This window comes from Hemitrygon akajei, chromosome 15 (assembly GCF_048418815.1).
Source record: "Hemitrygon akajei chromosome 15, sHemAka1.3, whole genome shotgun sequence".
Classification (NCBI taxonomy): Eukaryota; Metazoa; Chordata; class Chondrichthyes; order Myliobatiformes; family Dasyatidae; genus Hemitrygon; species Hemitrygon akajei.
Window position 1 is genome coordinate 40,649,453 of NC_133138.1, and position 144,179 is coordinate 40,793,631.

At 45.0% G+C, this 144,179-nt stretch overlaps 1 protein-coding gene across 2 annotated transcripts; it reads right to left on the minus strand.

Annotated features, from left to right (window-relative positions):
- Positions 1-53,635: 53,635 nt before the first annotated feature.
- LOC140739265 (protocadherin-10-like) lies at positions 53,636-98,178 on the minus strand. 2 transcript variants are annotated; one of them, XM_073067409.1, is made up of 4 exons: positions 95,395-98,178; positions 89,137-89,195; positions 88,896-88,981; positions 53,636-55,777 (listed from the first exon to the last, which is right to left on the minus strand). In XM_073067409.1, exons 1-4 carry the CDS (start codon positions 97,960-97,962, stop codon positions 55,530-55,532), a joined length of 2,961 nt encoding a protein of 986 aa, XP_072923510.1. In that variant the 5' UTR covers positions 97,963-98,178; the 3' UTR covers positions 53,636-55,529. The 2 variants fall into 2 exon arrangements, with proteins under 2 accessions (XP_072923510.1, XP_072923511.1); XM_073067410.1 differs by lacking the exon at positions 89,137-89,195 and having other exon boundaries at positions 55,599-55,777.
- Between the last annotated feature and the right edge of the window lie 46,001 nt (positions 98,179-144,179).

Below are 144,179 nucleotides of genomic sequence, written 5' to 3' on the forward strand. Positions count from 1 at the left end.
ATCCTGTTGGAGATGGTGGAAGTTACGGATAATTATGTGCTGGGTGCGGAGAACGGAGGGGTGGTAAGTGAGGACAAGAGGAACTCTATCCCTCTTGGTTAGGTGGGGTGATGGAAGGATGGGGTGTGCAAAATGGAAGCGATACAGTTAGAGGGCAGTGTTGATGGGGGAGGGAAGAAGAAGACACCTCCTTTGTTCTGGAATAAAAAAACTCATCCTGAGAGCAGATATGGCAGAGATGGAGGAATTGAGAGAAGGGGATGGCATTTTTACAAGTAACACAGTGGAAAGAGGTATAGTCCAGGTATATGTGAGAGTCCGTGGGTTTATAATAGCCGTCAGTAAATAAGCTGTCTCCAGAAATAGAGGCAGAGAGATCAAGAAAGGGGAAGGAGGTGTCAGAAATGGACCGGGTAAATTTGAAGACAGGGTGGAAGTTGAAGGCAATCACTCTCAATCACGTGCACACAACACACTCACTAACACACACACACACACACACACACACACACACACACACACACACACACACACACACACACACACACACACACACACACACACACACACACACACACACACACACACACACACACACACCATAAGACAGAGGAGCAGAATTAGGCCGTCACCCCCTTGTGTTGGTCATGACTGAACCATTTCCCTCTCAATCCTACTATTCTGCATTCTCCCCATAGCATGTGATGCCTTAACTAATCAAGAATTTATCATACTCCACCTTAAATACACTGAACGACTTGGCCTCCTCAGCCACCTGCAGCAATGATACCCACAGGTTCACCACCCTCATGCTAAAGAAATTCCTCTTCATCCCCATTCTAAATATCGATTCCGTTCTGTGCCCCATTGTCCTAGACTCCCGCGCTATAGGAAAAATCCTCTCAAATCCACTCTCTCAAGGATTTTCAGCATTCAATAAGTTTCAATGAGATCTCCCCTCATTCTTCTGAACTCCAGAGTGTACAGGCCCAGAGCCATTAAACACTCCTCATATGATAAACTTTTTGATCCAGGAACCATTTTCGTGAAGCTACTTTGAACCCTCTCCAATGTCAGCATATCCTTTCTCAGATACGCGACCCAAAAGTGCTCGCAATACTCCAAGTCAGGCCTCACCAGTGCATTATAAATTCTACTTCTCACAAAATGAATGCTAAAATTGCATTTACCTTCCTCACCACCAATTTATCTGCAGGTTAACCTTTAGGCAATCCTGCATTAGGACTCCCAAGTCCCTTTCCACCTCAGATTTTTGAATTTTCTCCATTTAGAAAATAGTCCACACTTTTATTCCTTCTACCATACACTTCCTGACACTGTTTTCCATCTGTCACATCTTTGCCCATTCTCCTAATCTAGGCCTCATATGGAGCCAGTGATCATTAATGGAGAATGTGTGGAGCAGGTTAAGATCTACAAGTATCTGGGAGTACAGTTAGACGAGAAGCTAGACTGGACTGCCAACACAGATGCCTTGTGCAGGAAGGCACAGAATCGACTGTACTTCCTTAGAAGGTTGGCGTCATTCAATGTCTGTAGTGAGATGCTGAAGATGTTCTATAGGTCAGTTGTGGAGAGCGCCCTCTTCTTTGTGGTGGCGTGTTGGGGAGGAAGCATTAAGAAGAGGGACGCCTCACGTCTTAATAAGCTGGTAAGGAAGGCGGGCTCTGTCGTGGGCAAAGTACTGGAGAGTATAACATCGGTAGCAGAGCGAAGGGCGCTGAGTAGGCTACGGTCAATTATGGAAAACCCTGAACATCCTCTACATAGCACCATCCAGAGACAGAGAAGCAGTTTCAGCGACAGGTTGCTATCGATGCAATGCTCCTCAGACAGGATGAAGAGATCAATACTCCCCAATGCCATTCGGCTTTACAATTCAACTGCCAGGAGTAAGATATGTTAAAGTGCCGGGGTTAGGACTCAATGTATTTAAGTAAACTACTTAAGAACTTTTTAAAAGCTATTATTAATGCTTTTTGAGAGGGTGATTTTAGATGCATATCATATTTTTACTGAGTTAAGTATTGTATGTAATTAGTTTTGCTACAATAAGTGTATGGGACATTGGAAAAAATGTTGAATTTCCCCATGGGGATGAATAAAGTATCTATCTATCTATCTATCTATCTAATCAGTCCTGCAGACTCCCTGCTTCCTCAGTACTACTTACCCCTCCACCTATCTTCGTATCGCCTGCAAACTTGGCCACAAAGGAATCAATTCTGTCGTCCAAATCACTGATATACAATGTAAAAAGAAGCGTTCTCAACACTGACCCCTATGGAAAATCACTAGTCACCAGCAGCCAATCAGAAAAGGCTCCTTTTATTGCCATTCTTTTCTTTCTGCCAATCAGACAGTGCTCTATGCATGCTAGCATATTTCCTGCTTACCTTGCTAAGCAGCCTCATGTCAAAGACTTCTGAAAATCCAAGTACACAAAATCCACTGACTCTCCTTTGTCTATCCTGCTTCTTGTTTCTTCGAAGAATTCCAACAGATTTGTCAGGCAAGATTTTCCCTTAAGGAAACTATGCTGACTTTGGCATATTTTATCATGTGCCTCCATTACCTCAAAATCTCAACATTGACAATTGATTCCAACATCTTCTCGGGGTCAGGCTAACTGGCCTATAACTTCCTTTCTTCTGTCTCCCTCCAGGCTTGAAGAGTGGAGTGACATTTGCAACTTGGAGTGAAGCATCCCAGAATCTAGTGATGATTGAAAGACCATTACTAGTGCCTCCACAATCTCTTCAGCTACTGCTTTTAGAAGCCTGCAGTGTAGTCCTTCTGACCCAGTGACTTATCATAGACTCAGGAAAGTCTGCAGATTCTGGAAATCCAAAGCAACATGCTGAAGGAGCTCAGCAGGTCAGGCAGCATCTGTGGAAATGAACAGTCGATGTTCCGGGGCGAGACCTTTCATTAGGATCTGAAGTAGGGTCTCGGCCCAAAATGTCAACTGTTCATTCATTTCCATAGATGCTGCCTGATCTGCTGAGTTCCTCTACATTTTGTGTGTGTTGCTTCAAGTGACTTATCTATCTTCAAACTTTTCAACTTCCCAAGCACCTTCTCCATAATAATAGCAACTGCACTCACGTCTGCCCCTGGCACTCTTGAACTTCCAACATACTGCAAGTGTCTTCCACAGTGAAGACTGATGCTAAATACTTATTCAATTCATCTGCCATTTCCTTGACACCATTACTAGCTCTCCAGCATCATTTTCCAGTCGTCCAATATCTACTCTCGCATCTTTTTTACTCTTTTTATGTCTGAAAAAGCATTTGGTATCCTCCTTGACATTATTGGCCAGCTTACCTACAAATTTCATCTTTTCCCTCCTTATGGCTTTTTAGTTGCCTTCTGCTACTTTTTAAAAGCTTCCTAATCTTCTAACTTCCCACTAATTTTTGCTTTAATATATGCCTTCTCTTTGACTTCTATGTTGGCTTTGACTTCCTTTGTCAGCCGTGTCATCAACCTGCCTTTAGAATACTTCTTCTATCTTGTATCTATCCTGTGCCTTGTGAACTGCTGCCAGAAATGGCAGTCATTACTGCTAGTATCCACTTCCAACCAACTCTGGCCAGCTTCCTCTCTCATACCTCTGCAGTTCCCTCAACTCCACTGTAATACTGATACATTTGACTTTAGCACCTCCGTCTCTAATTGGAGCATAAATTCTCATTGTCTCCTAAGGGTTTCATTATCTTAAAGTCCCTAATGAAATCTGGTTCATTGCACAACACCCAATCCAGAATTAAATTGCCCCAAATAGACTTAGAGCAAGCTGCTCTAAAAAGCCACCTCAAAGGCATTCTACAAATTTCCCCTAATCTACCTGTTTATTGAAATCCCCTATAACTATTGTAACATTGCCCTTTTGACATGAATTTTCTATTACTCATTGTAATGTGCAGCTCAGATCATGGCTACTGTTTTGACGGCTGTAATAATACCCATTGGGGCCTTCTTACCCTTGCAGTTCCTTAATTCTACCCACAACAATTCTACATCTTCCGATCTTACGTCACCTCTTTCTAAGTATTTGATTTCGTTTTTTACCAACAGAGCCACGCCACGCTCTCTGGCCACCTGCCTGTCCTTTTGATATGATGAACCTTTGGATGTTAAGATCCTGACTATAATCTTCTTTCAGCCACGACTCAGGGATGCCAACAACCTGCCAATCTCTAAATGCACGACAAGTTCTTCTATCGTATTCCATATACTGCGTGCATTCAAATATTACACCTTCAATCCTGCATTCATCACCCTTTTTGATTTTGTCTCCTTGTTACACTGCAACTCATTCCACTGATTGCAATTTTGTCCAATCATCTGCATGCCCTTCCTGACAGTCTCACTACACACTGCATGTATACCAACTGCCCCTTCCTCAGCCTTATCACTGTTTCCAAACCCGCTACCAAATTAGTTTAAACCCTCGCCAACCCTGCCTGCCAGGACATTGGTCCCCCTTGGGTTTAGGCGTAAGCCATCCGTTTTGTGCAGGTCAAACCTTCCCCAGAAGAGATCCCAATGATCCCAAAATCAACATCCTGCCCCCTGCACCAATTCCTCAGTCACACATTCATCTGCCAAATCGTCCTATTCCTACCCTCGCTGGCATGTTGGACAGGCAGCAATCCAGAGATTACTACCCTGGAGGTCCTACTTTTCAGGTTTCTACCTAGCACCCTAAATTGTCTCTTCAGGACCTATTTGTTTTTCCTACATATATCATTGGTGCCAATATGCACCAAAACTTCTGTATGTTCACCCTTCCTGTTTAAAATGTCGTAGACCGATCCAAGATATCTCTGACCCTACACCTGGGAGACAACATATCATCCAGGTGTCTGTATTGCATCCACAGAATCGCATGCCTACTCTAACTATCGAATCCTCTGTCACTACTGCGGTCCTCTTCTCCCCTCTTCCTTTCTGAGCCACAGCATTAGACTCAGTGCCAGAGAGCCGATCGCTGAGGCATCCCTGGTAGGTCGTTCACACCCAACATGATCCAAAGTGGCATACCTATTAGTGAGGGGAACAGCCACAAAGGTACTCTAAATTGGCTGCCTATATCCTTTCCCTCTCTTGATAGTCACCCAGATACCTGCCTCCTGCAATTTAGGGGTGACTAGCTCCCTGTAGCTCCGATCTATCACCTCTTTAGTTTCCCGTATGAGCCGAAGGTCATCGAGCTGCATCTCCAATTTCCTAACACATTCTCTGAGGAGCTGCAGCCGGGTGCAACTGGTGCAGGGTTAGTTATCCAGGAGGCCGGGGGCTGCCCAGGATTCCTACACCTCACACAAAGAACACAGCACAGTCCCGGAGCCATTTAAACTGCTCTACCCTATGTACTAACTGAAGAATGAAGAAGCAGGAACCTACCAGATATTTGCCTCACCCAAGCCTACAGCACCGAAACAGGCCCTTCGGCCTTTCTAGTCCATGCAAAACCCAATTAAACTGTCTACTCCCATCAACCTGTACCAGGACATAGTCATCCATATCCCTATTACTCATGTACTGTCCCTAACCAAACTTCTCTAAAACTCTCACCCCTAAGTGTGGAACTCGCATGCACCACTTGTGCTGGCAGCTCATTCCACACACCCACAACCATCTGAGTGAAGAAGTTGCCCTTAAACTTCTCACCTTCCACCCTTAACCTATGTCCTCTGGTTGTAGTCCCACCCAACCTCAGTGGAAAAAGCCTGCTTGCATTTACCCTATCTATAATTTCATAATTTTGTATACATCCATCAAATCTCTTTTCAAGCTTTTACGTTCTATAGAATATAGTCCTAACCAATTCAATCCTTCCTTATAACTCAGGTCCAGACCCAGCAACATCCTTGTAAATTTTATCTGAACTCTTTCAACCTTGTTTACATCTTTCCTGTAGGTAGGTGACCAAAACTGCACACTTTACTCCAAATTAGGCCTCACCAATGTCCTATAAAAATCCAACATAACATCCCATCTTCTGTACTCAATGCATTGATTTATGAAGGCCAACGTACCAAAAAATTCCGTCATGACCCTATCTACCTGTGATACCACTTTCAAAGAATAATGGTCCTGTATTCCCAGATTGCTTTGTATTACCATATTCCTCAGTGTCCTACCATTCACTGTGTAAGACCTGCCCTGGTTGGTCCTTCTGAGATGCAAAACCTCGCTCTTGTTTGCATTAAATTCCACCTGCCATTTATCAGCCCAATTTTTTCAGCTGATGCAGATCACTATGCAATCCATGATAGCCTTCCTCACTATCCACTACACCCCCAACCTTGGTGTCATCTACAGATTTGCTGATCCAGTTAACCACATTATCACCCAGGTCATTTTTATAGATGACAAACAACAAGGTGGATGAAGTGAGACACTGGGAGGTGATAGGTGAGACCAGGTGAGGGGGAAGGTGGGGGAGGGGATGAAGTGAGACACTGGGAGGTAATAGGTGAGACCAGGTGAGGGGGAAGGTGGGGGAGGGGATGAAGTGAGACACTGGGAGGTGATAGGTGAGACCAGGTGAGGGGGAAGGTGGGGGAGGGGATGAAGTGAGACACTGGGAGGTGATAGGTGAGACCAGGTAAGGGGGAAGGTGAGGGGGATGAAGTGAGACACTGGTAGGTGATAGGTGAGACCAGGTGAGGGGGAAGGGGATGAAGTGAGACACTGGGAGGTGATAGGTGCGACCAGGTGAGGGGGAAAGGTGGGTGGGTGGGGGAGGGGATGAAGTGAGACACTGGGAGGTGATAGGTGCGACCAGGTGAGGGGGAAGGTGAGGGGGATGAAATGAGACACTGGGAGGTGATAGGTGCGACCAGGTGAGGGGGAAAGGTGGGTGGGTGGGGGAGGGGATGAAGTGAGACACTGGGAGGTGATAGGTGCGACCAGGTGAGGGGGAAAGATGGGTGGGTGGGAGAGGGGATGAAGTGAGACACTGGGAGGTGATAGGTGAGACCAGGTGAGGGGGAAGGTGAGGGGGATGAAGTGAGACACTGGGAGATGATAGGTGAGACCAAGTGAGGGGGAAGGGGATGAAGTGAGACACTGGGAGGTGATAGGTGCGACCAGGTGAGGGGGAAGATGGGTGGGTGGGGGGGGATGAAGTGAGAAGCTGGAAGATGATAGATGGAAGAGATTGACAGCTGAAGAATCTGGCTGGAAAGTATCTGGTATGAACTGAGTGGGCCTGATGACCTATCTCGGTACAAGATAATGAAGGCCTTACAGCTTTATAGCTAAACATCAGTGAAGTCCCGCTGGCAAAAGAATTCTCCAAGCAGCAATTGTAAAGCGAGAAAGATTTGCAATTACACAGAGCTCTTTGCCACCTCAGGACATCCCACAGTGCTCTCAGATAATGAAAAGCAGAATCTGCTGTAATATGGAGAGTTTATCAACTGCCCTATTGCAATGGATTAATGACCAGATTAATCTGCTTTTTGTGCTGGTGCCTGAGGATAAAGATTGTGCCTCGGACACTGGGGAAAAGCCCTTTTCTCAACCTGAAAACAGTCATGTGGAATACTTCACTTCCACAAGTGCAAAAGTGAGGGTGGGGGAGGGCACCACAGTAGCACGGTGGTTTGCACTACACTATTGCAGCTTGCAGAGTCAAAGCTCGGCGTTCAATTCCGGCGTCCTCTGTGAGAAAGCTGGTGATTCCATTGTTCATTTGGTTGAAGAACAAGCTACACCAGGACAACTTACCATCAATCCTACAGTCATCTCGATCAAGCACTTGGGCTATATTATTTTTTTGTGACTCCATGTTTTTCTGAAAACATAACCATATGTGCATTCCTTGTACATTCCTACTTGTGGTCATGTGTTTCCTCCAGGTGCTCCAGTTTTCTCCCACAGTCCAGAGATGTACCGGTTAGTAGGTTCACTGGTGACTGTAAATTGTCCTGTGATTAGGCCAGGATTAAATAGGTGGATTGCTGGGCTGGAAGAGCCTGTTCTGTGCTGTATCTCAAAATAAATAAATACGCTGCAGAGGCTGAGAATCCACAATAAAAGGGGAATGTGGGAAATGATCACCAGGCCAGCCAGCATCTATGGAGAAGCAGATTAAAAGGTTTCAGCTCAATAATCCTTCATCAGAAGAAGGAAAATTAAGACAAGTAGATTTTAAAATGTAGACAGAAAGGAGGGGGCAGAAAAGAAAAAATGGGACGGTCTCAGATAGAGTCTTATGGTGTGGAAACAGGCCCTTTGGAGCACCTGGTCCATGCTAACCAAGATGCCCATCTAAGCTAGTCCCAATTACCTCTAAACCAGGGGTTGCCATGGAACCCTACCATTAACAAGGGGTCCATGAACCCCAGCTTGGGAAAACCTACTCTGAACCTTTTCTCGTCCATGTATCTATCCAATTATCTGAGTTATAGGGAAAAGTTAAATAGGTTAGGACTTTATTCCCCAGAGCATAGAAAATTGAGAGCAGATTTGATAGAGGTATACAAAATTATGGGGGGTATAGAGCTTTTTCCACTGATCTTGGATGAGACTACAACTAGAGGCCATGGGTTAAGGGTGAAAGGTGAAATACTGAAAGGGAATCTGAGGGGAACGTCTTCACTCAGAGGGTGGTGAGAGTGTGGAATGAGCTGCCAGCTCAGGTGGTGGATGCAGGGTCGATTTCAGCATTTAAGAGAAGTTTGGATAAGTACATGGATGGGAGGAGTACGGAGGATTATGGTCCAGGCGTAGGTCTATGGAATTAGGCAAATTATTGGCTCTGCACACGCTGGATGGGCTGAAGGGCCTGTTTCTGTACTGAGGTGTTCTATGACTCTGTCTTTTAAATTATCTCAATCTACCTGCCTCAGTCACTTCCTCTGGCAGCTCATTCCATATGTGTGCTACCCTCCAAGTGAAAATGTTGTCACTCAACTTCCTATAAACTCTCTCTTCTCTCACCTCAAACCTGTACCCTCTAGTTCAGGGATTCACAACCATTTTTCATGCCATGGACCCTTACCATTAACCAAGGGGTCCATGGTCCCCAGGCGGGAAACACCTGCTCAATTCTTGATTCCCCAAGCCTGGGAAAAGACTGAGTGAATCCAACTTATCTGTGCCCCGCGTGGTTTTACACAACTGTAAGGTCACACCACAGTCACGAACACTCCAATGCATAAAGTCATAACCTGCTCAACTTCTCTCTATAACTCAGGCCCTCATATCCTGAAGATGGATTGCTGGAGAGATTGGAGAATTAATCGGGAGAATAATACCTGGCAAAAGAGGACATTAAGACAAGACATAAGCAAATAAATTTTGGATCTGCAGGAAGTGTACAGGAAAAAGCTAAGCTAAAATTTTACCATAATTATTGAACTTAAAAATATATAACATGCAGATGGTGTAGAACATGTAACATTACAGCACAGTACAGGCCCTTCAGCCCACAATGTCGTGCTGACTTTTTAACCTACTCCAAGATCAATCTCACCCTTCCCTCCCACGTAGCCTCCATTTTTCTTTCATCCATGTCCCTATCTAAGAGTTTCTTAAATGTCCCCAATATACCCACCTCTACCACCACCCCTGGCAGTGCGTACCACACACCCATCACTCTCTGTGTAAAACATCTACAATTGACATTCCGTCCTATATTTCACTCCAATTATCTTAAAATTATGTCCCCTTGTATGAGCCATTTTCACCCTGGGTAAAAGTCTCTGGCTGTCCAATCAATCAATGCCTCTTATCATCTTGTACATCATCATCATTATCATTCTGTGCCACGTCATATGATATGGATGATCATGGTCTATCACCATGATAGTTCTTGGCAAATTTTTCTACAAAAGTGGTATGCCATTGCCTTCTTCCAGGGTCATCTTGTACACCTCTCTCAAATCACATCTCATCACCCTTCGGTCCAAAAATAAAAGCCCTGACCTGCTCAACCTATCCTCATTAGACATGCTCCCTAATTCAGGCAGCACCCTGGTAAATCTCCTCTGCACCCTCAGTAAGTCTTCCACTTCCTCCTATAATGAGGTAACCAGAACTGCAGATATGAAATAAAAACAAAAAATGCCAGGAACACTCTGCAGGTAAGACAGCATCTGTGGAAAGAGAAAGAGTTAATACTTCAGATTGACTGGTTTCTCTCTCCACAGCTACTGTCTGACCTGCTGAGTGCTTTTCTCATGCTCTGCATTTATTGAGTAACACACACAGAGCACAGGAGGAGCTCAGCAGATCAGGCAGCATCCATGGAGGGAAATAAACAGTCAAAGTTTTGAGACAAGGCTTGATGATCCTGATGAAAAGCCTTGGCCCGAAATGTCCACTAACATTTAAAAATACAGTGAAATGTGCTGTTTGTGTCAAATGAAATCAGCGAGGATTGTGTTGGGCAGCATGGAAGTGTTGCCATGCTTCCAGAACCAACATAGCATGCCCACAACAACCTGACTCTAACTCTAATTTACATCATTGGAATGCGGGAGGGAGCTGGAGCAGCTGAAGAAAACACACGCAGTCATGAGGAGAACTTATGAATATTCAGTGGGAACTGAACCCTGATCAGTGATCGCTAGCACTGGTTCCCTCTGGTTTCCCTCCTCCCTCCCTTCCTTTCATATTCCACTCTCCTCTCCTATCAGATTCCTTCTTCTTCAGCCCTTTACCTCTTTCACCTATCACCTCCCAGCTTCTTATTTCATCCCCCTTCCCATCTACCCACCTTCACTTTCACCTGGTCTCACCCATCACTTGTGTTCATCTGCTCACCCCTAATGTGCCAGTCAGCGCAAGCGATCACCGATCGGAGTTTGATTCCCGCCACAGTAAAGGTATTGTATGTTCTCCCCATGACCACATGGGATTCCTCTGGGTGCCCTGGTTTCTACTCACATTCCAAGGGCATACAGGTAAGGTTAGTGAGTTGAGGGCGTGCTATGTTGGTGTCGGAAATGTGGAGATACTTGAGGGCTGCCCCCAGCACAATCCTCTGACTGTGAAGATCATTGGTGCAAAATATAACCATATAGCAATTACAGCACGGAAACAGGCCATCTCGGCCCTTCTAGTCCGTGCCGAATGCTTACTCTCACCTAGTCCCACTGACCTTCACTCAGCCCTTAACCCTCCATTCCTTTCCTGTCCATATACCTATCCAATTTTACTTTAAATGACAATATCGAACCTGCCTCTACCACTTCTACTGGAAGCTCGTTCCACACAGTTACCACTCTCTGAATAAAAAAATTCCCCCTCATGTTACCCCAAAACATTTTCCCCCTAACTCTCAACTCATGTCTTCTTGTTTGAATCTCCCCTACTCTCAATGGAAAAAACCTATCCACGTCAACTCTATCTATCCCCCTCATAATTTTAAATACCTCTATCAAGTCCCCCCTCAACCTTCTATGCTCAAAAGAATAAAGACCTAACTTGTTCAACCTTTCTCTGTAACTTAGGTGCTGAAACCCAGGTAACATTCTAGTAAATCTTCTCTGTACTCTCTCTATTTTGTTGACATCCTTCCTGTAATTCGGTGACCAGAACTGGACACAATACTCCAAATTCGGCCTTACCAATGCCTTGTACAATTTTAACATTACATCTCAACTCCTATACTCAATGCTCTGATTTATAAAGGTCAGCATACCAAAAGCTTTCTTCACCACGTTATCCACATGAGATTCCGCCTTCAGGGAACTATGCACCATTATTCCAAGATCACTCTGTTCTACTGCGTTCTTCAATGCCCTACCAATGACTCCTTTCAATGTATGTTTCAATGTACATGTGACAAATAAAACTAATCTTTATATTAATCTTTCCCTTCTTATTCAGGGCTCTGTCCCAGAAGGGTCTCGACATAAAACATTAGCTGTTTATTTCCCTCCATAGATGCTGCCTGACCTGCTGAGATCCTCCAGCATTTTGTGTGTGTTGTTCGAGGTCTAACATCTAACATCTGCCGGATGATGCTGAGGATGTTCTACGAGTCTGTGGTGGCCAGTGCTATCATGTTTGCTGTTGTGTGCTGGGGCAGCAGGCTGAGGGTAGCAGACACCAACAGAATCAACAAACTCATTCGTAAGGCCAGTGATGTTGTGGGGCTGGAATTGGACTCTCTGACGGTGGTGTCTGAAAAGAGGATGCTATCCAAGTTGCATGCCATCTTGGACAATGTCTCCCATCCACTCCATAATGTACTGGTTAGGCACAGGAGTACATTCAGCCAGAGCCTCATTCCACCGAGATGTAACACTGAGCGTCATAGGAAGTCATTCCTACCGGTGGCCATCAAACTTTACAACTCCTCCCTCGGAGTGTCAGACACCCTGTGCCAATAGGCTTATCCTGGACTTAATTCCACTTGGCATGATTAACTTATTATTTAATTATTTATGGTTTTATATTGCTATATTTCTTCACCATTCTTGGTTGGTGCAGCTGTAACGAAACCCAATTTCCCTCGGGATCAATAAAGTATGTCTGTCTGTCTGTTTCTATCCCTATTGCAGGATATGGGGCCTACACAGGCAATAATGTAGACTTCCATCTTTAATATCCATTTAAACAAGTAGAAGAAGGCTTGGCTTAACATCCTGTTCAAATTACGATAACCACATAGGACATTGAATCTCTCCATGGTCGGGGTCAACCAGGGCAGACTGCTGGTCCCAGCTGTCTGCGTGATACGCAAGCCAGGGCAGTAATTTCTAGAGAATAAGCTGTTGCCCACGCAGCAGGCTCCCCCTTCCAAAGGAACGGCAGAGACCAATCCAGTTTGGCACCAATGGCCTCACAGGAGTTGTCAGCCAGTGTTGAAGGGACTCCAGCTCTGGGTTTTCCTCGGGGTTTACTCCAGATTCCTTCCCCATGAGTGGGTACAGCCGCAAGGCAGCGGAGCTTTGAGTCAGAGTCTCCCTTCCCCTAAGTGAGATGCCAACCATGTGATTGGTTTTAAGGCGCCAGTAACCTGCCTTTGCCCCTTCTCCTGTCAGTAGAAACAGCTCCACTGGGCTTAGTAGCTAAACCACTCGTGAAGGCCAGGAGCTGGATGTTTGTCAGGGTCTATTTAAGACGCACGCCATTGGAAGCATTTAATACACAGTGGGAGATTACCCAACCCCCCCCCCCACACCTGCTAGGACAACCCTAAGAAACCTTATAGAATGGAACAGTATGGAAATTTGCCCAAGAGCCTAAATGGCCCATACTGATCATCTAAGCTAGCTCCATTTGCTGGGGCTAGCTTAGAGGCCCATATCCCTCTAAACCAGGGGTTTCCAACCTTTTTTATGCCATGGACCAATATCAGTAAGCAAGAGGTCCATGGACTCCAGGTTGAGAACCCCTGCTCCAAACCTTAAACACAAGAGATTCTGCAGATGTTTAGAAATTCAGAACAACTCACACAAAATGCTGGAGGAACTCAGCCGGTCAGGTAGCATCTATGGAAATGAATAAACAGTCAATGTTTCAGACAAGACCCTCCATCAGGACTGGAAAGGAAGGGGGAAGGTGTCAGAATAAAAAGATAGGGGGAAGGGAAGGAGGACAAGCTAGAAGGTGGTAGGTGAAGTCAGGTGGGTCCCACTACCTACTTAGTGGCTTAGCTACTAAGTTTGGCAGAATCGTTTCTACTGACAGGAGAAGGGGCAAAGTAGGGTCACTGGCACCTCAGAACTAGTCACTTTGGGCAGATGGGGCTCGTCAGCCGTGGTTGGCAGCTCTGATCTCAAACCCCTGCTCACTTGTGGCTGTACCCACTCATGGGGAGGCTTTGGGAGTAAACCCCAAGGAAAACTCCGGAGCTGGAGTCCCTAAGGCAGTCCTACGTTGAGTTCAATGCTGACTGACAACTCCTGCGACACTGCCGGTACCAAACTGTATCGGTCTCTGCCGTACCTTTGGGATCATCAGATGCGTGGAGGGGGAGACTGCTACATGGGCAACAGCTTGCTCTCCATACCGTACTGCTCTGGCTCACAATAGCCATGGTCAACTCTGACTGATGGAGACTCTTACCACCTCACTCAAAATTAGGCCTCACCAACGTCTTATACAACTTCAGCATAACATTCAGCTCCAATAATCAGTACATTGATCTATGAAGGCCAATGCACCAAAAGCTTTCTTTACAACCCTATCTACCTGTGATGCCACTTTCAATGAATTATATACCTGTATTCCCAGGTCCCTTTGTTCTATCATGCTCCTCAGTGCCCTACCAACTCTGTGTAAGGCCTACCCTGGGCGGTCCTCCCAAAATGCAACACCTTGCCTGCATTAAATTCCATCTATTATTTTTCAGCCCATTTTTCCAGCTGGTCCAGATGTCACTGGAAGCTCTGATAGTCTTCCTCGCTGTCCACTTACACTCCCACTCTTGGTGTCATCTACAGATTTGCTGATCCAGTTACCCAGACTCAGGTTTATTCTCACTGGCTCATCTGATGTGAGGTCTGTAGTTTTGTGACAGCAATACAGTACAAAGACATAGAAACCGTTAACCTAGGAAAATAAGTAGTGCAGAAAGAAAGAAATAATGAGGTAGTGTTTATCTATATTTATGAAATAGTGAGGTAGCTGAGCGAAGGGCGCTGAGTAGGCTACGGTCAATTATGGAAAACTCTGAACATCCCCTACATAGCACCATCCAGAGACAGAGAAGCAGTTTCAGCGACAGGTTACTATCGATGCAATGCTCCTCAGACAGGATGAAGAGGTCAATACTCCCCAATGCCATTAGGCTTTACAATTCTACCGCCAGGACTTAAGAACTTTTTAAAAGCTATTATTAATGCTTTTTGAGATAGTGATTGAGTTAAGTATTGTATGTAATTAGTTTTGCTACAACAAGTGTATGGGACATTGGAAAAAAGTTGAATTTCCCCATGGGGATGAATAAAGTATCTATCTATCTATCTATCTATCTATCTATCTATCTGGTATCAGAGGCGAAGAAGCTGTTCCTGACTCACTGAGCGTGGTGCTTCAGGTTCCCAGACAGACTGTGGTGCAGTCAGTCGGACTGCTGCCCACCAAGGTGTGCTCACTAACTGCAATCTGTTACCATACCTGGGTTTCAGCCCAAACAAACGGCTGGAGTCACTGAGCACTTTCGTGCAAGGGTGCATCAAACAATCAAACCCGCAAAAATTGTGAAAAGAAAACTGCCAATATTTACCAAAAGGTATCTACCAGGAAACATAATAAGTAGCTCCATACTACGTCCAGTACAAATTCCTGGCAGCTTGATCTCTCTGTCTCCGCTCTAAGAGCAATCCAGCCTGTTTATCAGGCACCAGAACACACCGTCTTTATATACCCACAATGTTAACAAAAGACTACACACAAATCAACATATGATGTACCCTACAATGTAGCTACAATCATATCAAAATAACCATAAGTATCCACCTTAAATACAGAATACAAACATCCCCATCACTAAAGAAATGAAAAATTCTAAAGAGTATGGCAGAAAAGGCACCATAAAGCCAACCCATTAAAAGCATATACAAGGGGGGAGATATTGAAATCCACACACTCAGCACAACAACAAAAGACAAAAAGACAAAGGTGGTGTGTGTGTGTGTGTGTGTGTGTGTGTGTGTGTGTGTGTGTGTGTGTACAGAGTGTGTGTGTGTGTGTGTGTGTGTGTGTGTGTGTGTGTGTGTGTGTGTGTGTGTGTGTGTGTGTGTGTGTGTGTGTGTGTGTACAGAGTGTGTGTGTGTGTGTGTGTGTGTGTGTGTGTGTGTGTGTGTGTGTGTGTGTGTGTGTGTACAGAGTGTGTGTGTGTGTGTGTGTGTGTGTGTGTGTGTGTGTGTGTGTGTGTGTGTGTGTGTGTGTTATCACATGCTCACTAACACACAATCTCATTACACCATTTATTCTAACAAATGGTGTTAATGTGTATACTGGGTGATAATTCTGGAGCACCCATGAACCTCTTCCGGCCATTCTTTTGTTCATTATGTGCCATGTTGTGTGACATGGATGATCACAGTCTTCTCTTCACCATGACTGTTCTTGGCAGAGTTTTCTACGGAAATAGTTTGCTGTGGCTTTGTCTGGGCAAAGACGGGTGAGCCCAGCCATTATCAATACTCTTCGGAGATTGTCTGTCTGACATCAGTGGTCGCATAACCAGGACCTGTGATTTGCACCGGCTACTCCCGTGGCCTCACGTGACCCTGGTCGGGGGTGGGGGCTAAGCAGCTGCTGCACCTTGCCCAAGAGTGACATTAAACTAATTTAAAAGAAGACAAGGGAGTCCAAAATGCAGGTCTAACTTCGAGTTTACTGTAAACGAGGCCTCTACCTATCACGTGATGACATTTGCAATTCATGGATTTATGCATATAACCCATAATGAATTATTTAAATGAAATTATGTTTATATTGTATTTATTTTAAATATAAATTTAAAATTATAAAATTATAATAATATGAATTTAATTAATTAATTTAAATATATTTTAAATTGTTTTTAAATTATATTTAATTTATTTAAATTTAAAAGATTGCTTAATCAGCTAATATATACTAGATTACTCAAGTATTACTAAAATATTAAATAGACAACAGTGACCTGCAGGCTAGCGGAGGGATCAATTCCTTTGGTAGAGACATATCTCCACCCTGCCACCCACTTAGGCATTAAATACCGGTACTCTAATTACACTGAAGGACTGTTGTACAGTTTAAGTGTGGAAGAGAATTAAGCCTGGGACTTAAGGGTTAACAAAATCACGAGGATAGCAGAGTAAGAAGCAAATGGGGTCTGTCTGCCTGCTCATACTAATTAGCAATAAGTCCTGTTTGAAATGAAGAACTGATAACACACAGATGCAGTAAGTCCCATTAGTAATGAAGAACTGATAAGCACGGATTATGACTTTTTAAGGTGGAACCCTTAGCCCTCAAGACTACATGACTAATGGCTTGGTTTCTTATAATTAATGGGGAGGTTCCTTTGCCCTTCAAGGCTACAGGACTAATAGCTTGGCTTCTTCTAATTAATGGAGAACTGATTGTGTGTGTGGGGACCCTATGTCGAACTCTGCGTAAGGTATGGAAGCATCCTGAACCTCGTCGATAAGGTCTAAGCAGGAACTCTTGACCCCTGAAAACTGCTGAGCTTCATGTATTAAAGACCATTGCTTCAGGGCAGTCTCTTTGTGGGCTCTCTGTAGTCAGGTAATAAAGTAATTAAAGCAAATACCAGGGTCTGTGTCTTTGTTTAAATCCAATTGGCAATAATAAATTTCTCTGACAGTAAGGAAGCAGACGCTCATGCACTTTGGTGAAAGGAATAAAGATGTGGACTGATTTCTAAATGGGAAGCAAATTCAGAAAGCAGAGGTGCAATGGGACTTGGCAGTAGGGAGGCAAATGCAATGTTAGCATTTGTTTCAGAGGACTGGAATATAAAGACAAGGATGTGATGCTGACAAGACAGAATCTACTCCCTTGTCCATTTGTCCCTCCCCACTGATCTCCCTCCTGGCACTTATCCTTGCAAGCAGAACAAATACTACACCTGCCCCTGCACCTCCTCCTTCACCAGCATGCAGGGCCCCAAAACAGTCCTACCAGGTGAGGTGACACTTCACCTATGAGTCTGTTGGGGTTGTCCACTGTGTCCGGTGCTCCCAGTGTGGCCTCCTGTATATCGTTGAGGCCTGACGTAGATTGGGAGACTGTTTCGTCGAGCACTTATGCTCCATCCACCAGAAGAAGCAGGATCTCCCAGTGGCCACCCACTTTAATTCCACTTGCCATTCCCATTCCGATATGTCAATCCATGGTTTCCACCACTGTCGCAATGAGACCACACTCGGGTTGGAGGAACAACACCTTGTATTCCATCCGGGTAGTTTCTGACCTAATGACATGAGCATTGATTTCTCGAGCTTCTGATAATGACCCCGCCCTTTCCTTTGCCAGTCCCCATCCCCTTTTCCCTCTCTCACCTTGTCTGCTTACCTGCCCATCGCCTCCCTCTGGTGCCCTTCCCCCCCCCCCCATTTTCTTTCATTCATGACCTTCTATCCCCGCATATCAGACTCCCCCTTCTCCAGCCCTGTATTTCTTTCACCAATCAACTTCCCAGCTCTTTACTTCATCCCTCCCCCTCCCGGTATCACCCATCACCTTGTGTTTCCCTCTCCCCTCTGCCCCCCTCCCACCTTTTAAATCTACTCTTCATCTTTTTCTCTCCAATCCTGCAGAAGGGTCTCGGCCCAAAGCATCAACTTACTTTATTCCAGAGATGCTGCCTGGCCTGCTGAGTTCCTCCAGCACTTTGTGTGTGTTGATGTGATGCTGAGGCTTTACAAGGCATTGGTCAGACCACACTTGGACTATTGTGAGCAGTTTTGGACCCCTTATCTGAGGAAAGTGGTGGCTGATAGATTTTCAATAGTGAGGATATCAAAGGTTATGGGAAAAAGGCAGGAGAATGGGGATGAGAGGGATAATAAATCAGCCATGACGGAAAGGTGGAGAAGGCCTGATGGGCTGAATGGCCTAATTCTGCTCCTGTGTTTTATGGTCCAAACCATTGAGTGCTTGTCTGCAGGCTCCTGTACCTCCTCTCTGATGGCAGTAATAAGAAGAGGGTACGTCCTGGGTGGTGGGTCATGTCTTCTTCCCATATTGGGCAAACAAAATTATGCACGATATATCTACCCCAGCATTTGTCAGCCTTTGTGAATCAGGAGGGATGGAATTTGAGAAATAAATGTGCAGTTGCAGACTTAAGAAGCTGCTGTGAAATGAAATAAAGCCCCAAATATTTTTTGGTTAGGCACAGAAATGTGAGGAAATTCAAAGAATATGGACATCATGTAGTTAAAGATATTTCTTTAGTTGGCCGGGTGACTACTGATTTATTAGTTCAGCATAACACTGTGGGCCGAAGGGTCTGTTCCTGTGTGTACTGTTCTATGTTCTACAGTACAAGTCTTAGACACATCTTTTGAAATTCTGTAAAGTGAAAGTGCTTTCAAAAATAATGAAATGAAAAGTTTCTAAACTTCAAAAAGTTTACTATAGAGAGCAGTAATAATAAAAAAAACTAAATCAGATCAATACTTGTTATGCCTTTAAAACTTCATCAGTTCTTTTAGGTACACTGTTGTGTAGTTCTATAAGAGCTGCCCACAAGGAATTTGTACATTCTGCCCGTGACCACGTGGGTTTCCTCCAGGTGCTCCAGTTTCCTCCCACAGTCCAAAGACGTACTGGTTGCTAGGTTAATTGAGGTCATTGTAAATTGTCCTGTGACTAAATAGGAGGTTGCTGGTCATGTCTTGAAGGGCCAGAAAGGCCTATTTGGTGCTGTATTTCAATAAGTAAATCAGCTGGGAGGTGGTTCCAAGCATCTTGGAGAACTTGCCACAGCTTCTCGGCAGACTTAGGCTGTCTCGTTTGCTTGGCCCAGGTAATCCCGGACAGCCTCGATGATGTTGAGATCAGGGCCAGACCATCTGAAATCATATCAAACGTCTAGGGTGCCTAAGACATTTGCAGGGTGCTGTATGTTCTATTTCAGAAATGAGGACGATCTCCAGACAGGAGTAAAAGGACATCTGCTGGCCATGACCTTCAGAGCAGCCGCTTGCACTGCAGTTCCTCTGTAACTGTAACGTTTCGGTGCTCCTTTTGTCCCATTTGTACGACCATGCTGTTTAGGTGGCATGTTGACAAATGCATTTCATTGTATATTTTGATGCATGTGACAACAATAAATTAATTGCCAATTTATGACTAAATATGAGAGGGCGGGAATTTCAGGTGATCGGTGGAATTACAGAGTGGATGTCAGAATCAGAATCAGGTTTAACTTCACTGGCATATGAACTTCATTAAAATTTGGTCCTTTGTGGCAGCAGTACAGTTCAATATCTAATAAAATAATGATAATTTATAATAAGGAATATACAGTATTGAAAAAGAAATAAATTAAATAAGTAGTGCAAAAAAAGAGCAAAACAACTGAGAGAATATTTTGGATTCATTGTCCATTCGGAAGTGCATGGATCTAAACAGGGCGTACACTATTCCCATTGGGAGGTACATGCTCCACTGACTGCTAGGAAGTTAATAACTCATCTCCTTCCACCCTAGGCCACAAAACCAATCACCCCGATGAGTTATTAACTTCAAACTTTCTGGATAATCACTCAAAGAGTTGAACTGCATGTGCATGTAACGAGAGCTGTATAACTCATCTCCTTCTACCTTAGACCACAAACTTATCAATTACCCCTGCTGTGGACACTTTCTGGAGGTCCAAGATCCGTATGCTCCATGACCACTGGACTAAGTGTGTAAATGTAGGAGGGGACTATGTTGAAAAATAAATGTGCTAGGTTTTCTAAAATTGACTCCTTCTCCCTTAGGCCACGAACTTATCAATCACCCCTTGTATGTCTTGTGTGCTTTATATTCTGTGTCTAAAATTTTTTTTACTACCGTTTGCACAATTTATTTTTGCACATGTGAGGGAGGGGGGTTTGATGTTTTTCTTTAAATGGGTTTGTTCCATGGTTCTTCTTTGTTTCATGACTGTCTGTGGGAAAGACGAATTTCAGGGTTGTATACTTCGATAATAAATGTACTATGAACTTTGAACTTTGGCTTTATGAAGTGAAATATAGAGAACAGTTACCAAACAGCCCAGATGGGCTGAATGACCTGTCACAGAGCTTATAGACAATAGACAATAGGTGCAGAAGTAGACCATTTGGCCCTTCGAGCCTGCACCGCCATTTTGAGATCATGGCTGATCATCTACTATCAATACCCGGTTCCTGCCTTGTCCCCATATCCCTTGATTCCTTAGCTTCATAGATTTTGTTTACTTGCAATTAGAATCCAGTTAAAGCAACTCAATAAGTACAAGAGATCATATCTCAAAATTCCTATTTTATAAAATATCTCAGTTAAGCACAATTCCAAATGTCAGAACAATCAATAAAGTTAATGTTTTGCACCTGTCCATCCACGATCCAAGCACAACCATCTGCTATCATGAAGTTGGCATGGTAAATATGTAAACAGGAGACAATTATATTCTCTGCCGTCATTTGGGCTCCATGGGTGGTGGTAAATAATAATGTGGAAAGTAAAAACTTCAAAGTCAGCTCTTTATACCCAGTACAGTACTCCCGATTCAGAAACCACAGCCTGGAGATGTCCAGACTAGCAGTAGTCTTGGCAGAGTTTATAACATTACTACTTGCAGGTCTTAACACAGTGAAGCTCTTCAATCCTATCACCATCCCAACTGCTGATGGATGAACTTCTGGATTTTTTCTCCTTCTCTGTTCACCTGTTTCATTAATCCCTGAACAGTGACCATCATCCCAAACTTAACCAAGTTCAAGTTTACTGTCATTCAACCATACACATATATATCACCAAACAAAACAACATTCCTCCGGACCAAGGTGCACAACACTGTACATATAAGTCACACAGATATAACACATAAAGTAATATTACCACAAATAAACTAACATAATAAACTGCATTTGTGACACAACTCTAGAAGTATATAATATGATGCTACTGGTGCTTCATATGTGGTGAGACCTGGGTGGTGGCAGGAGTTCAGTAGTCTTATGGCCTGGGGGATAAAGCTGTTTCCCATCTTAACACTTGTTGTCCTACCTGATGGTGGGGAGGTGGTGTGGGATTAAAGAGATTGTTGGATGGATGGAAGGGATCATTGACAATGCCAAGGACTCTACTTACCCAATGCTCCTCGTAAATACAATGCTGCCCAAGGCCCAATTCATAGTTCAAAGTTCAAAGTTCAAAGTAAATACATTCAAAGTACGTATAGATCACCATATACTACCCTGAGATGCAGTTTCTTGCAAATATTCATAACTGGAGCAAAGAAGTGCAATAAAATGAATGAAAATCTACAGACGTGGAATGGTTCATCCGTCCTGGTTCAATCCAGCAAGTGCTTCCTCCCCTACTGCTACAAATACTTCCAGGTACCTCACCAACTCTGTTTGCAACACTGCATTTCCGGGATTACTTTGTTTATTTATTTCAAAGACAAACTGCAAATTAATAAATAAATAGAGTCTGTTCAGCAGAATACATGGAGAATTATTCATGTATGGAGAATACAGCCATGCATTCATGAACCCCTACCGCTTTGATCAAGAATTTGGTGACCTGCTAAATATATATGCTGAAGTGCCAATGACATTTTGTTATTGTTTGGTGTAGATGTGAAACATTCTGGAGCTGAGAAGATATTCATCTGTCCATCAGAGGAATCTACATGTTCCTGTACATTAATTAGAACATTCTCCAACAGGTAAGTCCCACAAGTACTTGAGAGTAATAATGTTCAAAGTAAAGAAAATTTATTACCAAAGTGCATGTATGTCACCATATGCTACCCAGAGATTTATTTTCTCGCAGGTCTTCACAGTAGAAAGAAAGCAATAAAATACAGTCATTGAAAAACTACACACAGAGAACCAATGTGCGAAAGAAACCATGCAAATAAAATAACAATAATAAAATTTAACAATTAGATATATAAATACATAGGCAGATAAGTAAATAAATAGATACATGCATATGTAATAAATAAATAGATAGATAGTGGTTCCTTAAGGATGGCAAAGCCAAGCGTGGTAGTGGGAATAAGCTCCTACTACCTATGAAATGCTCATATGGCGTATGTCTCAAATAGCCGCTGACAGCCCAGCAGAACCCTTTCTACTGACAGGAGAAGCAGCCAAGGTGAGTTACTGCCACCTGACGCTTGGGGAAGATGGGGCTCGTCAGCTGTGGTTGGCAGCTCACCTAGGAGAAGGAAAACTGATCTCAGACCTCCACTGCCTTGCAGCTATACCCACTCAAGGGGAAGGCTTTGGCAGTACTCCCAGAGGAAAAATCCAGAGCTGGAGTCTCCAAGGCAGTCCTACATTGAGTTCAACGCCGACTGGCAACTCCTGCGACAACACTGCTGCCAAACTGTATCAGATTCTGCCGTTCTTTTGGATTCATCAGCTGCATGGAGAGGTGGAGCCTGCTGTAAGAGCAACAGCTTGCTCTCCATATCGTACTGCTCTCCCTGCAGGTCACTGTGGCATGCCATAGAGCATCAGGCCTCCGGGTTTCTTGATCACTCGTATTTACGAATTGTTGTCTTAACAAGAGCCGTTAAGCCCTTCTGCTTTGTTTAATCTTGTCAAGTTAATTGTGACAGGCAAGGGTCTTCCACTTTCCATGATTATTTAATTTGGACTCTCGTTTAGCGCTGCTCGCAGGGTTCTGTGTTGAGAATGATTTGGCGCTCGGCTGTGCCCCCAGTGCTGTGTTGGAACTCCTGTGTTTAACCTTGTGTTTCCGTCTCTACACTGAGAGTTTGTCTTTCCTCCACACCTGGGTTCAGTCACTGCCAACGCTCACTGTCACAGAGTCTGCTGTTCCTCCACACCTGGGTTCAGTCACTGCCAACGCTCACTGTCACAGAGTCTGCTGTTCCTCCGCGCCTGGGTTCAGTCACTGCCAGCGCTCACCGTGACAGAGTCTGCTGTTCCTCCACACCTGGGTTCAGTCACTGCCAACGCTCACTGTCACAGAGTCTGCTGTTCCTCCACACCTGGGTTCAGTCACTGCCAACGCTCACTGTCACAGAGTCTGCAGTTCCTCCACACCTGGTTTCAGTCACTGCCAATGCTCACCGTGACAGAGTCTGCTGTTCCTCCAAACCTGGGTTCAGTCACTACCAACGCTCACTGTCACAGAGTCTGCTGTTCCTCCACACCTGGGTTCAGTCACTGCCAACGCTCACCGTCACAGAGTCTGCTGTTCCTCCACACCTGGGTTCAGTCACTGCCAACGCTCACCGTCACAGAGTCTGCTGTTCCTCCACACCTGGGTTCAGTCACTGTCAACGCTCACTGTCACAGAGTCTGCTGTTCCTCCGCGCCTGGGTTCAGTCACTGCCAGCGCTCACCGTGACAGAGTCTGCTGTTCCTCCACACCTGGGTTCAGTCACTGCCAACGCTCACTGTCACAGAGTCTGCTGTTCCTCCACACCTGGGTTCAGTCACTGCCAACGCTCACCGTCACAGAGTCTGCTGTTCCTCCACACCTGGGTTCAGTCACTGTCAACGCTCACTGTCACAGAGTCTGCTGTTCCTCCGCGCCTGGGTTCAGTCACTGCCAGCGCTCACCGTGACAGAGTCTGCTGTTCCTCCACACCTGGGTTCAGTCACTGCCAACGCTCACTGTCACAGAGTCTGCTGTTCCTCCACACCTGGGTTCAGTCACTGCCAACGCTCACTGTCACAGAGTCTGCAGTTCCTCCACACCTGGTTTCAGTCACTGCCAATGCTCACCGTGACAGAGTCTGCTGTTCCTCCAAACCTGGGTTCAGTCACTACCAACGCTCACTGTCACAGAGTCTGCTGTTCCTCCACACCTGGGTTCAGTCACTGCCAACGCTCACCGTGACAGAGTCTGCTGTTCCTCCACACCTGGGTTCAGTCACTGCCAACGCTCATCGTGACAGAGTCTGCTGTTCCTCCACACCTGGTTTCAGTCACTGCCAACGCTCACCATGACAGAGTCTGCTGTTCCTCCACACCTGGGTTCAGTCACTGCCAACGCTCATCGTGACAGAGTCTGCTGTTCCTCCACACCTGGGTTCAGTCATTGCCAATGCTCACTGTCACAGAGTCTGCTGTTCCTCCACACCTGGTTTCAGTCACTGCCAACGCTCACCTTGACAGAGTCTGCTGTTCCTCCACACCTGGTTTCAGTCACTGCCAACGCTCACCTTGACAGAGTCTGCTGTTCCTCCACACCTGGGTTCAGTCACTGCCAACGCTCACTGTGACAGAGTCTGCTGTTCCTCCACACCTGGGTTCAGTCACTGCCAACGCTCACCGTGACGGAGTCTGCTGTTCCTCCACACCTGGGTTCAGTCACTGCCAACGCTCACCGTGACAGAGTCTGCTGTTCCTCCACACCTGGGTTCAGTCACTGCCAACGCTCACTGTCACAGAGTCTACTGTTCCTCCACACCTGGGTTCAGTCACTGCCAACGCTCACTGTCACAGAGTCTGCTGTTCCTCCACACCTGGGTTCAGTCACTGCCAACGCTCACCGTGACAGAGTCTGCTGTTCCTCCACACCTGGGTTCAGTCTGTGGTGAACTAGATATACCTGTCTGACTGCTCCTGTGGCTCCTCCCACAGACCCCTGTATAAAGGCGACTGTGGTCTGCTGCTCTCCCTCATTTTCCCAGGATGTAGTGTTGTTCTTCAGTCAATAAAAGCCGATATCTCACCTCCTAAGTCTCAGCGTGAGTTATTGATGGTGCATCACAGTCACTGCCAACGCTCACTGTCACAGAGTCTGCTGTTCCTCCACACCTGGGTTCAGTCACTGCCAACGCTCACCGAGACAGAGTCTGCTGTTCCTCCACACCTGGGTTCAGTCACTGCCAACGCTCACCGTGACAGAGTCTGCCGTTCCTCCACACCTGGGTTCAGTCACTGCCAACGCTCACTGTCACAGAGTCTGCTGTTCCTCCACACCTGGGTTCAGTCACTGCCAACGCTCACTGTCACAGAGTCTGCTGTTCCTCCGCGCCTGGGTTCAGTCACTGCCAGCGCTCACCGTGACAGAGTCTGCTGTTCCTACACACCTGGGTTCAGTCACTGCCAACGCTCACCGTGACAGAGTCTGCTGTTCCTCCACACCTGGGTTCAGTCACTGCCAACGCTCACTGTCACAGAATCTGCTGTTCCTCCACACCTGGGTTCAGTCACTGCCAACGCTCACTGTCACAGAGTCTGCTGTTCCTCCACACCTGGGTTCAGTCACTGCCAAAGCTCACCGTGACAGAGTCTGCTGTTCCTCCACACCTGGGTTCAGTCACTGCTAACGCTCACCGTGACAGAGTCTGCTGTTCCTCCACACCTGGGTTCAGTCATTGCCAGCGCTCACTGTCACAGAGTCTGCTGTGCCTCCACACCTGGGTTCAGTCACTGCCAACGCTCACTGTCACAGAGTCTGCTGTTCCTCCACACCTGGATTCAGTTGTTGCCAGCGCTCACTGTGACACACTTAGACATCACATGGTCAACCCCGACCAATGGAGACCCTCGATAGATAGATAGATGATAGATAAATGAATAATAATGAGAACTTGAGTTGTAGAGACCTTTAAAATATGTCCATAGAACAAAGAACATACAACAGTACAGCATATGAACAGGCCCTTTGGCCCACACTGTTGCACCAAACCAGCCAAAAAGTAAATCAAAATACCCCAAACTCTAATCACTCCTACCCACACAAAGTCCACATCCCTCCATCTTCCTCATATTCATGTGCCTATCTAAACATCTCTTAAAAACCTCTAATGTATTTGCCTCTGACACCATACCAGGCAGGTCATTCCGGGCATCCACCACTCTGAGTACTTACTCCTCACATCCCCTTATTACCTTCAATTAATGTCCTCTGGCATTAGACATTTTCCCCTGTCTCCTCTATCTATGCCTCTCATAATCTTATAAACCTCTATCAGATCTCCTCTCAGACTCCCCTACTTTAGAGAAAACAACCCAAGTTTGTCCAGTCTCTCAGGATAGTGCACACCCTCTAAATCAGGCATCATCCTGATAAACCTCGTCTGCACCCTCTCCAAAACCTCAATATCCTTCCTATAATGGGGCAAATCAGTTTGGAGTTGAGGTAAAAGATTTAGTGTCATGTCCTTGAAACTGACTGCTGGTCAGTGACACAGAACCCGCTACAGATGTACTAGGTTGGCTGTATGCTGCTACAAGGTTCACTCTGTTGACCCTAGAGGAAATAAAATCCAAAGGCAAGGAAAACTATACTTAGAGGTGGGATTGCTCTCTGCATGCCTCCCATGTCCACTCATCCCTTCGCACTGATCTCCCCCCCCGGTACTAATCCCTGTGACCATGGCAAGTGCTGCACCTGCCCCTACACATCCATTCAGGGACCCAAACAGTCCCTCCAGGTGAGGCAACATTTGACCCGCAAGCCTGTTGGGGCCATCTACTGTATTCGGTTCTCCCGATGTGGCATCGGTGAGACTAGATGTAGGTTACGGGACTGCTGAGTTAAGCACATCGCTCCGTCCGCCACAAAAGGTGGGTTTTTACGGTGGACAACAATTTCAATTCTACTTCCTTTTCCATGGCCTCCTCTGCCACCACAATGAGGCCACATTCAAGATGGAGGAGCCACACCTCATATTCTGTTTGGGTAGTCTCCAACCTGATGGCATGAACATCAATTTCTCTGACTTCCACCCCACATCACATATAAATGAAATGCCATGGTTTCTTACTTAAAAATTTGCAACCTATCTTTATGCCAATCCCATGAGCTTGTCATCTCACTTGGCTTTGCACACTCAATGTTTCAGGAACAATTTCTTCCCCTCCACCTTCAAATTTCTGAACGGACAATGAACCCATGAATACTACCTCACTATCTTTCTTTACTCTAACTTTTGCACCTATTTATTTTTAAGTATACTTTTATTGTAATGTACAGAATATTTTATGTATTGCATTGTACTGCCAAACAACAAAGTTCACGACATATGACAGTGAGAATAAACCTGATTCTGGTCCATAGGCTACTGTATTCCACTTACACGTTATACTGTGCAGTACCTAAATGGGAAACATCAAAGTTCAAGGCAGCATTCAGAATCAGGTTTAATATCACTGGCACATGTCATGAAGTTTGTTGTAATGTGGCAGCAGTACATTGCAATAAAAACTATAGCTGTAGTGAAGTGGCGGAGCAGATTCAATGGGCCAAATGGCCTTATTCTGCTCCTATATTTCATATGGTCTTATGGTCTTAAATTACTATAAGAATATATTTCAAAAAAGAAAATAAATTAACTACGCAGAGAGAACAATAGTGAGGTTGTGCACATGGGTTCACTCTCCATTCAGAAATCTGATGGCAGAGGACGGGAAGAAATTGTTCCTGAGTAGTTGAGTGAGTGTCCTCAGGCTCCTGCACCCCACCTTGCTGGTAGCAATGAGAAGAGGGCATGTCCTGGGTGATGCAGTTCCTTTTTGAGCCTTTGCTTTTTGAAAGTGTCCTACATGCTGTGAAAGTTGGTGCCTGAGGTGGAGCTGGCCAAGTTTGCAGTTTTTTCTGATCCTGTGCAGTGGCCCCTCCATACCAGACCGTGATACAACCAGTTAGAACGCTCTCCACGGCACATCTGTCGAAATTTTTGAGTGTCTTTGGTGACATACCAATTCTCCTCAAACTCCGGTTAGAATGCTCTCCACAGTACATTCCAATAATCCAGCATTCAGGAATCTACTTTATTCCAACTGGCATTCCCAGCTTTATAAAAATGCAGAGACTTCAAAGGCTTTGTGGCCATTCTGAGAGGGATGCTAAGGCACCATTGTAAGATTCTTTTATGTCTCTGTTGGCAGGGAGAAAAAACTGCGGTGATGGGAGTAAAATAGGTTTCAGTCATTGACTGAAGGAGACAGAAAAATAAATCTGCCGGGACCCCTCATTACACTACGAAGTGACTGCAATCAGTTTGTTTCAGATACACTGCTCCTATTGCCATTAAATCTATGCATCCAGTGATCTATTCATCTGTTCTTCTCGATGATGCCTGCCAACAGCAAAGCTAAACAGACTACAGATATAAATCAGAAACTCTTCGATTGCCACATCTGCTTCACTGGAACAGGCAAAATTAAAATAATAGTACTGAACGTACAGAAGTGTGTTTCACTGCATGTCATTGTTAGTATTGCATTAGTTAGAAGCATGTCATCTTTCAGCAAGACCATTTAGCCCTTCTAGTCTGTGGTAGCTCTTAGGAAGGCACTTCAACAAATTTCACGACATATGCTGGTGATATTAAATCTAATTCTGATTCTGATTTTAATGGAGTCCCATACACCAATGTTTGTCCTGAAAAAAATCAACGGATGAACTCAACAGGTCAATGAATCAGAAAGCATTTGTGGAGAGAAATGGACAATCAAGACCCTTCATCTGGAATGGCAGAAAGCAAAAGAGGGTTTTTTCAGGGTAAGCATCAGTTCCAATAAGCAGAGGGTGCCATACACAGGCCATGCATAAATGAAATGCAATCCATGGAATGTCTGCTGCCGAGCTGAGGTTAGATGCAGAGTAGAGGAACAGCACCTCATTAGGTAGTCTCCAACCTAATGGCAGCAATATCAATTTCAAAATTCAAATCAAATTTATTATCAAAGTTCATATATGTCACCATATACAACCTGGAGAGTAATTTTCTTGTGGGCATATTCAATAAAATTATAGAATTAATGAAAGACCCCACTACCTTGGGCATTCAGCCAAGGGCAACAAACTGCAAATAAAAACAGAAAGAAAAATAATAAATAAATAAGTGTTACGAACCCCGTAACTGGGTCACTTACCAGCAAAGATAGAGAGGTCCGTTGAAGTCTGATGGTAATATTTTTAACAGTATTTATTAGTAAAAATACACAAAAATAATGTCAATGCAAACATACAGATAATATACGTCGTCAATACTAAATCTAAAAGTGCGGGTATAATAATAATCAATAAGAAATAGCTCTATCGTTGTCTAGGGGATAATGAATTGTCCGATGGAAATATACAGTTCACTGCAGTTCCACAAGCTGCCGTCTTTTGGTTGTCGCTGTGTTGCACTTTGTTGGAGAGAGAGAGAAATAGGAATAGAATGGGAACAGTTACCGCTGCGGGTTTTCCAACCTTTATGATTTCGATCCGTCAGAGTCTCGTTGGTGTAGCCGTTCACTTGTGGCCTCTCCTTTAGCTAAGCCGTTCTTCCGTGGCGAGCCCGCCAACCCAGGCAAGGGAAGGACGCACACGAGCCCCCACCGGCTGTCGCTATTAAACGCTGTCACGGGATTTCTAGCGTTTCTCCTGGTGCGTCTAAAGGGGTTGTTCCCCAGACCCTCTTTTATCCTTACTCACGGGGTCTCAGATGTCAATCAGATTGGGATGATGCAATCCCTCAACCAGCCCACTCTGGTCGTCCCCTGAGGGGCTTTAATGAATAGTACAGTACTCAATACACAATTCCGTCTCCAAGAGACAATAGCCGTTATCAGGGGTTTTTGTTTCGCTGAGGCCAGGACACATTCCAAACCTTGAGGATTCTGCATGTCTCTCTCTCATTTCCTGGGTCCCAGACCCGAATTAATAGTGATCTTGCGATTCTCAAAAAGGAGGGGGCAACTTTGTACCCTTCGGCCCCTCAGAGTTGTGGCACATTCGTAACATAAGCAATAAATACTGAGAGCATAAGATGAAGAGTCCTTGAAAGTGAGCCCATAGGTTGTGGGAACATTTCAATGATGGGGCAAGTGAAGTTGAGTAAAGTTAAGACCAAATGACCATAAGACATAGGAGCAGAATTAGGCCATTTGGCCTTTCGAGTCTGCTCTCCCATTTCATCATAGCTGATCTAATTTATCTCTTGGCCTCAATCTCCTGCTTTATCCCATGTCCTTTCATGCCCTGACCAATCAAGAATCTAACAACCTCTGCTTTAAATGTACATAAAGACTGGGCCTCCACAGCAGCCTGTGACAAAGAATTCCACAGATTCACCATCTTCTGGCTAAAGAGTTATCCCCTTTGGTTCAAGAGCCTGATGGTTGAAGGGTAATAACTGTTCCTGAACCAGATGGTGTGAGTACTGAAGCTCCTGTACCTTCTTGATGGCAGCAGCACGAAGAGAGCATGTTCTGGTAGTGGGGGTCCCTGATGTTGGGTGCTGCTTTCCTGTAACAACACTTTGTGTAGATGTGTTCAATGGTGGGGAGGGCTTTATCCACGAAGAACTGGGCCAAATCGACTACTTTTTGTTGGATTTTCCATTCAAGGACATTGGTGTTTCCATACCAGGCTGTGATGCAGCCAGTCAATACTCTCCACCACATATCTATAGAAGTTTATCAAAGTTTTAGATGTCATGCCAAAACTCCTAAGGAAAGAGAAGTGCTACTGTGCTTTCTTCATAATTGTACTTACATGCTGGACTCAGGACGGGTCCTCGGAAATGATAACTCCCAGGAATTTAAAGTTGCTGACCCTCTCCATCTCTGATAAAGACTGATTCATGGACCTTCACTTTTATCCTCCTGACGTCAATCATCAGTCCCTTGTTCTTGCTGACATTGAGTAAGAGATTGTTGCTGTGGCATCACTCGGGCAGATTTTCAACCTCCCTCCTATATGCCGATTCATCACCACCTCTGATTCGGCCCGTGGCAGTGGTGTTGTCCGCAAACTTGAATGTGGCATTGGAGCTGCACTTAGCCACGCAGTCACAAGTGTAAAGCAAGTAGAGCAAGGGGTTAGGCACACAGATTGTGTACCTGTGCTGATGGAGTCTGTGGAGGAGTTGGTATTGCCAATCTGAACTGACTGGGGTCTGCAAGTGAGGAAATTGAGGATCCAATGCACAAGAAAGTATTGAGGCCAGGGTTCTGAACCTTATTGATTAGTTTTGAGGGGATGATGGTATTGAATGCCGAGCTGTAATCGATAAAGAACATCCTGATGTATTGTATGCTTCTTTGCTGTCCAGATGTTCCAGGGTTGAGTGAAGAGCCAATGAGATGGTATCTGCTGTGAACCTGTTGCTCTGGTAGGCAGATGGAGCAGATCCAAATTACTTCTCAGGCAAGAGTTGATATGTTTCATCACCAATCTCTCACAACTTTTCATTGCTGTGGATATGCAAGTGCTGAGGCAGGTTACCACGTTCTTCGTAGGCACCGGTATAGTTGAAGCCTGCTTGAAGCAGTGGGTATCGCAGACTGCCAATGTGAGAGGTTAAAGATCTCAGCGAGCTCTCCAACTAGTTGATCAGCACAGGTCTTTAGTACTTGGCTAGGTACCCGGTATTGGCCGGATGCTTTTTGTGGGTTCTCCCTCCTGAAGGCTGCTTGCCCATCAGCCTCAGAGACTAAATTCACAAGATGTTCTGGGACCGTGGAAGTTTGTAGTGATTCTTCCATGCTTTGATGGTCAAAGCGAGCATTGAAGGCACTGAGCTCCTTTGGATGTGCAGCCCTATTGTTGCCTATGTTGATTTCTCTATCTTCCAGTAACCACACCTCTCTGTTCCCCATTTTCCCTTATTCCTCTGGTCCCTTCACTCCTCTTTTCCTCTTCTTCTTCCACCATGACTTACCCATCACCTGGCCAGCTGGTGGTGCAATGGCATCAGCGCCGGACTCCGGAGCAACGGCTCCTGAGTTCGAATCCAAGTCGGGCCACCCCCGAGCGCGCTTTCCATCCGTGCCGGGTCGAGTGTCGAGCTAGTCACTCGGCCTCGTAAAAAAACAAGGGTCGAGTCAGGAATGTTCATATCATGACCGTTTAATCCAAAAGGAGGCCAATCCTGACACCACAGCCAGACAAGAATGGCTGTCTGTCTGGTGCGACATACTAAAATAAAAATCACCTACAGCTTCTGTCCTTTGGTATTCCTTCCTATCAGATTCCAACTTGTTCAGCCCTTTACCTCGTCTGCCAATCAGCTGACATTGTCCCACTTCCCTTCCACATCCATCTACCTACAGTCCCCCTCACCTACTCTCATCTATCAAACTCCACCTTCTTCGATCCTTTTGCTCTTCCACCTATCCTCCCCCAGAGTCTGGGATCATTCCTTCTTCCCTCCTCCCCTCTATCTATCTATATTTCCCCTTTCACCTGGCCTCACCTATCACCTGCCAGTTCACGCTCATCATCCACTGGTTGACAGGTTAGGGTTAACCATAAGACCATAAGACATAGGAGCAGAATTAGGCCACTTGCCCATCAAGTCTGCACCATTATTCTGTTATGGCTGTTTTATTTTCCCTCTCAACCCCATAACCTTCAATGCCCTTAGTAATCAAGAACCTATCAAGTTCCACTTTAAATGCACCCAATGACTTAGTCTCACAGCCATCGGTGGAATTGAATTCCGTGGATTCACTACCCTCCGGCTAAAGCAATTCCACCTCATCTCTGTTCTAAATGGACCTCTCTGTATTCTAAGGCTGGGCCCTCGGGTCCTAGACTCTCCTGTTGTAGGAAATGTCCTTTCCATTTCCACTCTGTCTAGGCCTTCCAATATTTGATAGGTTTCAGTGAGGTTCCCACCTCGTTCTTCTAAACGCCAGTGAGTACAGGCTGAGAGCCATCAAATGTGCCTTGTACTTTAACCCTTTCATTCTGAGAATCATTCTTGTGAACCTCCTCTGGAACCTCTCCAATGCCAGCGCATCCTTTCATGTATAAGGATCCCAAAACTGCTCACAATACTCCACATGCAGTCTGTACCAATGCCTTGTAAAGCCTTGGCATTACATCCTTGCTTTTATCTTAAGTGAATCCTGCACGGGGCTCCTAAATCCCTTTGCACCTCAGATTTCTGAATTTGCACCCGGTTTATTCCTTCCACCAAAGTGCATGACCATACCCTTCCCTACCCTGTATTCCATCTGCCACTTCTTTGCAAAATTCTTCCTATTTGTCCAAGTCCTTTTGCAGGCTCCTTGCTTCCAAAACATTATCTGCCTCTCCATCTATCTTTGTATTATCCACAAACCTGGCCAAAAAGCCATCAATTTCATCATCCAAATGATGTGTCTGCAGTCACATTTAGGACAAACTAGGTCAGGATGTCAGATATTCTTCCCTAAAGAGTGTTAATGAATCAGATGTGTTCTGACAAGTGTCTCCATGGTTTCACTGCTGACCAATATACCTGTTTTAAAAATGTCAATCTTGCCTTCAAATCCACTGCTCTGTGATTCTGTAAGAGCAAATTCAAAACCCATTGGGATCTTTGCCCTCATTTGAGTCATACCTCATTCACAAACAGAAAGTCAGAATCTTTTCCTCGGGTAGAAATGTCAAATACAGGAGAACAAGCATTCAAAGTGAGAGGAGGGAAGTTTTAGAACATGGATCATACACTCAGTGGCCACTTTATTAGATATAGCTGTACACCTGCTCGTTAGTGCAAATGTCTAGTCAGCCAATCACATGACAACAGCTCAATGCATTAAAGCATGTTTACATGGTCAAGAGGTCCAGTTGTTGTTCAGACCAAACATTAGAATGGGGAAGAAATGTGATGTGAGTGACCTTGACTCAGAAACTGCTGATCTTCTGAGGTTTTCACACACAGCAGAGTCTCTAGAGTTTACAGAGAATGGTTCAAAAAACAAAAAACACCCAGTGAGTGGCAGTTTGCTGGATGAAAGTGCCTTGTTAATGAGAGAGGTCAGAAGAGAATGGCCAGACTGGTTCAAGCTGACAGGAAGGTGAGAGTAGCTCAAATAACCACGTGATATAACAGAGGTGTGTAGAAGAGCATCGAACCTTGAAGTGGATGGGCTACAGCAGCAGAAGACCACACCAGGTTCCACTCCTGTGGCCACTTTATTAGGTACACTCCTCTAACCCATGCTATTGTGCCGACCTTTTAATTAATCTAACCCCTCCATCGTATATACAGTAGCTCTCCATTTTTCTATCATCCATGTACCTATCTCAGAGTTTCCAATACACCTAACGTATCTGTCTCTACCACCACCCCAGCAGACTGTTCCATGCACCCCACACTCAATGTTCCCTCTAATTTGTAATGACCAGTGTGCGCAAAAATTTTGTGCTGTGCAATTTTTTGCCCAGTGACAACAATATGTGCACACTGAACTTTATATATAGAGGTATTCATTGTAACTGCTATCAAAATACTGTCAATAGGAACTTTGATGTCCTCTGGGTTTGATCGTTTCTACTGTTGTTCATCTGCACTCCCACAAAGAAGACGTAGCAGGCCTGTACCAGTAATGAAGGGTTTTCTCACTGGAGCTTTTGCATACCGTCCATAAATGATTTGCTTGCTAACTGATGCTTTATGTTCTTTTACATCGTAATAGTACACGCAGGTAACACCGGTTTCTGATTTGTACATAAATATTTCCTGAAGCTGCAGGTTCCTGACATTATGAGCTTTCGGTGTAGCAGTTTCTACTGTTTCATTAAGCCATTCCACTTTAAATTAACTAGCAATTCTTTTGTGCTTCACGCCCTTTGCTTCTTTGGAATTCAACAGAGTGAATCAATAATTTATACAATAAAAACTGTATAAATAAGCCAGTTCTAAAATCTGCAGACAAATCATTGCAAACTCCACGTTGTCAACAGCGCCTGCATCAGAAACCGGAAAAGAAAATGTAATTGTGTACAATCGTGAAATATACTTAACATGCCAATGAGGTAAAGAGTAACAACCTTTTGTGCGCAGTTTAAATCCCTTTGTGCGCCAGTAACAAAAGATGCACACACACTTTGCCACCAATCTGTAGAAATCTATCTCTGACATCTCCCCTAAACTTTCCTCCAATCACCTTAAAATTCTGCCCCCTGGTGGCCTACCCCTGCCCCTGTTTTCATGGGTTCTTATTAAAGATCCAGTTCTTTAGGCTCAACTTGTCAAAGCAATCTGAAACTTTAAAAACAGCATTTAAAAAAATAGGAGGAAGAGATTCCCAGACCATAAGTCAGTGACATAGCTCATCACTCTGTTTCAGAAGTTAACTTTTTGGTTGGATACCTTTGAGTTGAAGTCACAAAGAGTTGGTGCAGAAAAGCAAAACCACACCAAAAGCACAGTATTTTTCTTCTGCCATCCCTAAGGAATAATTTGCCTCTGTCTTAAATTGAGTGATAAGACTTATGCAAAATGAATATCATACCAACAGAGCCACAGATGACGAAGGTATCAGACTTCACACCCGAATTAACACAACTCAGACAAGACATTAATAACAAATTCAAATGGGTGAATCTGTGCTCATGGCTGCCCTCTAGTGACTTCTGAGCAATACACACACACAATTCTGGAGGAACACAACAGGCCCAGCAGTATCTCTGGAAATGATTAAACAGTCAATGTTTCGGGCTGAGACCCTTCATCAGGACTGAGAGGAAGGGGGAAGAAGCCAGAATAGGAAGGTGGGAGGAGGAGAAGGAGTACAAGCTGGCAGGTGATAGGTGAGACCAGGTGAAGTGAAAGGTGGGTTGTTGGGGAGTGGGGGGATGAAGTAAGAAACCGGGAGATGATAGGTGGAATAGGAGAAGGAGTGAAGCAGGAATCTGAGAGGAGAAGACAATGGGCCATAGGAGGAGGAGGAGGGGAACCAGAGGCAGGTGAGGACAGGTGAAGAGAAAGGGAGGTTACCTGGGGTGGCTGCTGTTGGGACCTCCCATCCACTGATGGACTAGTAGTGATTCAGTGGCCACCACTGACATTTCTGACTTCCCCATCCAGAGCTTGGGTGAAAAACTCCACGTCCGTCCTGGTGTGCTACTGAAAAATTACTGCAATTCTTTCAAATGGTCGATTCAACTCAGGCTCCCTTAGCTGGGAGCATGAAGCATCCAGGATTGATATCTATCACTTAACAGCCTCTTAAGGTATCATCTGCGCTTTTAACAAAATAATCGCTGTTAGCAAGAACTTACAAATTTTCACATTACAACTGTGAACAAACATGCAAAGTAATTCAGTAGTTGGGAAGCACTTTGGGACACCTAGAGATTGCTACAAGCACAATAGAAATTTCTGTTTACAGTGGCATGTAAAAGTTTGGGCACCCTGGTCAAAATTTCTGTTACTGTGAATAGTTAAGTGAGTAGAAGATGAACTGATCTCCAAAAGTCATAAAGTTACAGGTGAAACATTCTTTTCAACATCTTAAGCAAGATAAGTGTATTATTTCTGTTCTGTACAATTTTAGAGTGAAAAAAGGAAAGGAGCACCATGCAAAAGTTTGGGCACCCCAAGAGATTTGAGCTCTCAGATAACTTTTACCAAGGTCTCAGACCTTAATTAGCTTGTTAGGGCTATGGCTCGTTCACAGTCATTGTTAGGTAATGCCCAGTGATGCAAATTTCAAAGCTTTATAAATACCCTGACTCCTCAAACCTTGTCCCAACAATCAGCAGCCATGGGCTCCTCTAAGCAGCTGCCTAGCACTCTGAAAATTAAAATAATTGATGCCCACAAAGCAGGAGAAGGCTATAAGAAGATCGCAAAGCATTTTCAGGTAGCCATTTCCTCAGTTCAAAATATAATTAATAAATGGCAGTTAAGAGGAACAGTGGAGGTCAAGTTGAGGTCTGGAAGACCAAGGAACTTTCCAAGAGAACTACTCATAGGATTGCTAGAAAGGCAAATCAAAACGTCCATTTGACTGCAAAAGACCTTCAGGAAGATTTAGCAGACCCTGGAGTGGTGGTTCACTGTTCTACTGTGCAGCAACACCTGCACAAATATGACCTTCATGGAAGAGTCATCAGAAGAAAACCGTTACGGCATCCTCACCACAAAATTCAGCATCAGAAGTTTGCAAAGGAACATCTAAACAAGCCTGATGCATTTTGGAAACAAGTCCTGTAGACTGATGAAATTAAAATAGAAAATTTTGGCCACAATGAGCAAAAGTATGTTTGGAGAAAAAAGGGTGCAGAATTTCATGAAAAGAACATCTCTCCAACTGTTAAGCATGGGGGTGGATCGATCATGCTTTGGGCTTGTGTTGCGGCCAGTGGCACGGGGAACATTTCACTCGTAGAGGGAAGAATGAATTCAATTAAATACCAGCAAATTCTGGAAGCAAACATCACACCATCTGTAAAAATGCTGAAGATGAAATGAGGATGGCTTCAACAACAGGATGATGATCCTAAACACAGCTCAAAATCCACAATAGACTACCTCAAGAGGTGCAAGCTGAAGGTTTTGCCGTGGCCCTCACAGTCCCCCGACCTAAACATCATCGAAACTCTGTGGATAGACCTCAAAAGGGCAGTGCATGCAAGACAGCCCAAGAATCTCACAGAACTAGAAGCCTTTTGCAAGGAAGATTGGGCGAAAATCCCCCAAACAAGAACTGAAAGACTCTTAGCTGGCTACAGAAAGCATCTACAAGCTGTGATACTTGCCAAAGGGGGTGTTACTAAGTACTGACCATCCAGGGTGCCCAAACTTTTGCTTCAGGCACTTTTCCTTTTTTGTTATTTTGAAACTGTAAAAGATGGAAATAAAAAAGTAATCTTGCTTAAAATATTAAAGAAATGTGTCATCTTTAACTTTATGCCTTTTGGAAATCAGGTAATCTTTTACTCGCTTAGCTATTCACAGTAACAGAAATTTTGACCGGGGTGCCCAAACTTTTGCATGCCACTGTAAACTGAACAACAGACACAAAATGCTGGAGGAACTCTCAGGTCAGTCAACTTCTATAGAGAGGGATAAACAGTCAATGCTTTGGGCCAAGACTTCCTGTTACGTCATAATGAAGTGGCTTTACAACATGGTCAGGTCCTGAAGAAGGGTTTCAGCCCAAAATGTCGACTATTTATAGAGCGATAGAGTCATAGAACATTACAGCACAGAGACAGGCCTTTCAGCCCATCTAGTCCATGCTAAACCATTAATCTGCCTCAACCCATCAACCTAGACCATAGCCCTCCGTGCCCTTCTCATCCATGTACCTATCCAAATTTTTCGTAAATGTTGAAATCGAACACAGACCCACCATTCGCACTGGCAGCTCGTTCCACACTCCCAGCACCCTCTGAGTGAAGAAGTTTCTTCTCATGTTCTCCTTTCACCCTTACCCATGACCTCTAGTTCTAGTCACACCCAATCTCAGTGGAAAAAGTCTGCTTGTATTTTCCCTGTCTATATTCCACGTAATTTTATATACCTTTATCAAATCTCCCCTCAGCCTCCTACTCTCCAGGGAATAAAGTCCTAACCTATTCAGCCTATAATTTTTTGGATCATTGAGTTCTCTTCTGGGAAAGCTTGGACCTGTACAAAAGAGACATTTTGCACCTGAACTGGAGGAGGATTAATATTAATGACTGTCGCCCGGTAGCACTCACATCGACAGTGATGAATTGCTTTGAGAGGTTGGTCATGACTAGACTGCACTCCTGCTTCAGCAAGGACCTGGACCCATTGCAATTTGCCTATCGCCACAACAGATCAATGGCAGACGCAATCTCAATGGCTCGCCACACGGCTTTAGACCACCTGGACAACACAAACACCTATGTCAGGATGCTGTTTATCCACTATAGCTCAGCATTTAACTCCATCATTCCCACAATCCTAATTGAGAAGTTGCAGAACCTGGGCCTCTTTACCTCCCTCTGCAACTGGATCCTTGATTTCCTAACTGGAAGACCACAATCTGTGTGGATTGGTGATAACATATCCTCCTCGCTGATGATCAACACTGGTGCACCTCAGGGGTGTGTGCTTAGCCCACTGCTCTACTCTCTGTATACTCATGCCAGTGTGGCTAGGCATAGCTCAAATACCATCTATAAATCTGCTGACGATACAACCATTGTTGGTAGAATCTCAGGTGGTGACGAGAGGGTGTACAGGAGTGAGATATGCCAACTAGTGAAATGTTGCCAGAGCAACAACCTGGCACTCAATGTCAGTAAGACAAAAGAGCTGATTGTGGAATTCAGGAAGGTTAAGATGAAGGAACACATACCAATCCTCATAGAGGGATCAGAAGTGCAGAGAGTGAGCAGTTTCAAGTTCCTGGGTGTCAAGATCTCTGAGGATCTAACCTGGTCCTATTAAGAATAAGGGGTAGGCCATTTAGAACAGAGTTGAGAAAAAACTTTTCCACCCAGAGAGTTGTGGATCTATGAAATGCTCTGCCTCAGAAGGCAGTGGAGGTCAATTCTCTGGATGTTTTCAAGAAAGAGTTAGATAGAGCTCTTAAAGATAGAGGAGTCAAGGGATATGGAGAGAAGGCAGGAACGGGGTACTGATTGTGGATGATCAGCCATGATCATATTGAATGGCAATGCTGGCTCGAAGGGCCGAATGGCCTACTCCTGCACCTATTGTCTATTGTCTGTTGTCACAACATATCGATGCAGTTATAAAAAAGGCAAGACACTGTCTATACTTTATTAGGAGTTTGAAGTATTTGTCAACAAATACACTCAAAAGCTTCTATAGTTGTACCGTGGAGAGCATTCTGACAGGCTGCGTGACTGTCTGGTATGGAGGGGCTACTGCACAGGACCGAAAGAAGCTGCAGAAGGTTGTAAATCTAGTCAGCTCCATCTTGGGTCCTAGCCTACAAAGTACCCAGGCCATCTTCAGGGAGCATGTCTCAGAAAGGTAGCATCCATTATTAAGGACCCCCTCACCCAGGGCATGTGCTTTTCTCATTGTTACTATCAGCTAGGAGGCACAGAAGCTTGAAGACACACACTCAGCAATGCAGGAACAGCTTCTTCCCCTTTGCCATCTGATTCCTAAATGGACAGTGAATCCTTGGACACTACCTCGGTTTTTTTAATATATAGTATTTCTGAGTTTTTTGCATGATTTTTAATCTATTCAATATACGTATACTGTAATTGATTGATTGATTGATTTTTTTTCTTCTTCTATATTATGTATTGCATTGAACTGCTGCTACTAAATTAACAAATTTCACATCACATGCCGGTGATAATAAACCCGATTCTGATTCTGATTCTGATCCTAGCAGGAAGGTTTGCTAATGCTGCATGGTGGAGTTGAAACTAGAGTTGCAGGGCGATGGGAACTAAAATTGCAGAGCAGATAGTGGAGAGTTTGCGGAGACATATGCTGTTAAGACCTCGGACAAAGTCAGGAATCAAAAGGTTGAGCATGGTGCAACTAGGGTCCTGAGCTGCAAATATTTCAATGCAAGAATTATCGTAGGAAAGGCAGATGAGTTCAAGGCATGGATCAACACCTGGAATTCCGATTTTGTAGCCATTAGTGAGGCTTGGTTGCAGGAGGGGTAGGACTGGCAGCTCAGTATTCCGGGTTTCTGTTGTTTTAGACGTGACGAAGTGGGAGGGATTAAAGGAGAAATAAGAAATAGTGAGGCTCTACTACAGAACACCCAACAATCCAAGGAATTTAGAGAACAAATTTGTAGAAAGATTACAGACTGTTGCAAGCAACATAAGGTTGTGATTTTAACTTTCCGCATATTGACTGGGACTCCCATACTGTACAAGGACTAGATGGGATAGAGTTTGTCAAATGTATTCGGGGAAAATTCCTTCATCAGTATATAGTCCCAAAGAGAGAGTGTGCAATACTTGATCTGCTATTAGGGAACGAGACAGGGCAGTTGACCGAAGTTTGTGTAAGGGAACATTTTGCCATTTGCTCTCAATTTTATTTACCTCTTTTCTGTAGGAAGGTGACCAAAACTGGACACAATTCTCCAAATTAGACCTCAGCAATGTCTTATACAACTTCAACATAATATCACAACTAATGGGCCAAAAGCTCTCTTTGTGACCCTATCGACCTTTCAATGAATTGTGGACCTGTATTCCCAGATCCCTCTGTTCCACTACACTCCTGCTCATACTATCACTCCCTACTGCTCATCATGTAAATCCTACCATGGTTTGTCCTCTCAAAGTGCAACACCACACACTTATCTGCATTAAATTCCATCTACCACTTTTCAGCTTATTTTTCCAGTTCATCCAGATCTCACTGCAAGCTTTGATAGCCTTCCTCACTATCCACTACACCCCCAGTCTTGGTGTCATCCACAAATTTGCTGATCCAGTTTACTACATTATCACCCCTATCATTGATACAAACAACAACAGACTGAGTACTGATTCCTGTGGCACTCCACTAGTCACAAGCCTCCAGTTAGAGAGGCAACAATCTACAACCACTCCCTGGCTTCTTCAGCAAAGCCAGTGTCTAATCCCACTTGAATGCTGAGCGACTGAACCTTCTTGACCAACATTCCATGCGGGACCTCATCAAAGGCCTTGCTAAAGTCCATATTGACAACATCCACTGTCTTGTCTTCATCCACTTTCCTAGTAACTTCCTCGATAAACTCTATCAGATTTTTTTAGACACGACATACCCAGCACAAAGCCATGTTGACTATCCCTATGAGCCCCTGTCTATCCAAATACTTCTATACCCAGTCCCTTAAAGTACCTTCCAATAACTTTCCCACTACTGACGTCAGGCTCTCTGGCCTATAATTTCCTGGCTTATTCTCAGTGCCTTTCTTAAACAGTGGAAGAACATTAGCTATTGTTCAATTCTCCAGCACCTCACCTGTCACTAAGGATGACATAAATACCTCGGCTGAGACCTCGGCAATTTCTGCACTTGCCTCCCACAGAGTCCGAGGGAAGACCTTGTCAAACCCTGGGAACTGATCTGCCCAAACGTGCCTCCATACAGCAAGCACCTCCTTCCCAGGTATCTGTATAGGGTTTAAGATGGCGCTGGTGAACCTCAGCAACTCTTGGCCAGAGGCTAACGAAACAAGGAAAATACCTAAATAGTTTGTTAATCACACTTTTTCTGGCAAACGATTATCGCACATAATAGTCTGTGACTTCCCTTTGGACTTGAAAGCACTTCAATGTGGCAGAACCAAGATGAGGTGAGGTACCTAGAGTGAGGAAGACCCGAGATTCGATCGTTTTAAGCAGAGTTGAGGCAGCGAGCTCCAGGCACCAGAGCACACTGGATCAACTGAAATCAATGTTTGGATAGAGACTCGAGCACAGGGCCAAATCGAGACAGCAGTGCCCAAGCACCACAGAGAATTGGGGCGACTGAATTCGATGTTTGGATCAAGATTTAAGCGCTGTGCTGAATCAGAAAGGTCAGCTACAGGCCGAACTGAGGCAGAGGGCTACTGGCCCCAGAGTGTGTCGAAGCAATTGAACCCAGTGTTTGGACGTCGATTTAGGTGCCAGGCCAGATTGAAAAGGTCAGGGTGTTGGGGCCTGAGGCGAGTAATGGGCCAGTCCAGCTCACTACTCCATGACTCGTCTCTGCTCTGAATTATGGGGACTTCAGTTCTGAACGCTGTTTGCTTGTGGTTATTGTTTGCATGACGTTCTTCTCTGTACATTGCGTTTTTGACAGTCTTCTATTTACATGGGTTCTTTGGGGTTTCTTTGTTTAGTGGCGAATAAATCTCAAGGTTGTATAATGTATGCATTCTTTGATAATAAGAGTATTTTGATCTTTGAATTTTGACCATGCAGCTGCATTGCCTCACATTTATCGACTCTGTCTATCCTCCGAGTAAATGCTGATGCAAAAAATCCACTTACCATCTCCCCATCTCTTTTGGCTCCACGCAGAGATTACCACTCTGATCTTCCACAGGACCAGTTCTGACCCTTGCTATCCTCTTGCTCTTCATGTATCTGTAGCAGCCCTTAGGATTCTCCTTTCCCTTATTTGCTAAAGCAAACTCATGCTTCTTTTAGCCCTCCTGATTTCCTTCTTAAGTGTTCTCTTGTATTTCTTGTTAGCTCCTGCCGGTCTATACCTGCTTGCACCTCTTTTTCCTCAACATCTCTCGACTAAACTGGTTACCCTGGCCTTTTATTCTGACAGGTATATACAAATTCTGTACTGTCAAAATTTCATTTTTGAAGGCTTCCCACTTACCATGTACACCTTTGCCAGAAGACAACCTAACCCAATCCACACTTGCCAAATCCTTGCTGGCTTTTCCAGTATTGGTCAGAGTGGCGGGGTGGAGATACATCTCTACCAAGGGAGTGAATGGCACTCCTCCCTCTGCTGGCCAGCAGGTTCCTCTTCAGCAAAGTGTAGCACCTGCTTAGCCCCTGATCAGGGTGACATGAAGCCATGGGAGCTGGTGATGGATGGTCGTACGAGCAGCTGGTGCATACACAAGTCCTGGTTATGTGACCGCTGACGCCAGGCAGACAGTCGCTGAAGAGTATTGGTAATGGCTGGGGTCACCCAACTTATAAAGACACTGCCCAGAAGAAGGCAAATTTTTCTACAGAAAAGTTTGTCAAGAACAATCATAGTCATGGAAAGACCATGATCGCCCCCGTCATACGACATGGCACACAACAAATGAGCTAATGAACCTCATTTTTAATTCACATCAATTGCCTCCAGATTCCTCAAGTTCCTAGTAATGTGTTGCTGCCTCGTTGTTCATCTTTTGTCCTATTTAGTTACTATTTTTGCAACTAAATGTCATTTTTATTCTTGAACTGTACTGCTGTCACAAAACAACAAAAGTCTTGCTATATGTCAGTGATAATAAACCTGACTCTGATTCAAGACCGAATCCCGTGTGGATGTGTGACAGCAGCTGAACTGAATTCACTCCACCCGTCACGCCCGACCTCTCAACTCTCATCGGCCCCTACAAAGGGGCCTGTCACTCAGCATCCCCTTTCAGAGTGAAGCTGCTGCTGAGATGTTGGAAATGTAGCCAGCCATTTATGCACAGGAGGATCCCACAAACAGCAGCGGCAGGGGTGGGGGGGGAGATCCTGGAGCAAAAGAACTCAGCGGGTCAGGCAGCACCTGTAGAGGGAGAGAGGCAGTGGGGTCCAAGATGCTTTATCAGCTCCGGAAGAAAGAAGGGATAGAGCTGCTAAGGCAAGGTGGAGGGAAGGGCGGGGCATGAGGAGTCGAGGTGAGAGTGCAGTCAGAAAACGGGAGAGCAGCAACATGATGAGGCAGCTCACAGAAGTCTGGACCGCTAAAGGAGGAAAGCTTTGAAACCAGTGTCAATTTTGTGAGGCCAGCAGGCCTCTGCGGCATGATATAGAGCCTTGGGCTTCTGGGTTTCTCCAGAACCTGTGTTTGCTAATTGATGTCTTAACGAGAGTCGTTAAGTCCGTGTGCTTTCTGCTTAATCTTGACAAGTTCATTGTGACTGGCATGGGTTTTCCGCTTTCTGTGATTATTTAATTCATTCTCTCTATTTGTGCTGTTCACTGGGGCCTTGTGTTGAGAAAGCCACGTATCGCAGTGTCACTTGGCCGTGCCAACGACGCTCTGTTGGTATTCCTATATACAGCCTCTTGTTTCTGTCTCCACATGGGAGTCTGTCGTTCCTCCACACCTGGGTTCACTCATTGCCAACGCTCACTGTCACAGAGTCTGCCATTCCTCCACACCTGGGTTCAGTCATTGCCAACGCTCACTGTCACAAAGTCTGCTGTTCCTCTACACCTGGGTTCAGTCACTGCCAACTCTCATCGTGACAGAGTCTGCTGTTCCTCCACACCTAGGTTCAGTCACTACCAACGCTCACCGTGACAGAGTCTGCTGTTCCTCCACACCTGGGTTCACTCATTGCCAGTGCTCATCGTGACAGAGTCTGCTGATCCTCCACACCTGGGTTCAGTCACTGCCAACGCTCACCGTGACAGAGTCTGCCGTTCCTCCACACCTGGGTTCAGTCACTGCCAACGCTCACTGTCACAGAGTCTGCTGTTCCTCCGCGCCTGGGTTCAGTCACTGCCAACGCTCACTGTCACAGAGTCTGCTGTGCCTCCACACCTGGGTTCAGTCACTGCCAACGCTCACCGTGACAGAGTCTGCCGTTCCTCCGCGCCTGGGTTCACTCATTGCCAGTGCTCACCGTGACAGAGTCTGCTGTTCCTCCGCGCCTGGGTTCAGTCACTGCCAACGCTCACTGTCACAGAGTCTGCTGTTCCTCCACACCTGGGTTCAGTCACTGCCAACGCTCACCGTGACAGAGTCTGCTGTTCCTCCACACCTGGGTTCACTCATTGCCAGTGCTCACTGTGACATAATTTACTATCAAAGTATGTATGTGTCACCATATTCTACCCTGACATTCATTTCCTCAGCCAACATCTTTCAGATAACAAATCTCTCAATTATTTCACTTTTTTCTACATCTTCTGCTTGTTATTTTTGTCTTGTCTCGATCAAAGGATCCAGCCCTATGCTGTGTCCAGAGAGCTGCCTCATGGAGATTAGAGACGGAGGGGGGTAGAAGGACTGAGAAAAGACCAGAGCCAAGGGGCGGTATCGTGAACGACTCATCTCGAAGCAGCGAGGAAGGTTGAAACATGGAGGTGAATGCGGAAGGGATCGGCGATGGCTCCCAACGGAGACGGTCAGCAGCCGGATTGGCACGTTCCGCCACGGAGTTGCAACATTCAGACCCGGGTCGGCAGTCACTCTTTACGGAAGGACTGAGTTTGTGCGGCTGTCCTCCTCGTATGCAAGATGAATAGGTTTCCGATATTCTGAGATTTACATGATCATGTGATTTGTTGGCCAGTTGGTGGGTGGGTGATCTGTTAATTTTGTGTGTGTGTGGGGGGGTTGGGGGTTTGGTGCTACTGTGGCTGTTCTTTTCAGTGAATGAGGGTGTCAAGGACTGTTATTGTTGCTTTTTTTGCTGTGGGGGAGGGGGAAATTTTGGTGTCAACAAGTTATGTTTCCTTTCTTTCTCATAGTGGGGGGAGGAAGAAGTTGATGTCTTTCCTTTCATCAATACCTGTGGTCTTTCTGTATCTAATGGCAATCTGGAGAAGACAAATATCAGTATTGTATTGTACATGCATACAACAAAATGAACCTTTCAATCTTTAAACAAAGATTGACCAACGTCCAAAAGAAGACAAGTGGTGTGAATAAAAACTATACTGAGAACATGAGTTATAAAGTCTTTGCAAGTGAGTCAGTAAGACGCAGGCTCCTACACCTCCTGAGAGAAGCACCGTTCCCTCTAAATTGTGCAGGTGCCTGGTCGCGCAGTAACTGAAATGCCCCCATGCACATCGCCTTTGTGGCCACACAGCTGGAAACGGATGCAGCCTGAAAAAGTTTATGAAATGTGGAAGTTTTTTTTGTTGAGCTGTATTTCATTATACCTTTCAACTAATAAATAAAATCAAACAGCGATTTTTCAATTTTCGTTCTAACTATTCACTGTACACAAAAGAAAACATTTAAAGTGTGAGGCAGTTTTCAGCCCCATGGAAAAATTTCCTGCTCAGAGTGATGGTTGGTCCATGCAGATATTAAAAAAAACTTCGGAGGGAACATTGAAGAAATTATGTCCTGGATGGTGGGGGGTGGTTCTTGATAATGGATGCTGCTTTTTTGGGGCAGTGCTTGGTGGAAATGGGCTCAATGGTGGGGGGTGGGGGGGGCTTGCCTGTGATGGACTGGACTGTATCCATCTCTTTCTGTAGACTTTTCCTTTCCTGGGCATTGGTGTTCCACACCAGGTCATGATGCAATGAGTCAGGATCCTCACTACTGTGCATCTACAGTATATAAGTTTGTCAAAGTTTTAGATGACATGCTGAATCTATACAAACTCCTAAGAAAGTAGAGCTGCTGTCTTGCCTGCTTTGTGATGGCACTAATACCAGAGGGCATGCATTTAAGGTGAGAGGGGTAACTTACATGTTGGCCCAGGATAGAATCACTTATATGACAATGCCAAGGAATTTAAAGTTACTGATACTCTCCACCTCCGATCTCCTAATGAGAACTGGCTCATGGACCTCTGAGTTCTTTCTCCTGTAGTTGATAATCAGCTCTTTAATTGCAGGAAGAACCTGGTGTTGGTTCAAGGGCACCAAGGACTCTCCCCTTTTTCTCTACGAAACATCACGGTGAGATCGCTCATATCTACGGGAGACACTCATAGAACATAGAACACGAAACAGAATTGCATGGGAACATTCCCTTCAGCCTGGTGTCGGGCTGAACCAATCTCTTCAGCCTACACAATGTCCATATCCTTCCATTTTCCTCACATTCATGGGCCTAGCTAAATATCTCTTAAAATTCTCTAATGTATCTGCTCACCACCACCCAGACAGTGCATTCCAGGCACCCACAACGTGTAAAAAACTTGCCCCGCACAGCTCCTTTGAAATTACCCCCTCTCACCTTAAATACATGACCTCTGGTATGAGACATTTCAATCCTGGGAAACAGAGTTTCACTGTCTACCCTAACTATGCCTCTCATAATCTTAAAAACCTCCATCAGGTCTCCCCTCAGCCTCCACTGCACCAAAGAAAACAGCCCAAGTTTATCCAGCCTCTCCTTACAGCACGTGCCCTCTAACCCAGACAACTTCCCTGTAAACCTCTTCTACGCCCTCTCCAAAGCCTCCACATCCTCCCTATAATGGGGTGACCAGAACAGTGTGCAATACTCCAGCTGCAGCCTAACCAGAGTTTTATAAAGCTGCAACATTAATTTCCTGACTTTTGAACTCAGTGCCTCAACTAATAAAGGCGAGCACGCCATATGCCTTCTTAACCACCCTATCGACCTGCGTAGCCACTTTCTGGGAAGTATGAACTTGGACCCAAGATCCCTCTGCTCATTAACACTGTTAAGGGTCTGGCCCTTGGCAGTGTAGTGATCTTTACGTTTGACCTACCAAGGTGCAACACTTCACATTGACCAGGTTAAACTCCATCTGCCATTTCTCTGCCCATATCCATATCCTGTTGTATTCATTGCCGGTTTTCTACACTATCCACAATATCACCAATCCACGTGAAAAGACAGCACCCACAACGGCGTAGCACTGTCAAGACATTGGGTGAGAGCTCTGGTATATGGTTCACTAAAAGTGGAACCACTGGTAGACAGGGTGGTGACGAAGGCTCTTGGTATGCTGGCCTTCATCAGTACAGATGCTGGGAGAACATGGTGCAGTTGTACTGGCGAGACCACAGGTAGAGTATTGTGTTCAGTTTTGGTCATCCTGCTGCAGGAAAATCATTATTAAGCTGGAAAGAGTGCAGAAAGGATTTATCAAGATGTCCAAATCAGAATATGATCTATTTATATGAATTGAGGGACTGAGTACAAGGGAGAAATTAGACAGGTGAGAGAGATGATTTGATAGAGGTTTATAAGATGATAAGAGATATAGATTAAGTGGACAGCCAGAGACTTTTTCCCAGAGCAGGAATAACCAATACGACGAACTTAACTTTAAGGTGATTGGGGGAAAGTATAGAGGGGATGTCAGAGGTATGACGTTTACACAGAGAGTTGTGGGTCTGTGGAATGCCCTGCCCGGGGTGGTGGTAGAGGCAGATTTAAGAGACTCTTAGATAGGCACATGGATGATACAGAAATGGAGGGCTGTGGGGGAGGGAAGGGTTAGATTGATCTTAGTTAAGGGATCGACACGTTATTGTGGACCAAAGGGCCTGTAGTGTGCTGTACTTTCCCAGGTTCTGGGATAGGAGCCTTTTGTTTGGAGCACAGGGGAGTAGAGACTCAGACGTGAATTGAGGGCTGCAGACAGCCGCAAGGGCTATAGAGGCACATAGTCTTTTTCACAGCATTTGGGAAAATTAAGAACCAGAGGGCACATGCTTAAGATGAGAGGGTAAAGATCTGGTAGGAACTTGAGGGGCAACTTTCCACCTGGAGTGCACTGCTTACATGGAAAAAGCTGCCGGGGAACTGCTTGAGGCAAGCATAACAATTTTAAAGGGCAGTTGGATATGTACAGGGATAGGAAAGGTTGTGAAGGTAATGGAGAAAAGCAGGCAGATGAGTCTTGGTTTTATTTTATTTATTTAAAGATAGAGTGCAGAACAAGCCCTTCTGGCCCACCGAGACTTGCTGCCCAGCAACCCACCTATTTAACCCTTAGCCTAAATCACAGGACAATTTACAAAGATCAGTTAACCCACTTTCTTTGTATTTACTGTGAATGCCCACAAGTACCAGCGACCTGCGTTCAATTCCCTCTGCTGTCTGTAAGGAGTTTGTACATTCTCCCCCTGACCGCGTGGGTTTCCTCAGGGTGCTCTGGTTTCCTCCCGCAGTCCAAAGACGTACTGGTTAGTGGGTCAATTAGTCATTGTAAATTGTCCTGTCATTAGGCTAGGGTTAAATTGGTGGAAGGACCAGGAGGACCAGCTCAATTTTTTTTTAAATTTTAAGTAAATCTCAGGGTTGTATATGGTGAAATATGTGCACTTTGATAATAAATTTACTTTGAACTGTTGAATTTTGAATCCTAATGTCTTTGGACTGTGGAAGGAAACCAGAGTACCCAGAGGAAACCCACGCATACACTGAAAGAATATACAACCTTATTTGCAGAGGTTGTCAGAATTGAACTCTGAACTCTGATGCCCCAAGCTGTAATAGCATTACGCTAACCACTACGCTACTGTAGTTGGCGTGGACTGGTTCAGCTGAAGGGCCTGTTCTGTATTGTATGACTCCCTGACACGCTCATTTTGCACTTATTATTTAAATTTTATTATATATTTCTTATTGTAACTTATAGTCATTTTAAGTACTGCATTGTACTGTTCAGCAAAAGAACAAATTTGACGACATACGTCAGTGATAATAAATCTGACTCTGATTCTGTATTGTGGCAGCAGCACAGTGCAAGACATAAACGTTACTACAAGTTACAATCAATATATAAATGCTGAGATGAAAGATTAGCTTTATTTGTCACGTGTGCTAAGAAGCATTGAAACATACAGTGAAATGTGTTGTTTTGAGTCTACAACCAACACAAAGGATGTGTTAGAGCGATTTGTGGGTTTAGCACATGTGGCAAATAATTTTAACTGACTTCAGCCACTAGCCTTTAGATTTCAGTATAAATTGTGGATTAGATCTAAAAAAGCAGCTATGTACAATAGGTTCCTAAAACCGTGAACCAAGTTAATTGGAAGAACAGACATGCTGATTTAAATTCATTACTCTGTGTATTTGGGTGTCCAGGTTGATTCCAGGGATGAAGGGGTTAACCTATGAGGAGAGATTGAGTCACCTGGGTCTATACTCCCTGGAGTTCAGAAGAATGAGAGGGGATCTTATAGAAACATACAAATTTTTGAAAGGGATAGATAAGATAGAAGTAGGAAAGTTGTTTCCATTGGTAGGTGAGACTAGAACTAGGGGACATTGCCTCAAGATTCAGGGGAGGAGATTTAGGATGGAGATGAGGAGAAACTGTTTTTCCCAGAGAATGGTGAATCTGTGGAATTCTCTGCCCAGGGAAGCAGTTGAGGCTTCCTCACTAAATATATTTAAGAAACAGTTAGATAGGTTTTTACATAGTAAGGGAATTAAGGGTTATGGGGAAAAGGTAGGTAGATGGAGCTGAGTTTACGGACAGATCAGCCACGATCTTATTGAATGGCGGAGCAGGCTCGATGGGCTGGATGGCCGACTCCTGCTCCTATTTCTTATGTTCTTATGTCTGTAATGTAGGTGCAAACGGGGAGGGAATGTCCAGGCATTTGAAACTGTTACATGTAGTTCAAAGCAAGCATTGTAAATATGGATTTGTTGGAATTGTTCGGAATTTTTCTTTATCTTTAGCACATAAAATGTCGTGTAGTGTTGGGTCAAGCAGACCTCTTGCTCTGAAAGGGTCTCTCACTCTCTCTCTCCGGGGCAGAGCATTCCTCACAGTGTCACCGTGTTTCTAACGCCAACATAGCACGCCCACAACTAACTTACCAAAAGTGTATGCCTTTGGAACGAGGGAGGAATTTGGAGCATCGATGTTGTCATGGGGAGAACATAGAAACTCCATACAGACAGCAAAGGGAATTGACCCTTCATCAGGAAGTTTCAGCCCGAAACATCGACTCTATTCCTTCCCACAGATGTGCTGCCTGACCTGTGTGGCTAACACTGACTATAACACAATAGCATCGCAGGGTGCCACGGGCATTGGAGTTCAATTCCAGCACCACCCATAAGGAGTTTCTATGTTTTCCCAGTGAACTGCGTAGGATTTCTCTGGGTGCTCTGGTTTCCTCCGACAGTCCAAAAGCAAACCTGGTAGTAGGTGAATTGGTCGTTGTAAATTGTCCTGTGATTAAGCTAGTGTTAAGTAAGTGATTTTCTGGGTGGTGTGACTCGCTGGGCTGGGAGGGCCTGTTCCGCACAGCATCCCTAAATAAGCAGATAGATAGATAGATAGATAGCTATCTGCTAAGATAGATATCCCTCCCCCCTAGTTGTGACTTTTACTGGGAGCATTGTAGGCAAAGGACCCGACCACCCACCCACAATCGCTCTGACCCACTATCATCAGGGAGGAGGTACAGGAGAATCAGGACTAGGACTGCCAGGTTGGCTAACAGCTTCTTCTCTCAGGCCGTGAGACTAATGAATACCCTGACAGCACCAAGGTCTCGTCACTAGGACATTGAGCTGTTCACTGTTTACCTGGGCTGCACACTGCATGACTTTAAATTGTATTTTATCAACTAGTTTGTGGTAATATCTTGAGTAATGTGCTGTGTGTGATATATGTATTGTGGGTACACTGTGGTCCAGAGGAATGTTGTTTCATTTGGTTAATGTATATGTACAATCAGATGACAATAAACTTGAACCTTGTATTACAGAACTTGTTTTATGAGACTCATTGGGCCAGAAGGACCCGTTCCACATTCCACTTCTAAATAAAAATAAATTTAAAATAAAATATACGCAGCACCCAAAGTCGGGATTGAACCAGCATCTCGGGCACCACTGCACCACCGACACCCACAAAGGCTCCACAGATAATGACTCCAGTGCAATGCAGGTGGTGGACAGGCTGTATGCCAGTGAACAACTATTGCCTTCAGGAGAAGGCCTTCTGTATCCGGTGGTCCCAATGCGGCCTCCTCTACGTCAATGAGCCCCGACGTAGATTGGGAGACTGCTTTGTCAAGCACCTTCGCTCCATCTGCAAAAATTAGGATTTCCAGGTGGCCAACCATTTTAATTCCTGTCCCCACTCCCATTCCAACATGTTGGTCCATGGCCTCCTCTACTGCCATGATGAGGCAACTTTCAGCACCTCATATTCTGTCTGGGTCGCCTCTAACACTGATTCTCCAACTTCTGGTCATTTTCCCTGCCCCCTTCCCTCTTCTTCAATTCCCCACTCTAGCCTCTTACCTCTTCTCCTCACCTGCCTGGGTGACCCTCCTCCTCCCCTTTCTCCCAGGGTTCAATTTCCTCTCCTATCAGATTCCTTCTTTACCTCTTCCACCTATCACATCCCAGCTTCTCAGTTCATCCCGCCTCCCCAGCCACCTGGATTCTCCTATCACCTTCTAGCTTGTACACCTTCCCCTCCCCCTACCTTCTTACTATGGCTTCTTCTCCCTTCCATTCCTGTGCAGATGAAGGGCCTTAGCCATTTCCGTAGATGCGGCCTGACCTGCTGAGTCCCTCCAGCATCTTGCATGAGTCGGCATACAGGATAAGAGCAGTTTGGTAGGAAGTTTGTCAGTGTAACTAAGATAAGCAATGCAGCACATCGCCAATACGACACGCTAACACCTCCAACAGGGTCATCCAGCTGCCAATGCCTGGCTTTCGGCAAATCAACACATCAACGCAAATTTACTTTTAACAGCATCTCAACAGCATGGATCTGAGTGATTACTCATTCTCACATCGTCTAACACTTGACGGTGGGACAAACGAGAAAACTCAAACATCACAGCCTGATTTTAATCTGGGACATGCTGCAGACACGTTCATAGACACTGAAGCAAAGAGCACAATCAGGCAGACAGCCCCCCCCCCCCCACTCTCCAAAGGACCAAAATGTTTGTTCCAATCATACCCTTCCCACACCCCCGTAACCCTGTGAACATTCCATCTTGAAGAACAGATCCAAATCACATTTCTGGATCTATTCCACCAGAAGTGGATTCCAGAATGCAACAAATAAATTTTATCTCCCCTCCTCATTGTTTTTGCTTTACCAATTATTGGTAATCGTAACTCAAACAGGTTGCTGTTTCTGTGTGTAAATAAAATGGATTCTTCCTGATAACATTAACTCAAGAGCAACATACAATGCTGGAGGAACTCAGCAGGTCAGGCAGCATCTATGGAGGGGAATAAACAGTCAATAGTTCAGGTCGAGACCCTTTATTAACGATGATGAAACATCAGTATTGGTGACACTTCATCATTCTCTCTACTGATGAATTCAAAAATAAATGGGCTCACTAGGATTCTGAAGAATGAGGGGTGACCTCATTGAAACTTTGATGTTTCCTGTGGTGGGGGAGAGTGGAGGTGGAGAGGATGGTTCCTGTGGTGGGGGAGAGTGGACGTGGAGAGGATGTTTCCTGTGGTGGGGGAGAGTGGAGGTGGAGAGGATGGTTCCTGTGGTGGGGGAGAGTGGACGTGGAGAGGATGTTTCCTGTGGTGGGTGAGAGTGGACGTGGAGAGGATGTTTCCTGTGGTGGGGGAGACTAAGACCAGACAACAGAGCCTCAGAATAGAGGGGCATACTTTTAGAACGTAGATGAGGAGGAATTTCTTTGGCCAGAGTGTGGTGAATCTGTGGAATTGTTTGTAGAAGCCAAGTCATTGGGTATATTTAAGGCAGAGGTTGATAGATTAGTAAAAGCACAAAGGGTTATGAGGAGAAGGCAGGAGGTTGAAGATGCGACGGAAATGAATCAGCCATGATGAAATGGTGGGACAGACTCGATGGGCCAAATGGCCTAAGTCTGCTCCTATATCTTATGGTCTTAAAATAGCAGATGGAATTTAATGCAGACAAATTAGCTGAAGACACCAAGACGAGGTCAGATGTGAGGTGTTGTACTTCGGGAGGACAACCCAGGGTAGGACTTACGCAGTGAACTTTAGGCTACTGAGGAGTGCGGTAGAACAAAGGGATGTGGGAATACAGATTCCTTGAAAGTGACATCACAGGTACATAGGGTCATAGGAAAGCTTTAGGCACATTGGCCTTCACAAATCAAAGTACTGAGCACAGGAGTTGGGGTGTGATGTTGAAATCATTTAAGACGCTGCCAGGGTCTAATTTGGAGCACCATGTACAGTTCTGGTCCATTGACAGGAAAGATGTCATTAAAAATTGAAAGAGAAAATTTACAAGGATGTTGCCAGGACTTGAGGACCTGAGTAAAATGGAAAGGTTGAATTGTTTAGGATTTTATTCCCCAGAGCATAGAGAATGAGGGGAGATTTGATAGAGGTATACAAAATTGTGAGGGGTATAGACAGGGTAAATGCAAGCAGGCTTTTTCCACTAAGAATGGCTGAGACTAGAGGTCACAGGTTAAGGGTGAAAGGTTAAATGTTTATGGGGAACCTGAGAGTGAACTCCTTCACTCAGACGGTGGTGAGAGTGGAACGAGCTGCCAGCACAAGTGGTGGATGCAGTTTTGATTGCAGCATTAAGGAGAGGTTTGGATAAGTACATGGGATGGGAGGGGTATGGCGGGGTGTAGTCCAGGTGCAGGTCGATGGAACTAGGCAGAATAATGCTCTAGTGTGGACTAGATGGGCCGAAGGGCATGTTTCTGTGCTATAGTCCTCGATGACTCAATGACTATAAAGGGTTTCAGCCTAAAACGTTGACTCTTTATTCCCCTCCATAGACACTGCCTAGCCTGCTGAGTTCCTCCAGCATTTTGTGTGTGTTGCTCTGGACTTCCAGCATCTGCAGAACCTCTTGTGTTTAATGTTAACTCAATGTCCTGTCTGGTTCTGTGTCCTGTAATGAAGTGAATTTTGTCTTTTTCCCAAAGGTGGAGAAGGTTTTGTTCTGGTCCGTCTTGCCTTCCGGGTTCATTTTGCCCGACTTGAGCGGTGCGTTGCCGGGAATGTAGACGTTAAGCTTGTATCCGGTTGGCTGATCGCCGTAGGGGTACTGAGGCCCATACCTGGGCATCCATGCATCACCTCCTGACAATGAGGACATCTGCTTCTTTCCTGCATTTAGAACAAAGAGAAACAGGTAATTACTTTCCCCTCTCACCGTGCAGTCAGAAGCAGTCAGGGAGGCTGAGAGAAGAGATCTTGCCTGCCCTCTGCACACCTCAATGACACCCTTCTGAAGTGCCGTCACGGCTGGCTGAAAAACATATGGCAGTTTAATTACATAAATGCATCTCCCACAAATAGAAATGTGATAATGAGAACACAAGAGTGTGTTAACAAGTCCTCTTTAAATATCCTCGGGATGCTAAACTGTGTATTTTGTCTTTTCCTTCTTCTCAGACAGTCACTCGAGATCACAGATGATTTGTGCCAGCTCCTCCATCTTCTTAAGCCCTTCAGCCCTTCTGGGGCACGGGCCACCGAGAGCAGCTCTCCACAGTGCTCTGTCCTGACCTGAAAGCTGATGGGCCCTGTGCTTCTGCTTTCACTACGTGACTTCTAGGTGAAGATCCTTCCTCTCCCAGGGACGAGGTCTTTGCAGCTTCTGTTGGCAGTTCTGGGCTTTTAGGGGAAGGGGTTACTAGCCCCATGCCCAACTTTTTTCCTTTTGCAGCCGGGCTTGGCAGAGTTTTGTTCTCGCTCCAGTCTGGCTGAATAGACTGTCTGCATCTCGACCCGGCATGGAAACACCAGTGCCCAAGAACAGAAAAGCCTACAAGAAGTGGTAGATGCATCCCAGTCCTTCACAGGATAAGCCCTCCCCACCACTGAGCACATCCACAAGGAGCACGGCCATGAAAGTGGCAGCTGGCAACAAGGACCCCCGCTATCCAGGCCATGCTCTCTTCTCGCTGCTGCCATGGTGAAGGTGATACAGGAGCCTTAGGTCCTACACCACCGGGTTCAGGAACAGTTATTACCCCATCAGGCTCCTGAACTAGCACGGATAACTTCACCCACCTCAACACAGAACTGATTCCACAACCCACAGACTCACTTTCAAGGATTCTACAACTCGTTCTCAGTATCAACGTGTTTATTTGTTTGTCGATCTATCATTATCATCATTTCTTTTATTATCTGCAGTCTCCTTTTGCACATTGTGTGTAGTTTCTCATTGATTCTATTGCATTTCTTTATTTTACTGTGAATGCCTGCAAGAAAATTAATCTCAGAGAATTTTGAACTTTAAACTTGGAGGGAGTAGAGGTGCTCAAGAGGGCAGCTGGCTGCCTAGCCAATGAGGAGACATGTTCCCTCTGCCAGTTCAGTGTGCTGCTGGTGCACAGTGATGAGATTCTCGATGCCATGTCAGATGCTCCCTTTCCGTCAGTCACCAAAGACCCTGGCAAATTTCTGCGGATGTTCCCTGGAGTGCATTCCACCCGGCTGCATCACCATCTGGTACGGAGGGGCCACGGCACAGGATCAGAAGCAGCTGCAGAGGAGTGCAGACTCAGCCCGCTCCAGCATGGGCACTAGCCTCCCCTTCAAAATTCAGGCCATCAGCATCTCTGAAGACCTAACCATGGTCCACTAATGTGACATAATTATGAAGAAGGCATGACAATAGCTATTTAGCTATTACAATAGCCAATAGCTAGTTCCATTAGGAGTTTGAGAAGACTCGGTATGTTATCAAAGACCCTAGCAAATTTCTATGGTTGTACAGTGGCGAGCATTCTAACTGGTTGCATCACCTCCTGCTCGGTCAGATCCATCATGGACACTAGCCTCCCAACCATCGAGGACATCTTCAAAAGGCTATGCCTCAAAATGGTGGTATACGTCATTAAGGACCCTCACCACCCAGGACATGCCCTTTTCTCATTACTACCCTCAGGGAGGAGATACAGGAGCCTGAACCACACTTTCAATATTTCAGGAACAGCCTCTTCCCCTCTGCCATCAGATTTCTGAATAGTCCATAAACACTACCTCACTATTTTGCTCTCTTTTTCACAATTAATTTATATTTTTAAAATTTTCTTATCATAATGTATAGTTATTTTTATGGTTCCTTAAGCTCGTCATAACAGGGACATAAAGGGGGCAAGCTCCCTCATTACCTACTAAATGCTCTCAATCGTGTGCATCTCTAATAGCCTTTGACAACCAAGTCTAGCTCCTGGCCTTCAATTGTGGCTTAGCTACTAAGCACATCGGAACTGTTTCTACTGACTGGCGAAAGGGTTACTGGCACCTTAAAACCAGTCGCTTCGGGCAGATGGGCCTCATTGGCCATGGTTGGCAGCTGATCTAGGAGAAGGAAAACTCGGATCTCAAACCTCTGTTGTCTGGTGCCTAACCCACTCATGGGGAAGGCTTCAGGAGCCGAGGGAAAAATCCGGAGCTGGAGTCCTTAAAGCAGTCCTACGTTGAGTTCAACGCTGACTGGCAACCCCTGTGATGTCACTGGCTCAAACTGTATTGGTCTCTGCTGTTCCTTTGGATTTATCAGCTGCGTGGAAAGGGGCTTTCCATAGCATACTGCCCTGGCTTGCTGGGCAGGAAAGGTGAAGAAGGGTATAGGCCCAACACTGGTGAATGGGACTATCTTAGGTGGAGCATCTTGGTCGGTATAGACCAACTGGGCCGAAGGGCCTGGTTCCACTTTGTCTAACTCGGTTACTGGCAGAGCAAAATACAGTATTCTTGTTACGAATATTCTTTCACCATTTACTTCATAAGATGTAGTTACACATTATCGCCACTTGGTGTCAGTGTTGGCTGATTAAATCATTCCCAGGTTCCTGATGAAATTCCCGTTCTGCATGAATGCCAGGGAGTTCTCCTGCAAGATCTATTCACCTGTTAAGAGGAGAGCTTTGTTGTATTATATGTAAGTTTTGTGATATAACCATTCACCAGTAATAGTTTCCTAGTTTGAGGAGGTGGGTGGTGAACATGGTTTTAGGGAAGTTATTAAAGAAAAGGGAGGTAGAGGGGTAGTGTAGTGTACAGCTCGGGGAGTCGGAATTCGGAGTTCAACCCCAGCACTATCTGTAAGGGGTTTGTACGTCCTCCCTGTGAATGTGTGGGCTTCCTCCAGCTGCTCTGGTTTCCTCCCACAGTTCAAAGGCATGCCAGTTAGTAGGTTAAGACCATAAAACATGGGAGGAGAAATAGACTATTTGGCCCATCAAGTCTGCTCCGCCATGTAATCTTGCTGATCCTTTTTTCCCTTCCTCAGTTCCACTCCCCAGCCTTCTCCCCATAACCTTTGACGTGAGTTCCAGTCAAAAACCTATCAGTCTCTGCCTTAAATAGACCAAACGACCTGGCCTCCACAGCTGCATGAGGTAACAAATTCCACAAATTCACCACTCTCTGCTTAAGCAGATTTCTCCACATCTCTGTTTTAAATGGATGCCCCTTGATTCTGAAGCTGTGCGCTCTTGTCCTAGACTCCCCCACCATCGGAAACATCCTTTCCACATCTATCATGTCTAGGCTTTTCAACATTCGAAAGGTTTCAATGAGATCCCCCCTCATCCTTCTAAATTCCAGCAAGTACAGACCCAGAGCTATCAAACGTTCCTCATATGATAACCCTTTCATTCCTGGAATCATCTTTGTGAGCCTCCCCCGAAACCCTCTTCAATGCCAGCACTTAGATAAGGAACCCAAAACTGTTCACCACACACAAAGTGAGGCCTCACCAGTGCCTTATAAAGCCTCGGCATCACATCACTGCTCTTGTATTCTAGACCTCTTGAAATGAAGGCTAATACTGCATTTGCCCTCCTCACCACTGACCCTACCTGCAGGTTAACCTTCAGGGTGTTAGGGTGTTCTGCACAAGGTCTACCAAGTCCATTTGTATCTCAGATTATTGGATTTTCTCCCCATTTAGAAAATAATCTGCACTTTTACTTTTACTAAAGTGCATGACCATGCATTTTTCAACATTGTATTTTATTTGCCATTCCTTGCCCATTCCCCTAATCTGTCTAAGTCATTCTGCAGCCTACCTGTTCCTCAACACCACCTGCTCCTCCACCAATCTTTGTATCATCTGCAAACTTGGCAACAAAGCCATCTATTCCATCATCTAAATTATTGATGTACAGCATAAAAAGAAGTGGTCCCAACACCGACCCCTGTGGAACACCTCTAGTCACTGGAAGCCAACCAGGAAAGGATCCTTTTATTCCCACTCGCTGCCTCCTGCCAATCAGCCAATGCTCTAACCATGTTAGCAACTTTCCTGTAATACCATGGGCTCTTAACTTGGTAAGCAACCCCTTTATCTATACTACTTGTAATCTCCTCAAAGAATTCCAACAGGTTCATCAGGCAGGATTTTCCCTGAAGGAAACCATGCTGACTTTGTCCTATTTTGTCCTGTGTCACCAAGTACTCCATCACCTCAAACTTAACAACTGACTCCAACATCTTCCCAGCCACTGAGATCAGGCTAACTGGTCTATCATTACATTTCTGCTGCCTCCCTCCTTTCCTAAAGAAGGTTAAAAGGTCGTTGTAAATTGACCCGCGATTAGAGTGGGGTTTAAATCGTTGTTGTTGGCAGTGCGGCTCAAAGGGCCGGAAAGGCCAGTTCCGTATTTTATCTCAAAATAACATAAATATCAAGGTGGAAAACAAAATCAGTGTCTAGGCAGCAAATGTTATCATCGCTCCTTCCAGCCATCAGAATCAGGTTTATTGTAACTGACATATTGGTTGTTTTGCAGCAGCAGAGCAGAATACATTAAAAAACTATAAATTACTATTTACAGTAATACGCATTATATATATTACAATTAAATTAAATAATTAGTGCAAAAAGAGAGCAAAAACTGGTGAACTAGTGAAAATTAAGTAAAAAGAATCATCTTCAACCATCTTTGATAGAATTCATAGGGTGATTCTGAGAAACTCTGGTAAAATAATTCTCAGAAGTTCAATGTGGGCTCAACTTGCAGTTCATAGTTACAGTTTTTATTTATTTAGGTAACAAGCCCGCTCTGCCGAATTACACCCACGTGACCAATTAACCTACCAACCGGTACATCGTTGGACTGTGGGAGGAAACCAGAGCACCGGGAGGAAACACACACTGTCACAGGGAGAATGTACCTTCTCCTTACAGTCATAAGCAGGAATTGAACCCAGGTCGCTGGCATTGTAAAGTGTTGTACTAACTGTGACACTTATGTGCCTTGGCAGTAGTTCCAGGCCATTTGGCCCTTCACAAGCCTACCCTGTGATTGTGCGAGATCTGGTCCAGGCCTTTAAGTGACCCCAGGTAATTTGCCCCCAGCGGTCGATCTTTATTTCTGTGCTTGCTGGAGTTTAGAATAGTGACGGGGTATCTCATTGAAACCTATCAAACATTGAAAGGCATAGACAGAGTGGATATGGTGAGGACGTACCTTTAACAAGTAACGCTGATCTTTGGTGTCCTGTTCTGTGTCACGCGAGGGTTCAGGGCAGAGGAGCACCCCAACTTCTCGAGCTTCCCATCCATCCTGTCCTGTCAAACACCTGCTGGCCCACCCCCTCCATAAGTGGCCATGGGACCCCCAGTGGTCCCTTCAAACATTTCAGCACCCACATGGGGCACCACAGTGGCATACTGTTAGCGTGATGCTGTTACAGCTCGGGACATCAGACATCAGAATTCAGTTCAGAGTTCAGTCCCAGTGTCCCCTGTAAGAAAGTTTGCACATTCTTTCCCTGTGCGTGTGGGTTCCCTCCCACAGTCCAAAGTCACACCAGTAAATCAGTTAATTGGTCATTGTAAGTTGTCCTGTGATTAGGTGGGGTTAAATCGGTGGGTTTTTGGGCAGCTTGGCTTGTAGGACTAGAAGAGCCTGTTCCACACTGTATCTCTAAATAAATAAATGGGATAGATAAATAGATAGAGAGATAGATAGATATGGCTAGATAGATACAGAGATAGACAAAAAGAAAGAAAGATAGATAGATAGATAGATAGATAGATAGATAGATAGATAGATAGATAGATAGATAGATAGATAGATAGATAGATAGATGGATAGATAGATAGAATACATACATACATAAATAGACAGATAGAAAGATAAATAGATAGATGAATGGATAGATAGATGATAGATAGTACGTAAATAAATAAATAGATAGGTGGGTAAAAAACAAGAGAAAATCTGCAGATGCTTAAAACCCAAGCAACACACACAAAATGCTGGAGGAACTCAGCAGGCCAGGCAGCATCTGTAGAAAAGTAAACAGACAACATTTCAGACTGAGACCCTTCATCAGGACCCTTCTCCAGTATTTTGTGTGTATTAGATCGATAGGTAGACAGACAGATAGATAAATAAATAGATAGATAGAAAAATAGGTAGTTAAATAAATAAATAGATGAATGAATGTAGTGAAAAAAATAATTATTTAATATCCTTAAATCCTTTTTCTCTTGACCCAAACAAACAGGGGATGGGAAAATGGCTGAACAACAGACTATAGGTAAAATAGCTGATGACTCAGGACACTGGTTACACCTATTCATTAGTGGGAACACTGACTAAATGGCCCAAATTCACAGGGCACACCACACCAGACTAGATGGTACAATGCAGGCAAATAGATGGTACTGAACAAAATTCTTAAGTACATAAGTATTGCCAGGGTGCCCAAGACTTTTGCAGATTTTCTCTCGTTCTTATCTATCTCTTCACTTATTTATGTAGTAACTTTATGTAGATAGATAGATAGATACTTTATTCATCCCCATGGGGAAATTCAACTTTTTTTCCAATGTCCCATACACTTGTTGTAGCAAAACTAATTACATACAATACTTAACTCAGTAAAAAAATATGATATGCATCTAAATCACTATCTCAAAAAGCATTAATAATAGCTTTTAAAAAGTTCTTAAATCCTGGCGGTTGAATTGTAAAGCCTAATGGCATTGGGGAGTATTGACCTCTTCATCCTGTCTGAGGAGCATTGCATCGATAGTAACCTGTCGCTGAAACTGCTTCTCTGTCTCTGGATGGTGCTATGTAGAGGATGTTCAGAGTTTTCCATAATTGCCCGTAGCCTACTCAGCGCCCTTCGCTCAGCTACCGATGTTAAACTCTCCAGTACTTTGCCCACGACAGAGCCCGCCTTCCTTACCAGCTTATTAAGACATGAGGCATCCCTCTTCTTAATGCTTCCTCCCCAACACGCCACCTTTATGATTTGATACGGGTCTCGATTGTGGACTCAGAGTGGGAAGGGGTCGGGGAGAGGGGAATCATAGAAACATAGAAAATAGGTGCAGGAGTAGGCCATTAGGCCCTTCGAGCCTGCACCACCATTCAGTATGATCATGGCTGATCATCCAACTCAGAACTCTGTACCTGCTTTCTCTCCATACCCCCGATCCCTTTAGCCACAAGGGCCATATCTAACTTCCTCTTAAATATAGCCAATGAACTGGCCTCAACTGTTTCCTGTGGCAGAGAATTCCACAGATTCACCACTCTCTGTGTGAAGAAGTTTTTCCTCATCTCGGTCCTAAAAGGCTTCCCCTTTATTCTTAAACTGTGACCCCTCATTCTGGACTTCCCCAACATCGGAAACAATCTTCCTGCATCTAGCCTGTCCAATCCCTTTAGAATTTTATACGTTTCAATAAGATCCCCCCTCAATCTTCTAAATTCCAGCGAGTATAATCCTAGTCGATCCAGTCTTTCTTCATATGAAAGTCCTGCCATCCCAGGAATCAATCTGGTGAACCTTCTCTGTACTCCCTCTATGGCAAGAATGTCTTTCCTCAGATTAGGGGACCAAAACTGCACACAATATTCTAGGTGCGGTCTCACCAAGGCCTTGTACAACTGCAGTAGAACCTCCCTGCTCCTGTACTCAAATTTTTTTGCTATGAATGCCAACATACCATTTGCCTTTTTCACTGTGCTGTACCTGCATGCCCACCTTCAATGACTGGTGTACAATGACACCCAGGTCTCGTTGCACCTCCCCTTTTCCTAATCGACCACCGTTCAGATAATAATCTGTTTTCCTGTTCTTGCAACCAAAGTGGATATGCATGGTTGGGGAAAAGGGGAAGGATGAAGGGAGGGGGTGGGAAGCACCAGAGAGACATTATGTATTGGTCAATAAACCAACTTACCATTTGTTTGGAATCAAATGACCTTGCCTGGTGTCTCAGGGCTGGGTGTGTCTGCACCTGCACCACCCTCGGTCCCTGGCACTCCTCCTCTGCCACCTGTCCCACACCCCACCCACAGCGCTTCACCCTCCCTATTCCCAACGCCCTTTACTCACGCCAGATTTACAAACAGGCTCTCCACTCCACATTGAACAAATAACAGTACTATGCAAAAGTCTATGGCACCCTAGTTAAATGTATGTGCCTAAGACTTTCGTACAGTATTGTACATATGCAGAAATTATGAAAATGGACCGGATTTGGACATAAATAGACTGAGGTAGGTAAGTCTAAAATGCATGAGGTAATAGGAAGACTGTACGGGCCCTGAACCAGACCGGCCTGGAATAAGATGTTTAATTGTGGTTGCTGTACAGAGGGAGGGTTACTGTGGCTCTGGATGCAGGTAGAGCAAAGCAATATACACAGTTGAGTGGTCGAATAATTTATTCTTTCAGTTATTTGTTTGTGTGTTTATTATTTATTTAGCTACTTGTTTGTTTGTTTATTCATTCATTCCTGCATTCATTAATTTTCATTATTATTTATTTGTAATTTATTTACTTCTTTATTGATTTTATTACTTGTTGCTTTTTGTATTTGCACTCCTTATCAGTCTTTGTGTGTAGAATTTCATTGATTCTGTTCTACTTCATTGTTCTACTGTGAATGCCTGCAAGAAATTTAATCTCAGAGTAGTATTTGATATACAGTGCCTATAAAAGTATTTACCCCCCACCTCCGGTGGTATTCATGTTTTTTTGTTTTACAACATTGAATCACAGTGGATTTAATTTGGCTATTTGACACAGATCAACAGAAAAAGACTCTTCCAAGTCAAAGTGAAAACAGATCTCACAAAGTGATCTAGATTAATTACACATATAAAACACAAAATATTTGATAGCATAAGTACTCACCCCCTTTAATATGACACACCAAATCATCACTTCTGCACCCAATTGGTTTTAGAAGTCACATAATTAGTTAAATGGAGATCAGTTTTTGGAGACCTATATGCAGTCAAGGTGTTTTAATTTATTGTTGTAAAAATAGTTGGAAGGTCCAACTGCTGGTGAGTCAGTATCCTGGCAAAAACTACACCATGAAGACAAAAGAACACTCCAAGCAACTCCACGAAAAGCACAAGTCAGGAGACGGATACAAGATAATTTCCAGGTCACTGAATAGCCCTTGGAGTACAGTTAAGTCAATCATCAAGAAATGGAAAGAATATGGCACAGCTGTAAATCTGCCTAGAGCAGGCTGACCTCAAAACCTGAGTGACCGTGCAAGAAGGGGACTAGTGAGAGAGGCCACCAAGAGGCCTGTGACAACTCTGGAGGAGTTACAAGCTTCAGTGGCTGAGATGGGAGAGACTGTGTGTACAACAACTGTTGCCCGGGTGCTTCACCAGGTGCAGCTTTATGGGAGAGTGGCAAAGAGAAAGCCACTGTTGATAAAAACTTACATGAAATCTCAGCTAGAGTTTGCCAGAAGACGTGCAGGACACCCTGAAGTCAGCTGGAAGAAGGTTCTATGGTCTGATGAAACCAAAATTGAGTGTTTTGGCCATCAGTCTAAGCACTATATTTGGCCTAAGCCAAACACCGCACATCATCAAAAACACACCATTGTAGCAATGTGCTACACACAGCGCTGAAATAACGACACGCAGTCGGTAAGTCGTTTCGAGACTAGTTTATTCAAACTTCGCGGCGCTGGCATTTAATACCTAGCGCCCGCCCTCTCCGGGCGGAAATGACGTCAGAGGTGCATTACCAAAGTCTCCACCCGTGCGCTGGCTATTTGTGAGCCGGTTCGCCTGCGCAGAAAGTGGGTTGCCACATAACCTCCCCCCCCCCCAGAACCGGCGATACACCCCCCAATGTCCACAGTCTGGATCAGCCTCTGTTTGGGAGGTCTGCCTCTGCGCCACGGTGCCTGAACCTCAACCGGCTGTGCCAAGTCTACATGGGCTGGTTTGAGTCGGTCCACTGTGAAAACCTCCTCTCTCCCCCCAATGTCCAGAATGTACGTGGACCCGTTGTTGTTGATCACCTTGAACAGCCCCTCGTATGGCCACTGTAGTGGTGCCCAGTGTCCGCCCCTTCGTACAAACACAAACTTACGGTTCTGCAGGTCTTTGGGTACATGGGTCGGGGTCCGTCCGTGCTGTGAAGTTGGTACGGGGGCCAGGTTGCTGAGCCTTTCACGTAGCCTGTTCAGGACTGCTGCGGGTTCTTCCTGTTGCCCCCTTGGGGTTGGTATGAACTCTCCCGTGACGGCCAGGGGCGTGCAGTACACCAACTAGGCCGACGAGGCGTGCAGATCCTCTTTGGGCGCTGTACGAATTCCAAGCAGGACCCAGGGAAGCTCGTCCACCCAGTTAGGTCCTCTCAGGCGGGCCATGAGAGCCAACTTCAAGTGGCGATGGAAGCGTTCCACTAGTCCGTTCGACTGTGGGTGGTAGGCAGTTGTGTGGTGTAGCTGCGTTCCCAACAGGCTGGCCACAGCCGACCACAGGCTGGAGGTGAACTGGGTGCCTCTGTCGGAGGTAATGTGGGCCGGTACCCCCGAAATGTGCTACCCAGGTTGCGATCAGTGCTCGGGCGCAGGAATCGGCAGATGTGTTGGTGAGCGGGACCGCCTCTGGCCAACTCATGAACCGGTCTACCATAGTTAGGAGGTACCACGTTCCTCGGGACACTGGTAGGGGGCCCACGATATCCACATGAATGTGGTCGAACCTCCGGTGGGTGGGTTCGAACTGCTGTGACGGGGCTTTAGTGTGCCGCTGCACCTTGGCTGTTTGGCACTGCGCGCACGTTCTGGCCCATTCACTGACCTGCTTGCGAAGTCCGTGCCACGCGAACTTGCTGGAGACCAGCCGGACAGTTGTCCTGATAGATGGGTGTGCCAAACCGCGTATGGAGTCGAAAACTTGCCGCCTCCAGGCTGCAGGGATGATGGGGGCGAGGTTGGCCGGTAGCCACATCGCACAGGAGGGTCCTCTCACCTGGGCCTATGAGAAAGTCCTGCAGCTGCAAACCCGAGACTGCGGTCCTGTAGCTGGGCATCTCGTTGTCTGCCTGCTGCGCCTCCGCCAGTGCTGCATAGTCCACCCCCAGGGACAGGGCCTGGACAGCTGATCTGGAGAGTGCGCCCGCCATGATGTTGTCCTTCCCCGAGACATGCTGGATGTCCGTCGTGTACTCAGAGATGTAGGACAGATGTCGCTGCTGGTGAGCCGACCAGGGATCGGACACCTTCGTGAACGCAAAGGTCAACGGTTTGTGGTCCGTGAACGCGGTGAACGGCCTGCCTTCTAAGAAGTACCTGAAATGCCGGATTGCCAGATACAGTGCCAACAACTCCCGGTCGAAAGCACTGTATTTGAGTTCGGGTGGTCATAGGTGCTTGCTGAAGAACGCCAGGGGTTGCCAGCACCCCTCGATGAGCTGCTCCAGCACCCCATCGACTGCTGTGTCGGATGCGTCCACCGTGAGGGCGGTCAGAACGTCCGTTCTGGGGTGCACCAGCATCACGGCATCTGCCAAGGCTTCATTGGCTTTAAGGAAAGTGGCCGCAGCCTCCTTGTCCCAAGTAATATCCTTGCCTTTACCCGACATCAGGGTGTACAAAGGGTGCATGATACTGGCTGCTGAGGGAAGGAAACGGTGGTAGAAGTTCACCATACCAATGAACTCCTGCAGGCCTTTGACCGTGTTGGGCCGGGCAAAGTGGCGGATCGCGTCTACCTTGGCAGGCAGAGGTGTTGCCCCGTCTTTGGTAATCCTGTGGCCCAGGAAGTCGATGGTATCGAGACCGAACTGGCATTTGGCCGGGTTGATCGTGAGGCCAAAATCACTCAGGCGGGAGTAGAGCTGGTGGAGGTGGGACAAATGCTCCTGATGACAACTGCTGGCTATAAGGATGTCGTCCAAATAGATGAACGCAAAGTCCAGGTCGCGTCCCACCGCATCCGTTAGCCGCTGGAACGTCTGTGCGGCATTCTTCAGGCCGAACGGCATTCGGAGGAACTCGAACAGGCCGAACGGGGTGATGAGTGCTGTTTTGGGGATGTCTTCAGGGTGCACCGGAATTTGATGGTATCCCCGGATGAGGTCTACTTTGGAAAATATTCTTGCCCCGTGCAGGTTTGCTGCAAAGTCCTGTATGTGCGGCACGGGGTAGCAGTCTGGAGTTGTAGCCTCGTTCAGTCTGCGGTAGTCGCCGCATGGTCTCCAACCCCCGGCTGCTTTGGGCACCATGTGCAGGGGGGAGGCCCATGGGATGTCGGACCTCCGTACGATCTCCAATTCCTCCATCCTCTTGAACTCCTCCTTTGCCAGGCGGAGCTTTTCCGGGGGGAGCCTTCGTGCGTAGGCGTGGAGGGGTGGTCCCTGGGTCGGAATGTGGTGCTGTACCCCGTGTCTGGGCATGGCTGCCGTGAACTGCGGTGTCAGAATCGATCGAAAGTCCGCCAGGATTCTGGTGAATTCGTTGTCCGACAGCATGATGGAGTCCAGGTGTGGGGCCGGCAACTTGGCTTCACCCAGGGAGAACATCTGGAAAGTCTCGGCATGTACCAGTCTTTTCCCTTGCAAGTCGACCAGCAGGCTGTGAGCTCGCAAGAAGTCCACCCCCAGGAGTGGTTGGGCCACCGCGGCCAGTGTGAAGTCCCACGTGAACCGGCTGGCACTGAACTGCAGTTGCACTGTGCGGGTGCTGTAGATCCGTATCGTGCTGCCGTTTGCGGCCCTCAGAGTGGGTCCTGGCTTCCTGTTGCGGGTGTCGTACCCCGTCGGGGGCAGGACGCTGATTTTCACTCCGGTGTCGACCAAGAAGCGGCGTCCCGACTGTTTGTCCCAGACGTACAAGAGGCTGTCCTGGTGGCCAGCCGCCATAGTCATTAGCGGCAGCTGGCCCTGGCCCTGGCCCTTGCAGGGTGGGCGACAACGGCAGGCTTTTGTGCCCCACCGCTGGTGGTAGAAACACCACTGTTCACTGTCCTCCTCACTCCTGCCTCTGTGCTGTGTGCGTCCCCCTGCCGGGCCTGGTCTGGTCCGCTGTTGGGCGCGTGGCCTGGTAACCTGACCAACAGACGCCACGCTCTCCCTCTTGGCTTTCCACAGCACGTCTGCCCGGGCCGCCACCTTCCAGGGGTCGCTGAAATCTGCGTCGGCCAGCAGCAGATTTATGTCCTCGGGCAGTCGTTCTAGGAACGCTTGCTCGAACATGAGGCAGGGCTTGTGTCCGTCAGCCAGGGACAGCATCTTGTTCATCAATGCTGATGGTAGTCTGCCTCCCACGCTGTGAGAGGCCAAATGTCCCAATGAGCAGCGCTTTGAATGCTTCATATTTGCCTTCTTCCGGGGGCGACTGTATGAAATCCGCAACCTGGGCGGGCCGTCTCCTGGTCAAGGGCGCTCACCACGTGATAGTAATGTGTGGAATCAGAGGATATCTGCCAAATCTGGAACTGGGCTTCAGCTTGGCTAAACCACACGCGTCGTCGCAGCGTCCAGAAAGTCGGCAGTTTTAGCGAAACTGCGTGAACAGATGAAGAGTCGGTCATCTTTGGTCCAAATCCCATTTGGACCGCTGGGGTCACCAATGTAGCGATGTGCTACACACAGCGCTGAAATAACGACACGCAGTCGGTAAGTCGATTCGAGACCAGTTTATTCAAACTTCACGGCGCTGACATTTAATCCCTAGCAACCGCCCTCTCCGGGCGGAAATGACGTCAGAGGTGCATTACCAAAGTCTTCCCCCGCACGCTGGCTATTTGTGAGCCAGTTCGCCTGCGCAGAAAGTGGGTCGCCACACCATCAGTACTGTAAAGCATGGTGGTGGCTGCATCGTGCTGTGGGGATGCTTCACTGCAGCAGCCCTGGACGCTTGTGAAGGTCAAGGGTAAAATGAATGCAGCAAAATACAGGGACATCCTGATGCAGTCTGCAAGAGAACTGCAACTTGGGAGAAGATTTGTTTTCCATCAAGACAATGTCCCCAAGCATAAAGCCAAAGCTATACAGGAATGGCTTAAAAACAACAAAGTTAATGTCTGAAGCGGCCAAGTCAGAGTCCAGACCTCAATCCAATTGAGAATTTGTGGCTAGACTTGACAAGGGCTGTTCACTCACGATCCCCATACAGTCTGACAGAGCTTGAACAATTTTGTAAAGAAGAATGGGGAGAAATTGCAGTGTCCAGATGCTGATTGAGACCCATCCACACAGACTCAAGCTGTAATTGCTGCCAAAGGTGCATCTACTAAATATGAACTTGAAGAAGGACAATACTTATGCAATGGATTATTTTCTGTTTTATAGTTGTAATTCATTTAGATCACTTTGTAGAGATCTGTTTTCAGTATGGCAGGAAATAGTCTTTTTCTATTGATCAGTGTCAAAAAAGCCAAATTAAATCCATCATGATTCAATGTTGTAAAACAATAAACATGAAAACTTCCAAGGGGGGGTGAATACTTTTTATAATCAATTTTCTTTGATAATCAATTTACTTTGAACTTTAAACTTATTTCTTATTTGTTTATTAATCTAATACTTTTTATCTATTTATTTTTACATATTTTAGAGATACAGCGTGGAACAGTCCCTTTTGTCTACCAAACCATGCCACCCAGCAACCCCCTGATTTAACCCTTGCTGAACCATGGGACATTTTGCATTAACCAATTAACCTACCAACTGGTACGTCTTTGGAATGTGAGAAGAAACTGGAGCACCCAGGGGAAACCCATGCTTACAGAGGACACCAGAATTGAACTCCAACACCCCAAGCAGCAATAGCACCACACTAACCACTACACAACCTTGGCTATTTATTTATTTACTTACTTAATTAATTACAGATACAGCACAGTCACAGGCCCTTCGAGTCCAACGAGCCCGCACTGCCCAAGCACGTCCATGTGACCAATCAGCCTACTAACCCAAACGTCTTTCAACTGTGGGAGGAACCCCATGCAGTAAAGGGGGAGAACTTACAGGCTCCTTACAGACAGCTGTGGGAATTGAACCCAAGTCACTGGTGATATAATACCATTACACAAGCCATTACGCTATTGCGCTGTTCATTCTGCAGGGAGGATCAGAAGGACCACAACTCCTTAGCTTTCAGAATAACTAAAGTTAAGAATAGGTGTGGTCCTTGCGGGAGTAGGGAAAATTAAGAAGGCATTAGGCAGGGAGTAAGAAGAGTTAATAGGGAATAACCTTTTTCTGGCAAGTCCACATCAGATTCGTGGAGGGTGTTTAACGATCAATTTCAGAGTACAGGAAAGGAATGTTCCTGTTAGAAGGAAGGATGGGGATGGAAAGATAAGAGAACCTTGGATGTCCAGAGAGCTGATGAGTTTAGTCAAGAAGAAAACAGGAAAGTATGTAAAGCTTTGGAAGTCAGGATCAAATGAAGCACAGGAGGATTATAAAGAAACCAGAAAAGAACAAAAGAAGAAATTTTGAAAACCAGGAGGGGCCTTGAAAAGTCCTTGACAAGTAGGATTAAGGTGAATCCCAAGGCATTATATACCTACATCAGGAGTCAAAGGATAACTAGGGAGAGGGTGGGACCACTGAGGATAAAGGGGGAAGCATTTGCTTGGATGTGGAGAATGTGACTGAGGTACTTAATGAGTATTTTGCTTCAGTATTTACTAAGGAAAAGGATATGGAGGACCAGGAGATCAGTGCTGAGTGTATGAATACATTAGGACATTCAGAGCTCAGGAGGAGTAAGTGTTGGGCCTCCTAATGAGTATTAAAACCCTAAGACCATAAGACATAGGAGCAGAAATAGGCTATTTGATCCACTATTCAATTATGGCTGATACTCTTTTCCCTTCCTCAGCCCCACTCCCCGGCCTTCTCCCCGTAACCTTTGATGCCGTGTCCAATCAAGAACCTATCAATCTCTGCCTTAAATACACCCAATGACCTGGCCTCCACAGCTGGAATAAATGGTCTATAATTTCCTTTTTGGAGTCTTCCATCTTTCCTAAAGAGTGGAGTGACATTGGTAGTTTTCCAGTCCTCTGGCACCTTGTCAGAGTCCAGAGATTTTTGAAAGATAATTACTAATGCCTCCACAATCTCTGCAGCTGCCTCTTTCAGAATCCTGGGGTTTATCTGGTCCGGGTGACTTACTTACCCTTGGGTCTTTCAGCTTTTTCAGCACCTTCCTCCCTTGTAATAGTAACTGCACTCGCTTCTCCTTTATCACACCATTCAACATCTGGCACACTGCTAGTGAAGACTGGTGCAAAATACTCATTTACTTCATCTGCCATCTCCTTGTCCCCGTTTATTTTTTTCTCCGGCCTCATTTTCTAGATGTCCTATATCCACTCTCATTTCTCTTATTTTTAATGTACTTGAAAAAGCTTTTACTATCCACTTTGATATTGTTTGCTAGCTTGCTTTCATATTTCATCTTCTCCCTCCTAATGATTCTTAGTTGCTCTCTGTAGGGTTTTAAAACCTTCCCAATTCTCTATCTTCCTGCTAATTTTTGCTTTGTTGTATGCCCACTCTTTTGCTTTTACAATAGCTTTAACTTCCCTTGTCAGCCACATATGTACTATTTTGCCATTTGAGTATTTCTTCATTTTTGGAATACACATATCCTGCACCTTCCTCATTTCTTCCCAGAAATGCACATCATTGCTGCTCTGCTGACATCCCTGCCAGCAGCTCCTTCCAATTTACTTTGGCCATCTCCTCTCTCGTACCACTGTAATTTCCCTTACTCCACTGAAATATTGCTACATCAGACTTTACTTCCTCTCTATCAGATTTCAAGTTGAACTCAATCATATTGTGATCACTGCCTCCTAAGTGTCCTTTTACCTTAAGCTCCCTAATCACCTCCAGTTCATTACATAACACCCAATCCAGTATAACTGATCCCCTAGCAGGCTCAATGACAAACTGCTCCAAAAAGCAGGCACAAAATTGAATCGTAGGCATTCAATAACTTCACTCTCTTGAGATCCATTACCAACCTGGTATATTAATAGACATTAGGTGCAGAAGTAGACCATTCGGCCCTTTGAGCCTGCACCGCCATTTTGAGATCATGGCTGATCAACTACTATCAATACCCGGTTCCTGCCTTGTCCCCATATCCCTTGATTCCCCTATCCATAAGATACCTATCTAGCTCCTTCTTGATAAGGCGGATAAGTCCCCAGGGCCTGATGGGATGTACACCAGGTTATTGAGAAAGGCACGAGACAAGGTTGCTGGAGACTTGACCAGTGTCTTTGTGTCCTATCTAGGCACACGCAAGGTCCTGAAGGACTGGCCAGTGGCTCTATTTAAGAAAGGAACAAGGGAAAATCCTGGAGACTATAGACTGGTGAGTCTCACGTCAGGTGTAGGGAAATTGCTGGAAAAAAATTCTGAGGGATAGGATAGGTGAGCATTTTGAAACCCGTGGCCTATGAGGGGCAAGTTGTGTCTTCCCAAACTGATTGAGTTGACAATATGTTGAGGGGTTGGAGAGGGAGCAGAAGAGGTTTAGCAGGACGCTGCCTGGATTAGAGGGCACGTGCTGTAAGGAGAGATAGGACAAACTTGGGTTGTTTTCTCTGGAGCGACGGAGGCTGAGGGGAGATCTGATAGAGGTTTATAAGATTATGAGAGGCATAGGTAGAGTAGACCGGGTAGAAATGTCTAATAGCAGAGGGCAGGCATTGAAGGTGAGAGGGGTCGGTTCAAAGGGAATGTGAGGGGTAAGTTTTTTACAGAGAGTAGTGGATGACTGGAATGCGCCACCTGATATGGTGGCTGAGGCAAATACATTAGAGATTTTTGAGAGACCTTTAGATAGGCACATGAATATGAGGAAGATAGGGATATGGACATTGTGTAGGTAGGAGGGATTAGTTTGGGGGGGGTTTATGATTTACTATTTAGCTGGTTCAGCACAATACTGTGGGGTGAAGGGCCTGTTCCTGTACTGTATATGTTCCATATCAGTTCTATGAATATCAATCAGATATTCAAGACTATTATAGAAAAACTAATCTGCAAATATTTGCTCCACAGTGCTTTGTATTTACACGGCATTTCTAGGTTTAATGGGAGAGTTAGCAAGTCTTGGCTCCAAGCCAAGAGAGCTGATATTGAGACGAAAGAGTTTGCAGATGTTTGAAAATGCAACAACAATGAACTTGGAGCAATTCCGTGGGTCGAGCAGAATCTGTGTGTGGGGGGGGGGGTGCGGGTGGGGTAAGAAATGGTCTACATTTCAGAAGTAACTTGGAGAAATTCAGCGAGTCAAGCAGTATCTGTGGGTAAACATGCAGGGGGGGAGGTAAGGATCGGCCTACATTTCAGAACAGCTTCAAAAGAAGTATTGCATGGTCAGAGAGACAAGCTTTGGAAGGGCCGGGAGATCGGCGAATGCATTCAGGCAGGGAGTTCAGAACTTCAGGGCCAAATGGCTGCCAACAGTGAGGGTGAGAGAATGAATGGGAGGAATGTTGAATTAACAGCTGCAGCAAGTTACAGGGAGGAGGGATTTACTGAAAAGATTAAAATTTAGCTTTACTTGTCACATCTACATTGAGACATACAGTGAAATGCTTCTCTGCGCAACAAACAGCCTTCACCAAAGTGTCGCCACACTTGCCAACATGGCGTGCCCACAATTTACTAACCCTAACCTGTATCTTTCTGGAATGTGGGAGGATACCAGAGCACCTAGAGGAAACCCACGTGAAGAACACAAAACCTCCTTACAGACAACAGCATGAATTGAACCCTGATTGCCGGTGTTGTAAAGCATTATGCTAACCACTCCACTAACGTGCTGCCCTACTGGCTACACAAGTTGCCCCTAGTGGACGAATTTCAAGGAGATGATAGGACTGCACTGAGAATAGGTTACAGGCAAAAAAACCATGGCAAAGTGATTGCTCTGTGAGCAAGTATGGATCTGGTTTGTTGAAATGGTCTTTATTTAATGTTACATTAGAAAGCTGCAGAAAGTTTTTAACTCAGCCCACTCTATCGTGGGCACTGGCCTCCCCAGCATCCAGATCACCTTCAAAGATTGATGCCTTAAAAAAGGCAGCATCCATCATTAAGGACCCTCATCACCCAGGACATGCCCTCTTCTCATTGGACCATAAGACAGAAGAGCAGAATTAGGCCATTGAGCCCATCGAGTCTACTCCACCGTTCCATCATGGCTGATCCCGGATCCCACTCAACCCCATATATCTGTCTTCTCGCAATATCCTTTGATCCCCTGACTGATCAGGAAACAATCAACTTCTGCCTTAAATATATCCACAGACTTGGCTTCCATTGCAGTCTGTGGTAGAGCATTCCACAGATTCACTACTCTCTGGATAAAAAAAATTCCTTCTTATCTCCATTCTAAAAGGTTGCCCTTCAATTATGAAGCTGTGCCTTCTTGTTCTACAAACGTTTGTAGATACCCCTGCCTTAGGAACCATCCTCTCCACATCTGCCTTATCTAGTCCTTTCAACATTCAGCAGGTTTCAATGAGATTCCCTCCCCACAACCCGAATTCTTCTAAATTCCAGTGAGCACAGGCTCAAAGCTGCCAAATGCTCCTCACATGTTAACCCCTTCATTCCTGGAATCATCCTTGTGAACCTCCTCTGAACTTTCACCAATGACAACACATCCTTTCTGAGATTTTGGGCCCAAACCTGTGTGCCCTGACTAGAGTCTTATGAAGGCTCAGCATTATCTCCTTGTTTTGATATTCTATTTCCCTTGAAATAAATATGCCAACATTGCATTTGCCTTCTTTACCACAGACTCAACCTGTATGTTACCCTTCTGTGAGTATTCCATGAGGTTTCCTAAGTCCCTCTGCACCTCTGATGTTTGAACCTTCTCCCCATTTAGATAATAGTCTGCACTATTGTTCTTTTACCAAAATGCGTTATCATACATTTCCCTACACTATATTCCACTTGCCACTTTTTTTGCCCATTCTTCCCATTTGTCTAAGTCCCACTGCAATCGCATTGTTTCCTCAGCAGTACCTACCCTCCACCTATCTTTGTATAATCCACAAACTTTGCCATGAAGCCATCAATTCCATTATCTAAATAATTGACAAACAATGTGAAAAGTAGTGATCCCAATACTGACCCCTGAGGGATACCACTAGACATTGGCAACCAACCAGAAAAGGCCCCTTTCATTCCCACTCGCTGCCTTCTGCCTGTCAGCCATTCCTCTATCCATGCCAGTATCTTTCCTGTAACACCTAGGATTTTACCTTGTTAAGCAGCCTCCTGCATAGCTCCTTATCAAAAGCCTTCTGAAAACCCAAGTAAATGACATTCACTGCCTCTCCTTTGTCTGCCCTGCTTGTTACTTCCTCAAAGAACTGTAACAGATTTGGCAGGCAAGGTTTTCCTTTACAGAAAGCATGTTGGCTTTGACATTTTACTATTAATCTCCAAGTACCCCGAAACCTCATCCTTAGTAATAAACTGCAACACTTTCCCAACCACTGAGGTTAGGCTAACTGGCCTAAAATTTCCTTTCTTTTGCCTTCCTCCCTTCTTAGAGAGTGGAGTGACATTTCCAGTCCTCCGGGACCATGCCAAAAATCAAGTGATTCTTGAAAGATCATGACCAATGCATCCGTTATCTCTTCAGCAACCTCTCTCAGGACTCTGGGATGTAGTCCATCTGGTCCAGGTGATTTATCCAGTTTAAGACCTTTCAGCTTGCCTAGGACTTTTTCCTTTGTAATAGCAATAGCACTCACTCCAGCTCCCTGACACTCACAGACCTTTGGCACACTTCTCACGTCTTCCACAGTGAAGACAGATGCAAAAATTAAGTTCATCTGCCATTTCTTTGTCTCCCCTTACTACCTCACCAGCGTCATTTTCCAGTGGTCCAATATCAACTCTCACCCCCCCCCCCCCTTTTAGTCTTTATATAACTGAAAAAACTTTTTGTATCCTGCTTTATATTATTGGCTAGTTTGCCCTCATATTTAATCTTTTCCCTTCTTATAGCTTTTTAGTTGCATTTTGTTGGATTTTAAAAGCTTCCCAATCATCCAACGTCCCACTCACTTTTGCTACATGATATGCCCTTTCCTTGGCTTTTATGCAGTCCTTAACTTCCCTTGTCAGCCATGGTTACCTACCTCTGTCATTTGAGAACAACTTCTTTTGTGGGACTTCTCTATCCTACACCTTGTGAACTATTCCCATAAACTTCAGCCATCTCTTCTTTGATGTCATCCCCACCAGTATCCTCATCCAATCCACCTGGGCAAGCTCCTCTCTCATGCTTCTGTAATTCTCTTTATTCCATTGTGCTACTGATACATGACTTATGCTTCTCCCTCTCAAATTGCAGTATGAATTCAAACATATTATGGTCAAGGTCTCCTAAGAGTTCCTTTTCCTTAAGCCCCCTAATAAAATCTGGGTTATTACACAACATCCAATCTAAACTATTCTTTCCCCTAGTAGGCTGAAGCAGAAGCTGCTCTAAAAAGCCATCGTGTAGGCATTCAATGAATTCCCTCTCTTGTGATCCAGCACCAACCTGATTTTCCTATTCTCCTTCCATTATAATTGAAGTCCCCCATTACAATTGTGCCTTTTCCAGCTACCTTTGCAATCTCAACCCAACATCTTGGCTATATTTGGTGGCCTATATATGATACCCAAAATGTTTTATTTTACTTGCAGTTTCTTAACTCCACCCAGAAATATTCAACGTTCTCTTTTAAAGATGTAATTCCATCTCTTACCAACAGAGCCACACTACTGCCCATGCCTTCCTGCCTGTACTTTCGATACCCAGTATATCCATTGATATTAAGCTCCCACTATGGCCTTCTTTCAGCCACAACTCAGTGATGCCCACAATGTCATAGCCACCAATTTTGAATTGCACATGAGTTCGTCCACCTTATTCCAAAGTTACACAAATTTAAATGCAACACCTTCAGTACCGCATCCTTCACCTTTTTGAAATTTGCCTCTGTGGTACAATTTAACTCTTTGCTCTGTCTGCATTTGTACCCAATCACTGGCTTGTCCTTCCTTACATTCATATTACACCATTATCTACTTGTAACCCTGCTGGCTCATCCTCAGCTCTATCAGACTGGTTCCCATCCCCCTGCCATATTAGTTTAAACCACTCCCAACAGCTGTAGTAAACCTGTCCACAAGAATATTGGTTCCCCCTCGGATTCAAGTGCCATCTGTCCCCTTTGTACGGGTCTGACCTGCCCCAGAAGAGGTCCCAATTATCTGAATCCCTAGCCCCTTTTCCAATTCTTCAGCCATGCATTTACCTACCACCTCATTCCCTTCTTATCCTCACTGTCGCGTGGCACAGGCAGCAACCCTGAGATTACTACCCTTGAGGCCTGCTTCTCAGCTTCCTTCCTAACTCCCTGTATTCCTTTTTTCAGTACTTCCCTTTTTCTACCTATGCCATTGGTACCAATATGTACCACAACTTCTGGCTGCTCACCCTCCCTTTTCAGGATATTGTGGACGTGTCCAGAAACATCACAGACCCTGACACGTGGGAGGCCAACTACCATCCACGTTTCTTTTTCACGTCCACAGAATCACCTGTCTTTCACCCTAACTATAGAGTCCCTATCACTGCTGCCACCCTCTTCCTTTCCCTACCCTTCTAAGCCACAGGGCCAGACTCAGTGCTCGAGGCGCGGCCACTTTTGCTTCCCCCAGCTACCATCAGGGAGGAGGTACAGGAGCTTGAAGACACACATTCAGCATTTCAGGAACAGCTTCTTCCCCTCCGCCATCAGCTTGCTGAATGGACATTAAATGCATGAACACTACCTCACTATTTTATTTCCCTTTTTTTGCTCAGTTTTTGCACTACTTACTTAATTTATTTTTAAAATATATTTCTTATTGTAATTGACAATTTTTTATATTATTATGTATTGCTGCTGCATAACATCAAATTTCACAACATTTGCGGGATGAGGTTGCTAGCCCCATGTCCAACCCTCCTCCTTTCGCAGCCAGGCTTGGGATTGTCCGTGGAGGAGTTTTATTCTCCATAGAAAAAAAGTGCTGAACCTGTCTCCATAATTCAGTCCTTTTAGTCCCCGCAATATCCTTGTACATCTCCACTGAACTCTTTAGAGCTTAGTGGCATCTTTCCTTTCGCAGGGAGACCAGAACTGAACATAGTGATCCAAACATCTGAATCATTTATTTAGAGATGCAGTATGGAACTGGCCCTTCCAGCCCAATGAGCTGCAACCCACCGATTTATCACCAGCCTAATCACAGGACAGTTTACAATCACTAATTAATCTACTAACCAGTATATCCTTGGACTGTGAGAGGAAACCAGGGCAGCCATAGGAAACATACGTGCTCAGGGGAAGGGTACAAACTTCTTACAGACAGTGTCGGAATGAACTCCGAACTCTGCTGACCCAAACTGTGAAAGTGCCGTGCTAACATTACATTCCATCTTCTATAGTCAATGCCTGGCTGATGAAATGTGATGAATCCCATGAGTTTTCATATTTTGTAAGTTTCAATGAGATCTCATCTTATTTGTGATACAGCCCTACCTACACTACTCAATCCCTCTGTAAGTGACAGGCCCAGCTTCCCAGAAGCCAGCCTGATGACTCCTTCATGGCAGGTGTATTTTAGAAATGGACTGATGAAGGCCCTGAATCCTCCTCCTCGCTGACAATCAGCACCGGTACACCTCAAGGATGTGTGCTTGGCCCACTGCTCTACTCTCTCTACACCCACGTCTGTGTGACTAGGCACAGCTCAAATGACATCTATAAATTTGCCGATGACACAACTATTGTTGGCAGAGTTTCAGATGGTGACAAGGAGGCGTATAGGAGCGAGACAAATCAGCTGGTTGAGTGCCATCAAACAACAATCTTGCATTCAACGTCAGTAAGACTGAGGAATTAATTGTGGAATCCTGGAAGTGAAAATTGAGGAGACACAAACCAGTTCTCATTGAGATATCAGTAGTGGAAAGGGTGAGCAGCATCAAGTGTTCCTGGGTGTCAGCACCTTTGAAGATCTATCCTGGCTCCAACATATTGATGCAATTACAAAGAAGCTATATTTCATTAGGAATTTGAGGAGAATTGGTATGTCATCAAAGACACTCACAAATTTCTACAGATGTACCGTGGAGAGCGTTCTAACTGGTTGCATCACTGTCTAGTATGGAGGGGCCACTGCACAGGATCAGAAACAGCTGCAGAAAGTTGTAAACTCAGCCAGCTCCATCATGGGCACTAGCCTCCCCAGTATCGAGGACACCTTCAAATGGTGATGCCTCAAAAGGCGGCATCCATCATTAAGGACCCCCATCACCCAGGTCATGACCTCTTCTCATTGCTACCATCAAGGAGGAGTTACAGGAACCTGAAGACACACACAGGAACAACTTCTTCCCCTCCACCATCAGATCTCAGGGTGGACAATGAACCATGTATACTACCTCACTACTTTTTTCTATATTTGCTCTCTTTTTGTACTACTTAGTTAATTAAATTATATAAACAGGTATATATTTTTAATATTTATTTTATATATATATAATTGTAATTAACAGTTTTTTGATATTATTGCATTTTGCAATGTACTGCTGCCACTAAAAACAAACTTCATGACATGTGCCAGTGATATTAAACCAGAGACTGCCTCTGATTCTGATTCTGACAACAGCACCAAGACTTCTTTCCTCCTCCTCTCAGATCTTCCACAAAAAGGTTCCGGAACATGGGGAGATAAGTAGATAGGGAGGTGAAGATGAGCTTGGCATGGATGTCTTCATCACTTTTGGCAATGAATACAGGAGTGGCACAGTCTGAGCACAGCCATGCCAATCTTTAGGTGTCCACACACTCTACTCCCATGTAGTTACATAAGAGACCCAGTGTAGATTGGACAACTGCTTTGTCAAGCACCTCCACTCCATTCCCAAAAAGTGGAATTTTCTCGTGGCTAACCACTTTAATTCCTATCCCCATTCCCAATCTGTCATGTCAGTCCATGTCCTCCTCTTCTGCCACAATGAGACCACTCTCAGGTTGGAGAAGCAATTCCTTGTACTCCCTCTGGGTAGCCTCCAACCGGATGGCATGAGCATCAATTTCTACAACATCTGCTCACTTTCCTCCTCCCCCTTCCCTCTACTTAAGTTCCCCACTCTGGCCCTCTTATCTCCTCTCCTCACCTGCCACTGGTGCCCTTACTCCTTCCCTTTTTCCCCATGGTCCACTTTCCTCTCCTATTAGAATCCTTCTTCTCCAGCCCTTTACCTTTTCCACCTATCATCTCCCAGCTTCATATTTCAACCCTCCTCCCCCACCCACCTGTCTTCAACTATCACTTTCTAGATTGTCCTCCTTCAAAAGATAGGGTCTTTTAAGAGAATTGTGGATAGGTACATGAAGCTTCGAAAAATAGGCTATGGGTAACCCTAGTCATTTCTAAGGTAGGGACATGTTCGACACAACTTTGTGGGCCGAAGGGTCTGTATTGTGCTTTAGGTTTTCTATGTTTCTATCTCCTTCCACCTTCTTATTCTGGTATCTGCCCCTTTTCTTTCAGATCCTGAAGAAGGGTCCTGGCCTGAAACATCGACTGTTTATTCCTCTCCATAGATGGCATCTGACCTGCTGAGTTCCTCCAGCATTTTGTGTGTTGCTCCCATTTAATTACTCTTGGTCCAGGACCTTCTCTGTCTTGATAAGTATACTAACTTAGGTACTTGCTAAGTGCTGTGTGAGGTTCTATCTCCACCATCCCCTCAGGTAGTACACTCCAGATTCCAACCACACTTTGGATGAAAACAACATCTTCCTTAGATCCCTTCTAAGCCTCCAGCCCCTTACTCAGAATTTACATGCTCTAGTTTTAGGTATCTCAATATCTTTTCCATAGCTTCTGTACAGGCATAGATTAATTCAGTATGGCAGCAGGCCCAAATGGTCCAAGCCAATCATTATCAAAGTATGTGTATGTCACCATATACAACCCTGAGATTCATTTTCTTGCAGGCATTCACAGTCGATACAACAGAATCAATGAAGATCTGCATGCAACGTTGAACTGTCTTGTTGCAAAATAAGACAAACTGTGCAAATGCAAAAGAATCAAATAATAACAAAAATGAATAAATAAGTAATAAATTATAACGAGAATATGAGTTGTAGAGTCCGTGAAAGTGAGGCTATAGGTTATGGAATCAGTGTTGAGGTGACACCTGATGTTTGAAGGGTAATAACCGTTCCTCCACGTGGTGCTGTGGAACCTAAGGCTCCTGTACCTCCTTCCCAATGGCAGTAGTGAGAAGAGAACATGGCTTGGATGGCGGGGGTACTTGATGCTAATTTCTCACGGCAGTGCTCCTTATAGATGTGCTCAGTGGTGGGGAGGGTTTTTCCTACCAACCTAGTCCCATTTCTGCACACGGCCCATATCCCTCTAAATCTCTCCTATCTGTGTACTAGGTCCTACTCAATTCACTTCTATGTTGAGGAAGAGGGTGGACACAATAGTTTAATAGTGGTTGAGTCAATCTTCTATAAAGATTCATCATTAATCCCCTGCTCTTAGTATGCTACCAATCTATTCAAGTTTTAGGAGTCAATATATTACGTAGAACAGTAGAGTCACATCCCAGTCCATCACATGTAAAGCCCTCCCCACCGCTGAGCACATCTATACGGGGTAATATCATGGGGAGGGTAGCATCCATCATCAGGGATGCTCCACCACCCGGGACATGCTCTCTTCTTGCTGATGCCATTGTGTGGGGAGGGTGCAGGGTCCTTAGAGCTCACACTGGCAAGTTCAAGAGCAGTTGTTACCCCTTGACCATCAGGCTGTTGAATCAAAGCAGATAACATAAGTCAACTTTGCTTGCCCCATCACTGGAGTGTCCCACGGCCTATGGATTCACTTCAGGGACTCTTCATCTCATGTTCTTGATATCTATTGTTTTTTTTTATTATTTATTTATTTTTGTATTTGAACGCACTAGTTGTCCACCAATGTTCCCTCCAAAGTGTGCATGCGCGTGCACACATCTTTTGCTACTAGTGCACAAAGGAATTTAAACTGCACACAAAACGTTGTCGTTTCTATCTTGTTGGTATGTTAAGTATATTTCATGATCATACACAATCACGTTTCCTTTCCCGGTTTCTGATGGGACGGTGTTGACAACTGCTAATTTATTTAAAGTGGAATGGCTTAATGAAGCAGTAGAAACTGCTACTCCAAAAGCTCATGAGGTCAGGAATGTGCGGCTACGAGAAATATTTATGTACAATACAGAAACTGTTAACGGCGTGTATTAGCGTGATGCAAAAGCTGCTGGAGAATTTGCAGGCCGAGTGATATTTGGAAACTTTATTCCAAATGGATTACTAGCTTTTCTGAAATGGTGACATTTGCACTTCAAAATGAAGAACTTGTGACCTTGCAAAGCTGATGGACATTTGCAGATCCTTTCTTGCATCTAGCACTGCCTGTGAAAGAGGTTTTAGCCTAATGAATCAAATCAAAAAGAAACTGAGAAACCATTTAAGTGAGTGTCATTTGGATATGCCGATGAGAATTCAAAGCTCCCTGTTGGAAGGAGGATTTATTAGCCTTGACAGAGTTTACAAAGAGTGGGTAAATGCCAAAGACAGGAGGGAGAAAAATGACTAAGCAACTTAAATATGTTCATTATCTTCTTCAACTTTATGTCTCTTATGTAACTAAGCTACAATACTTGTGCTGTATGCAGTGATTTCCAAATAAAGTACCTGTCTGGATATTTCATCAACTGGCTTTGTAATTTTATAAGTTTTGTTTGATCATTTCAAACAACCTTAATAACATGGGAAAAGATTGATGTTATTACATGCTGTCATATTCTAGCTGGGAAATAAGACTCATTGATGTATATTATTTTATTTATTTTAATCAATGAACAACAAACTGGACTTGGCAGTTTATTATCCTTAAAATAGCTTCAGGTTTGCTTTGGCTTAAAAATTCAGTGCGCACATGTTGTGGTCACTGAGTAAAAAAATTGTACAGCACAAGATTTTTGTGAACGTTGGTCATTACAAATCACAGGGAACATTGCCACCCTGTTAGATGCAGTTTCTCATTGATTCTATAATGGTTAGTGGACTTATTGGGCATGCCAGCAAGAAAATCAGTCTCAGGGCTGTATATGGCGATATATGTACATTGATATTAAATTTAATTTGAACTTTGAACTCAACATGCTAAACTCCATTGAGATCAAAACCACCCCGTCCAATCCATCCTTATGACTAACGCCCTCCATTCCAGGCACCATCCCGGTGAAACTCCTCTGCACTCTTTCTAAATTTACTACATCCTTCCTGTAGTGTGGTGACCATAAACGTACACAAGAATTATTCTGAGAATGAAAGGGTTAACGTATGAAGAGCATTTGATGGCTCTGGGCCTGTACTAGCTGGAGTTTAGAAGAATGAGGGGAGATCTCATTGAAACATACTGAATTCTGAAAGGCTTGGATGGAGTGGATATGGAGAGGATGTTTTGTACAGTGGGGGAACTCAGGACTAGAGGACACTGCCTCAGAGTAGAGGGGCGTCCCTTTAGAACATAGATGATAAGGAATTTCTTTAGCCAGAGGGTGGTGAATCTGTGGAATTCATTGCCACAGACAGCTGTGGAGGCCAATTCATTGGGTATATTTAAACTGGAGCTTGATAGGCTTTTGATTAGTCAGGGTGTCAAAGGTTATGGGGAGAAGGCAGGAGAATGGGAGGGATAATAAATCAGCCGTATGGAATGGCAGAGCAGACTCAATGGGCCAAATGGTGTGATTCTGCTCCTATGTCTAATGGTCTCAATACACCTAGTACAGCACACCTCAGGCCTTTCAGCCCATGATATTGTGCCAACCCATTAACCTAGCCCTTCCCTCCTACATAACATTACATTTTTCTATCCTCTATGTGCCTATCTAAGAATATCTTAAATGCCCTTAATGTATCTACCCCTATCACCACCATGGCAGTGTGTTCCACACACCCACCACTCTGTGTAAAGAATCTACCTCAACATTCTCCCTAAACTTTCCTCCAATCACCTTAAGATTATGCCCCCGCATATTAGCCATTTCCACCCTGGTAAAAGGTCTCTGGATGTCCTCTTGATCAATGTCTGTTATCATCTTGTCCACCCCTATCAAATCACTTCTCATCCTCCTTCTTTCCAAAGAGAAAAGCATTAGCTCACTCAGCCTATCCTCATAAAACACACTCTCTAATCCAGGCATCATCCAGGTATATCTCCACTGTACCCTCTCGAAAGTTTCCACATCCTTCCTATAGTGAAGTGACCAGAACTGAAGGCAATATTCAGTCACCTTCTGACCAGGCCCTCTAGGCCAGGGATCCCCAATCTGGGGTTCACAGACTCCTTGGCCTGCGGCATAAAAAAGTTAGGAACCCCTGCTCCTGGGCACACACTCACTGTACATTCATGATCCTCTGCTTCAAGGATCAACATGTGTGTTCAGAGATGCTCTTCTGCACACCACTGTTGCAATGTGTGGTTATGGGAGTTACTGTCACCTTCCTGTCAGCCTGAACCAGTCTGGCCATTCTCCTCTGACCTCTCTCATGAAAAGACTCTTCACTCACAGAACTGCCACTTACTGGATGTTTATCAGATTTTCACACCATTTCTTGTAAACTCTGGATCAGAGATTGCCAACCTGGGGTGTACAGATCCCTCGGTCAATGATAGAGGTCATGGCATATAATAAAAGGTTTGAACTCCTTGCTCTAGAAACTGCTGTGCCTAAAAATCCCAGGAGAACAGCGGTTTCTGAAATACTCAAACCCCACCCCAAATGGCACTAGCAAACATTCCACGGTCAAAGTCACTTTTCTTCCCCATTCGGGTGTTTGGTCTGAACAACAACCGAACCTCTTGACAACGCCTGCTTGCTTTTATGCACCGAGTTGCGGCCACAAGATTGGCTGGTTAGATATTCGCATTAATGAGCAGGTGTACAGCTGTACCTAATAAAGTGGCCAGTGAGTGCAGTTAAAGATCACTCGTCCATTCATCACCTTCCTTCAACCTCCCTCGACTTATATCCTTCAGAGACCACCATAAATACTCCTTCTCGATAATTAACGTCATGCTCTCCCTCAATAAGATGCCCTTCTGGGACTTTTCCAGAGAAATAAAGATACATTCCTATGATGTATTTCCAAATCTCATCACATTAATTTCATTTCACTGTTTATAATTTGGTTAGTTTAATGAAGAGTGCTGGCATTAACATAATCAGAGCGCTCATGCAGATTTAACTGGTTTAGATGTGGCAAACACTTTAACCGCTAAACCCTGTTGAATCGAATTACCAGCGCGAGAATGACAGGCAGAAATGAGAGGAGGAGACAGTAGCAGCACAAAGAGAATCAGGCAGAGAGGTATACATACAGGTACACACACACACAGCACAGACACGTACACATAGCACACACAAATATACTAACACACAACACATACACTCACACACACACATGCACAGATACACACACATACACACACACTGCACAGATACATACACATAACACATACAAATATACTAACACACAACACATACACTCACACACACACATGCACAGATACACACACATACACACACACTGCACAGATACATACACATAACACATACAAATATACTAACACACAACACATACACACACACATGCACAGATACACACACATACACACACACTGCACAGATACATACACATAACACACACAAATACACTAACACACAACACATACACATACAAATTTACACACACACACACAAAGAAGACAAAAGAAAAGAGAGAATTTAGAGAGAAAGCAATAGAGAAACAAGAGCAAGAGAGCCGGGTAAAGCGAGCGAGAGAGATAGAGCGAGGCTGGGAGATAAGAGAAAGAGAGAGAGAGTGAGAGAGTGAGAGTGAGAGTGAGAGTGAGAGTGAGAGTGAGAGTGAGAGAGAGAGAGAGAGAGAGAGAGAGAGAGAGAGAGAGAGAGAGAGAGAGAGAGAGACGGAGACAAAGAGAGAAGGGGTCAGACTGGAGAATAACGATATACACGAGACGAAAGCTCCTGGTGAGAGAGAAAGAGAGGAGAGGGAGAGACAAACATAGCGAGAAAGAGGGAAAGAGGGAGAGAGAGAGAGAGAGAGAGGGGGGGGGGGAGAGAGAGAGAGAGAGAGAGGGAGGGAGAGAGAAGTGGAAGACGGGCATCCTTTGGTGCCGTGAGTGAAATCGGTAGACTCCCTATATTTCTGCATGCGAGAGACGGAGACACCCGCCGGCCCCGGGCAGATCACACGGCCCAGAGGCAGTAGTACAGCAGCCTACACCACTGGGCAGAACAGTGCTGCCTGGTTACTATGCTGCCATCTTCCATCGAGCGGGCACCCAAGGACTGGAATATCTGTTCAAGTAACTAGTAAACGGATAGTAAATATTTTACTTTAACACAGATTACGGGCCTCAGGGTCCGATGTAGCGACCGAAGTATCTGATTAGACCCTCGGAGCCGCCGGCAGTGAGCCCGGAGTCAGTTTACAAACCACAGAATAAATCTTTCATCTTTATCTCGTCTAAAAGCAATAAATTGTCCCTGTCCTCCTCCGTCGGAAACAAAGGACCCTTTGGAAATATCGGGGGAGAGAGTTCTACCTTCCGGAGTCGAAAATAACGTGGCGGTGACAGAAAAGACAAAATTGCATAAATATTTAAATTACCAATAATGAAACTAACTCGCCTTTCCCAAACCCGTCCATCACAGCCACGCTAAAATAAAATTAAAATCTTGGTCTCTGCAACAGTAAAAGATCCTCCTTTCGCTGGGGAAGCTTGTTATATTTCTCCCATCGCTAAAATAATTAGAACTGTTTTGACACGATACGTGTACAAAATGATGTTTATGTTGTGTATATGTTTTACAGAGACGCTGTTTGGTACAGAGATGGGGTGTTTTATCGCTACCCCGCTTCCTTTCAGTATTTTTTCCTATCTCTCTCTCTCTCTCTCTCTCCCTCTCTTTCGCTCTCTCCCTCTCTCTCCCCCCTCTCTCTCTCCCTTTCCCCCTCTCACTCTCCCTCTCTCTCTCCCTTTCCCCCTCTCACTCTCCCTCTCCCTTTCCCCCTTTCTCTCTTTCCCCCTTTCTCTCTCTCCCCCCTCCCTTACGCTCCCTCTCTCTCCCCCTCTGTCCCTCTCACTCTCTCTCTCTCCCTCTCCCCTCTCTCTCTCTCCCTCCTTCTCTCTCACTCACTCTCTCTCTCACCCCCGCTCTCTTTATCTGTTTCTAGATGCTTGCCTCTGTGTGCTTGTCTTTCCTGTCGTAAAATTCTCTCTCTAATTCCCTCTTCCCGGCCTCCTCTCCCTCGCTCTTCCTGTATGCTTGCCTCTCTCTCAGTTTGCTTCTCTCTCTCTCTCTCTGCTGCCTTTCTAGCTGCCTGTCCAGCTATGCTGTCCCCCTCTCTGCCTCTCCTTCTCTCAGCCTGCCACGCTGTATGCATGCCTCACTCTTTCTCTGCTTATCTCTCTTTTTTCTCTGATTGCATTTCTGCCTGCCTCAACCTCAGCCTGCCCTTCTCTCTCTCGCTCTCTCACTGTCTCCCTCCCTTTGTCGCTCTGTTTCGGTCTGTCGGTCTCTCTCTAATTGCCTTTCTGCTCTCCTCTCTATCTATGCCTGCCCCTGTCTCCATCTCAGTCTGTATTTCTTCTCTCGGTCTGTTTCTCTTTCTCTCGCCCTCTCTCAATTTGTCTCTTTCTCTCCCTTTCCCTCCCTTCCTCTCTCTCTCTCCCCCTCCCTCCCCCTTTCTCCCCACCCCTCTCTCTCTCTGCCAGGCCCTCTCCCCACACCCCGCCCCCACATGCCCTCGATATTCACCGCTTGAAGTGGGGACGGCCGCTTGCCGTTTGTCTGCCTGCGTCTGCCCATCCGCTTGGACTCGGTTCTCCTCGGGGTCCCAAGAGCTGTGGATGGACACAAGTAAACACAGTGTGAGGGGAAGTGGGTAAATAAACAACACCTTGCAGAATTAATAAACAACCAACTGACACAACACTAAACCAAAGACAAAGGCATGAGCTGGATGCATGAACATGTCATTGAAGGAAGGGTTTAGTACCTGCTCTCTGTATGTCTCTGGCAGGGCGGACAATGGTAGTCAGTGTTTTGTTGTTTAACCTGAAAAACATAACAAGGGGCTGTTTTTTGTGTCTTCAGTCATCGAGTTAGACAACGCATGAAGATTTTGGGGTGGAGGAGAGGTTCACTATCACCCTTTCTGTCTTCCCTCCCGTGTGAAGATTACCAACACAAACTTGAATCGGACGGAATGCAGAGGAGTGCGGGGTAAAAGTATAAGACACGGGAGGAAATTAGACCATTTGGCCCATCGAGTCTACCCCATCCATCATAGCTCATTAATTCTCCCTCTCAACCCCATTCTCCTGCTTTCTCCCATTTTCTCACATTTCACTCAAAAACTCGATCAACCTCTGTTTTAAATAGACTTAGCCTCCGCTGCCATCTGTGACCATGAATTCTTTAAAAAAAATTCCTCTACATCTCTGTTCTCAATGGATGTCCTTATTCTGAGGTTGTGCCCTCTGGTCCTAGTCTCCCCCATCCTTTCCACGTCCACTTTATCTAGGCTTTAAAAAATTCGATAGGTTTCAATGAGATCTCCCCTCCCCACCCCAGTCTTCTAAACTCCAGCAAATAAGGCTTCATACTAATCTATGTGAGAGCCGTTTTTTAAACAGGATGGCCCAGTTTCACACCCAGATTCACATTCACATGGAATCATTTAAAGGGTTAAACGCCAAGGAAGCGGTGCCAAATGCATGGATTAACCGTAATACTAATGTTTCAAAGCGCTCATGGTAAAAGCGTTTCAAGGTCACAGTACAAAGTACGTCTATAAAGTGGACAATTTTGGTCTTCATGGTCCTCTCTGAAGCTAATGATATTGATTGGATTAAGTTTGACGTTAATTAAATGTGCGTTTTATTAAACCATCGCCGGCGCCGCGTCAGCTGTCCGAAATCTTTCTTTTCAAAAATCCTCTCTGCGCAAAGATCTAGTTAATTTCCACATTCGCATTTCAGTAATACGCTTCGTTTATGCAGCTGACGCGAAGAATAACCTAGGGCAGTCAATTGGGATATTTTCCTCTCGCGTACAATATCTTCTCTCTCTCCCCCCTCCCTCCGGTCTCTCATTCCCTCTCCCTCTCTCTGTCTCTCTTGCTCTCTCGCCCTATCTCCCTTCTCTCTCTGTCGGTCTCTCTCTTCCTCTCTCCCTCTCTCTGTTTCTCTCTCTTGCTCTCTGTCTCTCTCCCTAACCCCTTCTCTCTCTCTCTCTGCACATCAGAATTAATTGATGTTATCGGCCTGACGGTACAGCCAAACAAACGTTGAAGACAGAGAAGAATAAACGTTTGCATCAAAGGTTCTGAGCGCTCTTCGTCGCGCTGAATATTAATTCTGTTTGCTGTGAAACACGCTGGTAGAAAACCACAGCTGCATCGATTTGTAGATGTTGGTGAAAGGGACAGCGCGATCCAGATCGATTTGTTCAATAAAGACGATGTCACTAGCAATGGCCTGTTCAACTCCATAACCCAACATACACAATCTAATAACGTTCCGATCGCAAGCTGGAGTGAACTAATTGGAAATTAAGCAAAGCATTCTGCGATGCGAGAGTCGGTGAGAGCAGAATTACACCATTCAGCCCATCGAGTCTGTCCGCCATTCATCGTAGCCGATTTATTATCCCTCTCTTAATGGAATCCATCAGTAAAATACAACGCTTAAGACATAGGAGCAGAATTAGGCCATTCAGCCCATCGAATAGAGGGTGGGGTGAAAGGATTCAATTGTAATCGCATTTCAAGTTGAAGTTCAATGGTCATTTAACCATACAAACGTATACAGCTAAACGAAACATCATTCCTCTGGGGACAAGGTGCAAAAACACAGTGCCAACAGAATAGTCACATTTAAAGTTCCGATAGCACGTAGGATTCGCCATATAGAACACCAGAAGCAAAATTCAGATGGGGGGGGTCCCCCTCTCCAATTTAATTGTCCTCCCAATACTTGTTCGGGCGAAAACGCAGGGCTATGATGGGATAGGAGAGGGCTAAGAAATGAGCGCTCTTCGGGCATGATGGGCCGACTGGCCTTTTTTACATGTGCCTGTGTGATATTATGATGTGGATAATTTATCTTCAAAAGAACTCGGACCAGTCTGGTGAAATTAAAAAGGCATAACGTTTGCCACTCTTCATACCTCGACTCCCCGCCCTAGCACCCCGCTGTGTCTCAGCGATAACGAGCACAGCTTGAAGGAAAGGATGATTACCCGCCGCGAATAGTTCGCGTCGCTCTAATACAAGGACACCCAATACAAATCCCTCTACTCAAGAATACAATAAAAGATTGTAACAAAAAAACGTAGCGGGCAGTGTTAATGTGTAAGCTTTCCTCTCCAAAGGCGCCTCGAAATCCATGGGTGTCAATGGACAGTCAACGCCCACACGGCCCCAACTCTGCGTTCGGAGTCGGATAACTTCAGATGAGCTGGGGGAAGCGTGGCTGCTGTTTAGGCTCAGACCGCCGGATCGTTCACCCAGAGGTCGCGGGTTCAAGTCCCTGATCAGCAGGCAGGAAATGTAAATCCGGTTGATCAGAACTCGCGGCATCTTTTTTTTTGCTAACCTGTCTAGGTCCTAAAGGGCGAGGGCTCTTAACACCAAAAGGTAAGGGAGCAGAATTACACCATTCAGCCCATCCAGTCTGCCCCGCCATTCATCGTAGCTGATTTATTATCCCTCTCAACCACACTATCGTAGCTTCTCCCCGTAAGTGTTGACACCCTTACTAAACAAAACCTATCAACCTCTGCTTTAAATATACCTTGTGACTTGGGCCTCCAGAGCCTTCGGTGGCAATGAATTCCACCACCCTCTGGCTAAATAAATTCCTCCTTGTCTCTGTTCTAAATGGACGTCTTTCTATTCTGAGGTTGTGCCCTCTGATCCTACACACTGTCACTAAAGGAAATATCCTCTCCGCGTCCATTCTATCTCGGCCTTTGAATATTCGAGAGGTTTCAGTTAGATCCCTCCTCATTCTACTGAACCAGCCAGTATAGGCCCAGAGCGCCCCATGTGTTAACCCTTTCATTCCCGGTATCATTCTCATGAACCTCCTTTGGAATCTAACCAATGCCAACACATCTTTTCTTAGATAACGGGCCCAAAACTGCTCACAATATTCCTGGTGTAGCCTGATTTATAAAGGCTTTCAGCATCACATCCTTGCTGTTAGGTTCTAGTCCTCTCGAAATGAATGCTAATATTGCTTTTGACTTCTTCCCTCCCCTCTACCTCGATGTGACTCCGGTTGACTCTGAAGGAAACCCTGAAGTGATCCACTAAGCCATTCTGTTGACGGGCAGTCCAGGAGAACCCCGCCACTATCCGGCGAAGGCTGTTCTCTATAGTAGTGGCTGCAGTATATGAACACTCACGGCCTCCCAGCGCTCTGTATGAACATGTATTTCGGGCGTGTTTGGAATCCTAATCATGATCTTGTGAATTAATTTACCGAAACAAAAAAATGTATAAGCTGGGGGCAATGAAATGATTAAAAGTGACTACTATTTACTTAGAGATACAGCGCAGGAATGGCCTTTCCGACCATTCTAAACTAGTCACAGGACAATTAATAATGACCAGTTAACCTGCTAACCGGTAGGTCTTTGCACTGTGGGAGGACACCACCGAGAACGTAGAATTTCATCAGAGAGAGCTGCGGGAACTGGACCCGGGCCGCTGGCGCTGCGAAGCGTTACGTTCTTCATGTTACCGCTTGGGTTTCCTCCCACATTCCAAAGGTCAGTAGGTTAGTTGGTCACATGGGTGTAACTGAGCGGCGTGGGCTCTGGGCCAGGAAGGATCTGTTACCATGCTATCTCTAACCAAAATACAATTACACACGTCATATAGAGTCATACAGTGTGAACCTTCGGCCCACTATATCTCAACATTCGGACTTTTATACCATAGCTTTTAATGTTATTTCTTGTCATTGTCAGAAAATACACAAAGGACTGTGTAGGTCAGAACGCTAAGGTCCTGGGTTAATAATCAGGCTGGAGGGAGAGCGATCTGATCTGCATGGGCGGCTCATGAGCAGGTGAAAAGAAACCTGTCCCGCACCTCCCTTTCCTGGCCAATAAAACGCCAGCGTGACTCGTCCCTTATATTTGGGAGGCACGGGAGAGCGGGGTGAGCGTAACGCTTTACAGTGCCAATCACATGTTTCAATCCCGCTGCTGACTCTAAGGAGTCTGTACAAGCAGGTTTCCCCCGGGTGCCTTGGTTTCCGCCCACACTCCATATACGTACGGGTTAGTAGCTTATTTGTCGCATGGGTGTATGGACCTATCTCTAAATAAAAATATATCTGTGTGAGATGTAGGTTCAAACAGTAGGTTTTAATACGAAACTGTCAATTTTCAGGAATTAAAGAGTTGGTCATTTTATACTTTATGGGTACCATTTAGCTGTTTCGCCACTTAATAGACCTTAGGATCGTCTTTTACACCAGCGAGCTTTCCTCCGCTAACCTCACGTACTATCCTACAAGACTACAATAGCCACGATATTCCTTTAATATCAAGAAAGGTCTGCAAATCTCTGACATTATGGGAAATATTATAGCGGGCATGGGGGCACTTGGGAGACAGTAGGGAAGAACGGAGTGGAGCCTAGCCCTGACAGGTCACCAGAAACTGATACTGCGAGTTCCGATTGACCGAGTGTATTTTACATTTCATACAGTTCACTGGCAAAACATTTTGCTACAGTGTGAGTGTAACTGGGTGGGGAAGATGCTGGGGTGTGTTTAGGAGGTGTTTTAGATGGTAAGCTATGATCTTGAGGACGGTGAACTTTAATACGGTAAGGTCATTCAAAGGGGAGACACGAGATATAGCAGGCGCTGGAATCTGGAGCAACGCGTAAGATGCTGGAGGAACTCTGCCCTGTGGAAGTCGACTTTGCGGGCCGGGACCATTCACCAGCTGCTGTAGGAACTCAGGGGGGCAGAAGTCACCCGTGGAAGGAAATGGACAGCCAACCCGAAACATCCTCAGCCCACTTCCCTCTACAGATGCTGCCCAGCCTGCTGTGTGTTCCTCAAGCGTGCGTTACGTTGTTCATTCTAAGAGGAACTAGGTGAAGAAAGCTAATGGCATGCTGGCCTTTATAACAAGAGGAATTGAGTATTAGTAAAGAGGTCCTTCTGCAGCTGTACAGGGCCCTGGTGAGACCCCACCTGGAGTATTGTGTGCAGTTTTGGTCTCCAAATTTGAGGAAGGACATTCTTGCTATTGAGGGAGTGCAGCGTAGGTTCACAAGGTTAATTCCCAGAATGGCGGGACTGTCATATGTTGAAAGATTGAAGCGACTGGTCTTGTATACACTGGAATTTAGAAGGATGAGAGGGGATCTGATTGAAACATATAAGATTATTAAGGGATTGGACACACTGGAGGCAGGAAGCATGCTCCCGCTGATGGGTGAGTCCAGAACTAGAGGCCACAGTTTAAGAATAAGGGGTAGGCCATTTAGAACAGAGATGCGGAAAAACTTTTTCACCCAGAGGGTGGTGGATATGTGGAATGCTCTGCCCCAGAAGGCAGTGGAGGCCAAGTCTCTGGATGCTTTCAAGAGAGAGTTAGATAGAGCTCATAGATAGTGGGGTCAAGGGATATGGGGAGAGGGCAGGAACGGGGTACTGATTGTGTATGATCAGCCATGATCACAGTGAATGGCGGTGCTGGCTAGCAGGGCCGAATGGCCTACTCCTGCACCTACTGTCTATTGTCTATTGTATATACTTGCCGTAGAGGTGTGGAGGAACATCGAAAGGTGAGGGGCTAGACAGTTCCTTCAAAAGGTTATCTTTGGCAGTGTTTAGCACAACGATGACGCCAGGACAGCGAGTTCCTTATTGTTTACTGTGTAATGTTTACCTGTGCTGCGCACTACATAAATTTTGAATTATATTTTCAAAATAATTTGTAATAATACTTTGTTTTATGTGTTGTGTATAGTATATGTTTTTGGATGCGCTGTGGTCCAGGGGGAAGAACGTTGTTTCGTTTGGTTGTATATATGTGTACAGTCAGATGTCAATAAACTTGAAGTTAATCTCTCTGTTCGCCTGAGGCCCGTTGACAGTGCCCTCCTCATTTGGGGTTTTAATGTATGTGAGGATGGAATAGAATGACGGTTGTTAAAGAAAAACAAAATCTTATCAGGCTTCTGACTTCCAACCCTGAGCATAAGGGTCGGCAGGCTCACCTCCCCCGATGCTTTGGAAGCGGCTCCGGCCATCGGACCTTGACGCCCCGTCACTCGGGCGTCGCGACCCTCAATCTGGTTGTTCTGCGGAGTGTAAGGCTTGAGGAACATAAAGTCGCTTTTAGCCGACTCGGGGGTCAGGCACACCTTGTAACAGTAAGCCTGGGAAGGGAGTCGGCAGCCGCCGGCTTCCGAGCCGCTCGGGGTTCCCTTTGTACCTGCGGCCAGCTGGACATTGACATTGGATTTCTGATAGACCTCGCCGGAGTCCCTCCTTCGACCCGGACAAGGTTTGGAGCAGCAGGTGATCACTGGGCTGGCGTGCCCGCGGGTTCGATTCCTCTGACACCTGATGAGAGCCAAGACCACGATAGCGACCAGGAACAAGCACGAAACTGAGCCTAGGGAGATGATCAGGTAGAGGGTTAAATCCGAGTGAGGCTCCGGTTCGCTGGTCAGTTCCGGCTTGCTATTAACTAGACCATCCACTACCGTTAATACGATGGTGACGGTGGCGGAGAGCGGGGGCACCCCGTTGTCCTTGGCTTGAACTACCAGCCTCTGTTGGCTGGAGTCCTTGACCCCGAAGCGCCTAGCCAACCTGACCTCCCCTGTGTGCATCTCCAAGTTGAACAGGCCACGCTCACTGGCCCGAAGTAGCCGGTAAGAGACCCGGGCGTTCTGGCCCTCGTCCGCGTCCACCGCCGTCACCTTGACCGCCAGCGCGCCCGCCTCCGCCCAACGCCCTACCGTCTCCTCGGCCACCGAGCCGTTCCGGGCCAGAGGCGACACGATCACCGGCCCGTTGTCGTTCTGATCCAGGATGAAGACGTGGACAGTTGTGTTACTGCTGAGCGGGGTGAACCCGGCGTCCTGCGCTTGAATCTGGATCTGGAAACTTTTAAGTTGCTCGTAGTCGAAGGAGCGCAGAGCGTAGATGTTACCGTTGTCGGAGTTCACCGAGACGTAGGTGGAGATAGACATTCCCTGGATTCTGCTCTCCACAAGAGAGTAAAAGAGGTAGGAATTCTGGTTCTGGTCTGGGTCCATGGCCGTAACCGAGCAGATAGAGGCGCCCGGCGCGTTGTTCTCCGTGATGTAGACGGTGTAAGACGGCCGGGTGAATCGCGGTGCGTTGTCGTTGACATCCGACACTCTAACGGCGATGGTGGTGTTGCTGGAGAGCGAAGGGCTTCCCCCGTCGCTAGCCGCCACCGTGATGTTGTACTCGGGCACTGCCTCTCGGTCCAGCGGGCCATCGGTGACCAGCGTGTAATACTTTTTGAAGGACGGCAGGAGTTTGAACGGGAGGCCGCCGAGCAATCGGCAATTTACCCGGCCACTGGCTCCGGTGTCGCGGTCGGTCACGCTGATCAGGGCGATGACGGTGCCCGGTGGAGCATCCTCCGGGACGGGGCTGGACAGGGAGGTCAACACGACCTGCGGCGCGTTGTCGTTCTCATCCTCGATCTCCACTATAACGTTACAGTGAGCTGCCACGGCGTTCGGACCCAGGTCTTTCGCCTGTACGAAGATCTCATACACGGGGACCTCCTCATAATCCAGCACTCCCTTCACCCTCACCTCCCCGCTCTGGGGCCCCACCGTGAAGAGTTCCCGCACCCTCTCGTCAGCATGGTTGCTGAACGAGTAAATGACGCGGCCGTTGGTACCTTCGTCCAAGTCGGTGGCGTTCAGTTGGATGACCAGAGTCCCAGTAGGAGCGTTCTCCCTCATCCTCACCGTGTACACGGTCTGGTCAAAGACCGGCACGTTGTCATTGGCGTCCAGCACGGCTACGGTAATGCGAACGGTACCGGATTTCTCGGGTGTCCCTCCGTCTACAGCGGTCAGCACCAGCCGATGAAGCGCCAGCTGCTCGCGGTCCAGCGGTTTCTCCAGGATGAGTTCGGCCAACTTGCTGCGCTCGCTGCGAGTCTGAACGTCCAGGAGAAAGTGCTCGTTCGGCGACAGACGGTAGGTGCGGAGAGAATTGGTGCTAACGTCCGGATCCTGCGCACTTTCCAAGGGGAACCGAGCTCCCGGAGCCGCCGACTCGGTGATCTCCAGCCTAACGTGGTTTCGCGGGAAACTGGGGGCATTATCGTTAACATCCATAATCTCGATTTCAGCCTGATACAGTTCCAAGGGGTTTTCGATCACAACTTCAAGGTTGAGGAAACAGGTGGGACTAATACCGCAGAGTTGTTCCCGGTCCATTTTCTCGTTCACGAAAAGAATCCCATTCTCCAAATTCACCTCCAAATATTGCTTTCTGGTACTGGAAACCATCCGGAACCTGCGGGCGGACAGTTCGGCCACGTTTAGTCCCAGATCGTCGGCTATATTCCCAACGAAAGCGCCGTGTTTCAGCTCCTCGGGAATGGAGTACCGAATCTGTCCGCAAGCTCCCTCTAAAATCCCCAGCAAGATCAGCAGAGATAAAACGAACCCGTTCAAAGAGCGGCTCCCATCCGAAGCAGACATCACAACAGCAATGGCCCAGACTCCCGCCGTCGCTTGCGCAAGTGAACTCAAATCTATTTTTTCTCTCTCTTCCGCAAACATAAAAAACTTTATTTTCGCGTGTTTAAATCGTAGGCAAGCCTAACAGGGCCAAGTCGATGCACTGACATCCCGAATTCGTACAAGGGCACAAAGGTGCCCATTTCAAGCGCGTCTCCCCACATCTCTTGCTGCCGCCGGTCCACTGTCGTACTGACAGCGTGGGGGATGTTCGGAGCGTTGCTGCTCGCTCGCCCCCTCTCTGCCTTGCTACTGTGCTTAACGCTAAGACGGGGAAGGAGGAGGGGAAGGGGGGAGGGAGGAGGAGGAGGAGTGGGACCACCGGCTCCCCGCCTCATTGGAGGAACCGCGCTAACAGTTTCTAAAGGAGCCCGTTCACCGGCGAAGCTGCATGTGGCTAATGTGCCAAAGCTCCGTTCCGGAACCACCATTCCCATTTGCGATTCAATTTCAAAAAACAAATATATTTTCTGGAATATATGTTATTATTTGTAAATTTATTTCTGGTAATATTACTTTATGTGTTTTGTGTGAGTTTCAATACTGTGTTGTGTAGTTTTGGTCCGGAGGAACGTTGTTTCGTTTGGAGATATGTGTTTGAATGACAATAAACTTGAACTTGCCTTGAAATCCGAATCTTAAACGACTTAACTTCGCTTGAAACTGAACAGATTCCCAATCCGTCGTATCGGTCCTTTTCCGCCATAGGCTGGAGAAGCAACAGCTCATATTCCGATTTCTCCCTCAAGTAATTTTCCCCTCCCTCTTCCTCCATTCCCCACCCTGACTTGTTACCTATTTGCCTCACCTGCCTATAACCTCCCCTCTGTGTCCCTCCTCCTTCCCTTTCTTCCGATGATCCATTCTTCTCCATCCCTTTGTCTTTTCCACCTATCACTTCTCAGCTTCATCTCCCTCCCCAAACCGCCTGGTTTCACATATCACCTCCTACCTTGTCCTCGATCCCTTCCCCACCTTGTTATTCTGGCACCTTTCCCTTTCCTTTCCCGTCCTGATGAAGGGTCTCAGCTCAAAACGTCCACCGTTGATTCATTTCCATAGACGCTGCCTGACCAACTGGGTTCCTCCAGTATTTTGCGTCTGTTGAACAGATTTTTGCCTTTTTCCAATCTTAAGTTCAAGTTTGCCTGCGCATCACTGAACAACAATAAAGAGCCTTTTGAGGGCAGCTGTTGATAAAATGGCGTTTTTCACTGAAATACAAATAAAATTTGCAAGATTGGCACAGCTGAGATTTTTTACTAGCCTGACTTAACTTATAGCTTGGCTTATAGTTCGGCTTGGTTTGCTCTCTGCGAGTCCGTGCAGAGCAGGTTGTAATCCGCTTGCAGTGATAGTCGTGCGGTCGTTCGAGTCCAGAATGATATCTATCAGTGGGTAGAGACCGATCCGGGGTCTACATATACTCGTGTAATGTGGGCAAGAGTAAGAGGTGTCTGGTCTGTGGTTACTGTTCGGGTTATTTGGTTGCTCGCTCTCTCCTTTCGCAGCTGCCGTTTGTTCTCCGTGGTACAGCCGAGGTCGCTCTTGTGTAGCACATCTCCCTCATGAACAGATTTCTTCCAGGTGTATCTATGAGTGCAGTGTCTTCCCAGATTTTAGATGTAACGTTGAATGGCTTCAGGCTGGTTTTAATTTACGCACACAAAATGCTGGAGCATCGATTTCTCCTTCCGCAAATTTTTCCCCTCCCCGTCCTCCAGTCTTCTATTCCCCACTCTGGTCTCTTATCTCTTCTCCTCGCCTGCCTATCACCTCCCCCTGGTGCCCCTCCTTCCTCCCTTTCTCCCACCGTTCTCTCTCCTCTCCCATCAGATTCCTGCTTCTCCAGAGCTTCATCTTTCCCACCCACCTGGCTTCACCTATCCTCCATCCCGACCCCTAGCTTTTTATTCTGGCAGCACACCCCCCCCCCTTCTTTTCCAGTCCTGAAGGAGGGTCTCACCCCGAAACGTCAGCTCGTTATGCCGCCTGATCTGGGAGTTCCTCCACCATTTTGTATGCTTAGCTCTGGATTTCAAGCATCTGCAGAATTTCTCGTGTTTATAACTTTGATATTATCTTTTAAGCGTTTCATTTGTGCACCAAGAGCTCTTGACCTTCCTTCAATTGGGAGTAAAGGATCTGTTTGGGAGACATGGGTTAGGCATCCGATGGCATGTCCTATCCCTTAGCTTGGAGTTTGTGTTGCTTTGTCGCTTAAAATACAGAGGAAGGGTTGTACTGTCAATGGTGGCAAATTTCTGATAAAATATTGAACTCAATCCCTCTCATAAAGACCATTCAACAAATTTGCACTTAGAGAATGTTTATCCTGAAGCCAATAACCGGGTGTGGCTAAACACAATCTTGATGAACGGCATCTCATATTGGATACCCTGGGTTTCAGGAAATGTAGAGTCTGTTTGACCCAAAAGCAGAACAGCAGCTGAGCCCAGCAGGTAAGCGTGATTATGAAGAAAGCAAGCAATGCCTCTACTTCCTTAGAAGTTTGCAAAATTTTGATAGGCTCCTATAGATATGAGGTGGAGAGTATATTGACTGGCTGCATCATAGCCTGGTATGGAAACACCAATGCCCTTGAAAGGAAAATCCTACAAAAGTAGTGGATAAGGCCCAGTCCAGCACCCTTCCCACCAATGAGCATATCAACATGGAGCACTGTTGCAGGAAAGCAGCATCCATCATCAGGGACCCCCACCATCCAGGCCATGCTCTCTTCTCACTGCTGCCATCAGGGAGGAGGTACAGGAATCTCAGGACTCACACCACCAGGTTCAGGAACAGTTATTACCCCTCAACCATCAGGCTCTTGAACCAGAGGGGATGAAGGGTCCAGTATGAAATGTGGACTGTCTATTTGCCTCCAGAAAAGCTGCCTGACCCATTGAGTTCCTACAACATCTTGCTTGTTGCTCCACATTCTGGGCCTTGCCATTCCTCGTCCATACTGAAATTAGATCCTTGTTGTTTACGGATATGGTGGAAATTGCTCTCTACAAACCAGCTAATGTTCTTCCAATGTCATGGCTATAGTTGGAAGAACTTTGATGGAGGAAAATGCGTTCAGGACATTATTATGTACTGAAGTGGACTGTATCAGTGTAATTCTTCCTCAAACCATAAGATCACAAGCCGAAGTAGCCAGAATTAGGCCAATCATCCCATCAAGTCTTCTACACCATTTCATCATGGCTGATTTATTTTCCCTCTCAACTCCATTCTCCTGCTTTCTCCTTATGATCTTTGACACTCTAACTAATCAGGAACCAATTAACCTCTGCTTTAAATAACCAGTGACTTGGCCTCCATAGCCATCTGTGGCAATGAATTCCACAGATTCACTACTGTCTGGCTAAAGAAATTCCTCCTGATCTTCATTCTAAAGGGACAACCCTCTATTCTGAGTCAATCCCTCTGGTCCTAGATTCCACCACCATGAGAAACATCCCCGCCACATCCACTCTATCTGGGTCTTTCACTGTTTGATAAGTTTCAATGAGATCCCCCATAATTCTGCTAAACTCCAGTGAGAACAGACCCAGATCCATCAAACTCTCCTCATACATTAACCCTTTCATTCCTGAGATCATTCTCATGAAAGTCCTCTGGACCCTCTCTAATGCCAGCATATCTTTTCTTAGAGAAGGGGCCCAAAACTGCTCCCAAGCATGATCTGTCCAATACTTTATAATGTCTCTGCCTCTCAGCCTTGCTCAAAATGAATGCTAATTTGGCACAACTATTCCAATCTATCTATCTATCTATTTACTTACTTACTTGCTTATTTATTTATCTATTTGTTTATTCATCTATCTATGTGTATTTCTGTTTATTTATTTATTTTTGTTTGTTTACTTATTTGGCAGTACGTCGCGGAGAAGGCCCTTCCGGTCTTTTGAGCCACACCACCTCAGCAACCCCACAACCTCGATTAGCCCTAACCTAATCATGAGACTATTTATCGTGATAATTAACCTACCCAAAACATCTTTGGACTATCAAAGGAAACTAGAACACCCAGGGAATCCCCACACATTCCATGGAGAGGATGTATAGAAACTCCTTACAGAATGGTGCCAGAACTGAATTCCCAAACTCTGGAACGTCCCGAGCTGTAATAGCTTCACGCTAACTACTATGCTAGTAGTTTGACCAAGATTCCCAACTAAGCTAGCTCCCATATCATCACTCAAGACTCAAGATCATTTATCAGACGCTATCCAAGTCTTGGAGCCCAGGCCAAAGACTGGAGTTTGAAGGCCCAATGCCTACAAGTTTGAGATTCCGGGCCCAAGGACTGGAAGCCTGGAGGTGGCCTGCCCTGAGGTTTGAGGCCTGTGTGAAAGGGCAGAAGGGTGGGAAAGGGGGTTGTTTTGCTCTGTTACTGCTGCCCGTGCTGTGCTGTATTGTGTGCTGTGTTGTTGTTCTGCTGAACATGGTGGGCATGCAATGTTGGCACCAGAATGTGTGGCAGCACTTGCGGGCTGCCCCCAGCACAGCTGTAGGTACTGTCGGTTGTTGACGCAAACGACACATTTCACTGTATGTTTCAACGTACACATGATATATAGATCTGAATCTGTTGCTGCCTGTTCCTCCAGCATTTTGCTGTTGCTCACATTCCAGCCTGCCCTGTCATTTGGAAGGGAAACTGAGTGTTGGTGCTTCCGTATGCTACAGACTTGGAGGTACTGTAACTCAAAAGGAGCCAAGCCACAAAACTGCAGAGAAATTTATAGAAAGCACAGACACCCGATACAGTTTAAGGGACTAGACAAGCACGTGGATTGGGTGTAATCCGATGTAGATTTTATCTCGGTCTACAGTGGATGCAATCTCACTGGCTCTCCACCCGGCTTTGCATCACCTGGACAATAGATCAGTCTGCTGTTTATTGATTGCAGCTTTGTGTTCAACACAATCAGGCCTTCAGTTCTAATCAACAAGCTCCAAAACCTGGGTCTCTGTACTTCCCTCTGCAACTGGATCCTTGACTTCTTCACCGGAAGACAGTCTGTGCGGATCAGGAATAACATCTCCTCATTGATAATCAACACTGGTGCACATCAAGGATGTGTGGTTAGAGAATTGCTCTACTCCCTCTGCACCCGTAACTGTGAGGCTAGGCACAACTCAAGTACCATCAATAAATTTGTTGATTACACAACCATTGTTCTCAGAATTTCCAGTGGTAATGAGAAGACATACAGGAGTGAGCTAGATCAACTGGTTCAGTAGTATGGCAGTAACAACTTTGCACTCAATGTCAGTAAGACCAAAGAATTGTTTGTGGACTTCAGAAAAAGGAAGTCAAGGAAACACACACCAGTCCTCATCGAGGGGTCAGAAGTGGAAAGGGTGAGCAATTTCATGTTCCTGGGTGCCAGATCTCTCAAGATCTATCACGGGCCCAACATATTGATGCAATTACAAAGAAGGCACAACAGCAGCTATATTTAATTAGGAGCTTGAGGAGACTTAGCATGTCACCAAAGACACTCACAGATTTCTACAAATGCACCATGGCCAGCATTCTACCTGGTTGCGCCACCATCTGGTGTGGAGGGGACACAGCACAAGCTTAGAAAAAGCTGCAGAAAGTTGTTAAACTCTGCTAGCACTAGACCCCCAAGAATCAAGGTCTCCTTTAAAAGGCAATGCCTCAAAAAGGCAGCATCCATCAATAAGGACCCCCGTCACCCACATTGTGCCCTTTTCTCATTGCTACCATCAGGGAGGTACAGGAGCCTAAACACACACACTCAACATTTCAGGAACAGCTTCCTCCCCTCTGTCGTCAGATTTCTGAATGGACATTGAACTCATGAACACTAGCACACTACTATGTTCTACTCTTTTGCACTACTTACTTAATTTATTTTATTTATATATTCTTCTTATTGCAATTTATAATTATTTTAAAATTGCAAATTGCGAAGTACTGCAATTTTTACGACAACAAGTTTTACGACAGATTCCAGTGATATTCAAGAATACTACAACCTCGTTGTGGTTTGGAGGCTTGCGTGCCTCAGTGACCCAGGGGGCTATGCTGTGGCTCTTGGTAGGCTCACCCATGCCGAGCAGAAGTCAGACTGAGTGATCCACCAATCCTCCGGTTTCCGGGGTTCAGCTCAGGACTGACAGCCCTGACTGGTCAAACAAAACCGTTATGGAAACAGCCAACGAGTAATCCCTCTGAGTGTGATGGTATTCCTGAGTCTCCTTTCATGGCAGACAGTAGTGAAAACAGAGAGGCGCCATGACGAAGGAAGCTCTGTACACCACCAGAGATAAAGGATCTTTGTTGCTGCCCTAAACGCCAGAGGAGTAACAGGCAGTAAATAAGTGAGTAATTTTGGTGATATTAAACCTGATTCTGAATTCTGATCATTGAGAATGATTTATTTATTCATTCGTTCACTCATTTATTTATTGAGATACAGTGCAGAAGAGGCCCTTCTGGCCCTTCAAGCCTTGCTGCCCAGCAACCCCTGATTTAAGCCCAGCTTAATCACGGGACAATTTACAAGGACCAATGAACCTACCAACCAGTACATCTTTGGACTGTGGGAGGAAACCAATGCACCCAGACGAAACACATACGGTCTCAGGGAAAACATACACACTCCTGTCAGGCAGAGGTAGGAATTTTTGAGTTCATTGTGAAGCCATTTGGGGCATCTGTCATTTACATTCTTTTTATAAATGCCAGGGTGAATAAAAGGAATTGACTCTCTTTTCTAGTTAATTAATGACAAACTCTAAAGCCATTAAACTGTATTTGAATAGCTCTTTGCCTATTATTAATATAAATATTTGTTGAGCAAATCTGTGGGAAGAAGGTGGTTATAATGAGAGGTTGTAGACTCAACTCCATCACAGGCACAATGCTCCCCACAATCCAGAATATCTTCAAGAAGGTGGAATCCATCACTAAGGACACTCACCATTTGGGGCATGTCCTCTTCTCAAATCTACCGTCAGGAAGAAAGTACAAGACCTTGAAGACCCACACTCAACAACACAGGAACAGCTTCTTCCCCTCCACATTCAGATTCCTAAACTGTCCATGAACCCATCAATACCAGCTCATTGTTATTCCTATATTGCACTATTATGTAATTTGTAGCATTTTTAAGTCTTTGTGTACTGCACCCCAATCAGGATTATGTGAAGCCACGGGAGCAGGTGGTGGATGGTTGTATGAGCAGCTGATACATATCACAAGTCCTGGTGATACGACCACTGACACCAGGCAGACAATCTCTGAAGGTTACTGATAATGGCTGGGGTCACCCATCTTGTGTAGACACTGCCTAGAAGAAGGCAATGGCTAACCACTTCTGTAAAATAATTTACTAAGAACATGAACAAAGAAAAGAGTCAGAGTAAAGACGGATAGATGGAAGGCCAGATCGCCTACGTAAAACATCATGGCACACAATGATGGTGACTGTACTGCAAAACAGCAAATTTCACATCAAGTAAGTCAGTCTGATGAAGGGTCTCAGCTCGAAACATCAACTGTTTTCATTTTCATAGATGTTGCCTGACCTGTTGAGTTCCTCCAGCGTTTTGTGTACTATGCTCTGGATTTCCAGCATCTGCTAAATCTCTTGTGCCAATGATAATAAATCTGTTTCGGATTTGGATGTCCAGCTGTCTTTATTTGCACTCACCCAATATAATCACGTCCCTTGAAGATAGTTCCTATCCCATTGACAATCATAAAATGATACAGCACCACCATTCTGCCCATCATATTCATACTAGAGTTTTCAGAAGAGCTAACCAATTAGCAGCAGTTTCTTATTCAATTTTATAAGTAATTCCTTTAGTGGTTTGATTACAACATTTAGACCTTAAGACCAGAAGATAAGAGAGCAGAATCGGGCCATTTGGCCCATTGAGTCTGCTCCACCATTTCATCCTGGCTGAGCCATTTTTCCTCTCAGAGATGGGTACATGTATGAGACCAGACAGAATAAATTCGGTATGGATTAGATGGGCTGAAGGGCCTGTTTCTGATTGTAATGCTCCATGACTCTCTAATTCCCTTTCGAAAATATGTTCTTCACTAACCTTTCATAAAATTAATTCCAATTAATAACAACACAACAATTAAAAATATACCTGCAACATCATTTCTTTGTTTCTTCTACCAATTAATTTAAATCTCTGTCCCCTTGTTACTGACCCGCTTTCCAATGGAAAGGATTTCCCATCAACTAATTTCAGAAATATCTCCATTAAATATTAAACCATTGAACTTCTTTACTCTGAGAACAATCCCAGTTTCCCTGCTCCCTGCTGTACACAGCATACTGTAATTCATTAAAGATGGTGCCATTTGTTCAAATATAATCATTAAGTCCTATTCAACATTCTTTACCTCAAACAAGTGCTCAACATTATAAAGATAAGGCAAAGATTAGCTTTATTTGTCACAGTTACATCTAAATATACAGTGAAATGCATCATTTTCATCAAATTCAATTAGCAAGGGTGTGCTGGGGGCAGCCCACAAGCATCACCACACTTCCAGCCCCAATATAGATTGGCCACATCATACTAACCCAGCTTTGAAATGCAGGAGGAAACCAGAGCACCCAGAGAAAACCCATGCTTTCTTCCGGAAGAACGTAGAAACTCCTTACAGAGAGCAGCAGAATCACACCCCAATCCACGGCACTGTAAAGTGCTATGCTAACAGCCGCATTACCAACCTACATTAACATGCAAGCATAATTAGATCATAATCAATGGCAGTAATTATAGATTAATTCTTGTTGGAATAAACTGCAGATGTTGGAATTCCAAAATAAAAACAGAAAAGTCTGGGAAAAAAAATAAAACAGGGCAAGAGTTCTGACAAAAGTTCACACATGTTGCCCACTTCTCTTTATATTATGTTTATAATATAATTTGCAATCACAGGCAGGGCAGGAATGAGAGGCAGACTGACAGATTCAGGTCCAAAACCCTTCACCAAAACTAACCTTATTTTCTTCCATGCATAGGTGCTGCCTGACCAGCTGAGTGTTTTAGGTTTCAGTAAGATTCAGACTGAAAGACCAGGCACTGCTTCTTCATAAGGAAGCACCGTCTTTCGGAAGAGTTGTTAAACGGTACTCTCACATCTTAAAAGAAAATAGTTTTGAAGCTGAAAGACTGTGCTATCTTCTAGACACCTTCATTCACCAGATTAAGATTTATTTATCACATGTATATCAAACATACAAAATTCGCTGTTTGCATTCAGGATCCAGAGAAGGTGTACAAGAGTTATCTCAGGAATGAAAGGGTTAACATATGAGGAGTGTTTGATGGCTCAGGACCTGTACTTGCTGGAGTTTAGAAGAATATCTCATTGTGGGGAGGGGTCTCTCATTGAAACCTATTAAATATTAAATGAAAGACTTAGATAGAATGGACATGGAGAGGATTTTTCCTATAGTGGGGGAGCCTTCTGAAACACCAGCCTCAGAATATTTATTCACTTATTTATTTAGCAATAGACTGTGGAGTAGGCCCTTCCAGTCTGACTAGATATGCAGCCGGCAACAATCTATTCAACCCTAGCCGAACCACTCACAATGACCAATTAACATACATAACTCTACAAGGATGTCCCTTTAGAACAAAGATAAGGAGGAATCTCTTTAGCCAGAGGGTGGTGAATCTGTGGAATTCATTGTCACAGATGGTTGTGGAAGCTGTGTCATTGGGTATATTTAAAGTGGAGATTAATAGGTTCTTGGTTACTATTGGTGTCAAAGCACAGGAGAATGAGGTTGAGAGAGATGATAGATCAGCCATGAATGGCACAGTAGACTTGACTAGCTCAATGGCCAAATTCTACTTCTATGTCTCATGGTCTCGTCGAACCAGGACACCCATGGCTAAGCTGTGGGCAGCCCACAGATGTGGCCACACGTTGCACCACCAGCATAGCATGTCCATAATGTTAATCAGAGCAACACAAATAACAACAACAACAACAAAACAGCAATATTGGAACAAAACAAGACAACAACAGGAAAACAAGCCCTTTCCCGCCTCCATTAACATTATTAAAATAAATGACCTGGCCTTTCACACTGGGAGTATTGTGTTCAGTACTGGTCACCTTATTATAGAAAGAATGTGGAAACTTTAGAGAGGGTGCAGAGGAGATTTACCAGGATGCTGCCTCAATTAGACAGCATGTCTAATGAGGAAAGTTTGAGTAAATTTCTCTCTGTGGACAAAAGGAGGATGCAAGATGTCTTGATAGATGTGTACAAGGTGATAAGAGGCATAGACCAAATGGATAGCCAGAGACTTTTTCCCAGGGCAGAAATGGCATAATTTTAGAATGACTGTTTGAAAGTTTGGAGGGGATGTCACAGGTACTGTACAATTTTTTTACGCAGAGAGTGGTGGGTGTGTTGAACATGTTGCCAGAAGTGGTGGTAGAGGTAGATCCATTAGGGACATTTAAAATACTCTTAGATATGCAATGGATAATGGAAAATGGAGAGGGAAGAGTTGGATGAATCAGAGTAGGTTAAAAGGTTAGCAAATCATGGGCCAAAAAGTCTGCATGCGCTATAATGTTCTATATTCAGTGTTCTCCTTTGTCATCCTTGGAGTTCACTGAAGAAAGACTGACAAGGACAGTTTCTACAGCGAATACACATGGAAGGTACTGTCCATATCTCTTTCTCACACTGGAGTCATTCTCATTCCCCACAGATGCCACCTGAGATGCTAAGCTCTTCCACCATTTTCAACTTTTGCACCCAACCTCCTGACAGCATCAATGACCTTTTGTGTTTATTCCAATTCTATAAACCTATTATTGCACCTGATGAAAGTGGTCTCATGTACTCCCTACAGCTGAAACACGTGAACAATGTCTGTTCCAAGTCCATAAAAGTCACAATTCAATAACAAAACATCACGCATAATATTTTGGCTCCAACCCAACATTTGGCTTGGGAGGACACCTGATATATATGATTGTGAGATGCATAGATAGACTGCTGACTTCTGCTATGGTCAAAATATCTAATACAAGAGGGTATGTGTTTAAGGCAAGTTCAAAAGAGATGTCTGTTTATTTATTTAGTAATATATTGGGCCCTTCTGGCCTAATGAGCCCCATCACCTTGCAGCCCACTTATGCAACACTAGCTTAACCACAGAACAATTTATGATGACCGATTAACCTACTAACCAGTACTTTTTTGGACTGTGAAAGGAAACCCATCGTTCGGGGGAGGAATATACATAATCCTTACAGATTGCACCGCAATTGAACTCCAGTCTCCCACAGTTTGAGCTGTAATAGTTTCATGCTAACCGCTACACCACTGTGGTGTCCCCTCCCCAAGTTCTCTTGTGCGGGGCAAGTTTTTTTTTTGTATAGAGTGTGGTGGGTGGCTGGAAAACGAGCTACCACAGGAGGTAGTGGAGGAAACTACAATAGAGGCATTTAAGATGTTTGCAGATGTGCAGTGAATGGAGGGATATGAACTTGTGTAGGCATAGGGATTAGTTTAGTTAGGCATTTAATTGCTAGTTTAATTACAGTAGGTCAGCACTAGATGGGCTGAAGTTCCTGTGCAGCACGGTTCTATGTTCAATATTCCAATTAAAGCCAAACCAAGCCAAAACCAGCTCTCCAACTTTGGGTTAGCATTTAAAATAAATCGCAACATTAAACCAATGTCCTACCAATTTATTGAAAAGATAGTCCGTAGCGAAAGTCTGTTGCTACCACACAGTAAAGCAGCGGTAAGTACGACGATGTTACAGCTTGGGGCGTCATGGACGACCTCCGTAAGTAGTTTGTACGTTCTCCCCTTGGCTGCGTGGATTTCCTCCGGCTGCTCCAGTTTCCTCCCACAGTACAAAGAGTGTGGTGTAGCGCAGGCTCGTCCTGCGGGTGGTCATCCGAGTCAAGGTTTTCTACAAAGCACACTCCACCGGCTACCGGAGCTGCAATCTCCGAAAGGTTAGAGTCCAGGGACCGCTGGCGCTGATCTGTTCCATCGAGGCTAGTTGCGGCTCCAAGTTACCGGATTTCTGTATTCTACTCTGCTGTGGATGCCAACGCACAAAAACAGGAAGTTAGCATTGTGTAGTAGATGAATTGGTCATTATAAATTGTCCTATAATTAGGCCTGGGTTAAATCCGTGGGTCGCTGGGCAGTGCGGCTCATTAGGCCGGAAGAGCCTGTTCCGCGCTGTATCTCTAAATAAAGATAAACTTTTGTACGTTTGCATTAATTATTGTTGTGTCTTGTCGTAGGAGTTGCAACTGTAGCCGCAGGGTTCAAACTTTAGACGCGTTGCTTTGAATCCGCCGCACGCAGATGCGCATGAAGATATTGCTTTGACAACCCCAACCCAATGACAGTCTGTTGCTTTTATACACAAGTTTCGGTTCTCTTCCGCTCTCCAGGAGGCAATCCGCCGCTACCTTTAAATGCAATTCCTTTGACGCTTATATTATTCATCGCTGGCTCCAGCTCATCAAGGCGGGGGATGCGAGCACTTGCGAGGACGCGGTGGTGCTGAAAGACAGCGCCAGTCATAGAAGCCCCCCCGCTGTAATCCAATACAACGAGAGCGGTGAACTATCTCTTTAATCAGCATCTTGCTCCAACACAGGGCCACGGATAAAGATATTCTTTTCAGCAATCGTAGCAGATGGTGTGCCATAATTCTACATTCTGATTAAAGTACAGCATGGGATCAGCGTTTTATTTTAAATCTTTTAAAATTTGCCTTGAGGTCAGATATTGACAGATCTAACCTGGACGCGGGCCCACAGCTGATTAAAGTCCTTTCATAATATTGTGTGTGACAGCACCAGTTACCAGCGCGGCTGAGGGAAATGGGAAATAGAACATAGACAGAGAACATGGAGAACATGTAACACAGAACATAGAACACATATAGAACATACAACATTACAGCACAACACAAGCTGTTTACCATTTACAGTGATGATTTGGAAGAGGGGACTGAATGTAGCGTAGCAAAATTTGCTGATGACACTAAACTGAGTGGAAAAGCAAATTGTACAGAGGATGTGGCGAGTCTGCAGAGGGACATAGATAGGTTAAGTGAGAGGGCCAAGGTATGGCAGATGGAATACAATGTTGGTAAACGTGAGATCATCCACTTTGGAAGGAATAATAGGAGAGCAGACTATTATTTAAATGGTGAAAGATTGCAGCATGCTGTTGTGCAGAGGGACTTGGGAACCTTGCGCATGAATAGCAAAAAGTTGGCTTGCAGGTACAACAGGTTATTAAGAAGGCAAATGGAATGTTGGCCTTCATTGCTAGACTGGTTCAATTCAAGAACAAGGAGATTATGCTGCAATTATACAGGGTACTGGTGAGGCCACACCTGGAGTATTGTGCGCAGTTTGGTCTCCATACTTGAGGAAGGATATACTGGCTTTGGAGACAGTGCAGAGGAGGTTCACCAGGTTGATTCCAGGAATGAAGGGGTTAACCTATGAGGAGAGATTGAGTCTATCCTCTCTGGAATTCAGAAGAATGAGAGAGGATCTTATAGAAACATGCAAAATTTTGAAAGAGATAGATAAAATAGAAGTTGGAAAGTTGTTTCCATTGGTAGGTGAGACTAGAACTAGGGGACATTGCCTCAAGATTCAGGGGAGAAGATTTAGGTTGGAGATGAGGAGAAACTGTTTTTCCCACAGAGTGGTGAATCTGTGGAATTCTCTGCCCAGGGAAGCAGTTGAGGCTTCCTCACTAAATATATTTAAGAAACTGTTAGATAGGTTTTTATATAGTAGGGGAATTAAAGGTTACGGGGAAAAGGCAGGTAGATGGAGCTGAGTTTACGGACAGATGAGCCATGATCTTATTGAATGGTGGGGCAGGCTCGATGGACCGGATGGCTTACTCCTGTTCCTATTTCTTATGTTGTTATGTAAGCCGGATGGCGGACCTTTTAACCTACTCTAAAACCAATCCAACCCTTCCGTCCCACATAGCCCTCCATTATTCTATAATCTAATAGTCTCTTAAATGTCCCTAATGTTTCTGCCTCTACCACCACCTCTAGCATCCACCACTCTCTGTGTAAAAACTTACTCCTAACATTCCCACGATACTTTCCTCCTTAAAATTTTGCCCCCTTGTATTACCTATTTCTGCCCTGGGAAAAAAAGTATCTGGCTGCCCCTCGCTCTCTGCCTCTGATCATGTTGTGCTCCTCCATGAAGTTGTCATCCTCCTTCGCTCCAAAGAGAAAAGCCCTAGCTTGCACAACCTTTCCATGTCAGACATGTAGCATCCTTGTAAATCCCTGCACTCACCCTAAAGTTTCCACATCATTCCTATAATGAGGTGACCAGAATTAAACACAAATTTCCAAGTGTGGTCTAACCCAAGTGTGGATTTTATAGAGCTGCAACATTACCTCATGGCTTACATTCTGCACAATGATTCAGGAATTACAAGTATATCCTCTGCTTTATTTTTAATTCCTGCTTCTAAACATGTGTAATGCTAACGTAATCACATAAACAATAATCTACTTCAGATTAACTGTCTTTGGATGAAAGGATTTATCCCAAATCCTGTGAATTTATGATTATCAGTCATGCACTGTCTCCAGTGGTAATGTAGACCCTGTGGCCACTTTATTAGATACACCTGCTTTTTAATCCAAATATCTAATCAGCCCATCAAGCGGAAGCAATTCAATGCATAAAAGTATGCAGACTGGTCAAGAGGTTGAGTTGTTGTTCAGACTAAATATCAGAAGATTCTAGTTTCAACATTATTTAATGTCATTTCTAGCACACAAGTGTAAAGGAGAACAAAATGATTGTTACTCCCGAACTGATGCAGCACAAAAAAACACAGTAAGATAAAGAACACAATTTAAAAACAACAAAATAATTATAAATACATTTGATAGCTTATATATGCAGATTGATTATATAAAGTTATAAAATTATATAAGATATATAAAGTGACACTAGGCATGGGAATATCTGTACATATTCTGACTGGCAGGAGATGATAAAGTAGTGGTGGTTGCGGGTGTGAAGGGGGTGAGTTAGTGGGTGGAGGGGTTAATCAGCCTTACTGCTTGGGAAAAAGATCTTTTTGAGTCTGGTGGTCCTGGTATAGATGCTACGTAGCCTCCTCCCTGATGGGAATGGGAAGAACATTCCATGAGCAGGGTGGGTGGGATCCTTCATGATGTTAATGGACATTTTCCTGCACCTTTCTGTATATATGTCTTTGTTGGCAGGTAGGTTGTTGCCACCAATGTGGTTTGGACTTCCCGTTATAGAGCCTTCCTGTCCTACATGGTGTAGTTTCCATTCCATGCAGTGATGCAGCTTGTTGGGATGCTCTCTACTATACATGATGTGAGTATAGATGTTCAAAGTCCAGCTCCCTTCACCCCCCTCAGAAAGTAGAGTTATTGGTGAGCTTTCCTGATTGTGTGGAATTTGTTCTGGCAACATGAGAGATTGTGCAGGATGTGTACTCCCAGAAGTTTGAGACTGCTGGCGGTTTCCTCTGCTGTGCCACTGATATGAACAGCAGTGTGAGTCGGTGAATTCTCTTGAACACATCTCCTTTGTCTTGTTGACTTTGAGGAAGAGGTTACTAGCCTGGCACCAGGCATTGAGCTTTTCCACCTCCTCTCTATAGGCATCTCATTGTTGTGGGCTATGAGCCCCACCACTGTCATGTCAGCAGTGAACTTGACAATGTGTTTACTCGGGTGTTTGGCCGTACAGTCGTGTGTGAGCAGAACGTACAGCCATGGCTCAGCACACAGCTCTGGGCTGAGGATGATGGGGCTGGTGGAGCAGTTGTGCATCCTGACAATCTGAGGTCTGTTGGTTAGGAAATCCAAACCCAGTTGCACAGTGGTGTATTTAGACCGAGGAGTAGGAGTTCGTACACCAAGCTCTGTTGAATGCCGAACTGAAATCCAGAAACAACATTCTGAAATAAGTGCCCTTTTTTTCTAGGTGGATCAGGACCAGGTGCATGACAGATGCTATAGCAGTTCTGCTGGTAAGCATATTGATGAGTGTCCAATGTGGCAGGAATGGAGTTTTTGACATGTACCATTATCAGCCATTCAAAGCATTTCATCATTATTGACATCAGTGCCACTGGGAGGTAGTGTTTAGTTCCGAAAGTGTAGAGCATAATCCTTGCACTACCATGGCCACCCATCACAGATGCAAGCAGCTGCATATAAGCACACTGATGACTACACATTAATACTTTTGAATGTAGCCAATACTTTCTAATGTTATCTGGGAAAAGGAAGAAGCATTTTACACCTGCAGCTGTTGAAGCTTGCACAGTTACAACAAATGTACTCCCTCCTTCCTGTCTCTGTGGGCATCTCAATGAACTTTATGAGCAATGAATTATCCTGTTGTTTTGCAGGCCCAATTGAATGAACATTGTTCCATATATTGAGCCACTGAGCTGTGCTTCACAGCAGATAGTGCAAAATAGAAAGCAATTGCCAACGTTTCAATAAAAGCAACTCACCACATATTTATCATCTAGACACCAAGTAGTCAATTAGTTAACAAAAGCCTATTTAATCAAAAAAAAATCAATCCAAGACCATGCTTCATAAGCTTAGTTAACGGTTATTGAAAACACATTTAAAGATATGGTGTAAGGATGTAATTCTGCCAGAATATATCGTGGGTAAACACCGTAAAGGTGCTTTGGTCTTTCAGAAGTAACTAATGGACCACTTAAATGTCAGAAGATTAGTTAATCCAGTTGTAGTGTGCGCAATTAACAGGAGAAATTATTCAAGGATAATTGAGGACAGATCAGGCTTTCCAATGAGCCCTTGCATATCATTAACAAGAGACTAGAAGGGACTTTGTTCATGTCTCGTGACACCTGCACATTAGTGTGGTAATGTGGCTGCACAAATTATTATGTTAATGCAGAGCATTTAACACACCCCACCACTAATCCCATAACCTATGGAAACACTTTCAAAGACTCCTCAACTCATGTTCTCAATATTTACTGCTTATTTATTTTTTCTTTTTGCATTTTCACATTGGTTGTTGGTCCAGTTAGGTGCAGTTTTTAGACCATAAGATACAGGAGTAGAATCAGGCCATTCGACCCATCCAGTCTACTCCATTTCATCATGGCTGATTTATTATTCCCCTCAACCCCATTCTCCTGCCTTGTCCTCATAACCTTTGACACCCTTACTAATCAAGAAAATATCAAACTTCCCTTAAAAATACCCAATGACGGCATCCACACCACTGTGGCAATAAATTCCACAGATTCACCACTCTCTGGCTAACAAAATTCCTCCTCGTCTCTGTTCTAAATGGATTTCCCTCTATTCTGAGGCAGAGCCCTCTGGTCCTAGACTCCCCCACTATTAGAAATATGTCTCCACATCCATTCCACTTAGGCCTTTCGATATTCGGTCGGTTTCAATGAAATTCTATTGTGTTTCTTTGTATTTACTGTGTATGCCCACAAGAATCTCAGGGTACCGTATGGTGACGTACACTTACCTTGATAATAAATTTGCTTTAAACTTTGATCATCCCCTTTCTACAGCGAGAGCTCCCAAACCTTCCTGTTCAGTACAGACTGGCAACAAGATGTCCTCCACAATCATGATCAACACAGGTGAATCACAAGGAAATTCATCTCAAGGTAGTATATGGTACTTTGATAATAAATGAACTTTGACACCTGCACGTTAGTGTAGAAATGTGGCTGCACAAATGCTCAATCTGTCCAAGTTGCATGCCATCTTGGACAATGGCTCCCATCCACTCCATAATGTACTGGTTAGGCACAGGAGTACATTCAGCCAGAGACTCATTCCACCGAGATGCAACACTGAGTGCCATAGGAAGTCATTCCTACCTGTGGCCATCAAACTTTACAACTCCTCCCTTGGAGTGTCAGACACCCTGAGCCAATAGGCTGGTCCTGGACTAATTTCCACTTGGCATTATTTACTTATTATTATTTAATTATTTTTGGTTTTATATTGCTATATTTCTACACTATTCTTGGTTGGTGCGACTGTAACGAAACCCAATTTCCCTCGGGATCAATGAAGTATGTCTGTCTGTCTGTTAATGCTGAGTCTAACACATCCCCATTCTTAGCAAAACTCCTCAACCTTTCCTGTGGTTCTGTCCATAAAGTATAACCCTCTTCCTTATTACCTCTCAACCTTCATGTTCCTGAATCAGCACGGACATCTTCACTCACCACAACTCTAAACTGATTCCACAACCTATAGACCCTCTTTCTAGGCCCACACCTTTTGTGAAATGTGCTATCATGGGTTATGGCAGAGACAGATGCATAGGGACAATTAATGTTTCCTTATATAGACACAAGGATGAAAGAAAAATCTAGGTCTATGTGGAAGGGAAGGGTTAGATTGATCTTGAAGGGTCAGCTCAATGTCGTGGGCTGAAGGCCCTGTGTTCTTCTATGTTCTAACTCATGTTCTCAGTAACACAGGAGATTCTGCAGATGCTGGAGATCCAGAGCAACACACACAAAATGCTGAAGGAAGTTTTCAGGCTGGGCAGCATTGATGGAAATGAATAAACAGTCGACATTTTAGGCTCAGACTCTTCTTCAGCAACTTCATCATGCTCTCAGTATTTTTTAAGTCACAATTTACCTTCATTTGGACATTATTTGATTGTCAGCTTTTGATTACGTATAGTTTTTCATAAGTTCCATTGTATTTCTTTTTCCTCTGTTCAATTCCCACCGCTACCTGTAAGGAGTTTGTACGTTCTCCCCATGACTGTGCGATGTTACGAGAGATGCAGGCTTGGACTATGTGTGTTACGCCTGAGTGAGGCGGGTCTATGACGTCAGTCACAACCTGCTGCAGACTTAAAAACAAATGGAGAGAGAGAGAGACTGGGATAAAGCTGTTGGAACTTCAATTTGTTGCTGTCATCGTAAGACTGGGAGTTCCATACTCTCCTGGGCCCAAAAGGTTGGGTTGATTATCGGCACGCAGTGCACAACGGACGTGTGACTGTCACTTCGTAGAATCCATATCTCTCGCACTGGTACGTCACAAAATACTCCCAAAGTTTCCTGCTGCAGACTTAAAAACATACAGAGAGAGAGAGAGAGAGAGAGAGAGAGACCGGGATAAAGCTATTGGAACTTCAGTTTGTTGCTGTCATCGTAAGACTGGGAGTTCCATATTCTCTTGGGCCCAAAAGGTTGGGTTGATTATCGGCACGCAATGCACAACGGACGTTTCCTTCCAAAGTACAAAGACATACCGGTTGGTAGATTAAATGGTCATTATAAATGTCCCATGATTAGGCTGGGATTAAATCAGGGGATTGCTGGGCGGTATGGTTCGTTGGGCTGGAGGGGCCTATTCTGTGCTGTATCTCGATAAATAAATAGATAAATAAATTCCAACAAGAAAATGAATCTCAAGATAATATATGGTGACATTTGATAATGAATTTTACTTTGAGTTTGACTTTATCTCTATGTACCGTACATCATCCAACCTCCTCACACATCTCACAGCAAATTAAAATACGAATAGAGGTAATTCGACCCACTGAGTCTGTGCTAGCTTTCACCGCAATCCAATTTCCATCACACTCACACTCATTCGCTATAATCTATTCTCTTTCACGGCCAACAATAGTCCCCCGATTCCTCTACCACTCAACTACATTCAACTACTTGACCCTCCTCAGCACCCAACACATCAGTGCAAGACACTCTCTGTAAGGAGTTCGCACATTCTCCCCATGACCGCATAGATTTCCTGCAAGTGCCCCAGTTTCCCCCTACATTCTGACGTGGAATGACAGCAAATAGGTGGCAAGAACAGGTGACGTACAAAAGTGTTATGAAGAGGAAAGCGCAAAGGGTGACAGAAAGGACATGAAAAATGTTCAGCAAGTTATTAACCAGATGAAGAAAATGACCTGAGGAGCAAAAAATAGAGGTGTTGTGCCAAAGTACTTAAACCAGTAATTAAATGGCTAACTAGACGAATCCCTTCTGCCTGCAGTTCGTATCCTAGCGTTCTGTGCACATAGGCTGCCCGGTCGTGTACCGATTAGTTCAAATCTACTAGAGTGCAAGGTAAACTTTATTATCAGAGTATACACATGTCATCACATACAACCCTGAGATTATTCCTCCCGTGGGCACACTCAGCAAATCTATAGAATGGTAACTGTAAACAGGATCAATGAAAGATCAAGTACAGCATAACAAACTGTGCAAATGCAAATATAAATAAATAACAAGAACATGAAAGAACAAGATAAAGTGAAATCATTGGTTATGGGAGCATCTCAATTTAGATGAGTGTAATTATCCTCTTTGGTTCAAGAGCCTGATGGTTGTGGGGTAGTAACTGTTCTTGAACCTGTTTGTGTGAGTCCTGAGGCTCTTGTACTTTCAAACTGATGGCAGCAGTGAGAAGAGAGCATGGCCTGGGTGGTGAGGATCTCTGATGATGGATGCTGCTTTCCTACAACAGTGTTTCATGTAGATGTGCTCAATGGTGGGGAGGGCTTTACCCGTGATGTACTGGGCCGACTCCACTATCTTTTGCAGCTTGGGACATTGGAGTTTGGAGTTCAATTCCAACATCGTCTTTGAGGAGCTTGTATTTTCTCCCCATGAACCACGTGGGTTTCCTCCGGGAGCTCCCATTTCCCACCACAGTCCAAAGACATGCCAGTTAACAGTTAATTGGTCATTGTAAATTGTCCCATGATCAGGATACAATTAAATAGGTGGGTTGCTGGGAGGTCCAGCTCCTGGGGATGGAAGGACCTGCTCTGTGTTATATCTTTAAATAATAAAAATAACAAAATAGTGATTCTGAGCCTTTTAAACACCTTTATCATCCGCCATGTTGGGACCTCAGCTATTCACTGCCCAGACCAATGAATTAGAAAATGGGTGAAGAGCCACTCACTCAGGACACAAAGCTGAGAGGCATTGTCTGCCATGTGGAAAGGGCTCCATTGGATGAACAAAGAGATTTAGCAAAAGGGCAAAGCAGTGACATAGGACATCCACTCTGGATCTGGGAAAGGTATAATTGGGATATTGGAAATTGCCTCAGTTGCAGAAATTCCACAGGGATATGAGGGGGAGAGTGTGAAAGGGGGAATGCTGCACTGATCTTCTTAACCAGCGAAAACGTTTAGAAGAGGTTTCAAATCGGAGAAGTGTGAAGAGATTTGAAAACAGAATATCACTTTGAGAGGTCGAATTTGAAAAAGTGTACAGGGATAATGGAAGGATTCTTAGCAATGTGGAAGAAAAGAGCGATTTTGGGGTCCATGTACATAGATCCCTTAAAGTTGTGCACAAGTTGATTGGGTGGTTAAGAAGACATATGGTGCATTGACAGTTATTATTCGGAGAACAGTAAAGCGATGAAAACTACCTCCTGATCTTTGCTCTCTTTTCACAGTATTTAGTTCATTTAATTTTTTAAAATTACGATAACAAATATATATTACATATAAAGGTTCAAACATTCATTTTATTATCAAACTACATATGCAGAATACAACTCTGAGATTTGTCTTCTCCAAATAGCCACAGAAATCAGAAAACCATAGATGTGGCTGAAAGAAAGACATCAACCTCCCCCCCCCCCATGTAAAGAAAAATAAACAAAAACTCACAAACCCCAAACAGTCTCCCCGAGCCACTCCCCCCCTCACACAAAAACTATCAGAACCCCCACACCCCCAGCCCACCATTCGGCAACAAGAAAGGAACGACAATTAACAAAAAAAACATAGAACTGAAAGAGGCCAATATGAATGACAGTCTAATTCATAAATCTCAGAATTTCAGTAACAACTCCAGAGCATTGGGACCCAGCATTCCCTCTGAGAGCAGATACACCTTAATACATAATGCATATATTATATATAACTTTTATATATGTTGAAATTGAATCCACATTCACCACTTCTGCTGGCAGACTCAGTCCACATTCACACCAGCTTCCGAATGAATATGTTTCCCCTCAGGTGCCCTTAAATATTTCACCTTTTACCATTAACCTTTGACCTCTAGTTGTAGTCTCACCCAAAGTCAGTGAGAAAAGCCTGCTTGCACTTACCCTATCTATACTCCTCATATTTTTCGATACCGCTATCAAATCTCCACATATTCTCCTACGCTCCAGAAATCAGAAGCAATTATATTGTAGACACAATAACAGCACCTGCACGCACCCACCAATCCACCGGTGTTTTACATATCTCAGATTTTGTCAGATCTTTTTTGGCATCTGGATATCACAGCAAGGCTTGCATTTATTTCCCATCTCTAATAGCCTTTGGGAGGTACGTCTCTACCCAAGGAGGTGTAAGGTGCTCCTTCCCTCCACTAGCCAGCAGGTCACCCTTGGGCAAGGTTCAGCACCTGCTTAGCCCCCCGATCAGGGTCGCATGGGAGCAGGTGGTGGATGGCCGTATGAGCAGCTGGTGCATACCACAAGTCCTGATCTTGCGACCACTGATGCCAGGCAGACAATCTCTGATGAGTATTGATAATGGCTGGGATAACCCATCTTGTAAAGACCCTGCACAATAGAAGGCAATGGCAAACCACTTCTGTAGAAAAATTTACCGAGAACAATCACAGTCATGGAAAGACCACATTCACCTACGTTATATGACACGACACATAACGAACAAATAGCCCTTTAGAAGATGGAGGTGAGCTGTCACCTTGAATCACTAGCAGCCTCCACTAAAGCAGTACGTATAGTGTTGATACACTGCAGTACAAAGTTCAAAGTACATTTATTATCAAAGTATGCATAAATTATACAAATTGAGATTCATTTCCTTACAGGAAGCCACAAAGCAAGAAACACAAAGGAACCCAATTTTTAAAACTTGACCAACACCCGGGGCACAGAGAAAGAGGGAGAAAACACAAATCATGCAAAAAGTAAAAGCAAGCAACAGCATTCAGAGCCATATTGAGTCCATAAACCCAGAGCCCAGAGCAGCTAGAGTAGGCCTACATCTTCAGTCTCAGTTCACCAGAGCGGCAAATTGCCACGAAGCTCGCGGACGTGACGTGTACAGCAGCTGGAGCAGTGACATGACCTCAGCGCCATGGAGAGAGGAGTAAACATCGCGGCAGAGTGAGGGGAATCGGCCTGATCCTCGCCTACGGTCCCAACGCCCTGCTTTAACAGTCTATCTGGGCTGACGTTTAAATCCTTCAAACACCGGGCCCGGCCCCACTGCAGCAAAAGACAGACAGACAGGCATACTTCACTGATCCCAAGGGAAATTGGGTTTCGTTACAGTCGCACCAACCAAGAATAGTGTAGAAATATAGCAATATAAACCATAAATAATTAAATAATAATAAGTAAATTATTCCAAGTGGAAATAAGTCCAGAACCAGCCTATTGGCTCAGGGTGTCTGACACTCCGAGGGAGGAGTTGTAAAGTTTGATGGCCACAGGCAGGAATGACTTCCTATGACGCTCAGTGTTACATCTTGGTGGAATGAGTCTCTGGCTGAATGTACTCCTGTGCCTAACCAGTACATTATGAAGTGGATGGGAGACATTGTCCAAGATGGCATGCAACTTGGACAGCATCCTCTTTTCAGACACCACCGTCAGAGAGTCCAGTTCCACCCCCACAACATTACTGGCCTTATGAATGAGTTTGTTGATTCTGTTGGTGTCTGCTACCCTCAGCCTGCTGCCCCAGCACACAACAGCAAACATGATAGCACCGGCCACCACAGACTCGTAGAACATCCTCAGCATTGTCCGGCAGATGTTAAAGGACCTCAGTCTCCTCAGGGAAAAGAGACGGCTCTGACCCTTCTTGTAGACAGCCTCAGTGTTCTGTGACCAGTCCAGTTTATTGTCCATTCATATCCCCAGGTATATGTAATCCTCCACCATGTCCACACTGACCCCTTGGATGGAAACAGGGGTCACCGGTGCCTTAGCCCTCCTCAGGTCCACCACCAGCTCATTAGTCATTTTCACATTAAGCTGCAGATGATTCTGCTCGCTCCTTGTGACAAAGTTTCCCACCGTAGCCCTGTACTCAGCCTCACCTCCCTTGCTGATGCATCCAACTATGGCAGAGTCATCAGAAAACTTCTGAAGATGGCAAGACTCTGTGCAGTAGTTGAAGTCCAAAGTGTAGATGGTGAAGAGAAAGGGAGACCGGACAGTCCCCTGTGGAGCCCCAGTGCTGCTGACCACTCTGTCTGACACACAGTGTTGCAAGCGCATGTACTGTGGTCTGCCAGTCAGGTAATCAATAATCCATGACACCAGGGAAGCATCCACCTGCATCACTGTCAGCTTCTCACCCAGCAGAGCAGAGCAGATGGTGTTGAACTCACTGGAGAAGTCAAAAAACATGACCCTCACAGTGCTCGCCAGCTTGTCCAGGTGGGCGTAGACACGGTTCAGCAGGTAGGCGATGGCATTCTCAACTCCTAGTTGGGGCTGATAAGCGAACTGGAGGGGGTCTAAGTGTGGCCTAACCATAGGCCGGAGCTGCTCTAGAACAAGTCTCTCCAGGGTCTTCATGATGTGGGAGGTCAATGCCACCGGTCTGTAGTCATTGGAGCCACTGGGTTGCGGCGTCTTCGGTTCAGGAACGAGGCAGGATGTCTTCCACAGCGCAGGAACCCTCTGGAGACTCAGGCTCAGGTTGAAGACATGTTGAAGTACTCCACATAGCTGGGGGGCACAGGCTTTGAGCACCCTGAGGCTGACACCATCCGGGCCTGCAGCCTTGCTCTCTGGGCCTAGGCTTCATTGCCCAGACTATGGCCACAGCCATGCTTGACCTTTCCAAATCAGCTTGGCACTTACCAAAGCATTAATACACTGTATTATAGAGTAGATATATCCTGGCTCAACACATTGATGCAATTACCAAGAAGAAACATCAGTGGCTATACTTCATCAGGTAACTGAGGGGATCTGGTATGTCTCCAAATACTCTAGCAAATTTCTTCAAACGCATTCTAACTGTTTACATCACCATCTGGTATGGAGGAGCCACTGCACAAGATCAGGAAGATCTGCAGAAAGTTGTAAACTCAGCCAGTTCCATCATGGGTACATAGCTTCCCAGCATCAAGGACATCTATTTTCCCCTCTGTCACCAGATTTCTGAATGGACGATGAACACATGAATACTACCTCACTATTTTTCCCTTTTATTTTGCTCTCTTTTGCACTATTTATTTAGAATCACAATCAGGTTTATTTTCACCTGAGTCATGAAAATTTTTAACTTAACAGCAGCAGTTCAATGCAATACATAATATAGAAGAAGAAGAAACAAAGTTGTAAAATAATAAGAATAAATAATTAAATCACAGTGTACATATACTGGATAGATTAAAAATTGTGCAAAACACAGAAATTATATATATTAAAAAAGTGAGGTAGTGTTCACGGGTTTAACGTCTATTTAGGAATCGTTCCAAGGTTGTCAAGCCAAGGGGTGGTGGTGGGGACAAGTTCCCACTACCTAAAAGTGCTCCTCGCGGCACGCGCCTCAAATAGCCTCTGACAACCAAGCCCAACTCCTGGCTTTCTCGTGTGGCTTAGCCTCTAAGCCTGGCGGAACTGTTTCTACAGAGAGGAGAAGGGGCGAAGGCGGGTCCTGGCGCCTTAAAACCAGTGCTTCTGGTAGTTGGAGCTCATCAGCCTGGGAAGGCAGTCCATCTAAGAGAGGGAAAACTCTGAGTTCAAACCTCCACTGCCTTGCGGCCACACCCACTCATGGGAAAAACTTCGGGAGTAAACCCTGAGGACAAATCGGGAGCTGGAGTCCCTAAGACAGTCCGACGTTGTCTTCAACCTCTTCCTGGCAACTCCTGCGATGACACTGGTGTCAAGCTGTATCGGCCCTTGCCCTTCCCTTGGACAACATCGATGGCATGGAGAGGGGAGACTCGCTGCATGGGCAACTGCCAGTCTTCCATACAACCTTGCCCAGGCCTGCACCCTGGAGAGGACGTAGATCCATCATCTCACGAAACTAACGGATGCCCTCAAAGGAATCGAATGGCAGAGGGGAAGAAGCTATTCCTGAATCATGGAGTGTGTGCCTTCAGGCTTCTGTACCTCCTACTTGATGGTAACAGTGAGAAAAGGGCATGCCCTGGGTGTTGGAGGTTTTTAATAATGGACTGAGACACCGCTCCTTGAAGATGTCCAGGGTACTTTATAGGCTAGTACCCAAGATGGAGCGGACTAAATTTACAACCCTCTGCAGCTTCTTTCGGTCCTGTGCAGTAGACCCCCCCCCCCCAATAGCAGACAGTGATGCAGTCTGTCAGAATGCTCTCCATGGTACAACTATAGAAGTTTTTCAGTGTCTTTGTTAACATATCAAATCTCTTCAAACTCCTAATGATGTATAGTCGCTGTTTTGCCTTCTTTATAACTACATCAATATGTTGAGATCAGGTTAGATCCGCAGAGATCTTGACATCCAGGAACTTGAAACCGCTCACTCTCTCCACTTCTGATCCCTCTATGAGGATTGGTATGTGTTCCTTCATCTGACCCTTCCTGAAGTGCACAATCAGCTCTTTCATCTTACTGACATTGAGTGCAAGGCTGTTGCTGCGACATCACTCCACTAGTTGGCATATCTCACTCCTGTACGCCCTCTCATCTCCATCTGAGATTCTACCAACAATGGATGTATCATCAGTAAATTTATAGATGGTATTTGAGCTATGCCTAGCCACACTGGCATGAGTATATAGAGAGTAGCGCAGTGGGCTAAGCACACACCCGAAGTGTGCCAGTATTGATCGTCAGCGAGGAAGAGATGTTACCACCAATCTGTACAGACTGGGGTCTTCCGGTTAGGAAGTCAAGGATCCGATTGCAGAGGGAGGTACAGAGGCCCAGGTTCTGAAACTTCTCAATCAGGATTGTGGGAATGATGGTATTAAATGCTGAGCTATAGTCGATGAACAGCATGCTGATGTAGGTGTTTGTGTTGTTCAGGTGGTCTAAAGCCCTGTGAAAAGCCATTGAGATTGTGTCTGCCATTGACCTATTGTGGCGATAGGCAAATTGCAATGGGTCCAGGTCCTTGCTGAGGCAGGAGTTCAGTCTAGTCATGACCAACCTCTCAAAGCATTTCATCACTGTCGATGTGAGTGCTACAGGGTGATAGTCATTAAGGCAGCTCACATTATTCTTCTTAGGCACTGGTATAATTGTTGCCTTTTGAAGCAAGTGGGAACTTCCACCCATAGCAGTGAGAGGTTGAAAATGTCCTTGAATATTCCCGCCAGTTAGTTGGCACAGGTTTTCAGAGCCTTATCAGGTACTCCATCGGGACCTTCCGTCTTGTAAGGGTTCACCCTCTTTAAAAACAGCCTAACATCAGTCTCTGAGACGGAGATCACAGGGTCATCAGGTGCAGCAGGGATCTTCACAGCTGTAGTTGTGTTCTCCCTTTCAAAGCATCCATAGAAGGCGTTGAGTTCATCTGGTAGTGAAGCATCGCTGCCATTCATGCTATTGGGTTTCGCTTTGTAGGAAATAATGACTTGCAAACCCTGCCAGAGTTGCCGTACATCCAATGCTGCCTCCAACCTCGTTCAAAATTGTCTCTTTGCCCTTGAAATAGGTCTCCGCAAATCATACCTGGTTTTCTGGTACAAAGCTGGGTCACCAGACTTGAATGCTGCAGATCTAGCCTTCAGCAGACAGCTTACCTCTTGGTTCATCCACGGCTATTTAATTTAAATACATTTCCTTTTGTAATTTCTAGTCTTTATTATGTATTGCAATGTACTGCTGCCACAAAACAACAAATTTCACGACATATGCCAATGATATTTAATCTGATTTGGATTCAAAAAGGCAGCATCCTTCATTAAGAACCTTAACTAACCAGAATATGGCTTCTTTTCATTGCGAACAAAACAGGAGTAGGTACAGGAGCCGGAAGACCCACACTCCATGCTTCAGGAATAGCTTCTTCCCCTCTCCAATCTGAATGGCCAAGGTACCCATGAACTCAACCTCACTAGTTCCCTCTCTTTATGCACTATTTGTTTTTTAAATATTTTCCTATTGTAATTTCTAGTAATTTTTGGCATTGCGCTGCAGTGCTCCTGCAAAATAACAAATTTCACGATGTATGTCAGGGATAATACTAGGGGTGATTGATAAGTTCGTGGCCTAAGGTAGGAGGCAATTTTAGAAAACCTAGCACATTTATTTTTCAACATAGTCCCCTCCTATATTTACACACTTAGTCGAGCGGTGGTGGAGCATATGGATCTTGGGCCGCCAGAGAGTGTCCACAGATGGGTAATTGATAAGTTCGTGGCCCAAGGTAGAAGACACTCCTGTGCCTAGCGTGTTCTGGAAATGACATTAAACTATCTGCAATCTAGGATCTCGAATATTGATGTGATTTTGATTCAGAATGCGCAGCCCTCGCTGGGAACATCAGCCCTGGGCATCCTGTCTGGGGTGGGCACAGGGTTAGAGTTTTCTAACGGAGAGACGGCTTGGACCCGGCGAGATTCTGGGGCCCGCGTACCGGGGAAGGGGCTTAAAGGATCGGGTGGGCAGATGTCGGGTGTGCGGCGAGGGGGGCTAAGAGGAGGAATCAGATTCAGAGACTAATACCAATCTGCAGAAACTGACTAGGAGATCAAACAATTCTTTTGCAATTAAAATAATCAGATAAGCAGCAGGAAGTGTTTAGAATGCAAGACAGTCACACGATCAAACACAATGCATACGCAGCAGGGTCTGGGAGATAAAGCGGAGAATCTCTGCTTGTACAGCACTTTGAAGAATTTAATCCCAGTATAGTCTGCGTGTCCAATGCTGCCTCAGTGTGACAGTGAGGGATTCATACAAATGGCAAGATTGTCAAACAATGGGAGCCTGGGCTCAGGCAGTCCACTGCCGTGTTCCGGCACTCTTCTGGTCTTAAAACGATCATTTCACAGCTAATTACTTATCCATACAACTATAAACGAGTGGTTGATTTGTGATACTGAATGAGTTCAACAGTAATTCCATCCGCACAAAAGATAAACAATTGGTCCGAGTCATTGAATTAAAATAAAATCAGGCCCAGAATCAGATTTATTGACATCGGTTGTGAAATTTGTGGTTTCGTGGCAGCCGACAGTGCAAACTGTTTAAGTTACAATGAGAAATGAAAGGCCAACGAAAAGTAGCGGATACAACCCAGTTCATCATAGGAAAAGCCCCACATCACTGAGCACATCTGCAAGGGGTCTGCATCAAGAAAACAGCACCCGTCACAAAGGATCCCCCCCCCCTCCCTTTATAAGAACTAGTCAGGTCGCACTTGGAGTATTGTCAACGGTTTTAGAAAGGATGTATTGTCATTGGACAGAGTCCAGAGGAGGGTCACGAGGATGATTCCGGGAATGAAGGGGTTAACATGTGAGGAGCATTTGGCAGCTTTGAGCCTGTACTCACTGGAATTTGGAAGAATGCAAGGGGATCTCATTGAAACCTACCGAATTATGAAAGGACTAGATAAGCGGATGTGGAGAGGATGTTTCCTCTGGTGGGGGCATCCAGAACCAGAGGGCACAGCCTTAGAATTGAGGGGTGACCTCTTAGAACAAAAGTAAGGAGGGATTTTTTTTAGGCAGAAAGTAGTGAATCTGTGGAATGCTCTGCGACAGACTGTGGTGGAGGCCAAGTCTGTGTGGATATTTAAAGCGGAAGTTGATAGATTCCTGATTGGTCGGGACATCGAGGGACATGTTGAGAAGGTAGGTGTATGGGATTGAATGGGATCTAGAATCAGCCATGACAAAATGGTGGAGTGGACTCGATGGGCTGAATGGCCTAATTTTGCTCCTATGTCTTTATGATCATCGCTCACTTCTCACTGCAGGAGCTTCAGGACCCACACAGCCGGGTTCAGGAACAGTTGTAACCCTTCAAAAATCAGGCTCCTAAACCAGTGTGAATAATCTCACTCCCCTCAGCATGTCAGTAAACACAACCTATGGACTCACTTTTCAGGACTCTAACTCGTGTTCTTAGTATTATTTAGTTAGTTATTACTGTTTTTTTGTATTTGAACAGTTTGAACCTTTTGCACATTAGATGTTTGTCAGTTTTTGTTTGTGCGTAGTTTTTCATTGATTCTATCGTGTTTCTTTGTTCTACCATGAATACCCGCAAGAAAATGAATCTCTGGGTTGTATACAATGACATACAGTGTATATACTTCAGTAATAAATTTACTTTGAACTTTCACATGTCATGAAATTTATTGTTTTACACAGTACAGTGGAATATATAAATATGTTTATTTCTAATAAGAGATATTTGAAAAATATGAAGTTGCAAAAAATAACAATGATGAGATAGTGTTAATGGACCGTTCAGCCATCTGATGGCGGAGGGGAAGAAGCTGTTCCTGAAATGTTGAGTGTTGGCCGTCAGTCTTTGATACCTTTTCTGAATTGCTAGTAGTGAGAAGAGAGCATGTCTGGATGGTGAGGGTCCTGCTTGAGATATCACCTTTGAAGATGTCCTCAGTGGTGGAGTGATTTATGCCTGTGACGGAGCTAAACGAGTCATTTCACGTTGTCCCTGAAATGCTGAGTGTGTGTCTCCCGGCTCTTGTACATCTTCCCGGAGGGTAGCAATGAGAAGAGTCATACAGCTGTGCACCACAGTAACAGACCCTTTAGCCCACAATATTGTGCCAAACTAAATTAACTGGTAATTAAATGTCTAACGAATCAAAGTAGTGTCACAACACCACCAGCAATAACAAGGAATTGATTGTGGACTTCAGGAAGGGTGAGTCGAGGGAACACACTCCAGTCCGCATTGAGGGATCAGCAGTGGAAAGGGGTGAGCAGTTTCAAATTCCTTGGTATCAACATCTCTGAAGATCAATCCTGGCACAATCTATTGATGCAGTTACAAAGAAGGCACGATAGTGGTTATATTTCATTAGGAGTTTGAGGACAATTGATAAGTCACCAATGACACTCGCGAAGTTCTACAGATGTACCGTGGAGCGCATTCTAACTGGCTGGATCACCGTCTGGTATGGAAGGGCCACTGCACAGGATGGGAAGCGCAAGAATGTAATAAATTCAGCCAACTCCATCATGGGCATGAGCCTCCCCAGCATTGAGGACAGCTTCAAGAAGGCGGCACCTAACATCCAGGACATGATTCCTCATTACTACCCTCAGGGAAGAGGTACAGGAGCCTGAAGGCACACACTCAACGATTTAAGAACAGTTTCCCACCCGCCATCAGATTTCTGAATGGACAATGAACCCGCGTACAATACCTCGCTATTCCTCTTTTGCGCCGTTTATTTATTTTATTTCTGACTGTAATTCAAAGTAATTTTAAGTATTGCACTGCACTGCTGTCACAAAACAACAAATTTCACGTATGTCAGTGATAATAAAACCGATTCTGATATTAACTTTAATGTTACCGTCGACGCTGAACAGATTAATCTGCTGCCGCCTGCTGACTCAACACTGCCACCTCGTGGTACAATATAGAAGGACGGGAGTGCAATTCGAACACGTTCTTCAATTAACACTATGAAAGGCAAAAGATAAAGTTCCATTTTCGTGAGTGTTGAGGATTATTCTGGAGTTATAAAATTGTGGACAGCAGATATCAACTTAGTTTAGAAGTAGTTTTCAGGAAATAAAACATGCTCACGATCTAACTTCAACTGATATTTTGAGGCTATTGAAACCAGTCTCAGCGTGTGGGACGTTCTGATGCTGATTCATTGAAACCGTTGTAGACGCAATATCAGTCTTCCAGAGAGCGAACCCATCTGCCCCGCGTGATGACCCGGACTGTGTCCTCAGATCCTGCGCAGAAAATTACAAGAAAACATTTTCACCTGCCATCCTCTTCGTCTTCGCTCTTCCTATGTATAGATGGACCAACTGGCAGTCACATCAGCAGGGGGCATCCACCATCAGGGACCCCCGCCACCCAGGTCATGCTCTTTTCTCGCTTCTGCCATCAGGAAGAAGGTACAGGAGCCTCAGGACCTACACCACCAGGTTCAGGAACCCCTATCTATACCCTCATACTTCTACATATTTCTATCAAATCTCCCCTCAATCTTCTACACTCCAAGGAATAAAGTCCTAACCTAATCAACCTTCCCTTATAACTCCACTCCTCCAGTCCTGGCAACATATTTGTAAATTCTCTCTGTACTCTTTCAACTTTATTTACATCTTTCCTTTGGTAGGTTACCAAAACTGTACACAATACTCCAAACTAGACCTCACCCTCTTACACAACTTCAGCATAACATTCCATCTCCTGTACTCAATACATTGAGTTTTGAAGGCCAGTGAACCAAAAGCTTTCTTTATGAACCTGTGTACTTGTGACGCACTTTCAATGAATTATGTACCTGTATTCCCCAATCCCTTTGTTGTACCACACCCCTCAGTGCCCTACTGTTCAACTGTGTAAGATTTACCCTTGTTAGTCTTACTGAAGGGCAACACCTCACACTTGTCTGCATTAAATTCCATCTGCCATTTTTTAGCCCATTTTTCCAGCTGGTCCAGATTCCACTGCAAGCTTTGATAGCCTTCCTCACTGTCCACTACACCCCAGTCTTGGTGACATCCGTAAATTTGCTGATCCAGTTAACTACATTATCATCCAGATCATTGATATGAATGACAAACAACAAAGGACCCAGCAACGACCCCTGCGGCACTCCACCAGTCACAGGACTCCAGTCAGAGTGGCAACTATCAATTACCACACTCTGGCTTCTTCCACAGGCTAATATCTATTATGTGTTAATGAATATAATCCATAAAATTTCTAAATAATAAATGTACCGCAACATTTACTTTGCAGCATTTTAGACCTTCAACGTATTTATCAGTGTTTCACATTACAACACTGTGACAAATTGTAACAATAAACACAGAATGGAAGTCAGTAGCTCATTGCTAATAATCCACCAGCCTGCTGAGCATTGACACCATCTAGTCAAAACATTTTACTTTTGAAATTGTGCCTGCCAATTGTTTTAATAGCCTGGCATTGTTTACTTGTGTTGTGTATTGTGCTTTGTGTTTATTTGATGTGCATGTAACAAAAAAAATTAAAGTGCTATGCAGTTCTCAGGCTGTATAAAAAATTCCTACTCAAAGCAACAGTTGGTCTGCTCAGCTGCAAAAAGTATTAGAGGGAATGTTGCACCCTATCCTGCTCTAACTGGATTTGCAAGTTTGCAGATTACACCACTACGGTGAACTCTATATCAGATAACCATGGGTGGCACTACAGGAAGGAGCCTCGTCAACATGTGGGTTTCCTCCAGGGGCTCCAGTTTCCTCCCACAGTCCAAAGATGTACCGCTTAATAGGTTAATTGGTCTTTGTAAATTGTCCTGTGATTAGGCTAGGATTAAATTGGTGGGTAGCTGGCCAGCATGGCTCATTGGGCAGAAAGGGCCTGCTCCACACTGTGTCTCCAAATAAATAAATTGATTGGAAATTAAATCAAATTAGCTTTCAATTTCAATTCAGCCATTATTTGGCAACAATTCAAAATCAATGTCAAAGTAAAATTTATTATCAAAGTATATATACAGTAGTATTACTCTGCAGGTTTCACCTATCACCTACAACCTTCTATTTCTTCCTCCCCTCACCGTGCCTTCTTACTCTGAATTCCCCTCTTCCTTTCCAAGCATCTTGGCCTGAAACATTGTCATCGATGCTGCCTTACCTACTGAGTTCCTCCAGCATTTTGCATGTGTTACATCTACAGTAAGTTACCACATAATACTACCTTGGGATTCATTTGCAGAAAAATAAATACGGTAGAATCAGCCAGAGAAAGACTGTAGGGTCTCCTCCTCCTGTCAAGGCATATGGCGTCAACTTACCCAGCACCAGCAGATTCACCTACCTGGGCAGCATCATTTGGCAGGGTGATGGGACCAAGAATGGCATCCAGTGCAGACTCAGCAAAGCTAGAAATGTCTTCAGAACCAAGAACAATATATGGGGACCAGCCGAGTACAGTTTCCACACCAAGGTGAAGCTGAACCAGAGCTGTTCTGTCCACACTCTCGTACGGGTCAGAATGCTGGGACATGAGAGAAAGCCATTTTGCCAAGCTGTCATCATTCTCCACTAAGAGCCTCCAGAAGATCCTCCATCATTTTCTGGCCAAGAAAGATCTCCAGCCACACCTACACTGCAGTGTCACCAAGAGGACATGGCCACAATCATCGTGAGGAAATACATGGGCACCTGATGAGAAGAGAGGCCAACTCCATCATCAAGACAACACCTCATTGGACCTGTGAAGGATGGAGGAAATGAGGGAGACCAAAGACCAAAGACTACTTTCTGTAGCAGAAAGTAAAATACAAAATAAAACTATACATAAGCAAAGACTGATGAACAACCACGTGCAAATATAAAACAACAATTCGGAGAGTCAAAGTTCAAAGTAAATTTATTATCAGAGTATTAATATGTAACCATATACTACCTTGAGAGTCAGTTTCTTGCAGCATTCACAGTAGAAAAAAATTACATAGAATCATTGAAAAACAACACAGAAAGACAAACAACCAAACCATGTGCAAAAGAGACAAACTGTGAAGTACAAATAAAAACAACAACTAATAATAATAATAATGAATAAAGTAGTAATAGTGAGGTGAGTGAAGTTGTCCACGTTGGTTCAGGAGCCTGCTGGTTGAAGGGTAATAACTGTTCCTGAACATTGTGGTGTGGGATATGAGGCTCCTGCACCTCCTACCTGAAGGCTGCAGTGAGAAGAGTCACAGGGATGGACAGCACTGAAACAGGCCCTTTGATCCAACACATGCATACTGACCTTTTTCTGCCCATCTACAAATCCCACATGCCTGCACCCTTCTATCCTTGCACTTCATTAACGTGGTAATTATATATAATTACACCACCTTCTCTGGCAGCACATTCCAGCTATCAACCTGTTACAAGGGATTCAGGCTCCAGAACCGGTGGGGATAACTTCACACAACTTCACTCTCCCCATCACTGAACTGATCCCACAATCTATGGACTCGTTTTCAAGTAATCTTCCCCTCATGTTCTCAATATTTATTACCTATTTATTTATTATTATTTCTTTTCTTTATTTTTGTATTTGCAGTTTATGAAGTTTTTTTTAAAAAAAACATAAAACAGTACAGCACATGAACAGGCCCTTCAGCCCACAATGTTGTGCTAAACCAGCTAAAAAGTAAATCAAATGTATTTGTCTCTACCACCATACCAGGCATCTACCACTCAGTAAAAAACTTACTAATCACATCCCCTTTGAACCCATCCCTCTCAGCTTCAATACATAACCTCGTATTAGACATTTCAATCCTGGGAAAAAGGTATTGTCTGTCCACTCTATCTATGCCTTTCATAATCTTATAAACCTCTATCAGATCTCCCATCAGCCTCCGTCGCTCCAGAGAAAACAACCCAAGGTTATCTAACCTCTCCTTATAGCACGTGCCCTCTAACCCAGACAGCTTCCTGGTAAACCTCTTCTGCACCCTCTCTAAAACTTCAATATCCTTCCTATAGTGAGATGACCAGAATTCTATACAATACTCCAGATGTGGTGCAACCAGAGTTTTATAAAGTTGTAGCATAATCTCTTGACATTTTTCTTTCTTTTGTATTTGCACAGTTTGCTGTCTTTTGAACACTGGTTGTCTGCCCTGCTGAGTGCTGTCTTTCATTTAGTCTATTATGATTATTGGATTCATTGAGTATGCTCACATGAAAATAAATCTCAGGGTTGTATATGGTGACATGCATGCACTTTGATAATAAATTTACTTTGAACTTTGGACTCTGCAGATGCTGGAAACCTTGAGAAACACACACAAAAAGCTTAGCTTTCATACTGTTTATACAGGTCTAACCTATGAAAACTAGTTTGCTCTCTTTTTGCAATACTTATTAGAATAGATCTTCAGAGATGTTGACACCCAGGAACTTGTAACTGTTCACCTTTTCCACTTCTGATCTCTCGATGAACGTTCGCTCAACGTCCCCTTCCTGAAGTGCACAATTCATTCATCCATTTGCCATACCATGCCGTGATCTGATGTACCCAGGGAGAATGGTTTACAAAAGCCACTCACCTCACCCTCATATTTATTTTACACAAAAATAGTTATTTCCTGGTTTGCCGATCCCACAAAACACACCATTCCGCGAAGGTTTTAAATTGCTAAAAAACGTTAACTAAAAAAAAAACGTCGGACAGCGCCCGTGGTGGGCGAGCTGCGAACTCGCCATTGAATGAATTTCAAACGCTGCGAAGTAACGCCTGAGCTGAACCCGACATCGATTATGCTAATCACTTATATCGTATTTAAAGAGAGACATAATTTTAATGACTTAAGATAATCACTTAAAATGTAAAATAGAGATTAGCTGTCCTCAAAATATAATTTATCGAGTTCTTACACTTGTTTATTCGTCCCTTGCTACAGTTCTGTGCTTCCAGCCTGTTGCCCCCTTCCACAATGGAAATGAAGACCTCGCTATGGCGTCTATAGTATCCCAGAATCCACAGCGATTGCAGGTGCTCTATTAAATCCACAGGCTAATGCTGTCGAGGGCTTTCTGATGCGTCAGGTGACGTGGCGGAACTAACTCCATTAACAAGTCCTGGTTTTAAATTCAAATCAGGTAAATAGAGGATGTGGAAAAAAAGGATATAAATAGTTTCCTCTGCTGAATGATATATTAAAGTATCTTAAGATATATTACAAAGATATATCTAAAGATATATTAAAGATACTAAAGTATCGTGAAGTTCAAAAGGTGAGTTTTGTCAACATAACATCGTAACATCTCAGGATGAGGCTTTTCATTCCAGGACGAAGGAGATGTCTTCCTTTTTAAAACAAAGGGGCTTCCCTTCTTCCACCATCAATTCTGCTCTCAAACGCATCTCTTCCATTTCCCGCACATCTGCCCTCACCCCATCCGCCCGCCACCCCACTCGGGATAGGGTTCCCTTGTCCTCACCTACCACCCCACCAGCCTCCAGGCCCAACGTATAATTGTCCGTAACTTCCGCCACCTCCAATGGGATCCCACTACCAAGCACATCTTTCTCTCCCCCGCCCCCTTGTCTGCTTTTCGCAGGGATCGCTCCCTACGCGACTCCCTTGTCCACTCGTTCCCCCCCATCCCTTCCCACCGATCTCCCTCCTGGCACTTATCCTTGCAAGCGGAACACGTGCTACACCTGCCCATACATTTCCTCCCTCACCACCATTCAGGGCCCCAGACAGTCCTTCCAGGTGAGGCGACACTACACCTGTGAGTCGGCTGGTGTGGTATACTGCGTCCGGTGCTCCCGGTGTGGCCTTTTATATATTGGTGAGACCCAACACAGACTGGGAGACTGTTTCGCTGGACACCTACACTCTGTCCGCCAGAGAAAGCAGGATCTCCCAGTGGCCACACATTTTAATTCCATGTCGCATTCCCATTCTGATATGTCTATCCATGGCCTCCTCTACTGTCAAAATGAATCCAAACTCAGGTTGGAGGAACAACACCTTATATACGGCTGGGTAGCCTCCAACCTGATGGCATGAACATTGACTTCTCTAACTTCCGCTAATGCCCCTCCTCCCCTTCTCACCCCATCCCTAACATATTTAGTTGTTTGCCTGTTCTCCATCTCCCTCTGGTGCTTCCCCCACCCCCTTTCTTTCTCCCGAGGCCTTCCATCCCATGATCCTTTCCCTTCTCTAGCTCTGTATCACTTTCTCCAATCACCTTTCCAGCTTTTAGCTTCGTCCCACCCCCTCCGGTCTTCTCCTATCATTTCGCATTTCCCCCTCCCCCTACTATTTTCAAATCTCTTAGTATCTCTCCTTTCAGTTAGTCCTGACGAAGGTTGTCGGCCCGAAACGTCGACAGTGCTTCTCCTTATAGATGCTGCCTGGCCTGCTGTGTTCCACCAGCATTTTGTGTGTGTTGCTTGAATTTCCAGCATCTGCAGATTTCCTAGTGTTAACATCGTAACATCACATGATTGACCTTGGAGAGCATTCTAATTGGTTGCATCACTGTCTGAAAGGGGGTGGGGGCAGTCTGCACAGGATTGGAAAAAGCTGCAAACTTTTAGCTAGCTCCACCATGGTCACCAGACTCCCCAGCATGGAGAGCACCTTCAAAAGGTGACGCCACAAGAACCCCCATCATCCAGCATATGACCTCTTCTCATCAAGGATGCAATATAGCAGTCTGAAGACACACGCTCAGCGATTTTAAGAAAAGCATCTTCCTGTCCGTCATCAGATTTCTGAATGGTCCATGAACTCGACCTGCTCTCTTTTGGCACTACTTATTTAATTATTATCTATCAATCAAGTTCAACTCCCGGCCTTCCTGTATGGCTTAGCTACTAAGCCCGGCGGAACCGCGCCTTAAAATCAGTCGCTTCGGGCAGATGGGGCTCGTCAGCCGTAAATTGGCAGCTCATCCGGGAGAAGTGATGTCAAACCTCCGCTGCCTTGCGGATATACCCACTCACAGGGCTTCAGGAGTAAACCCTGTGGAAAAATCCAGAGCTAGAGTCCCTAAGGCAGTTATCCGTTCAGTTCAACGCTGACTGGCAGCTCCTGTGACGCTGCTGTATCAGGCTCTGCTGTTCATTTGGGTTCATCAGATGTGTGGAGAGGGGGAGCTTGCTCTCCATATCGTACTGCCCTGGCTTGCGTATCACATACACGGCTAGGATGAGGGCCTCCGAAATAGTACTGCAAAAGTGTTAGGGACATATAGGGCACCTAAGACTTTTGCACAGATTTGTAAATGGCAATGAGGTTCATTCCCTGATGAGCACGATACATTTTATGCTTGTTCTTCGGGAGTATTCTGGAGTTAAGTGAATATAGCAGATATTAATTCAAACAAAAAACAGTCTTCAGTTCTTAATGTAAATTGTAAGCTGTAAATTGAAGTTTCGGTATTGTGCAAAAGTCTTTGGCACCTGAGCTAGCTATATATACACACACTTCTGCACAGTACTGTATATTTTTCTTATTGCAATACAATACAGTACAGTATATAGTTATGTATTACAATGTACAACTGCAGCAAAACAACACATTTCATGACATGACGATGATACTAAACCTGATTCCCTGCACTGCAGAATCTCTGCATTTAGTGTCAATCTGAAGTACGCCTGGGCTGCATGCTGGCGTAGTGGTTAGCACAACGCTTTACAGTACCAGCAACCCGGAAGCAATTCCCGTCGCGGCCTGTAAGAAGTTTGTACATTCTCCCAGTGATAGGTGGGCGCCTTCCGGGCGCTCCAGTACCCCCCGTCCCCACAGTCCAAAGTTGGTAGGTGAATAGATCATCGTAAATTGTCCTGTGACTAGGCTAGGATGAAATTGGGGGATCGCCAGAGTGTGGCCCGAAGGACCGTAAGGAGCTGTTCCATGCTGAATCTCAATAAATAAATAAGTGTAAAGATGACAAAATGATTGTTACTCTGGATCCTGTGCAGCACAAAAAGAAACTGACAAGCACAAAGAACACAATTAAGAAAAAAACATAAAATCAATCCTATCAAAAACAATGTAGAACTTTTATAGACAGAGATTGATTGTAGGGACATAAAGTGATACTAGGTGATGTGTAGGTATGTAATGGTGGGGGGTTAATGGGAAGTGTTGATCAGCCTGACAGCTTTGGGGAAGTAACTGTTTTGGGTCTAGAGGTCCTAGCTCACATGCTATGTAACTACCTCCCTGTTGGAAGTGGGACAAACGACCCTTCATGACATTGAAAGGCCGCGATAGAGCGGATGTGCAGAGGATGTTTCCTGGAGTATGTCCCTTTAGAACATAGATGAGGAGGAATTTCTTTAGCCAGAGGGTGGTGAATCTGTGGAATTCATTGCCACAGAAAGCTGTAGAGGCCAAGTCATTGGGTAAGACAGTACTATAGATTACAGTGATTTATAGTAATTTTTATGTATGGCTCTGTACCACCGCTGCAAAATTTTTGCAGCAAATGTCAGCGATAGTAGACCTGTTTCTGATGTATTCACAGCAGAGGTTGATAGGTTTTTGATTTGTCAGGGCATCAAAGACTGCAAGGAGAAGAAAGGAGTTGAGAATTAATCAACCATGATGGAATGGTAGAGCAGACTCAATGGGCTGAATCCCTTAATTCTGTTCTGTCTTAGGGTCTGATATTGCTGGCTTTTTCTCCCCAGAACTTTTCTGCATGTAAGGCACAGATGCATATACAGCGCCTATAAAAATATTCAACCCCTTGGAAATTTTCATGTTTTATTGCTTTACAACATTGAATCACAGTGGATTTAATTTGGCTTTTTTGACATTGTTCAACAGAAAAAGACTTTCGTGTCAAAGTGAAACAGATCTCTACAAATTGATCTAAATTAATTACAAATACAAAACACAAAATATTGATTGCATAAGTATTCACCCCCCCCCCCCAATGACACACCAAATCATCACTGGTGTAGCCATTGGTTTTAGAAGTCACAAAATTAGTCAAATGGAGATCTGTTTTTGGAGACCTATGTTCAGTCTGGAAGGTCCAACTGCTGGTGAGTCAGTATCCTGACAAAGACTACACTATGCAACTCTGCAAAAAGGTTATTGAAAAGCACAAGTCAGGAGATGGATATAAGAAAATTTCCAAGTCACTGAATATCCCTTGGATTACACATCACATACTGTATATGTGTATGTTTGCCATGGACATATCACATAGTAAACTCCAATTGATTTACAAGCTTTAGATTCCTCTGTTGCTGAGGTCAGTGCTGTTAGTCCACCCCCCAAGTCTATTAACAGGACAATAGTTAATGATATCCAATATTCATATTCCCCACATTTACAGAAACACTAACTCCTGCAGTCTGAGGGGAGAAGCTGGCCTTTACAACCTCGGGTCTGTTTTGAGCCACATCTAATGTAGCAACTGTGGATAATGGTATCGGTGAGAATGGTCACAAAAGAACCTGTTCCTTTCCATTTGCTTGTGATGGTGTTGCAGGTAAGTCTTTCAGCGCACTTATTAGTCACCTAATGACTAATGGTTGATGGAACTAATGGAACTATCAAACTGCCGCACTTGCAAAAAATAAAAGGAGGATAAAGGAAAAGCTGTTTGGTCATTAAGTGGAATACAGTCAAAAAACCTTCTGGTAGACGCATTCAATCTCTTTCAAGTGGGGAAGCTGCACATGTTCAAAGAAGAAAAAAAAAATCCAACTTGACACTCCCCAAGCAGTAAGGCACCTCCACCCACTAACTCCCCAGGACTACTTTATCACTTCCTGTCAGTCACCTTATGTACAGACACTCTTTCTGCTTTACGCCTGTGTACTGAAAATGAAATTAAACAATCATGAACAATCTTTTTGACACCACTTTCTATTTTGTGAGAGGCTCCCCACTGCTCACTGCTGCCTCCTACAGGCAATGTCTTCCTGCATGAAGCTTCAGAGCAAACCTAGAGATGCAAAACAAAACTTACCGCAGATGCTGAGAATCAGAACTAAAATTAAATTTATATCCACAATATAATTGCCTTTGAATTAGTAGTTATTTCATTGCCACTCCTCCAGAAATAACCTCAAAGTTCTGTTCTTACATCCAAACAGATTTCCCTTTGCTTCCTTATAAAACCACTGTGACTTTTCCTGTGAATGTGTTCTTTTCTTTAGAAAACCCAGGCTGCAGACTTCACATAGCAGATGGGTGAACACCAGGAGAGGTAAGGGGAGTAAGCAGTCAGTGGCCATTCCTCTCAGCAAAAAGAATACCCCTTTGGATACTGCTGGGGGTGGGAGTGACAACCTGCAGCTAGGCCCGAGGCACTGTGACTGGCCCTGATGCTCAGCAGGAAAGGGTACAGTCAGGCAAAGCGATAGTGATAGGAGATTCTCCTTTTGAGAAGACTAGTATATCAGAGCAAGGACGTAGTGTTGAGGCTTTATAAGGCACTGGTCAGACTGCACGTGGAGAATTGTCAGCCCTTATCTAAAAACTATGCTGACATTGGAGAGGGTCCGAAGGAGGTTCTCAAGAATAATTCTGGGAATGAAAGAATTAACGTATGAGGAGCATTTGACGGTGTTGTGCCTGTACTTGCCTGATTTTAGAAGAATGAGGGGGGATTTCATAGAAACCTATCGAATATTTTAAGGCATTAGTCAGAGTAGATGTGGAGAGTACTATACCGGCAGTTATGGTCGAAATTACAATAAAAAGTGACTTGACTTGAGAGGGTGTTTCCTGAAGTGGGGGAGTCTAAGACAAGAGGGCACAGGCTCTGAATAGAGGTACGGCCATTTAGAACAGAGGGGAGAAGGAATTTCTTTATCCAGCGGGTGGTGAATCTGTGAAATTCATTGCCACGAACAGCTGAGGAGCCAAGAAATTGTATGTATTTAAAGCAGAGGTTGGAAGGTTCTTGGTTAATCAGGGTGTCAAATGTTACGGGAAAAAGGCAGGAGAATGAGGTTGAGAGGGATAATAAACCAGACATGATGGAATGGCAGAACACTCGATGGGCCAAGTGGCCTAATTTTGCTCCTATGTCTCATAGTCTTCTGTTCTAAAACTATCACTCTAATTCGAGCACCTCTGCTTCATCCGCAAAAAGTATAATTTCCCGATGGCCAACCATTTAATTCCTATCCCCATTCCTGTTCCGATATTTTAGTCAACGGCCTCCTCCTCTGCCATGATGAGGCCACTCTCAGGTTGGAGGAGCAATACCTCAAATTCCACATAGGTAGCCTCCAACCTGATGGCATGAACATTGATTTCTCCTACCAGTATTTCTCCTCGCTCTTCCCTCTTCCTCACTCTGGCCTCTCATCACTTCTTCTCTCCAGCTGACCACCTCCCCTGGTAACCCTCCTCCTTCCCATTCTTCCATGGTTTACTCTCCCCTCTTATCAGAATCCTCCTTCTTCAGCTCTTTGCCTTTTCCACCTATCACCTTCCAGTTTCTTACTTCATCACCCCTCCCTCAGCAATCTTGCTCCACCTATCACCTTCCCCCTCCCCCACCTTCTTATTCTGGCTTCTTCCCTTTCCTTTCTAATTCTGATGAAGGATCTCAGTCCAACATGTTGACTGTTTATTCTCCTCCATAGACGCTGCCTGACCTGCTGCGTTTCACTAGCATTCTCTGCGTGTTACCACCACGATAGTCCCTGTGACTGTGTCATATCGAACAGCAGGGCAGGCTTGAGGGGCTGAGTGGCCTACTCCTGCTATTTACTCGTGTTGTGTTAGTGTCGCTTTATCTTCAAGGATAAAGCAAAGATGTACCACGGAAAGTATGCTGATTGGTTACATCACCATCTGGTGTGCAGGCTCCGCTGCACAGGATCGGAAAAGGCCGCAGAGGTTTGCAAACTCAGCCAGCTCCATCATGGCCACTAGCCTCCCCAGCATCAAGGACAGCTTCAAAAAGTGGCACGTCAAAAAGGTGGCTTCCATCATTAAGAACCCCTCACCTCTGAGAGCATACCATCTTCTCATTACTAACATCAGCCAAGAAGTACCTAAAGACATGCACTCAACATTTTAGGAACAACTCCTTCCCCTCCGCCATCAAAGCTCTGAACAATGAACTCATGACAACTATTATTCTCACTAATTCACATTTTACTTTTTATATATTTCTGATTGTAACTTAGAATAATTTTTATGTAATGCACTACTCTGCTGCTGCACAACAATATATTTCAGTGATAAGAACCTAATGACTGGTGAAGGGTCATCAACTAGAAACACTTACTTTGTTCTCTGCTTTTTAAAACTACCACAGTATTTTATACTTTACAAAAAGACAAAAGGATTGCTCAAAATGCAACCAGACAGATCACTGTGGTGGAAGAGAAACTGTAAGGCATTAGGCAAAGGTGATCTACAGGCCTTCGGCAAATATCCTTTTAAGGAACTGGCTTAGAAATAGGTCAAATAACTTCCAATAATCTACAGCTCTGAAAATTGAGTTTGGACTGGCAAATGGTTATAGTTCTGTTGTGGGTAAATGGGATTAGTGTGCATAGACCTAGGGGACAAAGGACCCATTTGGACGACTCGGAAACAAGTTTATTGCTGACATATAGTACAGTGCAAAAATCTTGAGAGGGGAGAGGCTAAGACTTTGCACAGTACTGTAGTAGTGTTATGTATTGCAGTAGAACAAAAAAAAAATCTGACATATGTGAGTGATGATAAACCCGATCCTGATATCGGTCTCTATTGTGGACTGAGAGTGGGAAGGGGGCAGGGAGAGGGGAATCATCATTGGGAAAAGGGGAAGGAGGAGGAGAGGGAGTGGGATGCACCAGAGAGACATTCTGTGATGATCAATAAATCAACTGTTTGAAATCAAGTGTCCTTGCCCGGCTGGGTGTGTCTGCACCTGCGCCAGCCCCCGCCCCCAACTCCTGGGACTCTTTCTCTGCTACCTGTCCCACACCCCTCCCGTAGCACTCCACCCTCACCACTCCCAATATCCTTTCCTCCCACCAGATTTACAAACTTGCTCTCCACATCACGTTGACAAATACAGTACTGTGCAAAAGTCTTGGGAACAGTAGTAGTAGGTAGCCGTCAATCCCAGTGGGTCATGGGTTTGCGCCTCTGGTGGGCTGCGTCCTCTCCAGGGTGGGAAGATTTGAAGAACCGGCTGTTGCCCAGGCAGCAGGTTCCCCCTCTCCACGTCACTGATGTAGTCCAAGGGAAGGGTAAGTGCCAGTACAGCTCGGCACCAGTGTCATCGCAGAGGTTGCCAGAATGAAGTTGTAAACAACATCAAACTGCCTTAGGGACCTCAGCTCCAGATTTCTTCCTCGGGGTTTACTCCCAAAGCCTTTCTCATAGGTGGGTATGGCCGCAAGACAGTGAAAGTTTAAAATCAGAGTTTTCCTTCTTCTAGGCAGGCTGACGAGCCGCACCTGCCCAACAAGCTATACATATGTGCCTAAGACTTTTGCATAGTACTCTATGTTGTGAAATTTATTATTTACTTCAAGTTACAATAAGAAATATATATTTAAAAAGTAGCAGAAAAAGAGAAAATAGTGAGGTAGAGTTCATTGTCTATTCTGTAGTCTCATGGTGGTGGGGAAGAAGCTGTTCCTAAGTCATTGAGTGTCTGTCTTCGGACTCCTGTACCTCCTCCTTGATGGTAGCAATAAGAAGAGGGCATGTCCTGAGGCATCACATTCTGAAGATGTCCACAATGCTGGGGAGGCTAGTGCCCAAGATGGAACCAGCTGAATGTACAACTTTGTGCAGCTTTTTCTGATTCAACCATGCATTGCACTGGTTTGGATTCAAACTCCTCCCAGACTACTCTGTGGAGGGGGTGGGGGGGAGTTAAAGTTTCCTCCGCAACTTTCACCATCTCCAAAAGGGTTCACCACTAAACATATCTTTATCTCTATCACCAGCCAACCCCCAACTGCTTTCCACAGGAATCACTCACTCCACAATTCCATTGTCCATTTGTCTCTCCCCACACTGATCCTTCCAAACAGCCCAAGTGCTACACTTGCCCAGACACCTCCTCCCTCTGCTCCATTCATGGCCCCAAACAGTCCTTCCAGGTGAAACAACACTTCACCTGCGAATTTGCTGGGGTCATCTATTGTGGCCGGTGTTCCTGATTGGTGATTCCCATTGAAAATTGGGAGACTGCTCTATCAAGCCCTTTTGCACATCCGCCACACGTGGGACTTCCTGGTGGCAAAACATTTTAATTCCGATTCCCATTTCCATTCTGACCTGTCAATCCATGGCCTCCACATATGCCAAGATAAGACCTCCCTCAGATTAGAGCAGCAACATCTTATATTCTGTCTGGGTACCCTCCAACCTGTTGGCATGAGCAACGATTTCTCCTTCTGGGGAACAAGCTCCCCCCACCTCTATTCCCCACTTCTTCCCACCTGCCTATTATTTCCCTCTGGGTCTCTCCTGCTTTCCTTTCTCCCATGATCCACTCTCCTCTCCTGTCAGATTCTTTCTGCTC

Coding starts and splice junctions, on each gene's coding strand:
- LOC140739265 (XM_073067409.1), bottom strand. CDS start 97,962: ATGTTTGCGGAAGAGAGAGAAAAAATAGATTTGAGTTCACTTGCGCAA. Junction 89,196..95,394: donor CTTCCAAAGCATCGGGGGAG/GTGAGCCTGCCG, acceptor TATGTTTTTCAG/GTTAAACAACAAAACACTGA. Junction 88,982..89,136: donor CAGAGACATACAGAGAGCAG/GTACTAAACCCT, acceptor GTCCATCCACAG/CTCTTGGGACCCCGAGGAGA.